At 41.6% G+C, this 141839-nt stretch overlaps 2 protein-coding genes across 2 annotated transcripts; both read left to right on the top strand.

Moving 5' to 3' along the window:
- Nucleotides 1–31607: 31607 nt before the first annotated feature.
- Nucleotides 31608–36270, top strand: SIX1 (SIX homeobox 1). Its single transcript, XM_053603280.1, has 2 exons — nt 31608–32468; nt 34372–36270. Exons 1-2 carry the CDS (start codon nt 31909–31911, stop codon nt 34664–34666), a joined length of 855 nt encoding a protein of 284 aa, XP_053459255.1. The 5' UTR covers nt 31608–31908; the 3' UTR covers nt 34667–36270.
- Nucleotides 36271–39288: 3018 nt separating this feature from the next.
- Nucleotides 39289–125113, top strand: LOC128594807 (uncharacterized). Its single transcript, XM_053603661.1, has 4 exons — nt 39289–39316; nt 42619–42995; nt 63083–63224; nt 124950–125113. Exons 1-4 carry the CDS (start codon nt 39289–39291, stop codon nt 125111–125113), a joined length of 711 nt encoding a protein of 236 aa, XP_053459636.1.
- The last annotated feature ends 16726 nt before the right edge of the window (nt 125114–141839 follow it).

Here is a 141839-nt window from a genome sequence, read left to right as displayed (position 1 = left end):
CAGGCATTTCTGCAAATTTACTCATTTCATTTCCACCTCCACTATCAAGGGTCCAACCCTATAAACCAATAGCTATTGGTAAAGGGAGCCCTGGTATAGCCACAAGGATCAGTCTCTCTAGGGCTCAGGGGCCTACTTGACATGTATTTGCATAACTATGATTGGCTTCTCAAGTGATTCTTGAGAATAAAAAAAGCACAAGAACTATCTGCACCAATGGGTCTTGCTGTATTTAAAACAGAGACAAAGTTTAAATGCAATTTATTTGGCTGAACTTCCATGTAATCAGGCGACTTCTCCACAGATAGCCAACCAGATGCACAACGTGTGTGTGCGTGTGCGTGTGCGTGTGTGTGTGTGTGTGTATAAACACCTTTGGGTGCGTGTGCGTGCCTGCACACAAGGAGACAGATTTAGCTCTCACCCCAACTCAAATTTATAAATGTTTCTGTGGTCTGTGATTCTATAAACTTGTACAGTTCTCAAGTAGAGCATTTAGGTTAGTTTAAGGAAGATTTGAACATGTTTAAAAATGTAGTGAATTGGGCAGTGCCTGTGGCTCAGTCGGTAGGACGCCGGCCCCGTATACCGAGGGTGGCGGGTTCAAACCCGGCCCCGGCCAAACTGCAACCAAAGAATAGCCGGGCGTTGTGGCGGGTGCCTATAGTCCCAGCTACTCGGGAGGCTGAGGCAAGAGAATCGCTTAAGCCCAGGAGTTGGAGGTTGCTGTGAGCTGTGTGAGGCCACGGCACTCTACCGAGGGCCATAAAGTGAGACTCTGTCTCTACAAAAAAAATAAATAAATAAATAAAATAAAAAAATAAAAACCATTTAAAAAAAAAATGTAGTGAATTTCATTTACAGTTGTAGACACCAATTCCATAAACAATATTTAGCATTAGAGAGGTAACAGAATTAAAAAGAGAGTTAAACTGGCCAAATATAAGAGCCAATGATTGGTAAACTCCAAAATCTTTATGTGTATATATATATATATATATATGATCAGTCTTTTATATATAAGTGTGTGTATACATATATCATTGGTCTTTTATATATATAAAATCAATCTATCTCTATATTATATATAAAGGAATATTTACAAATACATATGTATATAGATTGATTATATATAAAAGACCAATGATATATGTATATATACACACACTTATATGTAAAAGACTGATTACGTGTGTGTGTGTGTGTGTGTATATATATATATATATGAATCATTAGTCTTTTGGACTTTCTGTGCTTTAAAGCTCCATCAGACTGTTTGGAATATCTAAGGCCAGGCACAGTGGCTCACACTGGTAATCCTAGCACTCTGAGCAGCCAAGGCAGGAGGATCTTTTGAGCTCAGGAGACCAGCCTGAGCAAGACCTCTGTCTCTACTAAAAATAGAAAAATTAGCCAGGCCTGGTGGCACGTGCCTGTAGTCCCGGCTACTTGGGAGGCTGAGACAGGAGGACCACTTGAACCCAGAAGTCTGAGGTTGCTGTGAGCTAGGCTGATGCCATGGCACTCTACCTAGGGCAACGTTTGTCTCAAAAAAAAAAAAAAAATAAGACTTTAGAATATCTAAAATCACAACTGCTAAAACAGTGTACTACTTATGGGGTTTTACATCTGTAGTCAACAAACATGGGCTTCAGCCCAGCATCCCTACTTCCCACCTGTGACTCTGTGGGAGGCAGATCCTCTTTGACTCAGTGTCTACTTCATATGATGGTTGTGCAATTTAAATGAGAAAGTAAAACAAGAGTGTTAAGCATCTAGCAAGTGCTCAAAAACGCCAGCCATTATAATTACTAGCTATTAATCAAATTTGAGTGCTAAGATGTTTTACTTTCACAAACTACACTTACAACTAACTGTTCCCACCTGTACCATTGCCCTCATTTCCAGGACCACGGCAATCTGTTTACATTGTCGTTTATAATAGTGGTACCTTTCATCTGTCTTAGATATGCTCAGTCTTCGACAGTGCAGAGAGCCCTGGACACCACAACTCCAGGCAAAAAAATAAATAAAACGCAGAAAGCAAAAACGAATTCAATTGGGAAGACTTGTTAGTGTCCTGATATTTAAACATGAGTATTGATTCTTTTTGCATTTAAATCAATTTCAGATGTTCATCACTAACCTAATTGCTAGTGATCCTACAATTAACATAAGAACACAAATCATAGACATTTAGTACATATTAAAGTTAGATAATAGGTAATTTTTTTCTCTTAGTTCTTTGAGGTTATTGATCAAGCTACAAGTAATTTCTCTTTCCAAATGGAATTCCAGCTCTTATGGAAGAATAAGGAAGTAACAATATCCCCTGGAAAGGGCTATCGGACCTCCCTGACTAGGTTAGGATGTCAGTTGAGAGGAGGAAATTAAAATTAAACATCACAGCTGAAGCCCAGATGGGACGGTGGATAAGCTGTCCACCCTCTATTTTGATTAGTACAACATTTGTTAGGCCTAAATGCTTGATGTATATTTGGCAATGACAGTTATTCTGCTAAAAAGAAAGGAAATGAATGATCCCATCAACATTGTGATGTGGTTGAGATTTATCTGCATCTAATCTAACCATGTTTGGAATATGTTGAAAATCTTGATCATTCAAAAGTTTCCAATTTGGCAGGACTTTTTTCCTTGTCAGCACTCAGAAAGTCTTTGAAGTGGGTAGGGTCTCTAATGTGAAGGGGAAGAAACAAATGGAGTGCATAGGCCTTACACATTCTGTAAAATTCCAAATGTCTTTTCCACATCCACATTCTTCTCCTGTGATTACCCTGTGCTCATTTTAAGGGAAAGCTTTTCTGCGGATCAGAAACCGGAAGGTAGTCTCTGACGGGCCTGTCGCATCCTTATTCTGGTGTCAGTGGTTTCTAGAGCCCCTCACTCCTCACAGCCTCTTCATTTCTACCCTCAGCTGATGTGGACTGGGCCAAGGTGAAGTTGATAAAAATGCTTAACATCAGCTCTTTAGGTTCTCACACCATGAGCAGCGATGGTGTTGTTTACATGAGATTGATCTAACTCTGTTGCACAGCTCCTCAGTCCTAACCTCCTTGATTCAGCCATCGTACTTCGCCAAAATGAGGTTGAACTTGAAAAGGAGGTTAAACAACTTGCCTATTGTAGTGAATAGTGAATCTCCTGCAAGAAATACATGTTTCCTACTCAGTCCATAGCTATGAATGCTGATGACCTTCCTCCAACTTCAAAGGTGCCACAGGGACCAGGGAGCCAGAACATGGAGTCCTCCTGCCTTCATCCTTCTATGCAGCAAGGATTTTTGCCTCAGACCAAGGTGGATAACATCATCTCTGAAGAGAAGAAGCAGTGTATATAGTGTATTCATACACTGACAACTCAGAGTACAGACTGGAGCACCAGAAAGGGCTCCCCTTTGCTTTGGCAGTTGGGCAGAGGCTCACCCTAACCACCTGTCCCCAGCACCTTAAAGTGAATCTCATCATTCACATTGCTACTCATGTACACAAAACCCATCTCTAATTCAGGGGCAGGACAAAGTGGCCCCATATAAGCCACTTATAACAGTCAAACTTGTCCTTGATTCACAAAAAGGTGAGTGAAAGATCATGGATCAGTAGGAAAATCTGTAGCTTAAGTGAGAATAATTAAAATACACATTGAGGGTGGCGCCTGTGGCTCAGCGGGTAGGGCGCCGGCCCCATATGCTGAGAGTGGCGGGTTCAAACCCAGCCCCGGCCAAACTGCAACAACAACAAAAAAATAGCCGGGCGTTGTGGTGGGTGCCTGTAGTCCCAGCTACTCGGGAGGCTGAGTCAAGAGAATTGCCTAAGCCCAAGGATTTGGAGGTTGCTGTGAGCTGTGTGACGCCACGGCACTCTATCCGAGGGTGATAAGGTGAGACTCTGTCTCTACAAAAAAAAAAAAAAAATACACATTGAAAGTATTAGCCCAGGGCCAGGAGGCCAAGGGAGAAGGATCACTTGAGGTTAGGAGTTGGAGGCTGCAGTGAGGTATAATGACACTGCTGTACTCTAGTCTCAAAAAAAAAAAAAAAATGTGAACCTAGCAACAGAACTATAGAGAACACGTAAAACATGAGAGCTCTCAAGGACCCCATTAATGTGCACAAAGAGAAGATATCAGTCTCTCCTGGTTTAATGGAGCAATTGGAAAACAACAAAGAATTTATAGGGGCCAAGCATGGTGGCTGATGTCTGTTATCCTGGCCATCTGGGAGGCTGAGGCAGGAGAATCACTTGAGCTCAGGAGTTTGAGAACAGCCTGAGCAAGAGGGAGACCCCATCTCTCTACAGAAACAGAAAAAAAATAGCCAGGTGTCATGAGTGAACTTGTAGTCCCATCTCCTGGGGTAGGGGTTGGGAGGCTGAGCCAGGCAGGAGGATCGCTTGAGCCCAGGAGTTTGAGGTTGCTTTGAGGATTCCATTGCACTCTACCCAGGGTGACAGAGTGAGACCCAGTGTGGAAAAAAAAAACTTATAGCCACGAAATAGAAGAGTAAATAGAAGGAATGCAAGGGAAAGTCAAGAAAACCTCCTGGAAGATAGAGCAAAAAGACAGAATACATAAGGGAAAAAAGAAAATTGTTAAGAGAGGCAGAACAACTGAAAGAACAAATATTTGTCCAACAGGAGTTCCAGGAATAGAGAACAGAGGAAAAAGAATGGTGAAAATAACAGAACACTCCTCAGAGTTGATAGAAGATGTAAAACGTTATATTGAAAGGACTTATTAAGACAGGTTGAATTGAATTTAAAGAAGCAGCAGAACCATACCTAGATACAGTCTGAAATTTCAGAACATCGTGGATAAAGAGAGCACACTAGTATCTTTGACAGGGATGGGGAGGTGGGAACAGGTTTCTGCAAACAAATAACAATTTCAGAAATTCTATTGCTCCACAGGATGCAAGAAAGTAATGGAGTGGAGAGAGGGGTGGCTCAGACAGACTCCCAGATGAAGTGTGGAAAGTGTAAGTCTTGTTACAAAAAATGTAATTATGAAAAACTGGCAGTGGAAAAGGAATTACAAAGTTGAAGGAATGGATGTCTACCTTTTAGTCAGGAGCCTGGAAATTGGGCACTATGTGAGCAGTAGTTTCTTTTTTTTTTTTTGTAGAGACAGAGTCTCACTGTACCGCCCTCGGTACAGTGCCGTGGCCTCACACAGCTCACAGCAACCTCCAACTCCTGGGCTTAAGCGATTCTCTTGCCTCAGCCTCCCGAGTAGCTGGGACTACAAGCGCCCACCACAACGCCGGGCTATTTTTTTGTTGCAGTTCTGCCGGGGCCGGGATTGAACCCGCCACCCTCGGTATATGGGACTGGCGCCTTACTGACTGAGCCACAGGCGCCACCCGTGAGCAGTAGTTTCTAAATTAAGTTTCTAAATAAAATGAGTCTCTGATTTAGTTGAGGGAGGAATAGTTCTCCTTTACCAGTTGAACTTCAGCAGCAACCCTGGGTCCTTTTGCTTCAGACTGTCTCAGAGAGAAAGTCATCAAAACACTCTCTATAGGTCTTCCAGACATTCGAAACCAGACTCCCCAGGTCCAAGAAGCAAAATAGACAGACAGAATCAACTACCTCTGTTTCAGAAAAATTTTGACATAAATTAAAATTACCACATTCTAATCAAGTTTACTTAGCCAACTATTTTTATTTTTAGGTTTTGATTAATTTAGAACACAGTGAGATTATTTAAATTAAAAAGTCTCATTATAAAGTGCCTTGGTTTTAAGCCGGATCAGGTGGCTCAGAGTGTAATCCTAGCACTCTGGGAGGCTGAGGTAGGTGGATCATTTGAGCTCAGGAGTTGGAGACCAGCCTGAGGAAGAGCGAGACCCCATCTCTACTGAAAATAGAAAAACTAGCCAGGCATTGTGGCAGGTGCCTGTAGTCCCAGCTGCTCGGGAGCCTGAGGCAAGAGAATTACTCGGGGCCCAAGAGTTTAAGGTTGCTGTGAGCTAGGTTGATGCCACAACCCTCTACCCAGGGTGACTGAATGAGATTCTGTTCAAAAAAAGAAGGAAAAAGAAAAACTAGCTGGGTGTAGGGAAGCTGGGGCCAGAGGATTGCTCAATGCCAAGAATTTGAGGTTACTGTGAGCTATAATGCCATGGCATTCTACCCAACACAACAGAGTGAGACTCTATCTCAATAAAAATAAAATAAAATAAAATAAAACAAAATAGTGCGGGCTGCACCTGTGGCTCAGTCGGTAAGGTGCTGGCCCCGTATACCGAAGGCGGCGGGTTCAAACCCAGCCCCAGCTGAACTGCAACCAAAAAATAGCTGGGTGTTGTGGCGGGCGCCTGTAGTCCCAGCTATTCGGGAGGCTGAGGCAAGAGAATCGCTTAAGCCCAGGAGTTGGAGGTTGCTGTGAGCTGTGTGATGCCATGGCACTCTACCAAGGGCCATAAAGTGAGACTCTGTCTCTATAAAAAAAACAAACAAACAAAATAGTGCATTGGTTTGGCTCCGTGCATGAAGCCCAGTGATTATGGCACCAGCCACATACACGGGGGCTGGTGATATTGAACCTGGCCCAGGCCTGCTAAATAACAATAACACCTACAACAAAAAAATAGCCAAGCATTGTGTTGGTGAGGGCGCCTGTAGTCCCAGCTACCTGGGAGGCTGAGGCAAGAGGATCACTTGAGCTAAGAGCTTGAGGTTGCTGTGAGCTATGATGCCAGGGCACTCTACTAAGGGCAACTGAGACTCTGTCTCCAAAAAAAAAAATGATATCTAAGGCCGCAAAAGACTTTAGACAGGAATTCTTTCAAATCTACCAGGAAAGGAAAAGAAAGAAAGGAGAAAGAGAGAAATTGAGAAAGTAAGAGCTTCCAATTTTAGTGTAGTTCTGATACCAGAACCTGGCAAGGAAGGTGTTGAAATAAAAATAACAGACTGCAGGTTTTCGTTGTTTTTTGCTTTTGTTTTGTTTTTTGAGACAAAGTCTCATTCTGTCACTCTGGGTAGAGTGCGGTAGTGTCAGCCTAGTTCACAGCAACCTCCAACTCTTAGGCTCAAGTGATACTCCTACCTCAGGCTCCTGAGGCGTTGGGACTATAGGTGCCTGCCCACCAGGTCTGGCTTAGTAGAGATGAGGGTCTCTAACTCCTGAACTCAGGCCATCAACCCGCCACAGCCTCCCAGAGTTCTAGGACTATAGGCATGCGCCACCACAGCCAGTCCAAGCCATAGTTCTTTACCTGGGGTCTTTAGACACTGGGTATTCACGGATGGAACTTCAAGAGGGCCTCCAAATCCTTGAAATTATATAGATTATATATGACATTTTTCTTTTTCGGAAGAGAGGGTATAAGGCTTTTATTTGATTTTCGAACATGTCGATGACCTACAGAAAGAACCATGGCAATAGAGCAATTTCTACCAATGAGAATAGGGGTATCGTAAAGAAAATATTAATGAGATAAATTCTGCAATGTATTAAAAACCATTATATCATGACCTAGGATATTTTACAAAAGAAATTTGAGATAGTCAACATAAAGAAATCTAATGAGGTTTACAGTGGCAATCTCTAGATGGTGGCAATATAAGATTTAATTTTCTTCAGAATTTTTTTTGAGGTCAACCCAGAAAATCAATAGGAATAATAAAAAAGAATTACAACAAATATTCAATAAATAAGCAGATAAAAGATAATAGCATCCTTAGGTCCATAGCAATAATCAGATAGAAAAAAATTTTTAAAGATTTTCCTCATAATAGCAGTAACAGCTATGAAGTGCTAAGAGTAAGTATAATGGGACTTTTGCAAGATTTATATTAATAAACCTTAAAACTTTCCCTAAGGGCTTTGTACTAGTTTTCTATGCCTGTCATCACAAATGGCCACAAATTAGATGACCTAAAACAATAGGAATTTATCCTCTTACAGATTAGGAGGCTGGAAGTCTCAAACAAAGATGTCAGCAGGCTTGGCACATTTTTGGAGGCTCTGAGGGAGAGAGATACTGCTCATGCATTTGTTCTAGCTCCTAGTGGTCCTGGCAAATCTGGGCATCCCATGGCTTACTAGGGCATATCACTTCAATTTCTACCTCTTTCATTACATCACCTTCTTCTCTGTAGTCTGTGTATCCATTTTTGTCTCTTATAAGGATACTTTCATTGGATTCAGGAACCACCCTAATCCAATATGATCTCATCTCAATCCTTACCTTAATAATATATACAAGAACCTTACTTCTGGCTCGGCACCTGTCGCTCAAGTGGCTAAGGCGCCAGCCACACACACAGGAGCTGGCAGGTTCGAATCCAGCCCCAGCCTGCCAAACAACAGTGACAACTACAATTAAAAAATAGCAGGGTGTTGTGGTGGGTGCCTATAATCCCAGCTACTTGGGAGGCTGAGGCAAGAGAATCTCTTAAGCCCAAGAGTTGGAAGTTGCTGTGAGCTGTGACGCCACGGCACTCTACCCAGGGAGAAAAAAAACAAAAGACCGTACTTCCAAACAAGGCTGCATTCTGGGGTTCCACGTAGTCATGAATTTCAAACCACTTAATTCTCTGCAGGCTTACAGGACCTGAATAAATGAAAAAATACACTATGTTCCTGAATAGAACTTAGTATTTTAAACATATTATTTTGCAATTACTAAAAGAATGATAACTAAATGAATGGTAAAAATTAGATAAAGGAGATAAAAATTTAAACAATTACTGGAAAAGAAGATAGGAAGGATGAAGACAGAGAAGATGAAACCAATAAAAACTAAATATAAAGATGGTAGACTTACATCTGATTATATCAGTAAACTCATTAAATGTAAATGGATGTCACTGTTTCTATAAAGGTCTATGCTGCTTATTAGAAACCCACCTTAAACATAAAGACACAGACAACTTGAAAGTCAAAGGATGGGAAAACAATAAACAGAATGAAAACCCTAATCAAAAGAAAGCTGGTATCACTATATTTATGAGACAAAGTGTACTTTGAGACAAGGAGTATTGCTAGAGATAAGAAAGAACATTTTTAGCCTGGTGTGGTAGCTCTTGCCTGTAATCCCAGCTACTCTGCAGGTTGAAGCTCATGAATCACTTCAGCCCAGGAGTTCAAGGCTGAAGTAATCTCTAATTGCACTGTTGCACTCCAGCCTGGGTGATAGGGCAAGCACCATCTCAAAAATAAAATAAAACCGTCTTCAGGCCAGGTGCTGTGGCTCACGCCTGTAATCCTAGCACTCTGGGAGGCTGTGGTGGGAGGATTGCTTGAGCTCAGGAATTCTAGACCAGCCTGAGCAAGAGCAAGACCCTATCTTTACTTAAAAAAAAAAAAAAAGAAAAGCTAGCTGGGCATTGTGGCAGGTGCCTGTAGTTTTAGCTCCTTAGGAGGCTGAAACAAGAGGATAGCCGGGGAGCCCAGGAGTTTAAGATTGCTGTGAGCCATGACGCCTGAGGCAATAGTGTGAGACTATGTCTCCAAACAAAACAAAAACAAAAACCAAAAAAACCAAAAAGGGTCTTCAATAGGAGGACCAAATAATACCAAATTTGTATGGACACAGGTAACATAACTTTAAAATATACAAAGCAAAAGTGAGCTGAACTAAAATGAGAAATAGACAAATTTACAATCATACTCGAAGGTTTTAACAAACATCTCTTAGTCACTAGTGAAAACTAGAAGGCCAAAAAGTCAGTATAAATATATTTAAACAACACTGTTAAGCAACTTGACCTAACCGATATTTATAGAACACTATACTCAACAACTGCAGAATACCCCTTCTGTTCAAATGCTTACCAAAAATAGACCACGTGCCCGGTCCTAACGCAAGTCTCAACACATTTTGAAGGACTGAAATCATACAAAGTATATTCATTGACTACAAGAAATCAACATAAAAAGAGAAGTAGAAAATTCCACAATGTATAGAAATTAAGGCACATACTTCTGAGCGACCTGTGGGTCAAAGAGGAAATCATAAAGGAAATTAGGAAATATTTTGAACTGAAGAATAATAAAAATAAAACATATCAAAATTGTGACATGCAGCTAAAGCAATGCTTCCAAGGAAATTTATGGTTTCTAATGAAGATGTTAGAAAAAAAGAATGGTTGAAAGTCAATATTCTAAGCTTTCATTTTATGAGACTCGAAAAAGAAGAGCAAATAAAACTCAAAGAGGGTTAAGGTGAGAGAAAAAGGGAAAAAAAGGAAAAACACTCAAATAAAGTAGAAAGAAGAAAATAAGTATAGTATTCGTTCAAATAGAAAGTGTATTCAATAGAGAAAATTATCAAAGCCAAAATTTTTTTCTGTAAATATAATAATAAAATCTATAATCTCCTAAGAAGAATAATCAATAAAAGAGAGAGAAAATACAAATGGCCAATATCAATAGTCCCAAAGTGTGATGTCACTGTATGTTGTACAAATATTAAAAGGAAAATTAGAGAATGCAATGAAGAACTCTGTGCTGGGTGGCGCCTGTGGCTCAAAGGAGTAGGGTGCCAGCCCCATATGCCGGAGGTGGTGGGTTCAAACCCAGCCTCGGCCAAAAACTGCAAAAAATAAAACATGACAACTTCAATGAAGTTGAAAAATTATTTGAAAAATACAATTTACAAAACTGATACAAAACAAAATTTAACCAAATGCAATGTATGTTAAAGAAATTGAATCTATAATTACAATCCCACAAGGATAATTCTGTCTGGGGTGTCTCCAAAGGTGAATTCTTCCAATTATTTAAGGAGAAATAATGACAACCTTTCTCAAACCCTTTCAGAGATTAGAGAAAAAGAGAACAGTTATCTACTTGATTTGTGAAGCTAACATAAATCTGGTGTGAAAACAAAAATCCTTTCTGCATATGGAGATAATTATGCATATAATCTTTTTTTATTTTTGAGACAGAGTCTCACTATGTCACCCTTGGTAGAGTGCTGTGGCATCACAGCTCACAGCAACCTCTAACTCTTGGGCTTACGCAAATTCTCTTGCCTCAGCCTCCCAAGTAGCTGGGACTAAAGATGCCCACCACAATGCCTGGCTATTTTTTTGTTGTTGTTGTAGTTATCATTGTTGTTTGGCAAGCCGGGGCTGGGTTCGAACCTGCCTGCCCCAGTGTATGTAGCTGGTGCTCTAGCTGCTGAGCTATAAGCGCCGAGCCCATGCATATAATCATAAGGAAAATGACAAATAGTACATTGTATATTATAAAATTACAACATTTTATTGTTATAAAAATTATAAATAAAACATTAGGAAATGGAATACAGAGATAAAAACAATAATACATCATGTGTGATGTATCAGAGAAAAACTATGTAATTATTATAAATTTTTTTAATATGTACCTTTTACATTTCTTTTCTTTTTTTTTTTTTTTAAGACAGTCTCCCTCTGTGCCCTGGGGTTGAATGTTGTGGTGTTAGAGCTCACAACAACCTTAAACTCTTGATGTCAAGAGATCCTCATGCCTCACTTTCCCAAGTAGCTAAGACTATAGGCACCTACAATTATGTTAATAGCTACAGAAAAAGCACTTGATAAAATATAACACTCATTTAGAAAACAAATTCTCAGCAAACTGATAGAAATAGCCAGGTGTGGTGGTAGGCCCCTGTAGTCCCAGCAACTTGGGAGGCTGAGGGAGGAGGATTGCTTGAGTCCAGGAGTTAAAAGGTCAGCCTGAGGGGTGGCGCCTGTGGCTCAAGCAGTAGGGCGCCGGTCCCATATGCCGGAGGTGGCGGGTTCAAACCCTGCCCCGGCCAAAAAAAAAAAAAAGGTCAGCCTGAGAAACAGTAGATAGACCCCCCTCTTCCCTCCTTCACCCCCAAAAGAAAAGAATATGCCAAGCCTGGTGGCCTATACCTGTAATCCTAACACTTTGGGAAGTCAAAGTAGGAGGATCATTTGAGGTCAGGAGTTCAAAACCAGCCTGGGCAATAGCAAAGCCCATCTCTCCAACACACACACAAAAAACCCCAAAACAAATAGTAGGTGATGATCATACCATCGTACTCCAGCCTAGGTAACAAAGAGAGACCCTGCCTTAGAAAAAAAGAGAGAAGGCCGGGCGCCCTGGCTCATGGCTATAATCCGAGCACTCTGGGAGGCTGAGGAGGGTGGATTGCCTGTGCTCACGGGTTCGAGACCAGCCTAAGGAAGAGGGAGCCCCCATCTCTAAAAATAGCCGGGCATTGTGGCAGGCACCTGTAGTCCCAGCTACTTGGGAGGCTGAGACAAGAGAATCACTTGAGCCCAAGAGTCTGAGTTTGCTGTGAGCTCTGATGTTACAGGGCTCTACAGAGGGTGACAAAATGAGACTCTGTCTCAAAAAAAAAAAAAAGAGAGAGAGAGAGAACTGAGAAAAGCTATCTCCAAAACAACCCCTCAAAACTATGGCTGCCATATGTAATGGTGAAATATTAAATGTTTTTCCTTTGAGGTGCCAATGCAATTCTGCAGTAGAAAGTATGGGTTTTTTTTTTTTCAACATATGACTTTGGAACAAATGGATACTCACATGGGGAAAAAACAACAAACTTGACAATCACCTTATACCGTACACAAAGATTATTCCAAAATGGCTTATAACTATAAATGTCAATAAAATAACCAAACATCTAGAACAAAACATAGGAGAATGTCTTCATGACTTTGGGGTAGAGGATATGAAAGACAATAACCATAAAAAAATACATAATTAAACTTCATCAAAATTTAAAACTTTTTGTTGTTGGGGCGGCGCCTGTGGCTCAGTGAGTAGGGCGCCGGCCCCATATGCCGAGGGTGGCGGGTTCAAACCCAGCCCCGGCCAAACTGCAACAAAAAAATAGCCGGGCGTTGTGGCAGGCGCCTGTAGTCCCAGCTGCTCGGGAGGCTGAGGCAAGAGAATTGCGGAAGCCCAAGAGTTAGAGGTTGCTGTGAGTTGTGTGATGCCACGGCACTCTACCCGAGGGTGGTACAGTGAGACTCCGTCTCTACAAAAAAAACAAACAAAACTTTTTGTTGTTAAAAAATATCATTAACAAGGTTGATAAGCTAGAGTTCAGTGGCTCAACCATAGCTCACTGAAGCCTCAAACTCCTGGGCTCGAGCCATCAACCTCATGCCTATAATCTTAGCACTTTGGGAGGCCAAGGCAGGAGGATAGCTTGAGACCAGAAGTTTGAGACCAGTCTGAGCAAAAGCAAGACCCTATCTCTATGAACAATAAAAAAATTAGCCAGGCATAGTAGTAGGTGTCTGTAGTCCCAGCTACTCTCGAGGCTGAGGCAGTAGAGTTGCCTAAGCCCAGGCATTCCAGGCTGCAGTGAGCTGTGATGATGCTACACTGCAGTCCAAAAAAGAAAAAAGAAGAATGGGCAAAAACTTAAACAACCACCACATGCAAGAAAATACCCAAATGGTCACTATACATATGTATACATATGAAAACATGGCCAACATCATTAGTCATCAGGGTAACGCACAAAATGCACAAGATACCATTATATAGCCACCAGAAAGTCTAAAATTTAAACAAGTGGAAATATTGAGTATTGGGAAGAATTTGGAGCCCCTGGAACTCCCCTATAATTGCTGGTGAAAGTGCAATTTTGGAAAACTCTTTAACACCTCAGCAATCCTTTGAGTTTTGTTTTTTTTTTTGCTAGTTTTATTGAGGTATAATTGACAAATAGTAATTGTATATATTTACGATATATAACATGTGCATATACATGCATATAATGTGAAATAATTACCATAATCAAGCTAATTAACATATCCATCACTTCATGTAGTTATCTTTTATGTGTGTGTGGTGAGAACATTTAAGGTTTACTCTCAGCAATTTTCCACATTACACGTATCCTCTATAGCCATCATTCTGGATGACAGATCTCCAGAACTTATTCCTTCTCTCCAACTTGAACTTCGTGCCCTTGAGCCAACTTCTCTCTTCTCCCCCACAGACCCTGGTAACCGTCATTTTATTCTTTGTTTCTATGAAATCAATTTTTTAAGGTAAATAAGTGAGATCATGCAGTATTTGCCTCTCCGTGCCTGATTTATTTCACTTAGCATAGTGGCCCCCAGAATTACCTATATTGTCACGTATGACAGGACTTTCTTCTTTTTTTAAGGCTATGGTATATATCGGTATCATTCATCCATTGATTAACATCATGATGTTGATTCCACATCTTGGCTATTGTAGACAAGGTGATAATAAACATGAGAGTGCAGATATCTTTTTGATGTACTATTTTCATTTCCTTTGGAGATATGCCCAGAAGTGAGATTGCTGGATCATATGGTAGTTCTATTTTTAATTTTTTGAGGAACCTCCATACTGTCTTCCATAATGGTTGTATTAGTTTACATTCCCATTGACAACATACAAGAGTTCCCTTTTCTCCACATACTTGCCAACATTTGTTAACATTTGTCTTTTTGACCATAGCCATTCTAACTGGGGTAAGATGATGTCTCATTGTGGCTTTAATTTGTACTTCTCTTTTGGTTAAGGGTGGTGAACTTGTTTTTATATACTGCTGGCCATTTCTATGTCTTCTTTTTTTTTTTGTAGAGACAGAGTCTCACTTTAAGGCCCTCGGTAGAGTGCCGTGGCGTCACACAGCTCACAGCAACCTCCAACTCCTGGGCTTAGGCGATTCTCCTGCCTCAGCCTCCCGAGTAGCTGGGACTACAGGCGCCCGCCACAACACCCAGCTATTTTTTTGTTGCAGTTCGGCTGGGGCCGGGTTTGAACCCGCCACCCTCGGTATATGGGGCCGGCGCCTTACCGACTGAGCCACAGGCGCTGCCCCCATTTCTATGTCTTCTTTAGCTCAGCAATTCAACTTCAGGTATATGGCCAAGAGAAAGGAGTATATATATCCAATGAAAGATATATACAAGTCTGTTCTCGGCAGCTTTATTCATTACAGTAAAAAGCTGGAATCAATTCAAATGTCCATCAGCAGGAAAATGGGCAACTATTTTGTAGCCATGTGATGAAATCTAACACCATAATAAAATAACAATAATAAAAAAAGAATTAACTATGGATACACACAACTGTACGGATGAGTTCCACACATACACATAATTTGTTGAGCAAAAGAAGACATCATAAAACTGTTTGATCGCATTGATATTAAATTCAAGAACAGTCGAAATGAGCTGATGTTGTTAGAAGTTGAAGGAGTGATTATTCTTGGGTGGGTGGGTTAAGTAGCAAGAGAGAACTTTCTGAAGTGATAAAAACAGGGTTTTTTTTTTGTAGAGACAGTCTCACTTTACCGCCCCTGGGTAGAGTGCTATGATGTCACAGCTCACAGCAACCTCCGGCTCTTGGGGTTCCGCGATTCTCCTGCCTCAGCCTCCCGAGCAGCTGGGACTCAGGCGCCCGCCACAACGCCTGGCTATTCTTTTGTTGCAGTTTGGCCAGGGCTGGGTTTGAACCCGCCACCCTCAGTATATGGGGCTGGCGCCCTACTCACTGAGCCACAGGAGCCACCCAAAATCTTTTACTTTTTTTTTTTTGCAGTTTTTTGGCAGGGGTGGGTTTGAAACTGGCACCTCAGGTACATGGGGCTGGCACCCTACTCCTTTGAGCCATAGGCGCCACCCCAAAATAGTTTTTTAAATTTTTTATTTATTTATTTATTTATTTATTTATTTATTTTTTTTTTTTTTTTGGTCGGGGCTGGGTTTGAACCCGCCACCTCTGGCATATGGGACCGGCGCCCTACTCACTGAGCCACAGGTGCTGCCCGTTTTTTAAATTTTTTAATTTTTAAATTCTGGTTAATATGAGGGCACAAACAATGTCATATGATTACATTGTTTTCATTTCTTCTTCTTCTTCTTTTTTTTTTTTTTTGAGACAGAGTCTCACTCTGTTGCCTTAGTAGAATACTGTGGTGTCATATCTCCCAGCAACCTCAAACTCTTGGGCTTGAGTAATCCTCGTGCCTCAGCCTCCCCAGTAGCAGGGAGTATAGGTATGTGCCGCAACACCCACCTAATTTTAAGAGATGAGGTCTCACTCTTGCTCAGCCTGGTCTCAAACTCCTCAGTTCAAGCAAGCCACCTGCCTCAGCCTCCCAGAGTGCTGGGATCATATATATGAGCCACTATGCCAGCCTACAATGTTTTTATTTCTAAGGTAAAGTTCAAGTTGTAGTTGAGCCCTTCACCCAGGGGGCATGCTGAGCACCCTCACATTGTGCTCTAGGTGAGATCCTGCCAATCACCCTCCCTTTTCTCCCCTTCACTCTTTCCCCTTCACCTTAGTAGACCATACTTGTGTTTTTCTTTCCTGTGGGTGTGTAGTTGTTTATACATTGGTTTTATATTAGCATTGAGTATACTGGATATTTGTTTTTCCGTTCTTGTGATACTTTCCTAAGAAGAATGTATTTCAACACAAAAGACAAAAGATGTAAAGTCCTTATCTTTTCTTATGGCTGACTAATACTCCATGGTACACATATACCACACAGACACATAGATTGCTTTTTTTTTTGAGTCAGAGTCTCACTATGTTACCCTCAGTAAAGTGCTGTGGCATCACAACTCACTGCAACCTCTAACTCTTGGGCTTAAGTGATTCTCTTGCCTCAACCTCCCACATAGCTGGGAATACAGGCGTCCGCCGTAACACCTGGCTATTTTTGTTGTTGTTGTTGTTGTTGTTGTTGTAGTTGTCACTGTTGTTTGGCAGGCCCAGGCTGTGTTCGAACCTGCCTGCTCTGGTGTATGTAGCCGGTGCCCTAGCCACTGAGCTACAGGCGCCAAGCCACGACAAAGATTGTTAATCCATTCATGGGTTGATGGACACTTGGGCTGCCTCCGTATCTTGGCAATTGTGAATTGAGCTGCAATAAACATTCTGGTGCAAATGTCCTTATGGTAAATTGATTTTTTTTCTTCTGGATAGATACCTAGTAATAGGGTTACAGGATCAAATAGAATGTCAACTTTAAGTTCTTTGAGAATTCTCCATACTTCTTTCCATAGAGATTGTATTAGTTTGCAGTCCCACCAGTAGTACAAAGATAGAAATGTTTCATATATCTGGATGATGGTTACTCAGATGTATAAACAATGACAACCACAATCAAAACATAGCAAGGTATTGTGGCGGATACCTGTAGTCCCAGCTACTCGGGAGGCTGAGGCAAGAGAATCACTTAAGCCCAAGAGTTTGAGGTTGCTGTGAGCTGTGATGCTGCAGCACTCTAACCAGGGTGACAGCTTGAGACTCTGTCTCAAAAAAAAAAGAAGAAGAAGAAGAATCATCTGGGCTGAATCCCATTCAAGAGTTTGGCTGTGACTTGTCTGGACAATGCCGAAGTCAAATGGGCTAGCAAGGTGGTATGAATGGTAACCTCACTTACTCAACCCCAATAGAAGTCAAAGAGATTTGGTGAAAAGAACAATGTAATTGCCACCTACTAGATAAACATGGACCTAGTTTTGCTTTAAGGATTGTAGCTGTTGGAAAACACTGTCTCCTGGGCAGCTGCTTTGGCTACTGTCCCCAATTAACTTAGCAGAGTCTCAAAAATAGAAGGAAGCCTCTGTTCTGTTATATAATAAACAGTTCTTTATTTGAAATGACAATATTTACTTTTCCTATAGTGAACTTCTACAGCCTACTAGGCAGTGGGCAAACAGCAGAAACGCCTACAATGGAAACTTGAGAAAGCAGTTTAGCTAGTACAGTTTACACTAACTTTTTACTTGACCAACAAGTAATTAGAAGATCCTCTCCACATTACTTTCACATTGTATCTAGTTTGTACATGTGACTTTGCTACCACTGTGCATATTTCTTCTTCTATCTTTATGTCCTGAAATGTTCAAGACAGTTATGAAGTAGTGAACTCTCCAGTACTCAAGTGTTGAAGCAGAGCTGAGGGTTATCCCATCAAGAATGTTTTCTAGGGTGGCAGACTAGAGAGGGGTTCTCCCACTGGCTTGGAAGAAACGAGTTGTCACGCTGAGGGTGGCCTCTGGAAGTAGAGAGTGACCTCAGTTCTCCACTGCCAGGAACTGAATTCTGCCAACAACCCTGAGCCGCCAAGGGGACTGCAGCCTTGGCTGACACCTTGATGAAGTGTCTCTGCCACAAGAGCAGAGGGCTCAACTAATGCTCACCTGAACTCACTACCCACAGAAAAAGTGAGTGATAAGCATGGATGGATGAAGTTGCTAAGTTTATGATAACTTTGTTTTTTTTTTTTTTTTTTTTGGCCGGGGCTGGGTTTGAACCCACCACCTCCAGCATATGGGACTGGCGCCCTATCCCTTGAGCCACAGGCGCCGCCTATGATAACTTTGTTTTATAACCACAATAAATGAATGCAGTTTCTGACCAAAGTTTCTCCCAAATGGTAACTGAAAAGGAGCTGCTAAGCTTGAGCCTTGATTCTGTGCTTTTTTATGTCCCAATATTAAAAATGGATATGCATTTTATATTTTGAGATGAATTACACAGTTCAAAAATTTGAAAGTCTCTAAATGGAGAAAAGAGGAACAAAAGTTGATCATTAGTCATACATGTGTTCTAGGTGTAACCAAAAATGTGTGTACCTCCGTAATATTCTGAAATAGAAAAATAAAAATAAGTAAAAAATAAAATAGATATCCATGAGGGAAAAAAAGAATGTTTTCTAAGCAATTCCACAAGACTGGCAGTTTGAACTAATGACCTCTTAGCCTTTTCTAGCAGCAAAAAGTATGGTGTCTATATTTCATTTTCAAGTGATCTTTAAAGAGAGAAAAATAATAAATTATGATTAACTTTTTCCAGTATTGAATCTCTTTTATAAATGAGAAGCTAAGATCTATTGTTCATTATTATAAAAACTCTTGGCTCAGCACCTGTAGCTCTAAGGCACCAGCCACACACCAGAGCTGGTGGGTTTGAATCCAGCCTGGGCCTGCCAAACAACAATGACAACTACAACCAAAAAGAAAAAATAGCCAGGTGTTGTGGCGGGTGCCTGTAGTCCCAGCTACTCGGGAGGCTGAGGCAAGAGAATAGCTTAAGCCCAGGAGTTAGAGGTTGCTGTGAGCTGTGATGCCACATAACTCTACCCAGGGTGACAGCTTGAGGTTCTGTCTCAAAAAACAAACAAACAAAAAACCCTTTATACGATTTTTCAAGCAATAAATGACCACTATTCACAGTATAGACAATCACCTTTAACTTTGTCAGAGATACTATTTTCCAGTCCTTTTATCATATTGTGGAAAGTCTCCCAAGTATCTCCATATTTTGCAAATCTTTAAGCGGTTGGGAAGTCCAACTGTGTTCAATAAGAGATGTTTACCAATCTTTGGACTTTTAAGCTAGCATTTAGGAAGCAATACTGGCTACTCCACTATTTTTTTGGACAATGAGATTTGCTTAATTTTTGCAACTGGTATTTGGGTTTTCTTCAGAGATTTTTCTTTCTTGTAGCTTCTTGTCGAGTATCACTTCCTACTAACTCATTCAGCAAGAGCAAACACTGAAAGAGGGCAAATAATTTCCTATCTAATTACTAGTTAGAAATGTTTTTATTTCTAAAACATTCATCAGAAACCTAAGGAGTCACTCCCCTGCCAAAAATACAATCTAAAGTCCTCTTCAAAATGGTACAAAGGAAAGTAAATTCTGATTAGTTAAAAATTGGGGGTTTAAACTTTGCCATGCTTCTACCTCAGAGGGAAGGTTTATTCTTAACGCATAGCCACCATCACCAGCATCAAAACTACCTGTGATGGTGCTTGTTAAAATGCAGAGACCAGGGTCTTTAAATCTAGGGAATCAGAAATTTTAGGGGCAGAGTCCAGTAAACTGCATTTTTACAAGTGTCTCAGGTCATTTGCATGCCCACTAGAGTTCATGAAGCACTACGGTAAGGATCAACCAAACCCTTACGATTTCTTAATATTCCTTCTCTTCAATAAGCCAAAGAAAGCATTTTAAGCATTGAAAGTGCAGGTCAAATCTTGTCATAGACTATGTATTCTATTGTAACCCTGTTTGTGAACACTTAATAGCTTCTCCGTGGGACAGTTAAGCTGTAGTAATGACCTCATGGTTTTGTAATCTGTATGTCTCCTTCCACATGACATTTGTACCAACTAAGACTATGGCTTCTCTCCAGACAGGATGGAAGAACTACCAGATCTAGATGGGCTGATGCCAACTCATGTTTTTCTTTTTTTCTGGGTCATTTAAAAACATTTATACAATTTCTCAAATCCTGACCCTGAGTTACAGAGTCTAACTGAAGAAGAAAAAATGTTTTACAAGGAATCACTAAATCCAAGTCACTTTAATCAGACCTCTTTACAGAAAATTGCTTTTTAGATAAATTGGGAAGGATTTGGGATTGATAGCTCTTGTCCCCAAACTGCCTCTGAATTATATTACCATGAGCAAATTATACAACCTCTCTGCCATGGTTTTGTAATAGAGATAATTACCCTTTATAAAGAAGACAATACTTCACAAAGTTTAGAGAAGATGGATGCAATGTATGCAATCAGCTTATAAAATGTTAAAGTTCTTGAGTTAGGAATGCTATAAGAGGTGAAAATTATTAGTATTCCTTTTATAAGCTTTTAATGAGCTATCAACCTATCCTTGATGAATCTGCCTCTTGAAATATTTTACTTCTTGTTTTTTCAGGATTATCGGAGTGACATAATCTGCTCTTAAATTTTCCTGGAGTATTTTGGAAGCTTTAAAATTTAGTCAAACATGAAAAAAAGCAAGACTATCTCCCTCTCAAACACACATGCACACACACGCACACATACACTCCCTAAGACTACGGATTGCCTCTTCATGTTCACTTTCTATTGACTAGATTGATTGACCTTATTACACCATTTGGGTCCTCAAAGCCTCAAGTGCTTTGGGTTAGCTAAAGTATCACAAAGTCCACTAACTAATTAGCAGTAAACCCTAATGTAGGAAAGTGATTAGAAATAAATTATTTACTTAATGTTCTTCTTGGTGGTGAAATCACCCTGCTTATCTATAGTTTCGGTTGCTATTATGAAGACTATTCTTTTAAAATTCTGCTCATTCACAATTAAGGATTTTTGGAGACTCTGACTAGGCACAAAGCATAATCAACACCTGTCTACCTATCCTGATCATTAAATTTTTTAGTAATGAGGAACCCCTAGTTGGCTCAAGAGGATGTTTGAAGGTTGTCCCAATGTTTTCAATTTGCAGAGTAGAAGGAATTTAGAACATTTTAGAGTCTACTTATTTGAAGTTGATTGCATACATTGTTGTCTTGTTTGTAACATTTATAAGTATAAAATATCTACCTTTATGTAAATGAAACAATACCGTAAAACAACCAAAATCTGGTATAGAAACAAATAAAATAGGTTGAAAAATATAAAAAACATCAAGTGAGGAATATATGTACTGGTGTACTCCTTTTAGACTGTAGGACCACATGAGAAAAAAAGTTTCTGGAGTGACATAGCAAAGTAAGTCAAATCACAAATCACTACTGAGAAGTTCCTTGCAGAGTTATATCAGAGACAAGTATTTATATCCATCTTCACAATGACTGCAAAGAAATCTGGGGATAGTTGCTTTGCTTTGGTTGACTTTGCTTCTTTAGCAAATTGAGGTTTTCACGAAGTTTCCTAATATTTTCTGAACAAGAAAGTGAGATGTTAGCACTTACTTTTCCCACCACTGTATCAATCATTACACCATCTGTTGGTTAGCCTTAACTTTAAGCTGGTTAGAAAAAGCAGTACATTCTGATTTGAGAGTTTCTCTTACACGGTAAGATAATAATAATGATGATGATGTAAAATTTCAGTAACTGGCATGAAAAATTTTTGTAGTAACCAGTAAGTTTTCCAAAACTAGACTTCTAACATGATATGGAAGGTTTAATGTTATGATGATTCAGTAAATTATGTAGTATACAAGAGTGAAGTCCAAATGACCCACTCAGAGGGGTAACCCTATAGCCCAAACGTCTGGATCCATGCATGTAGATGGACAGATATATTTCATTTCTCCTGGGAAGCTGAGCTCTAAAAAGCTATCACTTAGAACAGTTTCACACTTGCATGAAAAGAAAAGGAAAAGTGGCTATAAGAAATGAAAGGCCTTTTAGAGTATTTACAGCTAAAAACATTACATGAAGAAACAAAAATCAGCTTAAAACTGCAAATTAAAAAAAAAGAAAAAGAAAAAAAAGTGTGCAGAGGGTTTGAAGCATATGGACACCCACCCAGTTAGCAATAAGGGCAATGGGAGCCCCAGACTTTAGCTTATTAAAGATGACCTTTCCCCTCTCTAAAATTTCAAAGCTGACGTTTCAAGTGCTGAGCAGACTGTGTGCCATATGTAACATGACCTCAGCTCCACTCTGCCTGAGCACTGATGGCATCACTAATGAGAGGTGAAAGGTCCTTTCTCCCAGCTTTTTCAGAAATCCACCAATTCTTGCCTGTGAAGTAAGGCTCCTCCTCCTCCCTTCATGGCAATAGAATTGAATTTCATACACAGCCTCCAAACACTTTTATTACGGGTCGATTTCCTTACAGCCATAGCCAAATGGCAGGATGTATAATCCCATGAAGAAAAAAATATTTATTTTGATTCAGAAGGCAAAAGGATTAAGAGAACATTGTATTAACCTTGCTTTTCATCTGGTTTAAAGGGAAATTCTGCAGAGGTGTTCGTTGAAGTTCCATTTTTAAATAAAGAGTATCAAAAACTTTTAGGAGACCAGGCGTGAGTTTAACTGATGGGAGGAGAGAAAGAGAAGAAGCTGTATGAGGAAGAAAATGCAGCTTTCGCAAACCTGTTTCAGAGATTGCCCACAAGACGTATGTGCTGGAATCCGTTACAGGCGTTTGTAACAGGCAGCCCCCCTCACCCTCCCCTTCTTGGGCTGCTTGGAAACAAAATAGCTTTTTCCAAGCAGGTTGTTATCATATTCATGGCATGGTCAATTTCCGTTTGCCAAGAAAATATTTAGGCTGATCAAAGAAATTAGAAAATCAGATGAATAGAAACAGACGTTCCCACAAAAGAAGCATTTCTCCTGTGCAGAGGCAGGAGGCCCGAGCCCACCCAGTTACTCCCAGAAAATGGCTCTTCTGCGGAAGGCCAGCTACAAGGCCAGCTGAGTACTGCCGCAGGGGGCACAGAAAAGTCACTACTTCTCGGGAAATTCAAATGCAGATTGGAGTTTGGCAGCGGATTTAGTATCTAAGTACAGGAGGACTTTTGAGTCCATTAATCCAGAGGGACCCTTCAGGACGGAAGATGAGTCTGGTTTATGCAAAGGCAAGAACGCACGGTTTCTGATAGGTGACTGAAGTGCATACTTTTGGAATGTTTCTCCCCAATTAATACACTGTGCATTCAATGTTTTGCTTTGTGGATTGGGGCGGAGAGTGGTTGACAGTCGCTGTTTTTGGACTTCACTGGTCTCTCTGACCCCTTGGCCAACTTGGTGGCGGTAGATGGAGGGTCAGGCCACTGCGGCCGTGCTCCCACCCGAAGGACTGGCCGGCGGCGCGGATCTCTAGCCTCCGGCCGCAGGAAACCGCGAAGCAGGCTCCGCTGGACCCGAGAAGACCCGGGTTCCCCCGCTCGCCTGGGGTAAGGTGGGGCGCCTCGCTCGCCTGGGGAGCATCGCCGTTCTTATCCCGACGCCTCCAGTTTCTGGAGAGAAGAAGCGAGGCAGGGAGAGCCCTGAAGGAAGGCGACCGTGGGGAGAGCTAACGAGCCGGAGAGGACCCCCTTCCGTCTGGGCTGGCGAGGCCGAGGCGAGCCGAGCGGTCCCCAGGCTTTGGGGAGAACCCGCCCTAGCGCCCCAGCCCTCCCCTGCTGCGCACCCTGGGAGCTCGGCCGAGCTCATTTTCTGTTTGTTGGTTTTTTTGTTTCTATTTCTGCCGGCCAAGCCAGAACTCCTTGGCCAGGAAGACAGCGCCCTCTCTCCTCCGGCGGCGCCCGCCACACGCCGGCGCGCACTGGCCGCCCTGCTGACCGCCCCGCCCGCCGGGCCCGGGCCCTTCTCTGCCCGGACGCCTGTGGGCCCCATAAACCGCCCGGGGAACCTCCCCGGAGAGCAGCAGGGGCCGAGGCCAGCTCGCATCCCGACCCCCCGGCGCACCCGCTGGGCGGAGCCGTTCCTGGCGCAGACGCCGCGCCCCGGAGCCCTCGCGGCCCCGGGAGGGAGTTTCTGGCGCGGGCGGCGGGGCCAGAGTGTGGCTCAGCTCCCCGAGGGTGGGCGCCGCCGGCCAGCGGGAGGGGTCGCGAGGAGCCTCCCGGCGGGGACTCGGCCGCGCGCGAGCACCCGACGGGCTCATCCCGGATCCCGGGTGGGTCTGGGAAACGTGGACCCAGGCCTGCACGCCAGGTGATGGGTGGGGTGGCGGGTGAACTTGACCAGAGGTAAGGGAAGATTTACGGCCTTTTCCCATGTCCTGAAAGCATCCTTCGAGGTCTGCCCGCTTCCTGGCAACCTCACCCTACTGGCTTCCAGGAGAGCTCTGCAGCGGTGCAGCCATCCTTGCTGCAAAATCCAAGCCCTGGGTAGGGGCTAGACCGGGCGGAGGGGCGTGGGGGAGCGCGTTTTGTCGCCGCACTACTCTCGGGCAGCAGTTTTTTCCCCACTGCTCAGAGGTCTGGTGATTCAGACCAAAGCCGCGCGGCCGTTTGGGAGCAGAGGTGGTCGAGTTTATGTCCGTGAAAATCTGTATCCTTTAGAATCCTAACAATGCGCTCAGGTGGGAATGCAAAAAGACATTTCCCACGGCGTGGATGTGCCCTGACAGAGGTCCAGGCCTGAAGTGCTCCCACCTCCCCCCACCCCACTCCTGCTCGCTCCCAGAAGACCCCGGGGAGTTGGCCTCGAGCAGGGCCCACTGCTCCCAGAAATGCACTAATTGAGTCACAAACCACTGGCCGCCCCTAACAAAGCGATCTATCTCTGCAGCTCAGCGCCCAATTTGTCCGCAGCACTTTCTTCCGCAATTCAGAAGCATTATCTTGTTTTCAAAAGTATAGCAGCAGAGACTTGGCAAATATCCTGGGCTCGGGTTACACTAAATGGCTTAGGCTGAGAAATGGAAGAACACAATGCCCCGAACGTGCTGGTCTCTCTGCCGAGCCTAGATCAGGGCTAGAGGAGGGAAGCAGCAGCTTTCATCCGGGGAGAGGGAGCTAGGCGCAAGTTCACCCTCCTAGTCCCCTTTCTGGGTGGCAACAACGAGAAAGAGGTATTGGCCCTTTGTCTCTAGAAGTTAATGATTCCCAGCGACGGACCCCAAAATGTCGGGGCAGAAGTGATCGTATCTCGACATGACCAGGCCAAGAAGCTGGTTTTATGTCAGGAACAAGTTGGGGAGATTCAGGCACTGCTGCCTGGGGAAGGGGAGAAAGGTCAAGGGTCAGTGGAGGAGATGGAGGTGGGCGGGGAGATTACAGTCTCCCATCTGGAAGTCTACACTAACTCTGGAGGGGACCAGTGAGGGAGCCACAGGGAGAAACCGACTGTGAGGAGATGGAGGAGCGTGCCCTCTTGAGCAAGGAGCAGGCCTGGCCCAGGAGCCCAGGTGGACACCGCAGGGTGGGAACCTGCCATAATAGAGAGTGTCCCAGAGACCATTAGGCCTTTCTGCATCAGGAAAAACAAGTCTGCTCTTAATCTCGGGCCGGCAGGGTGAGTTTGGGCCTGGAAAATGGGAGGAGGAAGGGAGTGGGGGAGGAAGAGAGCAGCGAGGCGCATTCGGGTGCCGGCGCCCTGCGTGCAGACGTCTGCTGGCCCAGGCCGCCCAGCCCGCTGTGGCAGCCACGCTGTGCGCGTGTCTTTTCCCTTCTGCTCCAACCAGCTCCCACATCTTGAAGTAATCAGCAGCCGAGAAGGGACTCGTCCCCCTGGCATCTCAGGTTAAAGAAGGAGTCCAGGAAAATGTGGTAGAGCCATTACAAGAAACCCGAGCTGCAGTCATCAGGGACTCCAATTGCCATCGCATTAGGATTGATTAGAGACCAGCAGTACCGTAATGACCCGGAAAGAGGGGCAGCCGGGGATTATTAATATCAGGATGGGGGAGGCAGAGAGGAGGAAAGAGCAAAGTGAGGAGGGAGAAGTTTTAAATTACTAAGATTTATATATAAGTTCAGGTTTACCTGAGGAAACCGGATAGTCAGTGAAGCCCGCAAACACTAAATCTAATTGCATTTCAAATTTCAGGAAGCCTGATTTTATTTTATTTTATTTTTTTGAGAGTAGAATAAAACCACCGTGAAAACCAGGTCTGTATCTTAGTTTTCATAAACATGTAGTTTTGTAAGTTTATTGTAAGCACCCACGGGAAGGGATGGAGAAGGGTGCTGGATGTCTGTTTTCCTTACCATTGGACCTTTAAAAAAAGATTTTGAACTCCAGCTATCTTGATTTTTCTCTAGTGGGAAAATTTTTTAAGTTGCTTTGGGTCTTTTCTCTAGGACTATGGGGGCAAGGGAGGTGGCATTTTTGCAGAGTTTGCAGAGTAATAAACCAAATTTTAATTGAAGCAGTGATACCTGGGTAGTGGTTTTTTTTTTTTAAGACATGAATGATCAGGATCAGGGTCCTGAAGAGATGTTGAGAAGAATGGTTTGTCTCCTTCCTTGGACTCTGAGCCAAAACAAATCAGCCCCTGATGGTCTGAGCTGCTATGCAGCTCACTGGATAATTAACTCCATCTTTCCAGTCCACCCTAACTGTTTATTTAGTGTCACCCTGCATTACCGTCACTAGCACTTTCCTCTGAACAGGAGGAGCTGCAGGCCTTCACCCCCCCCAAAGGAAATTCTTCTTAGCTTAGACAGATGTGGTATTCAGGATCTACATTAGTTGAGAAAAAAAGTTGATTGGAAATTCAATGGAAGATAAGGACTCTTGGAGAGTTTCATTTTGTAAACCTGCCCTAAGGTGATCATTTAAAGATAGAGAGGGGACAGTTTCTTAAATTCTTAAGAACTGACTCTCGTAACACCCCTCGCTTCACTCCGTAGAGGTGGTTGGCATCCGATGTCCAGTGGTGTCTTCTGGGTTAAAGCTGGCGACTGGCAAGTCTCTGGGCCAGAGTGTTCTCAGAGCGCAGCTGAAGTTCACCCCTTTCCCACAGGTGGCCAATTCACTTCCGCCCTCCCCTTGGGCGTCCCCACCTGTACGGTGCCTCCACTGGGCATGAAAGTCCCCACCGGCTGAGTCTGAGTACCCCTCCCGGACTTCAGCGGCTACTCACCCCGCCGCTGCCGCAGGGCGCGCGGCATCAGCGCTCTCAGTCCCCAGAGTCAGAAAGACGCAGGCGCCCAGGACCGTCAGGCAGAGAGGAGTGAGGAGGAGGCAAAAGGGAAGGAGAGAAAGATGAGGAGAAGGAATGGAACAACGTTCACATGTAGACAGAATGAGCTTCCTTTTTCATTTGGCGAAAAACAAAGAACGAGACACCGCGAGAGAACGGAGCAGAGGGCGCGCCGACACTAAAGGAGGTTCTCCTCCAGACACCCGCACTCCGGCGCCCAGCGCCGTCCCCTAGCCATTCAGTCTTTCTCTCCTCCTTTCTCCTTTCCCCGACCTCAAGACATAACCGAGATGGTATTTTCAGGTGCCGCTCGGAGCTGCGGGGTTTTCTAGCTTGGAGTCGGGCTGCGGCGGGCTCTGTTTGTCCAGGTGTGGGCGGCGGTGGCGATCTCTCGGTGTCTGGGGCCAGCGCGACGCTCTCGCCCAAGAAGCTGGAGGCTCTGCTCACGCGCGTTCCACTTCCAGGAGAAATCTCCCTCTCTCCATACATGTATGAACACACTAGGGGAACACACAAATCCTTATTGTTCAGAAACAAGCTGAGGAGGCCGGCCGGGTCCCCTCCGCCAGGCAGAGTGAGGCGGAGAGGGAGGAAGGGAGGCGGGGGCCGCGCGGATCCGGTGTCACGTTGCAGATTCCCACTAACGATAACGAAACGTGATCTATTTTTCAGAACAGCAAGTGGATGGGAAAGAACCTTGACAACACCAAACTCATTTACTAATGGACTGGTTTTGGGTTTCTCTTCGCTGGGTCCGCGCATCTCCCTGCCTGGGCCCTCGGCCTATTCAGACCTCGCGGGGAGCGGCGTCCCCTAGGACGCAGGTGGGCGGTGGCTCAGGCGCCACGCAGGCCATCAGATCCGGGGTTCCCAAGGGTCGAAGGCAGAGAAAAAAAGGATACATTTTGTCATTTCAGCCCCGACTTTGGGAGTCTCCTCACTGCCCCAGAGCGATGACTCTAATTTATTGAAGATGGACCTCCCGATATTTTTCCTTTCTCCTAGTCCTCAGATCAGGATTCACTCCTTTGTTCTTGATGGCGAAAGAATTCCAAGAAAACGTGCCAGAAGGCTCAAAGCATCCCACTCCAAGTTAGAGAGAAACAAGTGGGTCCCAGCTAGAGGTGTTGTGAACCAAGGCCTTATGTCAAAGCCAGCTGAGAAACTCTAGCTTCCCCTAATGTTTTTGCATTGACTTTTCCATCGACCAGTTAAGCACACCCAGCGGTTACCTGCGCAGAGGACCCGAAACCCTGTGTCTGGTGCCCTTGGCTGGCGGCGTTGCCCTTCCCAGCCGCCGCGCTACGGCGGGACAGCTGGCTGCCTGGAGGTGTGCGTTCTCTTTAAGTCTCCGAAGTATCTCTGTTTTTCGTGCGATTTACATTGACAGCACAGGTTTTATGTTACTAGAACAGCTCAAACCTTTTTGTGTGCGATTTAAAATGGATCGTTTGGTTTATGTGGTTTGTAAATTCATGTCATTTCACCTCTTTAAGTGGTTTTCAGTGAAAGGGTCTATTTTGGGAAACCTTATATATGCGAGCCAATAATTAACATTAACAATTGGTTCTCCTAACCAGGGGATTGAAATAGCAAGTAGGCTCCTTGAGACAAAGCGCATAACACTTTTAACTTTCTTGTTAAGGGATCTATTGGATTAAACGGGAAGAAAAAGGTTGTGGGGCCAGGCAGGGCCTCGGAAGGCGGCAGCTCTTCTCATCCACCCCGGTGCCCACAGTCACATCGACCACATGTCGTCTCTCCCAGTTGTCCCCAACGTCTAGTTCGTCCTGATTCCTTTTGAAGAAAGATAAAAAGAAGTGGCCTGGGAGGTCCGGAGGAAGCCGGAAAAGAAAGGGTCTCATTGGTGTCTGATGGCCATCTTTCTGCTGTCATCCTCTGTAAATTTATACTTGCCCCTATTTGTCCAAGCTATGCCTCCTTTCCTTATACAAAATTGTTAATTACAACGCATACTCCCTACTCAATATACCATTTGTCTTTTGGGAGAGGTGTCTGTGCTTACAGACCTCCTCCTACCCCTCACCCCCAAGTAATTGTGCGCACTTGCTCCAGAATTTAGGGTATTAACTGATTTTTTTTTAGGGCCAGGTTTAAGCCTTCGTTCCGGTCCTCACACAGCTGCCATGTCAATAAGGGCTGTTCCAAGCAGAGGCATTGCTTCTGGCAGGACACCGCAGCTCCTTAAGACTTCATTTGAAACATTATGAGCACTAAAATAACAGCGAGGGAAAGTTACCAGATACAAGGCTGTGAGCTCAGCAGTGCCAGGCTTCCAGTTTAGAAAGTAAGTCATTGGGCACACCATGTGTCAGGGGCTTTTGAAATAATACACACCCATTAAATGCATTTAAAAAATAAGCCTAAATGTAATTAAATTTCAGCATTTGATTCCAAGGTCTAATTGCATGGGATGTGCAGCGTTTTAGAGATGCAGAAAGCATTCTGTGGGAGGTCAGCAGAGAAGTACTTTCCTGTCTACTTGGAATTTCCCAAGTGGCAGCCCTGAGGTGGGAACCCTTTATGAGTTGGAAATGTACATGGCAGGGTACACTGAACTTGGTACATGATTTTTAAACCATATAAATAATAGAAAGGGAAACCCAGGCACTGTTTCTCCTCTTATTTCCATCTCAATATGCAAAAAGCTCTGTGGCGCTGGACTCTAGGGCTGAAGGAATCAAAACATATTTAAAGAAGACAAGCACATTTAAATAGGCTAGCGTTTGCTCTTCACCACTAAGAAGGTGCATTGAAATCAAAAGCATTTTTGAAGTGTACTTAGAATTCCGTTTTGAACTTATCTTATCAGAGATAAGTGTGGTCATAAAGTCATTCTGCTTCCACCGTTTGGTTTCCCTTATCTCCATCCATTGTTCTTATCGCCTGCCAGTCACAGCTACTGACACTAGATTATCTTTGTTTAGAGAGGCTAATTGTTTTCAAAATCTTTTTTAGTAATTGCTTTGGGACAAAGTGTGTAAATAAGGCTTAAGATAATTACATCTTCATTTGTTTGTGCAGTTTTACTAAGCATTCTTCACACATAAACAAAATAGCAGATGATGGGACTTACACTGCAGGACAGCTCTCATTCCCTGGCAGCGAAATAGGCCAGCATTGCAATCTACACACACACCCCTACCTCTTTATTTAATCTTCTTGGAGCTGCTGTCGTCCTCGCTTCGAGGGCAGTGTCCCTCTCAGAGCAGGGCAAGGATTATGTTACAAGGGGTGGTTATTGGAGCTGGGCACAGTTTTATTTAATTTACACCACATCCAGCGCCTTGCATATGAGGTTCCCAAAGCATTTTTGCTAATAGCAAGTAAAGCTTCTCACATTCCTCAGTAGCAGAGGTGGCGCTGGAAAACTCGACCGCGCAGGTGGGGAAACCTGAGTCCAGAATCTTAACGGCTTAAACCATTTGGGTTAAGATACTAAATCACAAATGAACCCCCGGATTCTCTACCTGCTCAGCAAGAAAAAGAAGGCTCTAAACAGCTCTTCTCTTGGCTCCAAATCTTGGCAGCCCTTTGAGACCAAAATGCTGTCCAGTTGGGAGTACTTGTGAGCTTAGGAAGGTGGTGGAGGTTCGTGGGCGTGGAGGGCGTGTGTGTGTGTGTGTGTGTGTGTGTGTGTGTGTGATTAGGTTGAGCTCCTGGAGCTGAGGCCAACACGGAAAGAAGTTACTTTTCCAGAGTCTGGATTGGGGTGGGGGGAGGCTCGGTCTGCTCTTTTATTATTTATTCCGCTCCCTAAGCTATTCATCAGACCATTATTTATTCATGCTAACATTAAGGCAATTAAATATGCGCTCATCGAGAAAGGGCAAGTCTGCAAGGGATGGGGACAAGAGTACAGCGAGAAAGGAGGTGAACTAAGGTTTAAGAGTCATTGATTTGTTCAGAGATGTACGGGAGTTTCCTTTAGGTGATACTGGAGATGGGGCCCAAGATGCGCTTATCCATTCCCTTAGCCCCCTTCCAGCTCTGTTACTTTTCTCCGACCCTACCTCGTTTCTCACCTTTCCGGTTCCTTCTTCTTCCACCACTCCTACACCCCACCCCCACTCCCACCCCCGCCCCAGCTCCGCAGCCTCGCCCTCCCCGCGCTGGGCGGTGCGGCCCCGCTGCCCGGCCGGGCGGTGCGCAGGCTGGCCAGCCCAGGATAGGCGCCGCCCGCAGCCAATCAGCGTGCTGGGGACGCTGCGCGCTTTAAGGACACTGCGGGGAGAACAGAAACCAAGTTCCCCGGCAACTAGCAGCATCCACTGGGCGGGAGGTTGGAGCCGGCGAGGCCCGAAAGGCTGCGGAGTGCGCCGGCTGCTGAGTCTAGAGCGCCCTCCACTCCTCCTCCGCCTCTTCTTCCTTGGCCGCTCATTCCCAAGTTCCGGCTCTATTTTTCGCCTACGAAAAGCCTAGGGAGGGGGCTAGGAGCTGCCGCGTCCCCCTCCCTGCGGCCGCAGCCCCCTGCTTTTCCGGCTCTGCTCCGTGCCGCGTGCGCCTGGGCTGTGCGCCTCGGCGGGCCCCAGCCATGTCCATGCTGCCGTCCTTCGGCTTCACGCAGGAGCAAGTGGCGTGCGTGTGCGAGGTTCTACAGCAAGGCGGAAACCTAGAGCGCCTGGGCAGGTTCCTGTGGTCACTGCCCGCCTGCGACCACTTGCACAAGAACGAGAGCGTGCTCAAGGCCAAGGCGGTGGTCGCCTTCCACCGCGGCAATTTCCGAGAGCTCTACAAGATCCTGGAGAGCCACCAGTTCTCGCCTCACAATCACCCCAAACTGCAGCAACTGTGGCTGAAGGCTCACTACGTGGAGGCCGAGAAGCTACGCGGCCGACCCTTGGGCGCCGTGGGCAAATACCGAGTGCGCCGAAAATTCCCGCTGCCTCGCACCATCTGGGATGGCGAGGAGACCAGCTATTGCTTCAAGGAGAAGTCGCGGGGGGTGCTGCGAGAGTGGTACGCTCACAATCCCTACCCCTCGCCGCGTGAGAAGCGGGAGCTGGCCGAGGCCACCGGCCTCACCACTACCCAGGTCAGCAACTGGTTTAAGAACCGGAGGCAAAGAGACCGGGCCGCCGAGGCCAAGGAAAGGTACGGGGCGTGCTTCCCGCGGCTCGGGCTACCCAGGGAAGCTTTCCTTTCCCTTCCATCCCTTCCCGGCCCTGCAAGCAACCGCTCCCAAGTCCTCCCGGCCGCCGAAGCCTGTCCACCGGGCGGCGCCCGGCCTCGCGGCACTTCAGCGAAAGTTCATGAACTCTGAGGTTGCTTGCTAGGGATGGGGCCTCAAATGCTTTGAGCCCCCGCGCGTGGGTTTCTCTGGGGCATGAGTGTCGGGAACTATTGGCGCTGGGTTTGTTTTTCCTGTCTCCCTGGCCGGCTGCGGCGGAGATTGGGGGTGGAGTTGAAATTCTGAATCAACGGGAAGTGAAGCGTTGATTGGTATCGCTAGGAAAGGGGTTCGGTGGGAGCTAAGGGTCTCGAACTTCTCTCCTCCTGCTCCACAGCGGGGTGAAGCTGGCCTGAGACATCTGCTCTGTCCCAAGTCTCGCCCTTGTCTCGCTTTATCCTCGTGGTCTTTAGGGTTAGAAGTCGTCTGCTTCATCCTGCACTGACGGGACAAAGGCAGGAGTCTTTAAAAGAAATACACCAGAGAGAGAGAGAGTTTGGGGGAGAGCTCGTGCTGCACTTACACTGCCCGGAGTCCCAAGCCCAGGAAGGGTCGATCCACCCCTGGCTCCCCCGCGCGTGGCCCCGGTCTGGCTGTGCGCGCTGCCGCCCGGGGCGCGGAGAGGGTCTCCTGTCCAAGACTTCCCCTCAGTCTCGCCTCTGCCTGCCTCCTGCTCGCGTCCGCACATTTGGCCACCTGGCCTGGCTCCCTCCGTTGGCTGTGATTTCCGACCGAGATTCGGAAGAACGCTGAGGAGGGGGCGGTGGCGGGGAGAGCGCTTCGCAAAGCCCAGGAGTTCGGGGGAAACCTGAGCGCAGCGGCCGCCTAGGTTTTCTTTGTTCGTTTCCAAGCCCGGGGGCCGAAGATCTCGCTTTCTCCTTCCCTTCTGAGTGGAAAACTAAGGAGCAAAGGATAAATTCCACTGAAATGGTCTCTCTGGGGGAGGCTGGAAGGGTACGGGGAGAGACGGTGGGGTGGACCGCGGAGCCTTCGGAAGGCGGAAGCGGCGAGGGCAGCGACACCCTGGGGGCAGCCCGGACCCAGAGCGGGGACTGAGCGCGTTCCGGCCGCCGCGCCCGCTGCGAAGATCCCCTCGCCGGGAAAGGGTGGGCTGTGGCGGCTGCTGGTGGCGCGAGGGGCCGGAGGAGTCAGCGAATAGCGCAGGGACGGGGATTGTCGGGTTCTAGTTAGCCTTGGGTTACAAAACGGCGGTCGGTAAGCCAGGCCCGAGGGCCCACTCCCTGATGGAATCGAGACTGGCTGGCTCCTGTTTACTCATGCCACTGGGCGGCTCTGGGCACCACTTCCCGCGACCTGTCCTGTGTGCCCCAAACCGCTCCCTCTGGGCAGGGGCAGGGAAACTCAGTGTTTGTTTCCTCAGACCGGAGCTGGCGATTGACGTGATTCACCCCAAACGCGTGTGCCCTTTGGGCGCTGTGTTTGTACTCTGGCAATTTCTTTATCACCAACAACCATTTATTGGAAGATTTTCAAACTTAATTACATCTGATCATGGTGCTAGTTGATACATATTTGAAGTAACTGCTTGAACAAAATTGAAACATATTTTTTGTTTGTGCCAAATAAACCCTGCTCGTCTGGCTTCCTGAAATCTGGAAGAGAAAGGGACCTGGCTGGGAAGGGCAGGCGCTCTCGGGGCCTCTGGGTTCCTCTCCTCCCCTCACCTCCCCCAGGGCCCTTGGGGATGGGCAGAACTCTTCCATTTGGGGTGGTGACAGATTGCACAATGGCCCTTTCCCTCTCCCAGCCCCCCCCATCTCACACTTTTTTTTTTTTAACCATATGGTGTTGTCCTCTATTTCTTAGGGAGAATACTGAAAACAATAACTCCTCCTCCAACAAGCAGAATCAACTCTCTCCTCTGGAAGGGGGCAAGCCGCTCATGTCCAGCTCAGAAGAGGAATTCTCACCTCCCCAAAGTCCAGACCAGAACTCGGTCCTACTGCTGCAGGGCAATCTGGGCCACGCCAGGAGCTCAAACTATTCTCTTCCAGGCTTAACGGCCTCACAGCCCAGCCACGGCCTGCAGGCCCATCAGCATCAGCTCCAGGACTCTCTGCTGGGCCCCCTTACCTCTAGTCTGGTGGACTTGGGGTCCTAAGAGGGGAGGGACTGGGGCCTCAAAGGGATGGCTGGAGCATCCCCCACCGCAGTGACTAGGGACACTTGTAAATAGAAATCAGGAACACTTTTTGCAGCTTGTTCTGGGGTTCTTCGTGTATAAAGGAATGGTGGACTTTCACAAATATCTTTTTTCAAAATCAAAACCAACAGTGATCTCAAGCTTCGTCTCCCTCTTCTCTCTGACTCTTTCCACTTTTGCATTTTCACTCTCAGTACAGAGATCAGGGAAAAAACCCAAACAGACAAGAGCACCCAGCCGGTCTCTGTTGTTGGCAACTGATGCTTCTGCTTCAGTAATCTTTCTTTTTTTCGTCGAACAAGAATTACACATCAACTGAATTTTAGTGATTTCTTTTTAATTTATTTATGGAGAAATGTTGTGGGAAGAGGAAAAAAGGAAATGAAGAGAAAGGGAAAGAAATAAAGGGAGATGAAAATAGTGAAAACAAGCGCCTCCGGCCTGGGAGGAACTGGTTGCATTCTTAAGGTGAATAGGAAAATATAATCTTATGCCCTTTTTTGGATGAGGAAAAATTAAGTTTACATTTTTCATATTTAGTATTAAACAATTTTATGTAGGTTAAAATAAAAGAACAGTATTAGGAGGAAAAACAAGTGCCTAAATGTCTTAATGCTGTCTACGCGAGGCAGTTAGAAATAGAAGTGACCATTAGTACTACAGCTATTTTTTGTCAAATTTAGGGAGGTTTTTTGGTTGTTGTTTGTTTTCTTGGGTTTTTTTAAATGACAAACTCTAAAAATGTACCAATGTGAAAAAAACACTTTCCTGAATGCCATTACTTCCCAAGCCCTCAAAGCTTTCATCTGTAGTCGACTGTTAAGGGCTTCTCCTAGCTTCTAGTTTCTAGCTTGCAAAAAAGTATGCCTGCTGGCATACAAATCTGGCAACCTGGTATTTGTTACTAAAACAGCATGTGTTTTCAGGTTTCTTTTCTATTGTACCTAAACCAGTCTAAATTAAAACTTAGTAGAACACCAGGAGTATGATTCTGTTTCTGAAAGGTGAGTTGTACAATGCTGTCATTGGGCCCTATTTTTTAAGAAAAAATAATAGTTTTCTTGCTTTCTTACTGAATGGTGGCTGTGAATTGCAGGGTACTTTGAAGGCCATCGCCTGAACCAAGAATAGCGACTTGGTTAATTCTATGACAGAAAAGGAGTGAATTTAGCTTTGGGTTATTTATTTATGTTTATTATTTAGATATGCAGTTTTGTTTACCACTAGCTCTTCTCTACAGCATTCATATGTTAACTCAGCTCTTGTGTGTTAACTAGTTTATGACAAGACTGTGAAAGTGAAAATAATTTATCTGCTTGGGGAAAAAAAAAGGGAACTCAAACAAAGATAGAAACATTGTGAATTAATTTGTATAAATAGAAAGCAGACCAGCAGGACAGGAGCTCTTTTGCAGTGCTTTCGATAGTGTCCAGAAAAATTCCAGTAATCATGTAGGCTCCATATTATTTTTGCCTAGGGCAAAATGATGTATCTTCTGTACTTAGCTTTTAAAATTAGTGAAACAAATGGCATTATTTATTAAAATTCTCAGGATAACAGGATTGGCTTGCTTGTGCTTTGTAAAGTATTGTTCCCCAGGGAGACTCTATTTACTTTCTGACATGACAGTTTCATGATTTTGATTTTCTATATCCATAAGTGTCACCATCAATATATTATTTCTTACTCTCACCTATCATTCTTATTCTGATTTAGAAAACTGAGGTGTGTGTGGGAAGTTGAAGCCTTCTTATCCTGAGGTTTTAAAAAACTGTTAAATTGGCTTTGGCTGAGCTCAAGGTAAAAATGGTCACTGTACTTAACTGTAGTCACTTTTACTTATAAAGCCATTTTTTCCTTCAGTGATGGACAGATGTGCACACAGCTGCTTGGAGGCCATCATTTGGGTTGGAAGCTCAGGGTCCCAATCTCCCTTGTTAGTGTTTTGGATCATTAAGTCAGTGTTTATTTAAGTCACTGGGGTGTTTATTCTCCCAGTCTTGGGCCACAGAGAAATGCCACCCTCTGCAGGAGGGGCTCTCTTAGGGAATCTCCGCACATTCTTCACATTCACTCCCCAAAACAAACACCCTGCACAAAGATAGCTTTCAATGACCCTGACAGGCTTCAAAGGAGCTGCGGAAATCTCTCTGGAAAATAAGGAAGGGCCAATTACTTTAATTTCTTACATGCCCTCTTTGCCTACTCCGATGACTCCCTCCTCCCCCCCAGCTCTGCTTGGCATAATTTTAGACTTGTGGAAGTCCTGTCTCCCAGGCCCACTTCCTGCTCCCTTGCTTGGTGAATCTTGGAAATGTTTGCAGATCTGGCAAGGAGCGAGGGGGCCTGTCCTTTGAAAGCCCCCGTGATTACTGCTTGTAAACTCGTTAAAAGGACAATTTTCTGTCACAGCCATAAACTCTTTGTAAAATCCCTGGCACTAGATCCAGGGAGCACATATTCCATATGTGTTTAATAAGAAATTGCACAATATGCCTTCTTCCGCCATCCTCAGTTCAGTCTGCTGAAAGCGGGCGAGCAGGAAGGAGGTGAGAAAGCTGGATATTGCTTTGAATTTTCTTGGCAATCATTTTAGAGTGATCATTAGGGGAAACTAACCATATTTTTTTCCCCTCGAGGAAATCTTCGGAGAACCAGCTGTTTTTTTACCTCTGATTTACCTTCGTGGCCTTGCAGTTTAACTGAGTCCAAAGCCACTTTTTGTTTCTCTTCTACAGGTTTCATAACGATAGCCAAAACTAATGAACCACAGCATATAAAGTGTTTTTAGGACGAAACCTTACAGCATTTTGCCAAGTGAAATGAAAAGAAAAAAAAACTTGGGTATTTTTTTTTAATGTTTTAAATCTGAACACTCAAGATTGCTTGGGTCTCCAGTGCCTGCTTGCCCTGACCTCTAGGCTGAGAAGGAAGCTTCTCCCTTTTCAGAGGCCCAAGGTTCTCAAATTTGAGGCTTTTGGCTTTGCAGGTAGGGACTCAGGAGCTCCCAGGTGCTGCAGGCCAGAAGAAAGTCACCACCCAGGCCACCGGGGACGGGCACCACGAGCCTTAAACCTATTATCTAGGCAGACAGCTCGGTCTTGACCTGGAGTTGGATGGAAGTTTCCAGGAAGAGGCAGTGGCGTTTGTGCTTATGGGCGAGCTCTGAGTTTGCTGAGCAGCGACCCTTGTCACGCTGCTCGTCCCCCTCATGCGGGGGGCCAGCCAGACACCTGGCACCGAACCCGAGCGCAGCGGCCTTTCCTGTGTTCGGTGATCGCTCTGCTGCTGCTGCTGAGGCTAGAGGGGCTTCACTTCCTAACGCCTCCCCCCTCTACCCGGCTGCAAGTCTTTGGCAAACCCTGCAGGCCAGACTCCAGATCGGGGATCCAGAGGCTTGAATCACGCTCTTCTCTGGCTGCGGAGAACTGGAAAGCTTCTTCTGCCACCCGCGCACCCCGGAGGCCGCTGCTGCCTTTGCACCCTATGGAGGTGCGGAAAGTTCGCGCGCCGCTGCTCTCTGCTCCCTGCCCGGACAGAGCCTTTCCTTCACTGGTTCAGAGAAAATCGCGCATCTCAGGACCCGGATCACAGCGCAGCTCCAGATGCTGGGGCTCCCGGCCCGGCCTGCGAAGTCCGGGACATCAGAAGAGGCTGCCAGGCTGGCCTCCAAGGGCCGGATCAGGGACGAGGCCTCGGCCTGAGCTTCGCGGGACAAGGCAGCTGTCGTAGTCTTGGGCTCTCTGATGCCAATTATCAGGCCCAACTCCCTGAGTCTGGGATCTAAATTTCAGACGAGGCACGTGAGCGGCGCGGGACGCAGGGCTATGGGGCTGGACCCGGGGCGCCCTGCTGCCCAGCCCGGCCGCAGGCCTGAGCCCTCTAGGGTACCGCGCACCGAACCTTCGGAGCACCGAGCAGCCGGCTTAGGCCTTGGAGCCTGGTGGGAGGCAGCCTAGGTCCTGCTGCCCATTCCCGCGCTGCCCTTCTTGATACAGACGCTACCTGTTTCCTTCTTAGCTCCCTGGAACCGTGGCTTTGGCTTTCTGAGCTGAACTTTTCACCAGTTCGCTCAGAAGAGGGGCGCCAGGCAGAGAGTGCTCCCCTTCTTGAGCTAGAATCTCTCCGCCTGGAAAAAGGGGTCCTGGCTTCTAGTCCCCAGTAGTACTGGGCAGGAGTTCCGCTTCCTTGCTGGGGCAAGGTCGTGTGTCTTAGGGCGAGAAACCGCCTCTTTCCCACGAGCAGCCGGAGCCCCAGGGAGAATACACCGACCCGCAGGGCGCTTGGGGCAGGGGTTCCTGGCGCACATTCTGCCCTGTTTGATGGGGCGACCAGCATTGACAGGGACAGGTGGGTCAGGGTTAAGGTGAGGAAGGGTGCTCTTTCCGAGCCCTGTCTCATTTTTCCCAACTTCCCCAGGGAGAAGACTCTAACAACACTCCCACCCTACCCCTAATTTAGCTGCCCGAAGTCAGTAGAACTAAGTCTGTGCCCAGACTGCCCAGGGCTCGGTCCCATATACTGCACGCACACTCTGTCATCTGAGCCAGGTGGAGAATTTGTAGCCCCTCAAGGTCGGGATGACCTCTCTCATTCTGACCGAATCCAGTAACTCCACCTGGAAGAGTCTCTAACGGGGACGGGTTAGATAACAGATGGGTATCCCAGCCAGGAACGAAAATAATCAATATCATGCGTGAATTGCTGGCTGTTTGTCTACCCAGAAAAGGGCTGTTCTGCAAAGGCCGCATTTTCTCTAATGTTTCAGAGTACACACTCACACAACTTTGTTCCAGCTGATGAAATTGGAAACTTGTTCTCCCACTGAGGATGACAATCGGGGTTTTAGATGCTGTGGTCCTTTCAGACAGCGAGAAACAACATAACAGTAGCATTTAAAAACAAAGAGAAAGAAGCTGCTTGAGGCGTGTGGACGCCTGTCTTTTCTCCTGTGTAAGTTTAAACTTCTCTCCTTCTGATGTGTTAAGGAATAGCTGAGACGCTGGTTCTCAGCAGGTGGAGTTTAACCACCTTAAGGTTTGCTCTCTCCTCTGCTACCTAGGAATTTCCCCGCTCCACCCTTTGGGGAAAGTGCTCATTAATTTTTCCATAATGTTAAAATATTCTCAAAATCTCTTTTCTGTGGCCAAACAGGAAACTGCAGACAACAAACAACAAAACAAAAAGATGAAAACCAAAACCCAAACAATCTTACTTATGGAAAAGTTTAACTTCAGATTTAACATACACTCACCCCCACCTGAAGGGGCTACTCAACTGTAATTAAAATACTATTAGGTGATACTGGCTACTCCTCCTCTTCCCTGCCATTAAAAAGACAAATGAATAAGTGGGCAGATATTTAGATTCTGGCTCCTTACTTCCTATGATAAGATGCAGAAACGTACACCATCTCCCTTCCTCTGGTCATCTCTTTCCTATCCTCCCTACCTTAGAAGATAAATATGGGACAGGACCCAAGTAGAAATGCTCATAAATTAACACAGGTAAATTTACCTTCATTTGTTATATAATTTATTTTAATCTGGGATTTAAAATTTTAATTAAAATCCCATGACTTATTTATAAAAGAAAAATGGGGGGGGGAAGGGGAAGTAAGGAATTGCTTCAGGACCTGAGCTTATATGCTTGTGGGATCTTAAAGGAAAGAAAAACAGTCCTAGATTACATACTTTTACTGACCTAAGCCTTAAATTAAATGTTCTAGGATTATTGAGGAAGAATATTGAAATGTTATTTAACATTTCCTACAGCTGGCGAGTCAGCACCCTTGATAGAAAATTTGCAGATTCCAGCTAGGATGCCTGTGAAATCAACTTCTGGATGTTCTTTTCTTGATCTTAAGTATTTCTATAAACTAAACCACTCTGTCCCTTCCTTTTCTCTCTCTCTCTTTCTTTCTCTCTTTCTCCCCTCTCTTTCTTTCTTTCGAGAGGCAAGGCTTTAGCGATAATTTGAGTTGCCAGTTATCCCAATGTTAAACTAGGAAAAAACAGACAAACATGGGAATGTGAACACCTCCTCCCCCCAAAACTCAACCAGCCAAACCCATATAGCTGTGACAGTTTTGGTTGGCTTTCACACAGATATTATATTAAAGTGTAGACATCTATATGCAGTAATCTCTCCCTTAACTTTTGCAGGTTTTTTTTTTTGCACGTGGTAGTGCTGGGAACTGGTGATAGAGGGGAGTGGAAACTTACAGTGCTGCTTGTAGAGAAAAATGTATGTTTTGAGGGTGACATGGCTGTCTGCAACACTGTGCAAAAGGTAATTAAGTCAAGGAGGTAATTGTAAGGAAGAAAGCATTAGATCTATATTTATTTAAAATACCTCGAAGATGACAGTAGGTAGCAAGCTTTTTAAAAAGTAACTAGATAGAAGATCAGCGTGCCTTAGTGCCTTAGTATGCATGAAGTGAAAAGAACATTTAAACAATTGAAGCTTTGTCTGTCTTCAGATATATGTGGTGAATATTTTCTATGCATTGCTTATGCTGTATAAACATAGCATGCTTCCTCCTAAAGTCAAGTTCTTGATTTTAATTGAAGAATAATATTGCTCAGGGCTCTACCTCTGAGTACAAATAGCTAATCTAAGAAAATCAGTTCTGGGAATCTGGAACCAATGGCTATTTTCAAAATAAACAGACAAAATCTTCATGAAGAAGGCCTGGAGGATTGTTTTATATATGAAGTACATCTCCCGATTTCTCAGACAAAAATAATCTTACGGAAGGACCAAAAGAGTGACAATACAGGCCCCTTCCCATATTTCTACTTCAAAAAAAAAATAAGTTGAAGACTTCCAAACTGTCTTTGTTAATTAATAGCAGTATATTGTAGGAGCAAACCTAGATGAATTTCCACCTCTCTTCTACCTGTTTTTTTATTCTTTAGGAAGGAGAAAGACATGCAGAAAAAGGAAAAGACCAAAACAGAAAATAAATGTACAATTTAAAAATTGTGTTATGTTTAATAAATAGCTGTTAAAGAATATCTGCAAAAGCACAACATTAGTACACTGACCTTTCAGCTTTAGCTCAACTAAGACAAGAAGCAGTTTTTAAAAATTGTAAGTTAGCATGGAGTTAGTTAAGTTAGAACTGAAATGAGTGGGGGAGATTATGAAAGCACCTGGATTTTCTAATACATGAGAAGGCCTAGGGGAGGGTGACATACACAGACATTTCTTAGAAACTCAAGTAGAAATTTTCCTTTAACTAGGAACCATGCCACCTGCAGTGACACCCAGGCAGGAAGGAGGTACTAGAATCTACCCGAGCTCATGGACCATACCTGGAGCTCCTTCCAGGAGGTAGGACTTGATGTAATGATGACTCAGTCTATTTCCCAGCTCTCCCAAGTTCCAAGTCCACCAAGATGGGAACTCCACAAACTAAGAAACTGCCGAGAGGAGTGGGGTGTAGGATGTTCCCTCCAATCCTCACACTGTCATTTGGGGTGAATGTGTGTTTAGTTTTCTAAAAACGTATTTTTAGTTTCCCTGGGGTACAGGGAAGAGTTAATTTGTTCTCTGATAGGTTTCACACTGTGGGCAGATCTGCCAAAAAAAGGAGAGGAAACATAACAGCCCTATGATTAATTCTACCTGTTTTTCCCATGAGCGATCACCTGCTCCAGGGGTCATGAATAGCAGGTAGCTCTACCTCTCCTGAGCTCTGAGAGCTTCGTTTGTTTGGTGACAGCTGAGTGACAAGGCCTGAAACCCGAGCCCATCGCCCGGCCTGATGTGGGGATAAAAACCCTGGATGTTCCCTCAAACATTTCAGGAAATGAAAGTTGTAACGCGATCCCTCCTGCGCCCACATCTCCCTCAGCAAACACAAAAGCTCAAAGGAGCCTTCTCGGATTGAATTCGGCCTGGAGTTGATGGAGGGAAAGCGGAGCCGGGCGCGGGCGTGGGGGAGGGTCGGGACCGCGGCTGGCAGGCTCTGGGAGCCCGGGGAGGAGGCGGAGGCGAGCGGGGAGAGCGCCGGGCGCCCCCGGGGCCAGCCGAGCGTCCAGCTCCTGCGGACCGCTTAGGCGCGGGAAGGGAACCCCGCGGCCTCCCACCCTTGCAGGCTGCAGCGGCCTCTGCACTGTGGCCCGGGCCGCGCGTTCTCGAGGCCACCAGGGCCCTGCGGTCCTCGAGGGCGCAGCGCAGGCCCAGGTCCAGTCTCTCCAGGCCCTGCTTGCTCCGAGAACCGGGGCCAGCTCTTGGGCCGAGGCGTCCCCTCCGACCTGGCCCCGCGGTCCTGCGCAGGGTGAGCGCGCCCAGCTCAGGCGCCCAGGGCTGCGGGTTCCGGGGCTGGACAGGCCGGGACGCCGCGGCCCCTCTGCGCCCTCGCGCGCGGCGGCTCCCGTCTGCCTGGGGGTGGAAGCGGCTGCGGCGGCGGGAAGGCGGGGGCTGGGGGGGCGTAACTGGAGAAGAGCCGCCGGGAAGCTGCGCTCCGACCCCCACCCGCCACCCCTCGTGGGTCTTGGTCGCCTGTCAGTCACCGCGCTCTGCGCAGGCACGACCTCCGGGTAGGTAGGAAGTGGAACCAGGGCCGCTCAAGGCGTTTTTGTCCTTAACTCAAACAGCTCTGCCTGTTTCATGTTCTTACAGAAATTTCTTTCTTTCTCTTCTGTTTTAAAAATGTCTTTCCCAGACAGCATTATCAGCTCACATCTCTCTCCCCAACCTTCCCGGGTGATTTTTCTTAACATGCAAACAGCACAGAGAGAACAGAGTCGGGAAGCAGAATACGGCAATCCACGTCATTCAGACACAATTGCAAATCGTGTGGCTTTGGGCCGTCACCTAACATCCCTGAGCCTTGATTCCCTCATTGGAAATAGGAGCTACAGCACTTCACTGCAGGGGAAGCTTAAAAGGAGCTGAAGTATTGAATGTGAAGTGCCTGGCACAGTGGACAAGCCCGGAGGCCTCCCTTAGACCGCCACAAAGCCGCCTGGGAAAATGCCCCTGGTGCTAGAGTTTCCAGGGAGGGCAGAGTATGGCCATTCCCTCCATTCTTCTGGAACACCAAACGAAACACAAGTTATCCTACACTGACTTAGGGTGTGATTAGCCTTTAGGGCTAGACAAGCTGAAATTTGTTTCTGAATCTCTGAATCTAAAATCTAGAAGTTTTACTTCAGTAATTTTATTCTGAAATAATATTTAAAGCTATAATAATAATTGGATTTTGCTATCTCTATTCTTCATAATTTGAACTCTCCTGTAGGTGCCATCCTATATGGTAGAATTCCATTGATGAAAATAAAACCCACTTAAATGTGCGGGAAAGTGACAGATTACTTAGAAGGGAACTAAAGCATTCAGCAGAATAGAGAATTTAAGGCCCCACCTAAATGTGTCAACGTAAGTGTAAAATAAGAAACTGCTTTGAAGATTTAATGCCTTGCTGATGTTAACACAGTGCTGGGTATAATGGCACATGATAAATATTTTTTGAGCAAATGAATGGGCTGCTGAAATGATGGAGAGTCTTTAGATGGAACACAGGTCCCAGAGTTGGAATTTTGCAAGACCCTCTTGGGGACATTTCTTCTCCTGTGACATTCTCCAATGATCACCAGGGATGAACAGCTCATTTTGACATACAGCACGGTCCTTCTCTTATTTCAAGGATTTTTTTCTTTCTTTTTTTTTTTTTTTTTTTGTGATTTTTGGCCGGGGCTGGGTTTGAACCCGCCATCTCTGGCATATGGGACTGGTGCCCTACTCTTTGAGCCACAAGGATTTTTTTTCATTCAGATATCATTGAAAGCAAAATGCATAGCTGAAGTTTGCTTGGGGGCAAGAGAGGGCAGTGTGCATGTGCCAGCTGGCTGGCCCTTCAGGGATTACATGGGGACTCTTCCTCTGTAGAATGACCCAGTGGTAGAACCAGAGAACTATTGATAGGAAAACAACCCCAGCAAAGGCAAAAATGAAACCTAGAAAGCAGGTGGAGTGGGCATGTGATAGGTGTCTTTAAGGGGAGATCTGAGTACTGTGCTCCCTTCACAATTATTTCATTATTATTACTGGTAAAGCATTTTTTTATTCAGTTGTTTAAAACTACATTTTCCTCCAGCATCTTTATTTTCTTCAAAGTATCCTGGTCAACTAAAATCAAAACCTGTTTAAATTTTTATTTTAGAGAAGCTGATCAATGTATAGTTGTTCACCATATTATGTTCAGGAAGAGTTCAATACTTTTGGGAGTTTGTTTTAAAAATTCTATATTATACTCACAAATTCTTTGAGGTGGAGGGAGCAAATGCATGTTTAGAAATTACCAAAAAGGATTGTTATATACTTATACTCTGCCTTAGGTCTGTAGAATTGGACTTCTCCACAAAAATGCTTATTTTGGGCAAATATGTATTCCAATATTACTTTTATTTGCAAAGCCAAAATCTGAATGTAAGCAGTATACCAAAAATGAATGGAAGATAAAGTATAACACCAGACTCATCACTTTAAAAAAGTGTGTCTTAGAATCACAGAAGCATCTGGTAAGAACTGTAACTATATTGCTGCTTAATCATTTGCATGTTGTGAGATAATTTGCATAGAGCCAGGGCCAGAAGTTCTCAGAAGTATGTTTTCCTGCCACTGTTTTTAACATGACTGGACTAAAGAAATATGCAATTTCTTTTCTTTCTAAATTATTCCAGCATCCACATGTTTAGAAACACAAAAATATGTGCATATGCTCAGTCAAAAAAAATAAAAAGAAATAAGGAGCATTTTATGCTGAAGAATAAGTTAATTTAAATTAGATTAAACTTTGCAGAAGGTGCTTCAAGGAGATTTGGGTAGATTCCAAGCCTTAGCATATCATTCAAGAAATGAAAAGCCCCAAGGCGTTCCAAAAGGCATGTCCACTCTAAATCAGCTTTAGTTCATTTCAAATAAAAAATATATATGACTGAATTTGAAGGCTGGATAAAGAGGAGAGTTTTATTTCTACTTTGCAGATGTATTATAGAGAAATAAAATAAGTGTGGAAATCTAGGCCCTTCGATTTTTAGAATTTCTCAAAAGGATTTATATATAACTCTGAGGCCATAGTTCCTATTCAATCACTTAGCTTCCATGTAACTGAAAGACTTATTTGTCAACAAGTTCAGAAGTATGGAACTCTCTTCCACTGGAAATTAGCTATATCTAAAATGAATTAGCCCTCCCGGGGTGCTTAGAAGATAACATACTAGATATTTTCAGCTTATTTTCATGATGCATGACAGGATATGACTTTAACTATAGGTCAATTCTAATAGCTAACTGGTCTGTTAACTATTGAAAATATTTTTTCCCTTTTGATTAAAACTAAAAACAAGGAAAACTAAGTCAATTTCATTAAAATGTAAAGATTTCAGCATTAGGTAACTTAGATAAACATGGAATGAAATACAAGCTTTAGTTTTCAAAGTTCAAGTTTTCAGCATTGTATGGTGGCAAATTTACGGTAACACATGCACCCAAGGCCCTTCTCCCCTTTTTTATTGCCAGTTCATACATTAACTTCAGAACAATGAAGATTTTGATTTCAATAAATACCTAATATAGGTAGGTAAAACATAATCAAACAAAAGCACAACATTTTTGTGAAGATACAGACCAAACTCATGAACAAGACTCAAGATGGATTTTAATTCCCCATAATACTTCTTATGAACAACACAAACAATTAAGAAAGACTTATTTTCTTCTCTGGTGCTTTCAGCTATACTTACCTTGAGAAATGTACCAAAGGAAGTCTAGTAATGAGGATTAGTAGAGTCAAATACTGCTAGCCAGTGGGTGTACTGTGGATTGTGTTACCTGCAGGAGTGGAGGCAAAATACCCATAAAATAGCCTTTCAGATTCAGTTTGTCTCAAGTTACATTGTGAAATTCAGTGGTTTGGTGCAGTTGTATATCCCTTGGCTCTGAGAATTACACAGAACTGGGGTGGGCCAACCCTTGTACAGAAGGACATGTGGGTGGCACCAGAGGTATTGGGGTTTGTGGTTTCCTACGGGAAATTCTTTTGGTGATTGCATGGGGAGAGTGGGTAAGAGGGTAGAGTAGGTAAGATAGAGAATGTCTGTGGCCTGATCTATGGATCCTTCTTGGTTTATAGGCCAGTTTATATCGCGTACACTAATTTGAAGCAGATTATTATTTGTAAGTCCAGCATTAGCCCTTTCTGACCCAGCACGTCAACTGGTTAAAAGCTAAAATTACAGTCTTTCATCCATTAAGAGAAAGGAGTTCTAACATGTCATATTTCTTAGCTGAGAAATAAAACCTCAAGTTCTGACCACACAATTCACCTTAATATTCTTTAGTTCTCTTGGAAGCAGTACCAGCAATCCTGGTATCCTGGCTGGAATTCAGGTTTAAGACCTCCCTTATGCTCATGTATGTTCCAGTCGTAACTGGAAGTGGCGTTTATTTTCTATTTCCTATCCTAGACTTTAGTGTGGTATTTGTGTGTTATGTGTGTAGGGATAACTGGTCTGTTAACTATTGGAAATATTTTGATGATGGAGGAGACTTTGAAGACTTTCTGTTTAGACATAGTTTAGTTTATTCAACCTCTTAAGACTGAATGAGAAGTATAATGCCAATAAATACTGTTTAGAGGAGAAAAATGTTATACAATTTTCTAAATTTAGGTAAATTAGTGAGACTATAATCCTAATGGCTATATGTAGCTGTATGCTGTATCTCTCTGTTACTACAATATTAGTCAAATTTTTAGTGAGAAAAAAATCAATTATTGAGGCCAGGTGCGGAGGCTCATGCCGTGTAATCCTAGCACTCTGGGTGGCTGAGGTGGGTGGACTGCTTGAGCTCAGGAGTTCTAGACCACCCTGAGCGAGAGTGAGACCATATCTCTGCTAAAAATAGAAAAACTAGCTGGTCCTGTGGCAGGTGGCTGTAGTTTTAGCTACTTGGGAGGCTGAGGCAAGAAGATTGCTCAAACTCAAGAGTTTGAGATTGCTATGAGATATGACAACATGGCGCTCTACCCAGGGCCATGGAGTGAGACTGTCTCAAAAAAAAAAAAAATCAATTATTGAGTTTTCTAGAAATCTATTAAGATGAAAGGACTATCCAGGACAAAGTGCCTCCACCATTCAGCTTAATGTCAAAAAGGTCTTATAGTGAATCAGCTGTTTAGACATAGTAAGCAAGACCAGCGGTACGTTTCCAATGACTATAGTTTTTAGTAACGTATGTGAAGTGAGAAATCACTGTAACTTATTTATTTTCCCAGCAATTTGACTTATGTAATCATCTTTAAAACCTTGTATCTTTCTTTTCCTTATACCTTCCCCTTTTATACAGTCTCACAACTCTACCAGGTAGATTCCATGTAACTGCTTTTATTGAATGATTGATCCATTCATCAATAGTGGGTGATTAATTTATTATAATGGTTAATAGGAGGAAACATTAGAGTCAGTAATGAAGTGGGATTAAAAGGAATAAGAGAAAATCTTTTTTCTTTTTCTGATAAAGTTAGGCTTATAATTAGCCAAAGATTTGAGAAAGAAAAAATGTAATGCTAGAAGGGATTAGATGATTGAGTGAACTTGTGCTGCCTGGTTGAGCCGATTTGCTTTGCGTCTAGAAAGCAGACATGTCAGCACAGAGATCTCTGCTAGACTTCTGGCCCCTTTGTTTTCACCAGAAATGAATCCAAGTATTTAGATAGGCTCTCACTGTTACAATTAAATTAGAAATTTTGCCTAGAATGAAACCTCCAGAAAAGTGAAATTGCTAGCCATGTACGTACAAGCAATGATAATAAAAGTGGGTTTAAAACAATAAGCATCTCATGAGAGTTCAGACTCAGTACTTTCTTTGTTATGATGGGTGCAAGGAAAAAGAGCAGTGGAATATACCTTTAATTCTTACAGGAATGTTTTTCTACCTTGAGAATTTGGCAACAGTTAGAAAACCACTATCGGGAAAGGCCTCTGCCCCCCACTAGTATGATTTAAAGTGGCTGTCTCAGAATCTGCCCACAGCCCCTAGTTAATTCATAGAGTTTGAGGTCACATTTATTTTAAAGAGTTGACCAGTTAAATATAAAGAAAGCTCTCCTTTCTAACAATGAGTGGAGAATTATGGTTAAAAATATTGTTCATGAGCAATCTAAAAAATGGTTCTTGGGTCAAATGTAGTATTAACAATGAAGGTTTGGCCATGGACTCCAGATGCACCTGTGTAGGGAATAAGCCTTATCTCTCTGCCCGATCTCTCTTGATAAGATTGTGCTAGTAGAAAGCTGGTGGTGGCCTGGGAGACAGATTGTCCCTGAGAAATAGGAAGCATGATCACACAGAAAAGCAGCATGGTAACCTCACGTATTTTATAACAAAAGTGTTGGCCAGTTTCATTGAGTTGCATGTAACATATATTATTCATGTTTGGGGATAAGTATTTTTATTATAAAAATTATAAAAAATGATCTTTGCCTTTAAACTGTGATCCTATACCTTTGCTAGGCATGGTTTTATTATAAAACACAAACTCAAAATGCTGCCAGAATGCTTGCAGTAAATATTCATAAGGTAACGAGAGAAAGATTTTTATCTAACCAGATTCTGTGAATTTATTGGTGTTTGACACTATATTAAAGAAGGAAAAACAAATCAAATATAAGCAGCATTATCTTTTTTGGAACAATTGGGGTTCTATTGGCTAACAAGTATAAGCTTGTCTACCAGCTATGGTTATGTTTTTTGAGCCAGATTCTTCCAAGTGCCTAAGGCTTTGCCTATAGAAAACTAGCATTGTGATTCCATAAAATAACAACTGCTTCTAACACAGTGAAACTAGCCATTTTCAGGACAGACAGCATAATAACCTGATGGACTGAATGGTCCAATTTTTTAAAAGTTTGTAAATTAAAATTAGGCAGGCAGCTTTAATTGTCTCCTGCCCCCATCCCTACCCCTTAGTAAATTATTGGCCTGTTAAGGTACGCTAAGGCTTTCAGGCCATCAGGGTTCTAGTTCTATATCTTTATATTTTAAAATTCCTTTCTAAATTTTTAATCAGATTTGCTGAGAAGTACACCAGAAACCTAAAGCCTTACTGAACCCAGCATGTTGGCAAAGATAATTATTGAGAATTAACTTGTACATAGTAAGTAATTCCTTTCACTGCAGTTGTTTAACCTATTGATTGTTATTTTCTTGTTAGGAATTCGGGATAGCTAGGAAAAAATACCCACTTGAGGTTCTAGATAACCCATGCGAACAAGCTGAGTTATTTACTGAATTACAATTGTGTTTATGGCTCTTGGCAGAAGTATTTAAAGCTTTATTGCTGCCTTTGATGCTCACTCAAAGCACCTCAATATTTATCCTTTTTTTGTAGTTGTTGTTGAGACAGGGTCTCGTTACATTACCCAGGGTGGAGTGCTGTGGGCTTACCACAATGCACAGCAACCTCAAACTCCTGGACTCAAGCAATCCTGTTTCAGCTTGCTAAGAAGCTGAAACTATAGGTACCCACACCATGCCTGGCTAATTATTCTATTTTTTGTAGAGATGGGATTTCACTTCTGCTCAAGCTGGTCTTGAATTCCTGGCCTCAAGCAGTCCTCCTGCCTCAGCCTCCCAAAGTGCTAGGATCACAGGTGTGAACCACCTCACCTGGCTTTTTTATCCTTTAAAAAAGAATTTCTGGTGCTATTTTCAGGAGCAGTAATTATGCTTTCAATAAACCCCTTCTAGTCTTATTTAGGAAGGGCTGAGAGAGACAAGTGTAAGTTTGGGTTTAGCACATTAATTACATTCCAAGGGGTCTAGAACTTGGACCCAAATCCTAGTATTAGCTCATGGATTCTCAAATTGTCCACAATTCAAATGGATAAGCTTGAGGTGATTTGGGAACTTTTTCTTGATCAACTTCAGATTAGGGCATTATAGTTCTTTGTTCTTTCTTCCTCCCCTTAATGAAAAAACTTTGACCCCAATAGTTTATGAACAATCTAGACACATAGTTTTCTCTTCTGAATATTTAAGAAATGTCTCTCTTGTGTCCTCAGGCTTCCAGATGTTACCCAGATATTAGAAGGGGGCTGTTCTTTGTTGAAGGTTCAGGTAACAGATTCATAACAAGGACTAATCCACATGAAGGGCTCGCCACAACACCTGGCTATTTCTAGAGATGAGGTCTGGCTCTTGCTCAGGCTGGTCTTAAACCTGTGAGCTCAGGAGATCCACCCACCTGGGCCTTCCAGAGTACTGGGATTACAGGCGTGAGCCACTGCACCTGGCTCTAGTTTTATACTTTCTCAAAGTCTTGTTCTTGGGCATTTCTCTGCTCCTGGTTTTACTGGACCTAATTTCCCTTTGTGTGCTTTCTTTTCGCATTCATAACACTGTCTTAAGTTTCATATCAGACGGCATCTGAGGGAAGCTGGAGGGGAGGATGGCTTGTAGGGTATGGCAGGGTGTGTCTTGTTTACCTTGGTATGACCAGTGCCCAGCTCAGTGCTGTCCACCTCCACGAAAGAATGATGTTCAGGAACAGAGAGGACAGTGAGTGAGAAGAACACTTTTTTTGGAGACTGGGTCTTGCTCTTTCGCCCAGGCTAGATTGCAGCAGTATCACCATAGCTCACTGCCACTGCCACCTTCAACTTCTGGATTCAAATTATCCTCCTGGCTCAGCCTCATCTCTTCTTTTTTGAGTAGAGAACAAGAGGAAACAGGCTATGCTGGGAAAGATTGAAGTGAGACCAGAGGAAAAGCCATGTGACTCTAAGGAGTTTGAGAGTTAATGAACTTCTTACCTAGGAAAGCTGGAAACTCCTAAATCTGGAGCTTTTAATTTAATGAGTGGTAGATAGATATTTCTTGAAAGTGGTATGACCCATCAAGGCAAAAGTCTAAGCTATTCTGTTTTTATATTGGTATTGTATAAGAGTGATCTGTAGGACCCCTGCACCAAAATCCACTGATGTGCTTATTTACATTTTAAACAAATATTACAAGTGGGTTTTTTTGCAAACTAAAATGTGAGAATAACTGTTCCAGTTGTTATCCCCATATATAGCCCAGGCCATAATCATCTCTTACCTAGATTTCTGCAATAGCCCCCCTTGGTAGCCCCACCTATACTCCCTTCCCTCCAGGACCGGCATACCCTCCCTGCAGCCTATTCTCCATACAATAAGCAGCAGCCAGAGTGAGCCTTGGATCATGTCACTTCTGTGCTTTAAGTCCGTCAATAATTTCCCATTAGACTTAGAATTAAGTGTGAACTTTTCACTGTGACCTATGTATGAGGCCCTGCATGATCTCATTTGCTAATTTTAGCTTATTTCACTCTCCCCTTCAGTCACAATGAACTTCAGTGCAATGAACTTTTAGTGCCCCAAACAGGCCAACGTCACTCGCTCTTCAAGGACTGTACAGTCTCCTCTGCCTCGCACTCACCCGTCCTCCTTCCTGCCTCAGCTTGAATGTTGCTGAGTCAGAGACGCTTTTTCTCTATGGCCTCCATGGCAGCATGGAGTTAAGGTGATAGGGGCTGTAAATAGTGGCAAACCATGATGCAAACTGGCCAAAGCAGTAGGGTGGGCTCAAGGCGTGCGTGCCAGGCAGCCTGCCCACGGCAGTCCTGGCTGAGCAGCGTTCTGTGTGTTGCTGGTGTCACCCCCAGATTGGTTGCCAGTTGGCTGCAGCAGTTCCAGACATTGGATCCAGTTACAGCTGCATCTGGAGGGATGAGAGGAACTTTCTTTCCTGGAGCTAGCTGGAGGGAGGAAGCCTTTTTCAGAAGTCACTTATCCCCAACAGACTTTCCTTATGTCTCACTGGCCAGAATTGAGTCATATGCTAATTTGTAAACCAATTACTGGGAGGTAGGAGTCAGTGGTTGTGATTAGCTCTTGTCCTATTTTTCTTTCTTTCTTTCTTCTTTCTTTTTTTTTTGAGACAGAGTCTCACTTTGTCACCCTCAGTAGAGTGCTGTGATATGGCGTCATAGCTCACAGCAACCTTGAACTCTTTGGCTCAAGTAATTGTCATGCCTCAGTCCCCCAAGTAGCTGAGACTGCAGGCGCCCGCCACAATGCCCGGCTATAGAGACAGGGTCTCGCTCTTGCTCAGGCTGGTCTCAAACGCCTGTGCTAAAGCAATCCACCTGCCTGGGCCTGACAGAGTGCTGGGATTACAGGCATGAGCCACTGCGCCTGGCCTTCTTATCCTATTTCATACCATGTGTATCTTGGGCAATTCCGTGTTCTGACTCCTTGTCAGAACAATGTTCTAAAATGCATACCATCAAAATCAACCTTGAAGAACTATACTTAACAAAATTACCAACTTTGTGATCTAGTAAAATAATCCTTTATTAATTACTATTAGACCCTAATGATAATAATTGGTATAATAACAAGTAGTGTAATTTTCAAGTAGCGATGCCTACAAATGATATTTTGACATGTCTGTAATGTGACTTGTAATTACAGAAATCTGTAATTTCTTTCTTTTTTTTTTTTCTGGAGACAGAGTCTTACTCTGTCACCCTTGGTAGAGCGCTGTGGCATTATAGCTCACAGCAACCTCAAACTCTTGGGCTTAAATGATTCTATTACCTCAGCCTCCTGAGTAGTTGACTACAGGTGTCCGCCACATCACCCGGCTATTTTTTGGTTGCAGTTGTCATTTGTTGTTTAGCAGGCCCGGGCCAGGCTCTAACCCACCACTTTCAGTGTATGTGGCCGACGCCCTACTCACTGAGCTACAGGCGCTGAGCCGGAAAATATCTGTAATTTCTATTGGTGACAAAGTCACAGGTGCTATGCATACTATTTGGTTTGTTGTTTCCAGTGAAAATTGAAAGGAATGTTAAATTTAGTTTAGATGTTAATTAAAACATAGTGTGACTTTCCTCCCTCATGCAATACATGGACACACTAAAATTAATCCTGAGTTAAGAACCCCTAGCCTAGAATAAGCATTTGAAGATTAAGTGATCTTGTAATGTATTTAAAGTATAAGCATAGTGCCGAGCACATAGTGAGTATCTAAGAAATGATAGATAAAACACAGATACACAGAGAAATCTTAGGAGTCAGAAACCCAAAGTAATTTAATTTAAATCCATTAACTTTGTCCTCATAAACTAGGAATGAGGCTTCAGTGCCTTATATTAAAATACTGCTCTAAAACAATTTCAAATATGAATTCCATGGCAATTAGAAGAGTGGTAAAGGAGGGAAATTAACATGGTGGGTAAACTAGAACTAGATCAAGAGATATTCAGAATCATACTAGTGTTATTAAAGCCATTCTTCAGAGCACTTGGCCCTTACTACCTTAGTCAACCTCACCATTCACTGTGATTTATATGCTGGACTCTCATCCCCTTTGGTCACATTGCTGACACTGGATGAGCCAGGATAAAAACTTGGCTCTGTGTTCTATGGTGTGGCCACCTTGGCTCAATGCTGGGTGGTTCTGGCTCGCACAAGTCATGGTTCTTTATTAATTTCTAGTTCTTTACCCCCTTCCCTTGAGAAACGTGTCACTTTATGACCAATTAGACATCATAATATTTTGATCAGATGGATAAAAGGTCATCTTGACCCACCATATGGGTAGGCGGACACATTTACTTTGTTCATGTGTCTGTTTGGGTCTGGAAGGAAAAGACAACGTCTTTCTGTTGTCTGATAACCATTGTCATATGTTCTCTCCATAAAAGGGAGTAACCTTCCATATTTCTAAAAGTGTTATTTTATGATGAGAAGTAACCCTGGTTTAGTTATTTGGAGGTATTATCTCCTACCGGCTAAGCCAAGTTTTGGAGTCAGACTTGAATTCAAATTCTGACTCTGTTGCATACTGTCTGTGTGGTCCTGAGCGGATAATATTAAATAACAGTAGCAGTCGTGATAGTAACTACATATTCAAGATTTAGACTTACTAGGCTAAATACTTTGTAAAGACATTTTTATTTAATTCTTATAACCCTAAGACATAGCTTTTACTATCATTTACACCTTAAAAGTAAGGAGGTGAGGCTTACATGGATTGTGTAACTTACCTCTAAACTTTATTTTCCTTTCTTGAAAAGTGGAAGTGATTATGCTGCCTGCCTCATAGGGCTATTGTAAGAATTAAATGTCTATCTACTACAGGGTTTTCAGTGTATGATACTTAGTAAGTGGCACTGTTGGCGAGGATTAGTATACTCAATCTTATAAGTCTACTTGATCAAGAAGACCTTGCTGAACTTCTATTTACTAAAATAATAGGGTGATTGATTTTGCTTTTTCAAGGAACAGATGATATAGATTATTAATAATAGTACATGTGACTCAAGGGAATTATAAGCATAGTCTATGGATCATGAAATTTCTACCCCTTTTACAAAATAATTCCTAGGCTTTCATGAACTGTGAATTGACAAATGTAATCCCTATTGCTATATTAAGAGTTTCTTTAGCAAGAAACGTCTTTTTGTCTTTTATTTTTCTCTGCTCAATTCACTTTTATTCAAATTGTTTTGGGTTGGTTTTTAAATAAATATTCAAATTTATATGTGAGCCCTTAATGTCATTTCAAATATTGCCAAATCAGGAAAGGGATGAGAGAAATATCTTAGGTCAAGTATCATTACTTATGAAGACATATTTTCAGTATGAAATTTCTCTATTTTTGGATTACTTCACACACACACAAAGTGACATTAATAGACCTGATTGTTTATACCCAATGTCAAAACTTTACTTAAGAAGGCACTAGGGGCGAAATTCGCAGTCTTTTACTAAGAAGTCATCTGTCTAGTATTTACTGAGCTGTAATGAATCAACTTTTTGTGAACAAAGAGTTCTCTGGCCAGCAGAAAAGCTCCCTGTAACCTTAGATGTGAGTGCCACCTGCTGGACGCTGTACACAAAAACTTTTCCTGTGGCTTCAACCCAAGAACGGTGCATCATTTGCAGTTTTTAATGGGTAAGTGCCCAAGTAACACCCTTTTGATTTTAGGTCACAAGGACAGCTGTAGTGTCTGATGAATTATATGGCCTTGGGGCAGGCATGTAGATTTATAAGAAAAACATACTCTGGAAACAAACTCAATGCAAAAATAGTCCACAGAGCTATTGTTTATAAGCTTGCCAAGGCCAAGAGTATAGTAAATAGACCTCTGTTTATATTATGAGATCACTGAATTTTATGCATTGGTGACATAGGCAGTTGGTGGGTGGCTTTTCACTATAGGGAGACTGTATGTTTATCTTACAGCAGGGTAGGGAATTAGGGGCCCCTTGACTGTGAAGGCTTTATTTTTTCTATTTCAGATTAATATGAGGGTACAAATGATTATGTTACATTGTTTGTATTTCTTAGGCAAAGTTCAAGTTGTAGTTGAGTCCTTCATGTTGTATACCTTTAAATTGTGCACCTTAGGAAGACGTTGATGCCAAATATGTAATCTTGTCCTAGAATTTTTTTTTTTTTTCTGAGACAGGATCTTGCTTTGTTGCCCAGGCTGGAGGACAGTGTTGTGATCATGGCTTACTGTAGCCTTCACCTCTTAAGCTCAGGTGATTCCTCCAGCCTCAGCCTCCTGAGTAGGTGGGGCTGTACTGATGCTCCACCATAGCTGGCTAATTTTAAAAATTTTTGTAGAGATGGGGTCTCACTATGTTGTCCAGGCTGGTCTTGAACTCCTGGAACCAAGAAATTCTCCTACCTAAGCCTCCCGAAGTGCTGGGATTATAGGCAAGAGTCACTGTTCCAAGCCAGAATTTTGGCTTTGCAGCCATAGCCTCAGTTGGTATTTAGGCCCTTTGCATTACTTTCTTCTTATGAGCTCTGTGAAGATAACGTCACCTGTGACCCATGTGGGTAATGCTATAGCTTGGGACTCAAAGGACTATTGGGATAACTTATAATTTCCATTGAGGACAAGAAGGTAGCTCATGACTCTTTAGAGGAAATAGATACATGTCTGGTTCTGTTAGTGCTTGATGAGGCTTCTGCCAGACTGGCCCTTGGACATGAACTTGCACGGCACTGTTTCTGTACTAGCTTTGGGAGACGTAGAGAAAGGGAGGCCTTGGGCAAGGGACAGCCATTTAGTCTTCTCTTTTTTGAGTCATTTTTGATCAATTTTGCAGAAATTTTAAAGTTCCAGGAATTGGTCCTTACATTATCACTGGCCCCAGAATTGTCTTTAGTATATTCTTGATGTAATGAGGCCAGTTTTCTGCTTTTATAATATTAAAATTATTATAAATTTATTTAAAATTTATAATAAAATAAAATAATTAAAAATTATTATAAATTATTATAAAAATATTATAATAGTAGTGGTGGCATATATCTCTCCAGCCCTGGTTCCCTTTTCCTATCTCTGAAAAACATCATGCATAATTCACAAAAAAATCTGTTGGGATAAAGAAAAAACTTTCCTTTTTTGTTCCAAGTTTGGTTAATGGGTTTTTGTGGCTACATTTCTAAATCTACAAAATAAGATTCCATTTGGAAGGAGCTCAAGGCATATATAAGCATTCTGGAACTCAGTATTTTATGAGAAAATCATGGGTGTTTGGTGAGATTTTCCCGAAGATTTCTAGTGACAACAATCTATATCGGATGAGATCAAATGACATTTGGCACTCTTGTCTTTATGGACATCAATGCCAAGCTGGAGTACAGAATGGAGATGTTACCTTGCACACCTCCAGCAGCACAGCCAGCTTGCCAGTGGCTGCACATGTAGAATTTTTACCTTTTCTCTACATGCGTGTTCTGATTTAGCTCAGGGTTATGGACTGGAAGACTGTGGGGCTCCTCCTCACTGGAGGTAAATCCTAATGCATCATTTGCCCCTTGGATCTCTCAGGATGCTTTGTCAGTTCTATGTTTCTTTTTCTTTTTCTTTTTTTTTTTGTAGAGACAGAGTCTCACTTTATCACCCTCCGAAGAGTGCCGTGGTGTCACACAGCTCACAGCAACCTCTAGCTCTTGGGTTTAGGCAATTCTCTTGCCTCAGCCTCCCGGACTACAGGTGCCTGCCACAATGCCAGGCTATTTTTTTTGTTGTTGTTGTTTGTTTGTTTTGCAGTTCGGCCGGGGCTGGGTTTGAACTCGCCACCCTTGGTATATGGGGCCGGCGCCCTACTCACTGAGCCACAGGCGCCGCCCTGGTTCTGTGTTTCTTGTCAATTCTTGGGTTTCCTTCCTCTAGCTCTTCCTATGCCATAGTCCTCAAGCCCTGGCAATTTTTTTATTTTTTACTGTGTCTTTCAAATGATTTGAATTGGTCCTAGAGTTGGTCAAATGATGTAGTATCATGTATATTTGTATCAGGTCTGTGGTGTCTTCTTCATTTTACACTGACTGGATTTTAGTTCTCTTCTTAGCCTTTTCATCACTGGGCTTTCAAAAAAATGCTTCTGGGGTGGGCGGTGCTTGTGGCTCAAAGGAGTAGGGCGCCGGCCCCATATGCCAGAGGTGGTGGGCTCAAACCCAGCCCTGGCCAAAAACTGCAAAAAAAAAAAAAAAAAAAAAAAAGCTCTGGGCAGAAATTTGGTTCTGAGCCCAAGTAGAACAGAAGAGAAACCACAGAGCTATATAGTTATATGCCATAGAACTCACCAAGGTTTGCAAAAAGAACTTGAAACAAGACAGGAATGGAAGTGCAAATCTCAGTGGGTTCTCAATGTTTCATCACAAAGTTTTGTGGTAAAACCAAGATGAAACCACAAGCTTCACTGTTGGCCAGACCAGCACTGGAAGAACGATTGATTTCAAGGTTAGCCAAGGTCAGGAGGAAACTTGGCTTCTTTTATTCATATGTTCATACAGCAGACCTACTGGGTTTTGCATGGCTTGGGGTTTCCAAAATAAAAAGCACTGTGGGGCCCAGTACAGGGCTGAGGCCTGGGGACTAAGGATAGGGGAAATTGGTTCTGTCTTGGTCTGCATTTTAGCAATGCCAAGGTGAAGCATTTTATCTCCATAGTTTCCAGTTGCACCTTATTTACTTAAACTTTTTTTGGAAGTTTACAAGAATAAAGCATATCTTTCTGTCTCTCTACCAACAGGAAGAGCAGGATTCTTTTTTCAGAGTCTCCAGACATTGCTGTAGACCAGAGGAAGATTTATTTCTTGAAAAATTTTATGGCTGTGATTATCAGGACTTATGAACCATATTCAATTTCCTTGGCTCAACATTTATATAACTTTCTAGGGGTAAAGGTAGCCAGGTTGCCTATTCTGAAAGAATTGGACCTCACCCAAACATCTGAAAAAATCATGTTGCTCTTTCAGAATAAGGATTTGAAGAAAAAAAAAAAAGGAACAGTTATGCTTAGAACCTAACACCCGTCTCTCAGTGGAGTGTGGGAAAGGTGAAATGTGAAAGGTTCATTTCCTTGGCAACATGTGGGTAGCCCATGTTCTGATTATGGTATGAGTGGATGGCGTGAGGCTGGGAGTGACTATTCTTATCCTAGAACCAAGCCTTCTAAGAGGTGGCAAAATTCATCAAGTCAGATATGCTTTCAGCTGCAAACTATAGAAAATTCTTCTATGAGAGTTATTCTCATTAAGCATTATTTGTTTGTTGTTTTTTAGACAGAGTTTGTCACTTTGGATAGAGTGCCATGGTGTCATAGTTCACAGCAACCTCAAACTCCTGGGTTCAAACGATCCTCTTGCCTCAGCCTCCCAAGTAGCTGGGACTATGGGTGCCTGCCACAACACCTAGCTAGATTTTAGAGATGGGTTCTTGCTCTGGTTCAGGCTGGTCTCTCGCTCCTGAGCTCAAGCAATCTACCAGCCTCAGCCCGCGCAGAGTGCTGGGATTACAGATGTGAGCTGCTGCATCTGGCCTATTATTATTATTTTTTTTTGGTGGGGGCTGGGTTTGAACCCACTACCTCTGGCATACGGGACCAGCGCCCTACTCCTTTGAGCCACAGGTGCTGCCCCCTATTATTTGGTTTTATCAGTGGGAATTCCAGTGGTAGTAAGGTGCTCACTAGTGCCATCAGGAACCTAGACTTTTTCTCCTTTCCACTCTGCTGTCATCCTTCTTTTGGTTGCCTCAGGATCTCAAGATGGTTGCTATAATTCCAGACCTCATGTCTGCATTCTGGACAAGAAGAAGAAAAAAAGGAGCTAAAGGTTAAGGGCAAAAGATTAAAGGCAAATGGTGAAAAGGCACATTTTATGAGGAAATTTAGAGTCTACTCAGAAGACTAACCCAGCAGATTTTCAACATATTATAATGTTAGGACTGTGACACCTGCTGTGTTAGGGAGGAGATGGCTAGGTTGTGAATACTGGTTGGGTCTCCGGTCAACTAGCTCCAGACAGGTGGTCAAAAATAAGAGAATTACTTGGAACTGTTCAGAAGAGTTGGTGTGAAATACTTACACTAAGGCAGGTATCACCTATAAATCAGGCCTGTGGAATGACCAAAAGAAAGTATTACAGCTTTAAATTCAAAGGATTCTCAAAGAGAAGTTTCCCTGCGAAGGTTCACTGAGCAGTCTAGTGGAACTAGGGTCAGATTTCAAAAAATCTGTTTAATTTACAATAATTGGGCACAAGGTGATTAGAATGAGTAAATCAGCTAAACACCACCTCTTTCAGGGATCTATCTTGAGGAGAGAACTATTTCTTCCTTTCGTTCTTTCTCTTTTCTTTGCTTTCATTCATTCTTTTAAGTTTTTAATCTGGAAAAATTTCAGCATACAGAAAAAGTCAAAGATTAGCTAATACACACATACTTTCCATTACATTTAAGTGTAAATTATTATTTACCTAGCATCATTCTTTCATATATGCATATACATGCAGGCCCACATACATATATACACCTAAATTCTTGAATACTTGAGCATAGATCTCTTTTTAATTAATTAATTGATTTTTTTTGGAGACAGGGTCTCGATCTGTCATGCAGGCTGCATTGCAGTGGCACGGTCATAGCTCACTGCAGCCTCGAACTCCTGGATTCAAGGGATCCTCTTATCACACCCTCTAGCATAGCTGGAAACTTAGGCATGTGCCACCACACCCGGCTAATTTAAAACAAATTAAAAATTTTTTTTTTTGTAGAGGCAGGGATCTGATTATGTTTCCTGAGCTAGTCTTGAACTCCTGAGCTCAAGTAATCCTCCTGCCTCAGCTTCTCAAAGTGTTGGGATAACTGGTATGAGCCTCCATGCCTCGCCATGAGCATATGTCTCTTAGGAGACATTTCTACCTGGGTGTGTAATTGCATCATAGCTTTATGGCAAAAAGGTTGAAAAAAAGAAGAAATATTATTTGTAAAGAAAGTGAGACAAGCAGAGTACATGAAGCAAGTACACACAGTGTATGCAAAACTCACATCAGAAAAGGCAAGTCTCGGGCGGTGCCTGTGGCTCAAAGGAGTAGGGCACTGGCCCCATATGCCGGAGGTGGTGGCTTCAAACCCAGCCCTGGGTTTGAAAAAACTGCAAAAAAAAAAAAAAAAAAAAGGCAAATCTCAAAATACATAAACTTAACTTTCTAAATAGGAATTTTTCCGAAGGAAGAGAAAAGGTCAGAATGTGAAAAAATTTTTAAGTTTTTCTATTACTCTTTTGTTTCCCTTTTTTGTTATGAAAAAAATTGAAATTAGAGAAAGGTTATTAAAATAACAAATACTCATTTATCGGCCAGCCAGCATTAAAAATGAAAATTTAGGGGTGATCGCCTCTCTTCAAATGTGAAAGTATAGGAGGAAATAACAAAGTTGTCAGTAAAACATTGCAGAGAAGGACTGTTTGGGGAATTAAAACAACGTGGAACCATTAGAGAAAGAAAAGGGTTAGTTGTTGAGACTTGAGAAATCCTCAGGGTGAAGTCCCAGGAAGAGGGTAAGGCGGTGCAAGTTGATTTGTTGTGAGCGCTCACCAACTTGTGGCAAGAGCTGCCATTCCCCCCCCCACCCCCAGCTTGATGTTTAAGTTTCAAAAGTGTCCTTTTCAGTAATTAGTGGAGGGAAAAAACAAAAACAACAAAGTTGGATTGATTGAGAACCCAGGGTGAAAGCAATTATCAGAGGCTCAAGCTCAAACAGCCCACCCGAGACAGGAGTGGGTGTCAGCCCTGAGGCCCGGGATGCAGCTGTCTCTCTCCGCCTGTCCTCCTGTCCCCTCAGGCTGCTGGGCATCTCAGTCCTGGAAGTTATCCACCGCCCCTTAACAACCGCGGCAGGGGGCTGTGGTGCCCTCGCACACACCACCCTGGTTTTCCAAACCACCCTGCTTACAACATTAGATTTTAGGCAGCTTAAAGAGTTTAAAATGATCCTGTTTACTTCCTCCTTGAATTTTCCTTTGCCACATGCTTTTACATTTTCCTGGTTTCCCTGCTGTGTCTGCTTTTGCCACTGATTCTGTGCTCTGCCGTCCACTCTCCCAGGCAGCAGCCTGTTCACAGCCTTCTGGGCTAAAGGGGAGAAGAGGTTTCCTCTGGTACCGACTCCTTCTGGTATCTCTTGGGGGACAATGCACCTTTTTTTATTATTTGAGTTCTCTTGACTCTCGAAGTCTCCCTTCATTTTTATTAGATAAAACTAACCCGGGGCTCTATTGATGGGAAAGGGCTTTCAAAGGCAATATTCAGAGGGTTTGCTTGCCAGCAAGGTCAGCACGCAAGCACCCACATCTGATAGAGGGCTGTACGTTCTTCACGGAATAGGACTCCATTCATAGACGTTGTTGCTGGACAGTTTTTCTTCTTTCCTTTTTCAGACTTAGAAGGATGTCTAAAGTGTTTATTATTAGCCTGAACTGAGAATGAGTGTCCTTATCATGCAAAAACAAATACACCTGTCTGGCAGCAGAAACGCTGTGTGGCTTTATGAACCAGGAAAATCAACACTGTATTCAGAGACCAGCCAGTAAATCCGAGGGGCCTGTACAATCATGTTGGAGGAGAGGTTCTTTGTGGAAGGATTCAAACCTCTCTGGGCTCAAGAATTCCCACTGGAACCCCAGACTTGGTGGTCATTTTCTCTGCACAGACTCTGTATCCTACATAGATATCCCACACTACTGAATGTGGAATTCAGAGACTCTGATGGGCGACACCACCTTGAGAAGTTACTGGGGAGGACATCGAAGGGATAAAGAAAGAAAATGAATATCCGTGACCACCAGAGGTAGCTTAGCACTTCTTTCTAGTATCTCCCAAATGCCTGGCTCTTGATTACTTTCCTTTACCCTGAAAAGGAGCTAGTTTCATTCTGAAATTAGGTTATGTCATCCAGATTTCCTTTCTTCTATGATCAAAAATAAAGTTTAAAAGTAACTTCATTTTTTTGGTTTTTTGTTTTAAGGAAAAAGATCATATTGGTTGTGCTGCTAATCTTTGCGTGACTTTGAGGTGTAAGGCGCCCGGCTATTTGGACAAGATAAAGGTGAAGTTTGTGCCCCCCCACCGCCGTCCTCTCGGAGCCTATGGTCTAACGGCGAGATCAGGTTTGTACCATTCAGGTCCCTGAACGCACACCAGACCCACCCCTTCATTGCTTTCATCACCAGTTTCAAAGACATTTTTGTATTTGAGTTAGTCTGACTGTAAGTCCTTTTCCTCTGTAATTTTAGCCGTTATTAGATTGGTCTGAGGAAACTTTTTTTCTTTTTTTAGAGTCACCTAAACAAGTGGGTGGTGTCATCTCTTTTGCCTTAGCTGCCTGTGTGTAGTTAGATAGTTCATCTACGTGAGAGAAATCCCTAAGCTTATATGAAGGGGTTGAGTGGGGTGAAAAATATACTGTTTTTGAAGACAAAAGTATCTAGGACCCATTTCAAGGAATTATCACAAATTAGAGAATAATTGAACATATGTTTATTAGCATTTTTTTTTTTTGTAGAGACAGAGTCTCACTGTACCGCCCTTGGGTAGAGTGGCATGGCGTCACACAGCTCACAGCAACCTCTAACTCTTGGGCTTACGCGGTTCTCCTGCCTCAGCCTCCCGAGCAGCTGGGACTACAGGCGCCCGCCACAACGCCCGGCTATTTTTTGGTTGCAGTTTGGCCGGGGCTGGGCTTGAACCCATCACCCTCGGTATATGGGGCCGGCGCCCTACTCACTGAGCCACAGGCGCCGCCCAGCATTTTTTTTTTTTTTAGGAGAAAAGTTCTTGTTCTTCCACTTAGGCTAGAGTGCAGTGGCATCATCATGACTCACTGCAACCTCAAAATCCTGGACTCAACTCCCAAGAAACTAGGACTACAGGTGCCTGCCACCAGACCCAGCTAGTTGTTCTATTTTCATAGAGACATGGTCTTGCTCTTGTTCAGGCTGGTCTTGAACTCCTGGCCACAAGCAGTCCTCCTGCGTTGGCCTTCCAAAGTGCTAGGATGACAGGAATGAGCCACATTGCTTGGGTGGTTATTAGCATTAATGAATAATAATTAATCAAATTTAGATGTCACATCTGTCACATTTTCCAACCCAGAGTAGCCTGCAAGAAAATATGAATTTTGAGATTAGCAAAGCTGTGTTCAATTCTGCTCCACCATTTTCTACCTGCATATCAGACAGACACCTGGTTAAATTTATAAGCCTCTATTTTCACCTCCACAAAGTGGAGGTAGAGAAAGCATGTTTCGGAATGGTAGGAAGATAAAACAAGACGAGGCGTGTAGGAGCTCTCAGTCCTGTGCCCCCACTGCTAATTCCGTCCCTGCTTTTTCCTCTGCTTTTCTGTGGAGGGTTCTGCCTGTATTTTATTTTAGTCTGTCCTTTTTTACCCCCTGCTCTTGGCTTTTCTCACTGTTTTTGTTCTTATTTTTTCTGGCTGATCTTGTCTCTTTGGTCTGTCTCTTTCTCTTCTCTGTGGATGTTTGCTTTGCCTGTGTTTATTTTTCCATCATGAACTTTCCTTGAGTTCCTTTCTCATTTGCCTTTTCGCAGGCGTCTTTTGTTTTACCTGGGGCTCTAAGCTCTTTGCACATTGATGTCAACGCTGATTGCTGATTTTGGATTTTGCTGGAGAAAGGGGGGTGGAAGATGTGGGAAGACAGCTCTTAAGGGGCCCAGGGAAAGGATATTGGAGGTTGTAGTAGTTAGTTGCTTGGCTGTACATATTTTTCAGACATACATTTTAGTTTCTGGCCAGAAGTCTGACGGGTTTTCCAGGAGGTGCTCAGGGCTTCTGACTCTGCCTGATTCCACCCCCACCCCTATTGCCGTGGAGCTCAGCTCTCCCTCCCCAGCTTCCTGTTGCCTTGCTGTCTCTGAAACATGTTTTACCTATTACTGTTCTTCCCTAACATTTCACTGATGTGGAACACCCACTTGGAAGGAGAGTTGTTTTTTAAGAGGGGAAGGTCATTACTGAGAATAGCCGTAAGAATAACAGTTAGTTGCATGTGAAGCGCCAGAACCAAGATGGCAGGAACTCAAGACTTTGGTCCACTGGGCACAGATCTAGTTGGAATCCAGAGACTCCAGAGGAGAGAAAAAACTCAGAGAGTGGTAGATGGTGACAGGATGAAGCTAGGGAATATTTCATGCCTTTTAATCCCCACAAACCTTTACTCATCATCTACCTTGGGCCAAACGATGTGCTAGGCCCTGCGTCTAATTTGATGAACAAAATACCAAAAAGCTCTATCTTTAATAGCCTTTGATGGCTCTGGTTGTGTCCTAAACAGTTAGAATCTCCTTGAGGCTCATATCTAGTATTTTAAATTTGGGCCCAGTTTCCTATCTTGGGACTTGAGTAGCAACAGTGACTCCTGAGGTGCTGTAGGCAATGGTTGGTGGCCTAGCTTAATTACCTGGCACGTGTCCTTAAATATTTTTATTATGGAAATTTTAAGTAAATGTAGAGATAATAGCAGAGCAAACATTTTTCACTCATCCCTTGACTTCAACAATTATCAGTATTTTACCAATGTTGTTACATCTGTCCTCACCGCCAGTATTTTACTGAAATACTGTAAGGGGAGTTCCGGATACCATGTCATTTCACCTTTATTGCAGTATGCGTCTCCAGTAGGCAAAGCCTTTCCTTTACATAACCACCATGCCATTCTCACATGTAGCAAAATCAATAGTGATTATGCAACACCCTCCCCTGCTCACTGCCCCCGACAATTTCCCCAGTCATGGCAAAGATGCCTTTTTGTAGCTACAATGTGGATTGGGATCGAAGCAAAGCACGCACATCACTTTTGGTCATTCTGCCTCTAAAATCTCTTATATTATAATACAATCATACTCCCTTTCACCTCCCCCATATACTATTGATTTTTGTCAAAATTTTGTATAGTGGGTATGTTACCTGGATCCCTGCTTCTTCTCCAGACCATTCATTCTGCAGCTGTCAGGAGTGTGGGCTGGGAAGTCCCACGATGTGCATCTGACAACTGCTTATTTAGAAGCTAAAAATGTCTGGCCTCCTGGCCTCAATTTGGAACAACTCTGAAGGACTGTTCCAACTCCAGAGCTTCCTAGAGGATCACCTGTAACCTCAGTTGTGACTGTATCACTTCAATTTCTCCTCTTTCCGATCCTGTTTTCCCCTCACTTTCTTTACTGAGGTTACTCTCAGGAAAACTCCTGAACACAAATCTCCTTGTCAGGCTCTATTTCCTAGGAAATCTGACTTGGACAGCTGGTACCAGCAGTGATTTATATTAATTGGACTGAATGAACAATAAGTGGTAAGTCCCTAGAGACTTTGTTAAAACCGCCCATGCTCTGGAAGGTGGGGGATAATCCCAGCCAGATTCAAGGGTCCACCACAGCAGAGAAATTTTAAGGAGCACAGTAGTCTCATGCCTGCCAGGACGTTACCTCCAAAGTAAGGAATAAATTATAGCATTTCTCACCTCCGGTCACTAAGAAGGAAGCAAAACACATGGTGGGTCATTTTGTGTCTCTACACTTAGAAACAGTGCTTCAATCCATCTGGTGGATGACGTGGAGGATGTCCAGTTTGATTGGAGCCCAGAGAAGAAAAGATACTGAGTTTGGGCTGTGCTGAAAGCAGCCCCGCTGTTTGGGCCTTGTGACCTGCAGACTGTGGGCTGGAGGTTCCTGTGGAGGGGAAGGCGTTATGGCAAGTTCTAGCAGACAAAGCGCAGCACACATCCCAGGGTTCTGGCTAAATGCCACGGCTTTTGCAGTAGAATACACCGTTCACAAAACACCTCCTCTTAAGCTCCTGGGTCCTAGTAGTGCCAAAACATCTTAATGACCTTGTGGTTAGAGCTTGATTTTGTCAGAACCACCAAGTCACAAGATCAATTGGGCCCAGCAGCAATTTGTTGTAAACTGGAAATGATGCATCTGGGGTCAGGCCCACATGGGAGAGGGGGCACAAGGAAGCTGCAGGAGCTGGAGGCCAGAATGTGCCTGCTCAGCTGTGCACTAGCAAGTGTGAGCAAGGTCACTGTGCATGGATACAGTCCTGGCCTTCTGATCTCTGTGTACGATATCTCTGAAGGGCCAGAGCTCCCTGTTGGATTGGCCAAGTTCTCCATCACATCTGTGTGATAGCTTAATCTTTGTCCTTTGCCCAGTCCTTCTTTGCTTAGTCCCTTGTAGGTAGGTTCCCTGAGTGCACTCTTCAGCATATCTCCCCAATTGACCCTCTGCCTCAGAGTCTATTTCTTAAAGAATCCTGCATAAGACATTAGGTCATTCACATGCAGAACACCCCATGTTCTAGATTCGGCTGTTTCCCAGTGGTGTGGTTTTACGGTCACTGGTTTTTCTATCCCCAGTGTTTCCTATAAATATGAAGTTGTAGCCAGAGACTTCAGTATAGTCAGCTGGGAAAGTGTGAATTGTGTCACATGCCAAGGCCACAGAATGTCTGGATGTCTCACTTTCAGTAATGGGAATGATTGGTAGGCTCAGGTATTGTGGCCGGGTCCCTCCAGTATAAACATCTTCTACAACCCTCATTTTCCTTTTTCTCCTTTTCTCTTTTCCCTATTCTTTTCATTTTTCATGTTCCTTTCTTTCTATCTTCTTTTCATCTCTATATGCCTCAAATTTCCCACTGGCACCCCCCCCCCCTTGGTGGTTGGTGTGGAAGAACTTAGGGCTTTAGTGATTGCTGGTAGCAAACCTGACCTCACGAGAAAGAAGACAGTTCATTTTCATGTTCAAGTCTGTAAATATTCTTACATCTTCTCCATACACAGGAGTTTTTGTTTGGCTGAGAGTGAGTGAGAAAGGCAAGTTTGTACCAGATACAGTCAACCACCTTATACTCCACCCTGGGGGGGCTCCACATATCACCTATTTTTGATGGCTCTCTGCCAGGTTGGTAAATTATTCTAGTGTGTAAAAAGGGAAAAAAGAGGGAAGGTCTAGTATCCTCCCATTAGATTCCCCTTTTCCCTGAATGGCAATACCGAGTTGGGATCTGAAGATAATGCTTCCATTTTTTGTTACCCCATCTCAAGAATAACTGCAGGGATGGAGATTCATTGTCAAGGAGGAGGAGAGACCTTTCCAAGAGCCAGGGTGGCAGCTTTTGGTAGGTGTGGTTTTAAGTATAGTAATCACCAGTCAACTCCATGGGCTACAGCTTCCTTCCTTTACACACAGGGCTGGCCAGAAGGCTGTGTCCAGGGGAGTTAAGGAAGTCCATTCTCCTGAAAAAGAAAGAAGTTATTTGACAATTTGATCTCTCTCATACTTTGTCAGTATCTTAATTTTTTTTATTTTTTTGAGACAGAGTCTCACTTTGTGGCCCTTGGTAGAGTACCATGGTGTCATAGCTCACAGCAACCTCAAACTCTTGGGCTCAAGTGATTCTCTTGCCTCAGCCACCCAAATAGCTGGGACTATAGGTGCCTACCACAACACCTGGCTATTTTTAGAGATGGGGTCACTCTTGCTCAGGCTGGTCTCAAACCCGTAAGCTCAGGCAATCCACCCTCCTTGGCCTCCTGGAGTGCTAAGATTATAGGCATGAGCCACCGTGCCCAGCCCTAGTGTCTTAATTAAAGGACATATTTTGATTACCAACAACAGAAAATAATGGAATACCTTAGCCAAAAAGGGAAGGAGAGAACAGAGTACGTTATGAAATCCAAGGAGAAGCTGAACATTTTAAAATAAGTTTTAGGAAAGGACAGAATCAGAAATTAGAAAGCTTTAGAAACTACACCCCTCTTCCCACTTGCAATGTCTTATTTACAGTACTAAGAGAGACATTATGATTGGCTATCTTGTGTCAAGTGTCCATTACCAATCCAATCATCTATGGTCCAGAGGTTTTGGCGCAAACATGAGGGAAGGGCAATTCTTACCGAAGGAAATTTGAGTTATGGCTTGGACAGATAAACCTAAAGCCAGCCAGCATCCCAGTAGTATGAGAAATGGATGAAGGATTTGTGCTTGAGTACATGCAGATATACAAACACAATTGTGAATCCCTTAAAGATGGGGATACAGTCTGAGGAATGTGTCATTAGGTGATTTCATCATTGTGTGAACATCACAGTGTATATATTTACGAAACCTACATGGCACAGTCTACTACACACCCAGGCCCCACGGTACAGCTCACAGCTCCCGGGCTACAAACCTGCACAGAATGAGACTGTACTAAATACCGTAGGCAACTATAACACAATGGGAAGTATTTGTGCATCTAAACTGAAAAGGTATAGGGAAAAAATGGTATAAAGGATAAAAAGTGGTACACTAGTGGAGGGCACGTATGCTGAGTGGAGCTTGCAGGACTGGAAGTTGCTCTGAATGATTTAGCAAGTAAGTAGTGAGTGAATGTGAAGGCTGAGGACGTTACTGTACCCTGCTGTAGACTTTAGAAGCACATTGCACTTAGGCTTCATTAAATTTATAAAATATTTTTTCTTTCTTCAACAATATAATAAGTTAACCTTAGCTTACTATAGCTTTTTTGCTTTGTAAACTTTTTGACTGTTTAAGCACTTAGCTTAAAACACATACACATTGTACAGCTGTACAAAAATATTTTCTTTTTTTATATCTTTATTATCTTTTTTTTTTTTTGAGACAGTTTTATTTTGTCACCCTCGGTAGAATGCCATGGCATCACAGCTCACAGCAAAGTCAAACTCTTGGGCTTAAGCAATTCTCTTGCCGCAGCCTCCCAGGTAGGTGGGACTATAGGTGCCTGCCATAATGCCCGTCTGTTTTTTTAGAGACGAGGTCTCACTTTGGCTCAGGCTGGTCTTGAACTCATGAGCTCAAGCAATCCACCTGCCTCAGCCTCCCAGAGTGCTAGGATACAGGTGTGGGCCACAGCGTCCGGCCTATGTCTTTATTCTAAAGCTTTTTTTCTATTTTTATTTTACACTTAAAATTTTTATTTTTTACTTTTTAAACTTTTTTTGTCAAGAACTAAAACAAAACCACACACATTAGTGTGGGCCTACACAGGGTTTGGGTCATCGAGATATCAGCAGGTGATAGGAATTTTTCAGCTCCATTGTAATGTTGTGGGACCGCGGATCCATTGTTTGCTGAAACATTATTATGTGGTGCATTATTATATTATATGTGTGCATGTATGTGTATACCTAGTGAAATGTAAAATTCAAAAGAGTCTGTAGAACAATTATTAAAATGTGTGAAAGCTTCATGAAGGTAAAGACCTTGTTGTCTTGTTTACTTCTTTGTACTCAGAATCTGGAAGGATGCCTTAGGGTAAGTATTTGGTCATTATTTGTTGAATTTATAAATCTTCATAAATAATGATGAAAATGAGGTAATACTAAGTATCATTAAAAATGGTGGAGTGAGTCCTGTGAGGTTCCTGAGAAAATGTAATTTGAAGTACACAACACTGCCTGTGAAATACTCTTGGCAAAATAATTGAACGTGGACCTAATTAAGGTTTTAGAACTAAATTCCTGGCTGGGCCTGATGGCTCACACCTATATTCCCAGCACTATGGGAGGCTGGAGGTGGGAAGATCCCTTGAGCTCAGGAGTTTAAGACCAGCCTAAGCAAGAGTAAGGCCCTGTCTCTACTAGAAATAAAAAAATTAACCAGACATAGAGGCAGGGGCTGGTAGTTCCAGCTACTTGGGAGGCTGAGGCAGGATGATCACTTGAACCCAAGAGTTTGAGGTTGCTGTGAGCTAGGTTGATGCCATGGCAATCTAGTCTGGGCGACAGAGTAAGACTCTGTCTCAAAAAACAAAACAAAAGGCTGGGTGCGGTGGCTCATGCCTATAATCCTAGCACTCCAGGAGGCTGAGACAGATGGATTGCTTGACCTCAGGAGTTCAAGACCAGCCTGAGCAAGATCAAGATCCCATCTCTAGAAATATTTGGGTGCTGTGGTGGGCACCTGTAGTCCCAGCTACTCAGGAGGCTGAGGCAAGAGAATTGCTTGAGCCCAAGAGTTTGAGGTTGCTGTGAAATATGATACCATGGCATTCTACTACCAAGGGCATCAAAGTGAGACTCTGTCTCACAAAAACAAAACAAAACAAAACATAAATAAATGATGCCTCAGGAAAGCAAACAGATAAATCCAGAATATAGGTATGGGGTATTGTATAGGACAACCGACCTGGTTTCTGCAACAAGTCAATGTCAAGAGAGAAAAAAAAGAAGAGACATGATTGAAACACACTAACCATAAAAAAAGGTTGTGGAAATTTGATCAAGGACTGGCATTAAATGACACCAAAAATTATAATGGCCTTATGATTACCTAAGAAAATGTCCATATTCTTTAGAGATGCATATTGAAGCATGCAGGAATAAGATGATGTATTGTTTTAGATTTGATTTAAGATACTTTAGCAAAGAAAAAAAAGGAATACGTGTTACAATGGCAAAATCTTGGTAATTTTTGTGTGTGGGCAATGTGTATATGGAGGTTCATTGTCTATTTTGTGTGTGTGTGTGAGAGAGAGTTTTTTATATAAGAGGGAAGAGAATAGAACATATTTTCAGATTTTTTTACACTGCCAAATCTTAAATATGTTTAAGATTCACTGTTAGAATGTCCAGATTTACGGGGAGAAACACTTTTTATGGGACCAAGTGAAAATGGTGGAAAGAAGTCAGAAAACTGTGGTTTGAGTACTAGCTACACTCTGAGGAGCAGTGGAGGGACGCAACTGGAGCAGAGGTCTGGCCGGCTTCTACTGTGTGTGTGTGTGTAATTGTACTTAAGGCAAGCTGTGTCAAATTTGGAGCAAGTATGTACTCTGTTCCTTGGTCTTGTTTTCACCCATGTTATTTTATCAGTTGTAATAACTGTCCTGTCACAAGATTATCTTAAAAGAAGATTGTTGAAATTGTTGAAAAATTGTTGAATTTTTGAAATTGTTGAAAAGTTACCAGTTTGGGAGATTATGCCTTGGAGGCACACATGCTATCTTTCCTCTCTCCCTAGCGCCAGGGAGTATGGCTCGAATTGAGGAGGGAGGGAGTGTGGGAATCAGATCCCGCAGGGCATTGTAGACTATCCCAAGGAGTTTTGTCCTGATGCCCAAAGCAAAGGAAAGGCAGCTAAGGATTTTAAACAGGATACACGTGTGCAACACAGTTGGTTTTGTGTTCTGAAGTGAGGACTCTGGTTGAGGTGGGGAGAGCAGATTGGAAGGGATCCAAGTGGACATACTTAGCTCTGTTTGGAGGCCGGTGTGAGAGAATGTGGGTTAGGTGGTGACGGGCTGGAGCTGGAGGGTTGGGCAGGGTGAAGAGTGGGTGACCTGAGAGATGCTGAAGAGCTACAATGGTCAGGATTTGGTGGTGACCCTGAATATGGTACCGCAAGATGCTGATATGAAACCATGAAAGGTTTCTGACTTTCAGACCTCATCCAGGACTTCCTGGACGAGGACCAAGTTTTGAGGAGGGAAAGAAATGATGATTCTGTTTTGGAGCATGTTGAGTTTGAGTCTAATGTGCCTTTGAGACATACAAGAAGTGAAGTCAAGAGTTTAATATTAAAGTCTGGAGCATGGAGTTGAGGACAATGTCGATCTACTAGTTGGATAGGAAAAGGTAGCTCACTCTCAGACATTTCCACGTGGTTGTGTTACTGCTACAGCCTTGCAAGCATTTCACACTATAATACCTGTGAGAAGCAAAGACTCGTATAAACCAATATAAAGCTTTGTTTTATTTGTTTCACAAATGAGCAGGTTCTTTTTTTTACAGGAAAGCAGTTACTTTCCCCCTGCTTTTGATTTTTTTATTGCAAAGGTGGAAGAATTCTGGCAGTAGCTGGGGCTTTGTTGAGCCAATTATGCCTTTATTTTCTCCTATCATTACAGTTTCTCTTTTTCATGATGTGAATATGCCGGTTCCTAGTTAGATCAGCTTCCCATGGAAGGAAATTTCTCTAGAATTACAGTCTAGCCACATCTCACCAGGAATCCCCCTCCACCTCATTACAGAAACCCAACAGAGAATTGTTAACATTATCTTAAGAGTCAGATCCCAGGTACTTTTTAGGTATAAAGGAGAAAGAGGTGAGCTGGAGTGAGGAGAAGCCGGCATGGTGGTGGTGATGGGGGTGCTATTTTAAATCCCATTTAAAAGGAAATCTGTGAAATGTTACTTCTGGGAAATGATTTAGTCTCTGAAAGGGCTGTCACTCCTTCAGAACCTTCGGGAAACTGAGACCAAAGTTTTTTTTTTTTCTCATTTTTGATTTTTTTTTGCTTACCTTCCCAGACAACCATTTGAATAAGGCTGTATTTTTACCTGGGAAAGGAAGATAAGTTGATGGTGCACTCATCGACCGTTTGATGACACTTTGCGGGCTCGTCACTGTTCCTTTGTTGCAATCATTTTCTCATTTCTGGGTTCTCTTCCCATTATTTCATAGTTTGCAGACCAGTCTACAGTTGCCAGTACACAGAAACCTTCCCTTTGAAGTATCTCACTCCTTTCTCCTGACGCCCTCAGCGTGATTCCTCATGTATGGTTTCACTAGAGCTTACATGATATTCCTATCAGCGAGTTAGGGAAGGGTAGGTGCTATTATCTACCTTTTCTTTTTTTCTTTTTCTTGATAAGATAAAGAGCGACCACAGAGTTAGTCAATATCAGAACCAGGGCTAGAACACTGATATTTTAATTTCTATCCTTGTAAGAAGAAGAAAAAAAAAAAAGGATAAAGTACAAAGGAGGGTCTAGCAGAAAGAGCAGCAAAGAAAAAGTAAAATGATTCTGTTAAGCATCCCAAACCTTATCTACATGAACAACACCCAATTTCCACATTTTGGAACCCTGACTTCCTTTCTTTGGAATCTGTGCTTCGTGGCATCCTTGAATAAACCCTACTTAAACTAGAAAAAGAAAAGAAAAGAGAAAGTAAAACGTATTTCCGTATTTGTTTCTTTCTTTTTCTTTTTTTTTTTTTTGAGACAGAGTCTCACCATGTCGTCCTGGGTAGAGTACTGTGGTGTCACAGCTCCCAGCAACCTCAAACTCTTGGGCTTAAGTGATTCTCTTGCCTCAGCCTCCCAAGTAGCTAGGACAACAGGCACCTGCCAGAATGCCCGGCTATTTTTTGGTTGTAGTTGTCATTGTTGTTTGGCAGGCCAGGGCTGGATTTGAACCTGCCAGCTCTGGTGTATGTGGCTGGCCCTAGCTGCTGAGCTACAAGTGCAGAGCCTATTTCTGTATTTCTTCAAGAAACTTTTTAAAAAATCATCTTCCCCGTTCCCATTCCTGAGGCTGTGTGATGAGTTTTAGCTACATGCCGGGAGCTAAAACTCTAGTGGAAGAGACAACCTCACAATGATCACAGGATCCTCGCCCTTTACTGTGCTGCCATATCCAGGCTGGTGCTTTGAAGAGTATCAATAATATCTATGAGAGGAAAACAACAGGGTATTTTGTTTGTTTTTTATTTTCGAAAGAAGGCCTTGCTCTGTCATCTGGGCTCGGGTGCAGTGGTGTAATCATAGCTCACAGCAACTCAAACTTCTGAGCTCCAGTGATCCTCCTGCTTCAGCCCAAATAGTAGGGACTTTAGGCATGAGCCACTGGACCTGGCCTCAGGTCTTAATAGCCTGTGCTCCAAAGTCATGGTCTGGTTTGTGATGATGAAACGTTGGCAAATGTGAAATCATTGATGCTCACAGAGCTGGGGAAATAGTTGTGAACCTCACAGGCAGGTTAAACAAGTGTGGAGCAACCTGCCCTAGATTTGATGCACAACTCAAAGATCTAGAAAAATGGCAGAATAACCTTCTCCCATTCTGCCATTCGGTCTCACTTATTGATAACCTCAGCTGGTATCACAGACTGTGAAAAAGCAAGATGAAAACACACTGGAGGGAACGTTCTGAGATTCTTTTTCTAGGAGTGTAATACATGCTTACAAATAGAATGGCTAAATGGACAAAAAATATTACGTATAATGGAAGAATTACAGAATTACAGAGAAATAGTGGGCAAAATAAATGACAGGTGGTCTCTGGTTGTGGACAAGATCTGTTCCTGAAAATGTTTTCAGGTCAGGCTTGTACGTCACTCAGATCCCTGTTTAATAGCCCATATATGGTGATAAAAATAACAACAATACTATAATGGTTCACATGTGGCAATAATAAGTGTAATACTGCAATACTGTAATAGATAATACCCCTGTACTATAATAAGTTACAGTGTAATACTGTAATAGATTATACCCCAGAACTATAATAAGTTACAGAATCTATTGTGCTTTTTCTTTTATTTATTTTTTATTAAGTCATATAATCATAGATCATGAATACATTTATGCATATGTGGGGTACAATGTGTTGATTTTTTATACAATCTGTGCTCTTTCTTTTAATTCAAAAAACAGAATATAAAAACAAACTTATACAAAAGGTTTAGATAGGAGAAAGTTTATAAAAGATTAACACCCACCTAATGTTGCATCAATGTCTTGCTTACTGGAAGGCGCATTTTTGAGGCAAGAAGGCGTGAGCTCACAGTTGGAAGATAGGATGGGGGTGGTGCTGGAGAGTGGGGATTTGATTCTGGGGCTGGAGGAGGGGAGCTTTCTACTGATGTCGGTGTTTTGAAAAAGGTTCTGGGGTTGTTTGCACAGCCTTTGTCTTTTTTCCATCATTTGTGGCCTTGTAGCGGCTAATGTTCTCACTAACTGCATCTATACTCTCGTGAACTGCTCAACCGTGGGCTCATGCTTCTCAAGCTTAGCAGATCCTGCTTCAGTGAGACGAAAGTCTTCAGCTTATTCTTTTGTAAACTTTCTGGGCTCCGCATCTTCTGCCACGTGGTGTTCCTGTGCTTCCATCAGCTGCGTCTCCATCTGTGAGTCTGGCTGCCGGCATGAGGATGCAGCACCCGCGCAGGCTTCATGCGGGGAAGAAACTACTTCCTGAGTTATTAATTTATTTAATCCTATATTATCCTTCTGAGGAGCCTTGGGGGCATGTGTGTAAGTGCGGAACCCCATAAGTTCAGTTGTCCTGGGGAATGCCTGTATAACATAAAATAATCTTTATCAATGGTCTTCCTTTCTCAGTTTCGAATATCTACACCTTGTTCATTTGTCTTATAGTAGACACTGGGTATTAGCTGATGTTGTTTTGTGTTCAGGCACCTTTATCTTTGAATACTGTCTTGCACACATTTTGACATAGTTTTCTTGATTCTTCTCAAATATGTACCCCTTTTAGCCACGTTTTGCCAATTTGTAAACTCCAAGTTTCCAATTTTGTGTTCCTGGAATTATGGATTAGAGCGCAGGGCAGGACTATAGGAGACCCTTCAGCACTCTCCCTCGGACTCTACCTGAGTCACTGTCCCAAGCTGGATGGACACTATGCTGCACTGATGGTCTTCCAGAACACACAACCCAACCAATCCAGAGGCCAATAATAAAAATGGGCCAATAGTCTACCTCATGCAACCTGGTTTTAAAAAATATATTTCAGAAAACCTTGCCATATGGTTGGGTTTGAGTGAATGAAAGGCCTAGTAACTAAAGTGACTTACTCAATACAATTAATCCTTTCCACCTAATGCACCATGCCACTTGGTGCTACTTTGCACGTGCATATGGGCACACACGTGTGTCAATTGTCTAGTAATAAACCACTGCTACTTCCCTGCATTTGACAGATGATGCCTGACCCACTCTTGAGGTCAATTTGAAGAGGGAAGTTCACCGACATACACATTTACTCAGAAAGTTTTTATTGAGTACTTACTAGATATAGGGGATGAGCAAAGGAATCCAGCCCCTAAAGTAATAGCAAGCTTTAAATGAATTAATAAGATAATGTGTTTATTGGAAGGCTGCTCTATGAAATGCAAGAACAACTTTAGTATCGTACACAAACAGAATCAATTCGCTTTTTCCTCTTGCTAGTTTTGCACACAGGTGAAATTTTCAGTTTCACATTTTTTTTTTTTTTTTTTTGTAGAGACAGAGTTTCACTTTATTGCCCTCGGTAGAGTTCCGTGGCGTCACACAGCTCACAGCAACCTCCAACTCCAGGGCCCAGGTGATTCTCCTGCCTCAGCCTCCTGAGTAGCTGGGACTACAGGCGCCCGCCACAACGCCCGGCTATTTTTTTGTTGCAGTTTGGCCGGGGCTGGGTTTGAACCCACTATCCTCGGTATATGGGGCCGGCGCCCTACCGACTGAGCCACAGGCAAGCCCCGGGCATGTGGGACGGTGGTGAATCTGGCTTGGACTTAGCGCACAGTCTTAGATCTCAGAAACTGTGGGGACTGTCATAATGACAGTGCGGTCATCTTGTCCCCTATAAACTCACGGTTGTAACTTTACTCCAATTTGGGAAGAAGAGGAAGCCGAGACTAGTTTTGCCTTTTGAGTCATGCAGACTTTGAGGGACTTGGATTTTCATCCTCCCTGATTTCCTTTGCAAAATGCCCTTGAGTGTCAGGTGTGGGCAGAGAAACCAGGGTAGGACAGTGTCCTCTTGCATAGCAAAACGAAGTGGCACTGTCACAACAAAAGCAGCTTTTCTTTTCCTCTAGTTTTCATAAATGCCCAGGTGCATAAGCAAATGTCTGGAACTGTGTGCGGCTTGCTCAAGGTTGTAGTGGTTTTTATATTTTCTACTTGGAGGTCTCTTTTCTCTCTTTCCCTAAATTCTGTTATCTGGCTTATCCAGGAAAGATGCATATTCTCAAAATACAGATATAAGAAAAGTAAGGCTCGATAATGTGGAAATCAGCAACAACTCAAGATATTTTGGCTATGTTCACAGTATAGAAATTACACATCTTGGTTATGGCCTGGTAATTGCTCTGAAATCTGTGCTACGAATTAGTAATGACCTTAGTCGTACTTGGCATTGAGAACAGCAGAGCAGCACACATTTGATTCTACAGAGTAGTCCCAGCTGGTGCTGACTGCAGTGACATGACTTTTAAACAGCGTTCACTGCAAGGGTCATCTTACATCATTGCTCTGTTGTCCAAGGTTAATTGCCACTTTGCTTTTGAATATTATGCAAAAGCATTGGCTTAGTTGTAGAAAACTTTGTCTTGGGGAATTTAACTCTCATAGGGATAAATAATTAATGTCTTATGAAGTCACTTGTCTGAGAGAAAACTCTAAAGTTTACCACGACCATCCTTTTTTCTCCTAAGTATATCCTATTTTTAAAAATTCCTGGAAACCATTCTGTATTAAAAAAGAAAAAAGGACTTAAAAGCAAGCATGCTGAGAAAGTGTTTACAGAAAATATGATGAGAAAAGATGACTACTTTTGTTATACAAAGAGCTTCGTATAAGTTTATAAGACAGCCATTATGAATACATTAAATAATTGGAGAAAGACTATACACAAACATTTCACTAAGATTTCAATTAATAAACATGAAAAATCAGTCAATCGCACAAGTAACATAGGCATATGATAACTAAGAAGGTTTTTTTTTTTTTAACTGATCAAATTAGCAGATTTGAGAGTATGTTGAAGTAGGTACTATCTTGGATTGCCTGTGGATGCATAAATGGATAAGATTACTTTGCAAAGTAAGTTGGAAAACTGTATTCAGAGTCTTAAAAATACTCAATCTGGACTGGGCACCCTTAGCTCAGTGGGTAGGGCACCGGCCACATTCTTCATGGCTGGTGGGTTCCAACCCGGCCCTGGGCCTGCTGAATAAACAAACCAAAAAAATAGCTGGGTGTTGTGGTGGGCACCTGTAGTCCCAGCTACTAGGGAGGCTGAGGCAAGAGAATCACTAGAGCCCAAGAATTTGAGGTTGTGTGAGCTGTGACGCCACGGCACTATACTGAGGGTGACAAAGTGAGATTCTGTCTCAAAAAAAAAAAAATGTGTTTTCAGTAATTACACTTGTAGGAATCTATTATAATAGTGTAATTTTATCTAAAAAAATCTCAATAAAAATGCTCATCTAATAGCAAAAATTTAGAACCATAGTTAACATGTTCAACAATGGGGAATGGATAAATGAACGATGGTATATTTAATATTAAGTTATAATTGAATAATATTGTAATGTTGAATTGCAACAGCTTTCACAAAGCAACAAATATGTCTATGAGGTATCTAGAGTAGTCAGATTCACAGAGACAGGACATAGAATGGTGGTTGCTAGGGAATGGGGTGCTGGAAATGGTGAGTTATTGTTTCATGGTTGAACAGTTTCAATTTGGAGAGATGGAAAAGTTCTGGAGATGAATAGTGGTGATGGCTGCACAATAATGTGAATATATTTAATGCCACTCAACTGTACACCTAGAAAAAGTTAAAATGGTAAATTTTAGGCTATGCGCAATGTCTGACACCTAAGTTTCCAAACTCATCCTAGAAAAAGTGCCACATACTTCATTGCTAAATATCACTATGGTCGTCTTTGTAATATCCCCTTTCCTCCCCCCGGAAGCTGTGGCTGTCATCGTATGGCGCTCAAAAACATGCAACAACAATCATGAACACCACTCAGCAAGACACCACCACATGTCAACACAAACACAGCTGCAAGACACTCACACACTGAGGTTATAAACCCTTACTGAGCTGCTTGTATAGTGCCGCCAATGTAAGTGCATGGTGGTAATTTTGTAAAGTTTCACCAGATCTCGTATGATGATAGCTCTGATGATCATTCCAGAAGAAGAATTCCAAAATTGCTCTGAAGGGTGAATTAAGCACTGGCATCAGTGCACAGCTTCCCAAGGGGAGCACTTTGAAGGTGACCATAGTGATATTCAGCAATGAGGTGCGTAGCACTTTTTCTAGAATGAGTCATGAACTTAATTGTCAGACCTCATATGTTTTTATTACAGCAAAAAGTTGCAAGATCTTTACAATAGCATGAATAATGCCTGCTATATGTTATGTAATTTTAGTTTAAAAAATCAGCATACATGCCCTGCAAAAGATACTATCAAGGGGATGAGAAGACAAATTACAAACCGGGAGAAATAGTCGCAAAAGACACGTCAGATAAAAGACTGTTATCAAAAATATACAAAGAACTCTTAAAACTCAACTATAAGAAAACAACTCAACTTAAAAGGCAAAAGATCTGGGTGGCGCCTGTGGCTCAAAGGAGTAGGGTGCCGGCCCCATAAGCCAGAAGCCGGAGGTGGCGGGTTCAAACCCAGTCCAGCCAAACACTGCAAAAGAAAAAAAAAAAAAAGGCAAACGATCTGAACAAACACTTCACCCAAGAATATGTATAGCATCTCTCTCTTTTAATCAATATATCTCATATACATATTCCTACACCGATGGGAAAATGCAAAAGCTAAATAAGAAGTAAGAAAATCTAAAATGTTAATATGATCATACTAGGGATGGAACTATGGGTGAGATTCTCCTTTTCCAACTTTTCTATTTTTTCTAAATGTTCTCTGAAAATTTAAAGTATTAAATTTACTGTAGGAACATACATTTTTATTTTTAGTTTTTTTTTTTTGTTTGCTTTTTTGAGACAGTGTCTCACCTTGTCACCCTTGGTAGAGTGCCATGGCATCATAGCTCACAGCAACCTCAAACTCCTGGGCTCAAGTGATCTCTTGCCTCAGCCTCCCAAGTAGCTGGGACTACAGGCACCCACAACACCCAGTTATTTTTTAAAGACAAGATCTTGCACTTGCTCAGGCTGGTCTTGAACCTGTCAGCTCAAGCAATCCACCGCCTGGGCCTTCCAGAATACTAAAATTACAGGCATGAACCACCGTACCCACCCAGGAATATACAATTAAAACTGGCTATATAATTCTAAAAACTGCTTTTGAAATTCCTGTCTCAGAGTTAAATTTTTAAATGATGATTTTATTAAAAAGTAAGCAACTTCCCAATTACTTTGTGTAAATATTCTTTTTGAAAGAAGAATTTTGACCATGACTGAAAAAAGAAATTTACTGAATTTAGCACTGGTTTCTGTTTTAACATTTAAATTCTAATATGTGACCTTTTGGGAGGGTGGTTATAAATACCCTGTTTCCCTGAAAATAAGACTATGTCTTATTTTAAGGTGTGCTCCTCCCAAAGATGCGCTAGGTCTTATTTTCAGGGGACGTCTTATCTTTCCTGTAAATAGGTCTTATTTTTGGAGGATGTCTTATTTTCGGGGAAACAGGGTAATACACTAAATCAAAATCATTTTAATGTTAAAATGTCTTCTATTTCAAAAAGAATAAATTAACATTTTTTCATTATTGTTATTATTATTGCTCAATATTTCGTTGCAGCAATCATCTGATTCCTTTTCCGAATGTATTTATCTTCACTCGTTTTTTTATGAGGTTTTTGTTTCTAGTCCTTATTTTAAACATTATTATTGTTATTAAATTTTAAGCCTCTTTAATTTTGTGAAGGGAAAAGGTGGAAACCAAATAAACACATGTACATGTATAGAGAAAATAAATAAATAAAAAAAGAAGATGTTAAAAAGAAAGGTATGTAAAGGTTATGTTCCTTGATCAACTCTGATAGAAATAGAGTATGTTCCTTTATAAAGTATACAAGTCGGGGCAGTGCCTATGGCTCAAAAGAGTAAGATGCCGGCCCCATATGCCGGACCGGATGGCGGGTTCAAACCCAGCCCCAGCCAGAAACTGCAAAAAAAAAAAAAAGTATACAAATCATCTTTTGTTAAACTAGGTAACGTTTTTAATTATTGAAAATAATCTTAAAGGAAACATTTTTAAAAGTAAAGAATTATTTGGTAGCTTACCAATCATTTTCTATTTTTTTTTTTTTGCAGTTTTTGCCCAGGGCTGGGTTTGAACCCACCACCTCCGGTATATGGGGCTGGTGCCCTACTCCTTTGAGCCACAGGCACTGCCCTATTTTCTATTTTTATTGAAGTGAGAAGGTAGGTGTATTCCATGTCCTTTCACCACAGGAACTAACCCATTTGTAGTACTTCTGTTGAAAATTTTTAAATATGATTTTTGAGGAATCAATTCAGATGCTTTCATTTGAAGATATTCCTACATGATGGTAATAAAGCCGTGGGTTTTTTGTTTGTCTTTAGCACAATAAGTAGCTCTTGATTGAAACTGAAAATAAAAGTGAGTATCAGAGACGTAATTAAGTTTTGCTGTAATTATTTTTAGTCATTATGTGATAATTTTCAATTTTTTTCATGGTCAGAGCTATTATGTTTTATAGAATTTTAAGAAAATAAAACATTCTTTGAATGGGGACCCTAATCAACAAGTGGAGGCAGAACTCATTTTTGGCACTAGGTTCTCAAGAAGTCTGAAAAAAATGTGTGAATAAACATGCATCGTTGGAAGTATATCTGCCAATATAAAACACTTAGGAGGAAGGAAGTTAGAACAGAAGAGACTGCATAAACATGTGGGTTATTTACGATTATGATTGCTTTAAAATGTGAATTGGCCAGGGGTTGGTGCCTGTGGCTCAGTGAGTAGGGCGCCAGTCCCGTATACCAAGGGTGGCGGGTTCTAACCCGGCCCCGGTCAAACTGCAACCAAAAAATAGCCGGGCGTCGTGGCGGGTGCCTGTAGTCCCAGCTACTCAGGGGGCTGAGGCAAGAGAATTGCGTAAGCCCAGGAGTTGGAGGTTGCTGTGAGCTGTGATGCCAGAGCACTCTGCTGAGGGCGATAAAGTCTCTTAAAAAAAAAAAAAAGTGAATTGGCCAGAATTTAACATTTCTAATCTAAGACATTTGCTGAACTGAAAATCAGATGGCACTGGACTTGGTGGGACTGAACCACATGGTGGGTCATGCAGATAGGGCTGAGGGACCTGAGGGCAAGGTGGACATCTTGTGCAGTGTCAGGCTTGGTTTGTTGAGACCATCCAACAAGAGAAACAAAGTGGTGTATTTTAACATTTCCTTTTGAGTTGGGAAACCAAACCAGTTGGCCCTCCCAGTTGGTATTTGCCTTAGGACACTGTGATTCTGAGCCCTCTCTCCATGGCCTAGAGATTCTGAGCCCTCTCTCCATGTTTGACAATAAGTTTTTAAAAAGTGACCAGAGCAGGCCAGGTGTGGTGGCTCACCCCTATAATCTTAGCACTCTGGAAGCCTGGACTGGGTAAAATGCTTGAGCTCAGGAGTTTGAGACCAGCCCGAGCAAGAGCAGGATCCTCTCTCTATTAAAACCAGAAAAACTAGCCAGGCGTATTGGTGGGCACCTATAGTCCCAGCTACTTGGGAGGCTGAGGATCGCTTGAGCCCAAGAATTTGAGGTTGCTGTGTGTTGTGACACCACAGCACTTTAAAAAATCCTTAAAAGAAAATGACCGGAGCAGTTTGAAATTAAAAAGCTAAAGAATCAACAAGAGCAGAACTGCGAGTAGAAGGCATTATTGCACATCAGGAACTGCACACTAACGCCACAGGTGCTCATCCCGGGCTTATGAGAAAACCTCCAGCTGGATTCTGATTCTTAGTCACATCAGAGGAGACTTAGAAACACAAAGAACATGGGAATGGTTTAAGCAAGACTTGCCCCTTTGCTAAGGTTTTCAGAGTCAAGACCTCGTAAAATACCATAAATTATCTGATTCTGTGAACATTTAGTTTTACAAACACAGCCAGTACCTAGTTTTGAACTGTGAAGGCCTAAAAGATGCTTTGGGGGGTGTGGTTGGAGCAAGCCCTTTTTTACTGAAGAATGACACAAATCATCAGGAGACAGCTTGAGTGAACTTTTACAAAGAGAACATACTCCACTAACTTCTATCCAGATCAAGACATAAAACATTACTAGCACCGTAGAAGCTCCCCTTGGCCCCCTTGCAGTCATTACTCAAGGTTAACTTTCAATGGCCTTGTTCTTTATAGAAATGCGACCACACAGTATGTACTCTGTTATGTTCTATTTTATTCATCTTCATACCTATGGAATTAATCCATATGTTTTTGTATGTTTAGCTACAGTTTGGAATTTTGTTTACTATATGTCTAACAATTAAGTTGGTGGACTCATCCTAGGAAAAGTGCTGCATACCTCAATGCTGAATATGGCTGTTGTCACCAGATGGCCAGGGGAAGTACTTCAAAGGTGACCATAGCAATACTCAGCAATGAGGTATGTAGTACTTTTTCTAGAATGAGTGGATGAGCTTAATTGTCTGACCTTGTAGCATATTCTATTCCTCCATTGACCATACTACAATTCATGTATCCTTTCTACTACTGATGAACATTTGAGTTGTGTCTAGTTTTTGGCTATTATGAGTAATGCTGCCATCATCTTCCTTGTATGTGTCTTTTGGGCACATATATATGAACTACAGGAGTTGAACTGATGAAAAACAGGGTATGTGAACATTCTGCTTTGTTAGAGAATGCCAGTTTTCCAGAAGGGCTGAACTATTTATACTCCTACCAGAAATATGTGGAAGATCCTGTCGTTCCACATCTTCTCCAACACTTGGTATTGTAAGTTTTTAAAAATTTGGCCATTCTGGGCAGCATCTGTGGCTCAAAGGAGTAGGACACTGGCTCCAAATACCGGAGGTGGTGGGTTCAAACCCAGCCCAGGCCAAAAACTGAACAACAACAACAACAAAATGTGTTGTTCTAGTGAGTGTGCAGTCGTACCTCACAGAGGTTTTATTTTGCATTCTCTGATAAGTAATGCTATTAAGCACCTTTTCATATGCTTATTAGTCATTTGGATATCCTCTTTTATGAAGTGCTTACACAAATATTTTGGCTACATTTTTGGTTTGTCTTGTTCTTATGTATAGGAATGGATATGAGTTCTTTGTCAAATATATTTGTTGCTGAAATACAATCATGTGTTGGTTAACAATGGGGAATGTGTTCTGAAGAAATGCATTGTTAGGTGACTTTATCACTATGTGGACATCATGGAGTGCACATACCTAGCTCAACATAGATGGTGTCACCCTCAACACACCTAGGCAGTGTGGCACAGCCTATTTCTTCTAGGCTACGAACCTGCATAGCATGTTACTTTACTGAATCCTATAGGCAACCGTAACACAATGATAAGTATTTGTGAATCTAAATTTATCAAACATAGAAAAGATACAGTAAAAATATAGGATTAAATCTAATGGATCACCCTTGTGTATCTGGTCAGTCATTAAACAAAACATGTTCATTAACCAACTGTGTATTCTCCCTCTCTATGGGCTGCCTTTTCACCCTCTCTCCCTTTTTTTTTTAAGTTCTTGGGGATTCATTCAGGGTACAAAGAACTAGGTTACGCAGCTTGCATTTGTTAGGTAAAGTCCCTCCTATAATTGTGTCCCACCGCCAAGAAGTGTGTCATACAACATGACCCCCTGTGGAGTGTGGATTGTGAGGTGGCAAGACTCCCACTGCCCAGGAGGTGCGTTCCAGAAGCAACCCCCAACTGCTTCTCCTTCCTTCCTAAAACAACAATAGTCCTTTCTCCTTGCTCCCTCTGCCAGAAGTCCCATAGCTTCTGTATACTTTTCTACCTTTTGCCTAAAGGCACATAGCCTTTTCTCCCTGAAGTTAACGTTTACATGTACTATTACTTCCCCTCAACCCTGTAAGATGAAAATATTACCACTTGCTTTCTTTGCTGGTTTGCAACATTATTAGTATGAGCAATCTTGTTTAGGTACTATATAAATAAAATGGTTCACATGATTCGGGGCTGACTGCAGTCATCAGCGGCACCAGACCTGATCCCATCTCTTTATCTTTTATGCAATCTATGTCTCTTGTGTGATTTATTTTCTGAATTCTCCACCATCCCCTCTCTGGTTCCTTTACTCTTCATGCTGGTTCTCAAAAATCCTCCACACCCTCCTTCCTTTTCTCTCTCTGCTTCGCCATTCCCTCAACACCCACCATGTGCTGGCATCAATTGGCCTCAGATCAGAATTGAGTACATTGGATTCTTGCTTCTCTGTTCTTGTGATGCTTTACTAAAAAGAATGTGTTTCAACTCCATCCAGGTTAGTACAAAAGATGTAAAGTCACCACCTTTTTTGGTGGTTGAATAGTATTCCATATATATATATATCTCACAATTTGTTGATCCATTCCTGGATTGGTGGCATTTAGGTTCTTTCCACAGTTTGGCAATTGTAAATTGAGCTGTGATAAACAATCTAGTGCAAATGTCCTTATGATAAAATGATTTTTTTCTTCTGGGTAGATGCCCAGTAATGGACTGCAGAATCAAATGGGAGGTCTATATGTTTATTAATCCCATTTGTTCTAGGGTCACATTTAAGTCCTTTGTATCTTTGTTTAGTTTCTATTTAGAGGATCCATCCAGTTCTGTCAGAGGGTGTTAAAGTCCTTAACTATTATGGTGTTATGGGGTATCATATTGCTCAGACCCCTCAAGGTCTGTTTGATAAATCTGGGATCATTTAAGTTATCTGCATAAATATTTAAAATTGAGATGTCTTCTTGTTGTATTGTTCCTTTGACCAGTATGAAATGTCCATTTTTGTTTGTTTGTTTTGTTTTTGAGACAGAGCCTCAAGCTGTTGCTGTGGGTAGAGTGCCGTGGCATCACAGCTCACAGCAACCTCTAAGTCCTACGCTTAAGCGATTCTCCTCCTCTGCCTCCCAAGTAGCTGGGACTACAGACACCTGCCACAATGCCAGCTATTTTTTGGTTTCAGCTGTCATTGTTTGGTGGGCCCGGGCTGGATTTGAGCCTGCCAGCTCAGGTGTATGTGTCTGGTGCCCTAGCCACTTGAGCCACAGGTGCCGAACCTGAAATGTCCATTTTTATCTTTCTTAACTTTAGTTGCTTTAAATCCACTTGTATCTGAGAATAAGATCACAACCCCTCCTTTCTTCTGATTTCCATTGCTTGAAATACTGTTTTCTATCACTTAATCCTGAGTCTTAATTGTCTTTTAGGGCTGGAGACAGCATATGGATGGCTTGTGTTTTTTTTATACATTCAGCAACTTGTGCCTCTTCATTGGGGAATTCAAGCCATTGACATTTACTGAGAGTATTGATAAGTGTGGTAGCATTTTATTAATCTTATATGAGAAAGTCCGTTGTGTAGTTTTATCCTTTATGCCATTTTGGAAGCTAAGTTTTGGCCTTTAGCTTCTAGGTGTTTACTTTATTGGTGGTCCATTGTGGTGTTTAGTGTTGAGAATAGGTCTGGTATTTCCTGTAGCACTGGTCTTGTTGTGGCAGATTTCTTCAGTGCTTGTATATCCACAAAAGAGGTGATTTCTACATCAATTTTGCAACTTAGTTTAGTGGAATATGGAATTCTGGGTTGAAAATTTTTTGTTTAAGGATATTGAAAGTGGATGACTTTATTCTCCTGGCTTGGAAAGTTTCAGTTGAGAAGTCTGCTGTCATCCTAATGGCTCTATCCCTGTAGATCAGTTGGCACTTACTCCTAGCTGCTTGAAATATTTTCTCTTTCATCTTGTCTTTGGATAGGTTCATTGCAATGGGTTTTGGAGAAGCTCTGTTAGAGTTGAGATGACCTGGGATTCAATATCCATCTGAAAGGAGTGTTTCAGGTGGATAGTAAAACTTTAGTAAAACTTGGGAAGTTTCCATTTATGATAGTCTCCAGTAGGGCTTCCATACCTTTGGGACAATCTTCTTCCCCTTCAGGGTTTCTTAATATTTGTAGGTTTGAACACTTCATGGAGCCTCATAGTTCTTTAAGCACCTGCTCTGCTTTCTCTCCCTTCTTTTCTGTCTTTGTAACTACCTGGGTTAACTTGAACAGTTTATTCTCTAGCTCTGATGCTGTTTATTCTCTGTGATCTAATCTATTTTTGATACTTTCCACTGCATCTTTTTTTTTTTATGAAGGCAATACATTTTAATTTTTTTAAATACAACAGCCCCTTAAGTTGTCATAGAATATGTGGGGAGGTAACAACATAGTGTTGGATTGTTCCAAGCACATAAATATTTTTTTTTATTATTAAATCATAGCTGTGTACCTTAGTGCAATCGCCTGTACCCATTCTAAGATGCACTATAGATGTGGCCCCACCCATTACCCTCCCTCCACCAAAACCTCCCCCCTCCCTTCCCCTTCCTTGGCCCTTTCCCCATAGTCTTGTGCTATAGTTGGGTTATAGTCTTCATGTGAAAGCTACAATTTAGCCTCATAGTAGGGCTGAGTACATTGGATACTTTTTCTTCCATTCCTGAGATACTTTGCTAAGAAGAATATGTTCCAGCTCCATCCATGTAAACATGAAAGAGGGAAAGTCTCCATCTTTCTTTAAGGCTGCATAGTATTCCATGGTATACATGTACCACAATTTGCTAGTCCATTCGTGGGTCGATGGGCACTTGGGCTTCTTCCATGACTTAGCAATTATGAATTGGGCTGCAATAAACATTCTGGTACAGATGTCTTTGTTATATTGTGATTTTTGGTCTTCTGGGTATAAACCTAGTAAAGGAATTATAGGATTGAATGGCAGGTCTATTTTTAGGTCTCTAAGTATTCTCCAAACATTCTTCTTGAAGGACGTATTAGTGTGCATTCCACGAGCAGTGTAGAAGTGTGCCCTTTTCTCCACATCCACGCCAACATTTCTGGTTTTGGGATTTTGTTATGTGGGCTACTCTTACTGGGGTTAGGTGATATCTCAGAGTAGTTTTGATTTGCATTTCTCTGATGATTAAGGATGATGAGCTTTTCTTCATGTGTTTGTAGATTTTGCATCTGTCTTCTTTAGAGAAGTTTCTCATTAAGTCCCTTGCCCACCCTGAGATGGGGTCACATGTTCTTTTCTTGTTAATACGTTTGAGTTCTCTGTGGATTCTGGTTATTAGACCTTTGTCGGAGGTATAACCTGCAAATATTTTCTCCCATTCTTAGGGCTGTCTGCTTGCTTTACTCACTATGTTCTTGGTTGTGCAGAAGCTTTTTAGTTTGATCAGGTCCCAGTAGTGTATTTTTGATACTGCTTCAATTGCCTGGGGAGTCCTCCTCATAAAATATTCACCCAGGCTGATTCCTTCAAGAGTTTTCCCTGCACTTTCTTCAAGTATTTTAATAGTTTCATGTCTTAAGTTTAAATCTTTTATCCAGTGAGAGTCTATCTTAGTTAATGGTGAAAGGTGTGGGTCCAGTTTCAATCTTCTACAGGTTGCCAGCCAGTTTACCCAGCACCATTTGTTAAATAGAGAATCTTTTCCCCACTGAATGTTTTGAATTGGCTTGTCAAAGATCAAATAACGGTAAGTAGCTGGATCCATCTCTTGGTTCTCTATTCTGTTCCAGACATCTACTTCTCTGCTTTTGTGCCAGTACCATGCTGTTTTGATCCCTATGGATTTATAGTACAGTCTCAGGTCTGGTAGCGTGATTCCTCCTGCTTTGTTTTTATTGCTCAGTAATGTTTTGGCTATTTGAGGTTTTTTCTGATTCCATATAAAACGAAGCATTATTTTTTCAAGATCTTTAAAGTATGACAATGGAGCTTTAATAGGAATTGCATTAAAATTATATATTGCTTTGGGCAGTATGGACATTTTAACAATGTTGATTCTTCCCAGCCATGAGCATGGTACGTTTTTCCATCTGTTAACATCTTGGGTTATTTCTTTTCTTAGAGTTTCATAGTTCTCTTTGTAGAGATCTTTCATGTCCTTTGTTAGGTATACTCCCAAATATTTCATCTTCTTTGGCACTACTGTGAAAGGAATAGAGTCCTTGACTGTTTGTTCGGCTTGGTTATTGTTGGTATATATAAAGGCTACATATTTATGAGTGTTGATTTTGTAGCCTGAGACATTGCTATATTCCTCGATCACTTCTAAGAGTTTTGTAGTAGAATCCCTAGTGTTTTCCAGATATACGATCATATCATCTGCTAAGAGTGAAAGTTTGATCTCTTCTGACCCTATATGGATACCCTTGATCGCCTTTTCTTCCCTAATTGCAATAGGTAAAACTTCCATTACAATGTTATGGGCAACCTTGCCTGGTTCCTGATCTAAGTGGAAATGATTTCAATTTAACTCCATTCAATACGATATTGGCTGTGGGTTTGCTGTAGATGGCCTCTATTAGTTTAAGAAATGTCCCTTCTATACCAATTTTCTTAAGTGCTCTGATCATGAAGGGATGCTGGATATTATCAAAAGCTTGTTCTGCATCAATTGAAAGAATCATATGGTCTTTATTTTTAAGTTTGTTTATGTGTTGAATTACATTTATAGATTTACGTATATTGAACCAGCCTTGAGACCCTGGGATAAATCCGACTTGGTCATGGTGTATAATTTTTTTGATGTGTTGTTGGATTCTGTTTGTTAGGATCTTATTGAGTATTTTAGCATCTATGTTCATTAGTGATATTGGTCTATAATTTTCTTTTCTTGTTGGGTCTTTCCCTGGTTTGGGGATCAAGGTGATGTTTGCTTCGTAGAATGTGCTGGGTAATATTCCTTCTTTTTCTATATTTTGGAAGAGGTTTAGTAATATAGGTACTAGTTCTTCTTTAAATGTTTGGTAGAATTCTGACATAAAGCCATCTGGTCCTGGGATTTTCCTTTTAGGGAGATTTTGTATAGTTGATGCTATTTCAGAACTTGATATAGGCCTGTTCAACATTTTCACTTTTTCTGGCTAAGTCTTGGTAGGTGGCGTGCTTCCAGGTATTGGTCGATTTCTTTCAGATTTTCATATTTGTGAGAGTAGAGTTTCTTGTAGTATTCGTTAAGGATTTTTTGAATTTATGAGGGGTCTGTTGTTATTTCATCATTACCATTTCTGATTGATGAAATTAGAGATTTTACTCTTTTTTTCCTGGTTAGGTTGGCCAAACGTTTATCTATTTTATTGATCTTTTCAAAAAACCAGCTTTTGGATTTATTGATCTGTTGTATAATTCTTTTGTTTTCCATTTCATTTAATTCTGCTCTGATTTTGGTTATTTCTTTTTTTCTGCTGCATTTGGGGTTGAAGTGTTCTTCTTTCTCCAGTTGCTTGAGATGTTTCATTAAGTTATTGACTTTCTCTCTTTCCGTTGTCTTGAGGAAGGCTTGCAGTGCTATAAATTTCCCTCTTAGGACTGCCTTTGTAGTATCCCAGAGGTTCTGGTAATTCGTGTCTTGATTGTTGTTTTGTTCCAAAAATATGGTGATTTCCTTCTTAATCTCGTCTATAACCCATGTATCCTTCAGCATAAGGTTGTTTAGCTTCCATGTTTTTGTATGGGTATGCAGGTTCCTGTTGTTATTGAGTTCAACTTTTATTCCATGATGGTCTGAGAAGAACAAGGAATAATTTCTATTTTTTTAAATTTGCTGAGGTTAGATTTGTGGCCTAGGATGTGGTCGATTTTGGAGTATGTTCCGTGGGCTGATGAGAAGAACGTGTATTCAGTTTTTGGGGGATGAAATGTTCTGTAGATGTCTGTTAAGTCCAGATGTTGAATGGTTGAGTTTAAATCTAAAATTTCTTTGCTTAGCTTCTTTTTGGAGGATCTATCCAGGACTGCTAAAGGGGTGTTAAAATCTCCAACTACTATGGAAGTGGAGGAAATCGAGTTGCTCATGTCTGTTAGAGTTTCTCTTATAAATTGAGGTGCGTTGTGGTTGGGTGCATAAATATTAATAATTGAGATCTCATCATATTGAGTATTACCTTTAACAAATATGAAGTGTCCATCCTTATCCTTAATTATTTTGGTTGGTTTAAAGCCTATTGCGTCTGCGAACAGGATTGTAACGCCTGCTTTTTTCTGCTTTCCATTTCCCTGGAATATAGATGACCACCCCTTCACCTTGAGTCTATATCTGTCTTTTAATGTAAGATGAAATTCTTGTATGCAGCAGATATCTGGCTTGAGTTTTTGTATCCAGTCCGCCAACCTATGCCTCTTTAGAGGACAATTTAAACCATTCACATTAATTGGGAGTATTGATAAGCCTTTTGAGAGACCGGTGGACATTTTTAATCCTTTTGCGACTGTGGAAGTTGGAATTTGATCAAGAATTTTTTGGGTGGGTTTACTTTTGTGGTGGAGAATTACCCTGGTCTTTATGGAGGATAGGTCTAAGAATGTCCTGGGGAACTGGTTTAGTTGTAGCAAATTTCTTCAACATATGAATGTTGTTGAAGTATTTAATTTCTCCATCATAAATGAAGCTCAGTTTAGCTGGGTACAGGATCCTGGGTTGAAAGCTATTTTGTATTAGGAGAATAAAAGTCGATGACCATCCTCTTCTAGCTTGAAAGGTTTTAGCAGAGAGATCTGCAGTTATTCTGATATTCTTCCCCTTGTAGGTAATGGTTTTCTTTTGTCTGGCAGCTTTCAGAATTTTCTCCTTCATATTAACTTTAGTGAAATTGATTATGATGTGTCTGGGGGATGTCTTATTCGGGTTGAGTCGTGCTGGAGTTCTGAAACTGTCTGCTATCTGAATTTCGGAATCTCTTGGCATGTCTGGAAAGTTCTCCTTCATAATCTCATAGAGAAGAGACTCTGTGCCTTGTGAAGCCACCTCATCACTTTTGGGGATCCCTATAAGACGAATATTGGTTTTCTTCAAATTATCCGAGAGCTCTCTGAGAGAGTGGTCTGTTTTTGCTCTCCATTTCTCTTCTTCTTTGAGGGTTTGGGAGCATTTGAAAGCTTTGTCTTCAATGTCAGAAATCCTTTCTTCTGCTTGCTCCATTCTGTTACTGAGGGATTCTACTGTGTTTCTTGGATCTTTAAGGGATGCAACTTCTTGTCTCAATGTGTTGAAATCTTTGGTCATTTGGTCTTTGAATCCGTTGAATTATTCAGATAATTTTTGGAATTCTAATTCGATCTCATTTGCTATCCAGATCCTGAATTCAATTTCTGACATCTCAGCTATTTGTTTGTGCATGGGGTCTTGTGCAGTTTCTGCCCCATTGATCCTTGGAGGAGTTGATCTACTCTGATTATTCCTATTGCCAGAGTTTTTCTGTTGAGTTCACCTCATGATTGTTTTTCAGCATTGCCTCTGGCTGTCTCAGAGTTGGGGAGGTGTCTCTCCAAGATTAGACCCCAGCGGGATCACTCTATTGTTGCTGGATCTTTGTAGGGAGTGACCCTGTGTAGTTCCCCTGGGGCTGCTCTAGTTAGGGAGTTCTGGTTGTGGAAGCAGCTGCGGTTTGTGACACACCCAGATCCAGCAACAGGGCTGGGGGTGGTGCACATGGTTCTGGGAGTGCCAGGTGCCCAGTGACTTTGGCACAGAGAGCCCAAGGCTCCAGCAGTCTCTAGCCAGGAGAAGAGCTCTGCGCAGAGGCAGGGAAGGCTCCAAAGGGCACGCAGCTACCAGAGTCCCTGTCCAGATGAACGGGCTAGTGTGGAAGCTGGGAGGACACAGGAGGGAGGTCGCAGGGTTGCGTGGCTCCCATAGTTCCTGGTCAGGGAGTGTGGAGGCCCAGTGGGTGCGGGTCACCGGTCAGGGGTTGCTGCACAGCTATTATGTAGGTCTAGGCGGCACCAAGCACAGGAGTTTGAGGTTGCTATGAGCTGTGACGTCACGGCACTCTACCCAGGGCAACAGCCCAAGGCTTCAGTGTGCCAAAACTGTCTCACTCTGCCCCTAAGGATTAAGGCTGTAAGGCAGCTCAGTCCCCGCCTTTAGGCTGCTCAGTCAGTAGGTTACTTTGACCTGCCCAATCCTTGCTCTGAGACCCTGAGGGCGGAGCTTGCCGGGGCAGTTCTTTCACAATGGCTTCCTGTGCCCAGCTCAGTGGCTCAGTCTGGGGCCCCTGACAATGCCCAAAGTTCTCCACACTCCTGCTCAAGCTCTCCCCATGGCAGTTCAACTGAGTGCGAAGTCCAAGAACACCGAAACAGTTCACAGGTAAGGCCTTTCCAGTTTGCAGTCTCACTTGTACTTACGGTTGCTGGCGTGATTAGGTCGATCAGACACATGCAACCACTTGCCAGTTTTCCACTGTTTTTGTCCTCCTCTTGGGGTCCAGAAGTCCCTTGCTGGCTCCCTATATCCTCAAAGGGATGATTATAGGCAGATCCCACAGGCCAGAGATGCCTGGAGTCTTGTCTCCCCAGACTCGCTGTTCCCAGTTCTCCACTGCATCTTTACATTCCCTGATTGTCTCCTTTATTTCCTTAAGCTCCACCATATACTTTCTATTTCTACATATCTTTTGTCTGACTTTTAGTTCTGTCGTTCCATTTTTTTATCCATTCCTTTTATTGTCTTAATCATCCATATTTTAAATTCCCTTTCTGTAAAATCCATTAATTCTTCAGAAGAAGATTCTTCTGTAAAAGCTCCCTTGAGGTCCCTTGGAGGAGTTTCTCTATTTTGGTTTATTTTGGTGCCTGATTTTTCTGTTCATTCCTTCTTATGTGCTTTCATCTCCTTGTGCTCACTTTTCCCTCTCACTTTCTCCTTTGCTTCAAATTATCTTGTCTCATTGTGAAGGTGATGAAGAGACCTCTTGTTATGAGGCCAAAAGGAAGAGAAAGGTAAAGAGTGAGCCAGGAGAAACAAGAGGAAAGGAAAGCTAGAGGAAAAAAGAAGTAAAGAGTAGAAGAAAAGAAAAATATAGGAAAGAAAAAAAATGGAAGGGGGAATAACAGAAAAAATTTGAAGAACAGGAGATAAGAAGAAAGGATGACAGTGATGGAAGAAATAGTATTGATCAGCACAGTGCTAAGGCCATGCCTGTAACTCAAGAATTTTGAGGGACTGGACTGGGTGGGTTACTTGAAATCAGGTGCTCCTTACCAGCCTGAGTGGAGCCATACTCTTCCTCTGCCAAAAATAGGAAGAGAAGAAAAAGAGCAAAAACAAAAAATAGAAAGGAAAATTAAGTGAAGATGAGAACAAAATAGAAAAATTCTGCAGCATGATCTTGGCAATACTTTCCTCCTAGGGCCAAAGGTATAAAGATCTCTTATCCCCCTTGAACCAGACAACTATGGCCTACCTTCCAGACCATAGCTGTGTCACCCCAGCTCTCAGCAAAAAGGAAAAAAAAAAAAAAAGAAATAGCATTAAAATAAGAATAGATAAAGGAAATTAAAAAACTGTTGTGTCAACTAGAGAAGAGAGAGGGAAGTGGAATAAAGAAAGAAAGGAGAAAGACAAAAAAAAAAAAAGAAAGGAAAAGAAAGGGAGAGGTTATCTTAGCTTTTGCAGAAGTGATTTATGTGTGAGAGATGAGAAAGGTAGATGAGTTTTTATCCAAGGAGAGAATATAGATGAGTGACATAGGGAGACAGAATAAATGAGGCTAAAATACTGTAATCAATATATATATACAGGAGCCCTTGCTCTTGATGAAAGTAAAAATGGAAGTTAAGAAAATAACCAGCCAAACAAATTAGCAAGAAACAAAACACATCAATACCACATAACAAAAAGCTCTAATAACCAAAATAAGCAATCTCAGTAACAAATACATGAAGGATAAAAATTAAAAAGAAAAAATACTAACAACAACAATGAAAATAAAAAAATAATTGTATATATATATGCACATGTATGTGGCAGAAGGGATCAACTTTAGCCGGAATATATCTGTGTTGTAATATACTGCTTGGACACCAGGTGGTGCTGTAGTTTTAGGGGACAGACAACACGGCCGTTAACCTCTTCCTAGTTTCCAGGCATAGACCTGTTTCCCAACTTCATTGTCCATGGTGATTGCCTGATTATATCCTTAGCATTCAATCCCAGCTGGGTTGGGGGTCAGATAGGATTCCAGAATCCTTCAGAGGAAGGTCTTACTGTGTCCCCAGACAACAGTTCCCCTGTGGGGTGCAGGAGTCCCTGAGCCTATCATGAGCGGAGGTCCAATCTCAGCAGGTGGAACTAAGAAGGCCGTGTCCCTGTAGGAGGTCGGTCCTCAACCTTCTCCCAACTTTCCCACAATGGCTGCCGTGACCTTCCCAGTATGGCCGTCTTTATCTACACCACACGTGCAGCAAATCTGCTCCAATCAGTCCTCAAATCTGGCTGCTGATCCCTGTTTGGGTGTGCCCACTTTCCAGGCTTTCCACTCAACACACAGGTTGCCTGAGGACTGAAAACTGAGATAAGGCTTTTTCCTGTCCTGGACTGCCGCTGTCAGAGCCATTTGCTCCTACTGGCTTGCAAAAAACTTGCCTAGCGTGTCAGGTCTCCATTGGTCTGTTTCCAGCACTGTATCCAGCACCAGGCCACATCAGAATGCACCCCAAGCCACAGATTCAGGCAAGGTCTCTCATCTTTTCACTCTTTTGATGGTTCTTTTGATAAACAGACATTTTCAATTTTAATAAATTCTATCTATGGTTTGTGCTTTATGGATCCATTTTAAGAAATCTTTGCTCATCCATGGATGTGAAGTTTCTCTGTATTATTATCATCTTGATGTAGAAGCTCTATTATTCGGATTTCTCATTTCAGCTCCAACATGTAAAGAGCTTGGAAGTCATCATTCCTTTTCTTTCTTTCTTTTTTTTTTTTTTGCAGTTTTTGGCCGGGGCAGGGTTTGAACCTGCCACCTCCGGTATATGGGGCCAGCGCCCTACTCCTTTGAGCTACAGGTGCCATTGGTCATCATTCCTTTTCTTACGATGAGGACAAAAACTGAACAAACTGAAAATCAATGACTTTTCTTGGCCCCGTAAGAGCATTGAAATCACAGGGCAAACCACCTCCCCAGAATCTGAAGTGACAGGTGAATACAGAAAACCATGGCTGAGATCAGCCTACTAGGGCCAACAGCTGCTGGTGCCATAAACTGGTAAGAACACTTAAATGGTAATTTTTATAAACTGTTAGAGGCTGAGTTTGGACTAGCCTCAGACTAGCCTTGGAAGTGAGAAACTCCTTGCAATCGTAAGGAGTCCTCTTTTGTGAGTTTTATTTACAAGAATTCCACTAGATTTTCATGGTGAAATGCCAAGCAAAATCTTTATGTTTCTAGTAGAGAGAAGGGAAAAGCACCATTTTGAAATACACTCAGAGTGTTCTCCACAGTGAAGCCCTACTCACCAATGGAAAGGACTACCAAAGCCTTATCTGACATGGGGAAGGAGATTACACAGCTTCAGCTTCTTCTACCTTGGTCTCACTTAAGGGGAGAAAAAAGATCACAGCACAGGGACACAGGCCCACTAAAAGATTGAGACTTAATTATCGTGTTATAGAGCACTTCCCTTTCACTATTAGTTGGAGATTTCAACACCTCTCTTTCAGTAATTGGTAGTCCATGCAGGCAGAAAATTAGTAAGGATATAATTGAGCTGAATACCATCATCAATAAACTTGATCCAATACGATATCTATATAGTACTTCATCTAACAAAAGAATACATATTTTTTTCCTCAAGTTCCCTTGGGACGTTCACTGGGATAGACCATAATCTGTACCTGAATAGAAATGGAATAGTAATTATACAAAATACATTGAGTATATTCTCAGACTACAGTGGAATTACACTAGAAATCAATAATAGAAAAATTCCACAGTATTTACCAACACACTACTCAATAACACATGAGTCAAAGAAGAAAGTCTTGAGAAATTATTTTATCTTTTATTGTTAGGTTTGCAATCTATTGTAAACTGACTTTATGTATGGTATGAGGCAGGGATCAGTTTTTTTTTTTTATTTACCAATTTCTTTATTCTCACATAAGAACAGGAACTACCCTTATACACTGTATTCTCAAACTTTGGAGAGTTGTGTCTTCCAAAAATATATTAAACAAAAAATAAAGACCAGATATAAAACATTTATTCTCAATGCAGAGGTAATATTTGTATGTCACCAGTAAACAGTATTATTAACCATGTAAAAGAAATCCCAAGAAAAGATAAGTGTGAGCGCTGGAAAAAAATATTAATAGCATTTTTTTTAATGGCTAAACTTGGTTCATCTCAACTTGTATTGCATGGTTCTTTAATTTGTCTGAAAAAATATTTTTAAAAGTCCTGTATTAACCCATTCTGACCCCGTAACTTAATGCTTTTTATACACAATGCACATATCTTGGAACTGACCTGTAACTTTACATTTTAAACATCACTGGCCCTTTTTGCAAGTTCATCCCAGGTTTGCTATGGTTCTATGCCATTACCAGTGAAGATTTCTAAAGTTCAGATGACAAACCCCCAGCCCAAAGTCTCTGGGATTATTACATCTTTAACAATGATTCAGATGTACAGCCAGAGTTGAGACCCTCCTCTAACTCTTCAAAGACACAGTAAAAGCTCTGTGATCACAATGATATTCATGATTTGTTAAAATAATAGCCAACATTTATTCAGTAGTTGCTAAGAGCCAGGCATTGTGTTATGTAGTTTACATATTTCTTTATATTTAACTATATCCTTCTTTTGGTTCCTGGATTAGTAGGCTTGGAACATGAGACCATGAATTAATATCATCTGTGAATTAATATACATGTGTTGTCCTATAAGACTGTACCCAACATTGGTGTTAACCCCAAACTGATATCATAGCTGAGCTTTTAATAGACAATCACATTCCTCTTTTGGGCAGAAAGAGCCTGAATGATGTATATGGTAGGAAAAGTGGATTCCATGACTGTGCATGCACAGATACAGATTTTCTCACAAAAATAATCTTTTGTTCTAAAGTGATATTATTCAGTACCACATGTCAATGAATCTGGCATTTTGTAAGCGATGAAATGGTAGTGGTAGTGCCAGAAGAAAAGGATTCTTCGCAGGGATCACTTTTGGTTTTTTATTTATTTATTTATTTATTTATTAAATCATAGCTGTGTACATTAGTATGATCATGGGGCACCATACACTTGGTTCATAGACCGTTTGACACATTTTCATCACACTAGTTAACATAGCTTTCCTGGCATTTTCTTAGTTATTTTGCTAAGACCTTTACATTCCACATTTACTAAGTAAATGCTTTTTTTTTTTAATGTTGGGGATTCATTGAGGGTACAATATGCCAAGTTACATTGATTGCAATTGTTAGGCAAAGTCCCTCTTCCAATCATGTCTTGCCCCCATAAAGTGTGACACACACCAAGGCCCCACCCCCCTCCCTCCATCCCTCTTTCTGCTTTTCCTCCCCCCCCCATAACCTTAATTGTCATTTATTGTCCTCATATCAAAATTGAGTACATAGGATTCATGCTTCTCCATTCTTGTGATGCTTTACTAAGAATAATGTCTTCCACTTCCATCCAGGTTAATACGAAGGATGTAAAGTCTCCGATTTTTTTAATAGCTGAATAGTATTCCATGGTGTACATATACCACAGCTTGTTAATCCATTCCTGGCTTGGTGGGCATTTAGGCTGTTTCCACATTTTGGCGATTGTAAATTGAGCTGCAATAAACAGTCTAGCACAAGTGTCCTTATGATAAAAGGATTTTTTTCCTTCTGGGTAGATGCCCAGTAATGGGATTGCAGGATCAAATGGGAGGTCTAGCTTGAGTGCTTTGAGGTTTCTCCATACTTCCTTCCAGAAAGGTTGTACTAGTTTGCAGTCCCACCAGCAGTGTAAAAGTGTTCCCTTCTCTCCACATCCACGCCAGCATTTGCAGTTTTGAGATTTTGTGATGTGGGCCATTCTCACTGGGGTTAGATGATATCTCAGGGTTGTTTTGATTTGCATTTCTCTAATATATAGAGATGATGAACATCTTTTCATGTGTTTGTTAGCCATTCGTCTGTCATCTTTAGAGAAGGTTCTATTCATGTCTCTTGTCCATTGATATATGGGATTGTTGGCTTTTTTCATGTGGATTAATTTGAGTTCTCTATAGATCCTAGTTATCAAGCTTTTGTCTGATTGAAAATATGCAAATATCCTTTCCCATTGTGTAGGTTGTCTCTTTGCTTTGGTTATTGGCTCCTTAGCTGTACAGAAGCTTTTCAGTTTAATGAAGTCCCATTTGTTTATTTTTGTTGTTTTTGCAATTGCAATGGCAGTCTTCTTCATGAAGTCTTTCCCCAGGCCAATATCTTCCAGTGTTTTTCCTATGCTTTCTTTGAGGATTTTTATTGTTTCATGCCATAAATTTAAGTCCTTTATCCATCTTGAGTCAATTTTTGTGAGTGGGGAAAGGTGTGGGTCCAGTTTCAGTCTTTTACATGTAGACATCCAGTTCTCCCAACACCATTTATTGAATAGGGAGTCTTTCCCCCAAGGTATGTTCTTGTTTGGTTTATCGAAGATTAGGTGGTTGTAAGATGTTAGTTTCATTTCTTGGTTTTCAATTCGATTCCAAGTGTCTATGTCTCTGTTTTTGTGCCAGTACCAAGCTATCTTGACCACTATGGCTTTGTAGTACAGACTAAAATCTGGTATACTGATGCCCCCAGCTTTATTTTTATTTCTAAGAGCTGCCTTAGCTATACGGGTTTTTTTCCGGTTCCATACAAAACGCAGAATCATTTTCTCCAAATCTTGAAAGTACGATGTTGGTATTTTGATAGGAATGGCATTGAATAGGTAGATTGCTTTGGGAAGTATAGACATTTTAACTATGTTGATTCTTCCCATCCATGAGCATGGTATGTTCTTCCATTTGTTAATATCCTCTGCTATTTCCTTTCTGAGGATTTCATAGTTTTCTTTATAGAGGTCCTTTACCTCTTTCTTTAGGTATATTCCTAGGTATTTCATTTTCTTTGAGACTATGGTGAAGGGAGTTGTGTCCTTAATTAGCTTCTCATCTTGACTGTTATTGGTGTATACAAAGGCTACTGACTTGTGGACATTGATTTTATATCCTGAAACATTACTGTATTTTTTGATGACTTCTAGGAGTCTTGTGGTTGAGTCTTTGGGGTTCTTTAAGTATAAGATCATGTCGTCAGCAAAGAGGGAGAGTTTGACCTCCTCTGCTCCCATTTGGATTCCCTTTATTTCCTTGCCTTGCCTAATTGTATTGGCTAGAACTTCCAGCACTATGTTGAATAGTAAAGGTGACAGAGGACAACCTTGTCTGGTTCCAGTTCTAAGGGGAAAAGCTTTCAGTTTTACTCCATTCAGTAAAATATTAGCTGTGGGTTTGTCATAGATAGCTTCAATCAGTTTTAGAAATGTGCCACCTATGCCTATACTCTTCAGAGTTCTAATTAGAAAAGAATGCTGGATTTTATCAAATGCTTTTTCTGCATCTATTGAGAGGATCATGTGATCTTTATTTTTGCCTCTGTTAATATGGTGGATAGTGTTTATGGACTTGCGTATGTTAAACCAGCCTTGCATCCCTGGGATGAAGCCTACTTGATCATGATGAATGACTTTTTTGATGATAAGCTGTAATCTATTGGCTAGGATTTTGTTGAGAATTTTTGCATCTATATTCATGAGTGAGATTGGTCTGAAATTCTCCTTTTTGTTTGGGTCTTTTCCTGGTTTTGGTATCAGGGTGATGTTTGCTTCATAGAATGTGTTGGGGAAGATTCCTTCTTCCTCAATTTTTTGGAATAATTTCTGCAGTACAGGAATAAGCTCTTCCTTGAAGGTTTGATAGAATTCTGGAGTGAAGCCATCTGGACCAGGGCATTTTTTGGTTGGAAGCTTTTTTATTGTTTCTTTGATCTCAGTGCTTGAAATTGGTCTGTTCAGGAGGTCTATTTCTTCCTGGCTGAGTCTAGGGAGAGGGTGTGATTCCAATATTGATCCATTTCCTTCACATTGTCAAATTTCTGGGCATAGAGTTTCTGGTAGTATTCAGAGATGATCTCTTGTATCTCTGTGGGATCAGTTGTTATATCCCCTTTATCATTTCTGATTGAGGTTACTAGAGATTTTACTTTTCTATTCCTCGTTAGTCTGGCCAATGGTTTATCTATTTTATTTATTTTTTCAAAAAACCAACTCCTTGTTTCATTAATTTTCTGAATGATTCTTTTGTTTTCAATTTCTTTGATCTCTGGTTTGATTTTGGATATTTCTTTTACTGATTTTCTTCTACTGAGTTTAGGCTTAGATTGTTCTTCTTTTTCCAATTCCATAAGATGGCTTGTGAGATTGTTGATGTTCTCTCTTTCTGTTTTTCGAATGTAGGCATCTGAAGTGATGAATTTTCCTCTCAAAACTGCTTTTGCAGTATCCCACAGGTTTTGGTAGCTTGTGTCTTCATTGTTGTTATGCTCAAGGAAGTTAATGATTTCCTGTTTCATTTCTTCCTGCACCCATCTGTTATTCAACAGAAGATTGTTTAATTTCCATGCCTTTGTGTGGGGTCGAGCATTTTTGTTAGAATTGAGTTCCACCTTTAGTGCCTTATGGTCTGAGAAGATACAAGGTAAAATTTCAATACTTTGGATTCTGTTGATATTTGTTTTGTGTCCCAGGATATGATCAATTTTGGAGAATGTTCCATGGGGTGATCAGAAGAATGTATCAGGCCAGAAGAATGGATCAGGCCAGCTTCTGGTGAGGGTTTCATGCTGTGTCATCACCCGGCAAAAGGCCCAATGGGGCACACTGAGGGCAAAGCTGGCTTTTGTGATAGATCAATTTTTTTTTTTTGTGTGGTTTTTGGCTGGGGCTAGGTTTGAACCCGCCACTTCCGGCATATGGGACCGGCACCCTACTCCTTGAGCCACAGGTGCCACCCGATAGATCAATTCTTGTGATCACCAACTGACTCCCATGATAACCTCATTTTTGAGGGTAGAACCCTCATGACCCAATCACTTTTTAAAAGCTCCACTTCTTCATACTGTTATACTGGGGGTTAAGTTTCAACATGAGTTTAGGAGGGGACAAACATTTGAACCACAGCACTATCTAACATTTAAGAACCATATCAGATGCTTGAGTTTTCAAGATGTGATTTACAATAAGGCAAACAGCATGGTCTTAGCAAATCAAACAGCCAAGTTTTATTACTGATTAGTCATGTGATTATCTATGAGAAGATCTCAGAACCTTTATGTCTTAGGCCATTTGGGCTGCTAAAACAAAATATCATAAACTCAGTAGCTCATAAACAACAGAAATGTTCTCTCTCATAGTACTAGAGGCTGGGATGTCTAAGATCAAGGCGCCAGCAGATGTAGTGTCTGGTTCATTCTTGTTCACAGACAGCCATCTTGCTATGTGTTGATGGCAGAAGTGGGAAAGGAGCTTTCTGGGGTCCTTTTGTAAGGTCACTGGTCTCATTCATGAGGGATCTACCCTCATAACTAATCACTTCCCCAAAGCCTCACCACCTCATCCCCAACGTATTAGGGATTAGGTTTCAACATATGAATTTTGGTGTGTGTGGTGGGGGCCACAAACTTCCAGTCTATACAATTCATTCTCTTATCTATGATAATGGAAATCATATCTATCTCTCATAATTATTAAATGAAACAATGTATGGAAATTGAACCCAGAAAAGTGCATTTTATATAATACATATTCAGAAAATGTGCAAAGGTGGTAGTTAGGACACATTTTATCCAGCATTAATAACTCCTTTGGTACCCAGCTTTCCTAAGCCCATGGATAGGAGTTTTACTGGAAAAAGAAAACTTCATGTACTTGTCAGGGAATATAACCCGAAACTCTCTCTTGGTAAAACTTATCAAATATCTGTTAGATAAAATAATGTTTATGAAGTATTGCCTGAGGATAGGCAATCCAACTAATCCTCTCTGTTTTAGGTTAGATTGCTTGGGAAACAGACTCTGAGATGGAAATTCACATGGATACACTTCATGTTGAATTCTGGCAATGGCGAACAAGATAGACTCAGTCTCTGATGTCAGGGAGTTTATAATTTAGTAATGAAAGAGAGACACTTAAACAATGAATTACAATACAATGTTTAATACCTATTTTTAAAACTATATAGATTGATTCTAAAGTTGCTACAGCAGTTAAAATATGATATATTTATCTAGCTTAATTATGAAAAACAAGATTAATAGGTAGCAGAGGAGAAAATCTTGTCCTAATAGATATTTAAAACATTTAAAATTGTACCAATTCATACCATTAATACTACTGTAGGAACTGATCAATGGAGCAAAGGAGAGTATCTAGAAACTGGCCCAAATAAGTAGTTAGTGTATGAAAAAGGGAGCATTAAATAAATAGGAGGAATGATGACTTACTTGATAAATGAGTGATTGGATGACTTAAGTCAACTGGCTAGTCGTTTGGAAAAAATAAACCTAAATAAGAATTTCACTCTTTATACCAAAAGAAATTCTAAATGGATTCACTATTTTAACATAAAAATCAAATCATAAAAGTGTGGGACAAAAGCATGAAAGAATGTTTTATGAGTTGGAATAGAAAATGGAAAATATTGTTGGATTTGTCTAACTACATATTAGTTTAAAATAGCTGATAGTATAAAAGATACCATAAACGAAGTCAGAAGAAAAATAGATCACTTGGTGGGGGAGCAGGTTTGGAAAGAGCTAACAATGGCTAATTTTCTTAGTATAGAAAAAGCCCTTAAAAATTGATAAAGAAAATATCAATAATCCAACAGACCACGTTTATACAGAGCAGATCAATAGACAGTAATATAAATAAGTTATACAATTAAGAAGGATGAATGAACATTGTTTCACTGAAACTAACATTGACTAAAAACAATAATAGTGCCCAATTTTATGCCTAATCTGTGTTATTCAGGGTTCTCCAGAGACATTATCTCTTATAACCATAACCAGATACATTATCTCCTATAACTGTAATCTATATATCTATTTATGTAAAGAAATTATTGTAAGGAATTGGGTCACGTGATTATAGATGGTAAGAAGTCCCATAATCTGCCATCTGTGAGCTGGAGACCCAGAGAGCTGGTGATATACTTCCAGTCCAAATCCAAAGGCCTGAGAGCCAGGAGTGCAAATGTTATAAGTCCCAGTCCAAAGGCAGGGGAAAACCAATAGCAAAAGCCATGAAAAAAGGAAAGGAGCTTATAAAAACAGAACATCTTTAAAATACAAATATGGTGGCAGGCATTCATATAAGAAAAAGAAATAGAAGAAAATATACGTGAATCTGCTTACCTGTGCAAAAGAAAAGCATGAAGGATAAAACCAGAAATTAAAGAGGTGGGTGGAAAAGAGATTCTTAAGCACAAACGGAAGGTTGTGGAAAATAGAACATTTAGCAAGTCTCAACAAATTTCAAAAAGTCAGTAATATATTGATCATATTTGCTGAGCATAATGCACTTAAGTTAGAAGTCGACTACAAAAAACCCCAGCCCTGTTGGTGTGAGTATACATTGGTTTAATCACTTTGGAAAAGTGTTCAACTAAAGCTCAATATACATACAACCAATGATCCAGCAACCTCTTTCCACTAATGAAAATGGATGCAGATGCCTAGCAAAAAAATAGGTACTAGAATGTTCACAGCAGCACTGTTTACAGTAGCCCAAACTGGAAACTACACAAATGTCCTTTAACAATAGAATGGATAAATAAATTGTAGTACATTTAGTAAAGATAATTAACAAAGCTATAGTTACATCCAACAATATGGGTAAGTCTCACAAAGACTGAACAAAAGAAGCCAGACAGAACACCTTACATATTCTGTAATTCCATTCATATTAAATATAAAAGCAGGAAGATCTATGTGGTTAGAAGTCAGGATAGTGACAGGAAGAAAGCAAACGGGGGGCTTCTGGAGTGTTGGCAAAGTTCTGCTTCTTGGTCCTGGTGTTGGTGACGTAGTTTTGTTTAGTCTGTGAAGACTCACCAAGATGGTATCTATCTATCTATATATCTATAGATGTGTCATCTATATATGTGTATTAGTCTTCAATGAAAAGTTAAAACTGAAACCATATAATGCTCATATATTTGGAAATCTTAAAGGATTTCACTAAATATTTTATGAATAGGAATATAGTCAAAATGGACATTTTTAAGTACTTGGAACTACCCATTAAAATACTAAACCAAAATTCATGAAATATTGCGAAACCAAAGGGAAATTTCTATTTTTGAATGTTTAGATTAGAAAAAAGGGAAAGTTGAAAATTAATGAGCTAAGCATTCAGCTTAAGATAGCAAACAATCAGCAGGATAAATCCAAAGAAAATAAAAGGAAAGAAATGAAGATAAAAAGCAGACATTAATGAAATAGAAAAAATAAAGATAAAACAGGGAAGATCAGCAAAGCCACAAGTTGGTTCCTCGGAAAGACTAACAAAATAGACAAACCTCTGGTGAGACTGATGACAAGGAAAAAGAGAAAAATGAATAACTAAACAATGTTAGTAATGAAAAAAGATACACAGTGCACATTCCGCAGAAATTAAAAAGATGATAAAACGATGAATGAGTTTATGCCAATAAATTTGAAAATGTAGATGAAATAGACAATTTCTTAGGATCATATCACTTGCCAATACAAATACAGGAAGTAATAGAAAGCCTGAAGAGTGCTTAAGAAATAATATTCCAGAAATTGAATCAGTGGTCAACAATCTCTTCCCCTCTCCTTTCTCTACTCAGGTACCCAAAGACCCAGGTACCTTTTCAGAGTGTATTTCCGAGCATTCAAGGAACAGATAACTCCAAATTCATACAAACTCTTCAACACTTTATTTTGTAAAACTGTTTTCTTATTTTTTGCTCAATGTTTTACAGTTTTATTTATTTACTAATTTATTAAAAAAAATTTTTTTTGAGACAGTCTCACTTTGTCACCCTTGGCGAGTGAGTGCCATTGCATCACAGCTCACAGCAACCTCAAACTCTTAGGGTCTTCTGCTCTTCTTACCTCAGCCTCCCAAGTAGCTGGGACTACTGGCGCTGCCAAAATGCCCAGCTATTTTTAGAGATGGGGTCTTGCTCTTGCCCAGGCTGGTCTCCAAGTCATGAGCTCAAGCAATCCACTAGCCTCAGCCTCCCAGAGTGTTAGGATCACAGGTGTGAGCCATCAGGCCTGGCCTACAAACACTTTGCAAAGAACGACAGGGTGGACATGAAGTTCGTGTGCAATTTAAAATAGTTTAACATAGTAAATTGCACACGAATTTAATGTCCACCTGTATTCCCCACCTAACATTACAAGTTTAACCAGAGGAGAATATCATGAACACTGTGAAAAAAGATAATAATAGTCTAATTTGTATAGATTATCATAGATAACGTGACAAGTTGGGTTACTCTCATGAACGAAAGGTGGTTGAAAATTAGAAAACTGGGCGGCGCCTGTGGCTCAGTAGGGCGCCGACCCCATATGCCGAGGGTGGTGGGTTCAAACCCAGCCCCAGCCAAACTGCAACCAAAAAATAGCCGGGCGTTGTGGCGGGAGCCTGTAGTCCCAGCTGCTCTGGAGGCTAAGGCAAGAGTATCGCGTAAGCGATTAGAGGTTGCTGTGAGCCGTGTGACGCCACGGCACTCTACCGAACGCGCAACAGTGAGACTGTCTCTACAAAAAAAAAAAAAAAGAAAGTTATAAGGCAGCAAAAGAGCAGTTTCTGCTTTGACTTGCAAATATTGGGTGGCGCCTGTTGCTCAAGGAGTAGGGCGCCGGTCCCATATGCCGGAGGTGGCAGGTTCAAACCTAGCCCCTGCCAAAAAACAAAAAAAAAAAAAGAAAATTAGAAAATTTGTACAACTAATATAATTTACCTTTTCATAATATTAAATGAGAAAATGAACATGATTATTTCAATGGATACAAAAAATATTCAATAACGTTCAATTTCAGTTCGTAATAAAAACTCTCAGTAAATTAGAAATAGAAAAAAAAAAAAAATCTTCCTTAACTGGAAAAAGGGTAACTATCAAAACCTTTAGCAAACATTGCATTTAATGTTGACTATTAATAGAATCCACTTTTTTGTTTGTTTGTTTTTACTACTTTCTGTATGTTTCTTTATTGAAATATGAAATTTTCTATTTAAGCTGATGTTAAAGGTAATTGACACATGCTTCATCAAAGTTCTTAATAATTGTTGCTTAAATACCTCCAAAAGACATTACGTAATTTAATAGCAGATTTAGGGCCAACCATAAGTATTATTTATATTATTTTATTTTTAATTATTATGATACATAATAGTTGTACATCTTTATACGGCATATGTGATGTTTTAATACAAGCATACAATTTGATTGATCAAATCAGGGTGATTGGAGTATCCATTACTTCAGGCATTTATCACTTCTTTGTGTTAGGAAAATTCCAATTCCATTTTTTTAGTTGTTAATTTTTTTTTTTTTTTTTTTTTTTCAGTTTTTGGCCAGGGCTGGCTTTGAACCTGCCACCTCTGGTATATGGGGCTAGCGCCCTACTCACTGAGCCACAGACACTGCCCCTCTTTTAGTTGTTTTAAAGTACACCCTAACTTACAGTCACTTTGTTGGGCTATTTCTATCCAACTAACTATATTTTTGCACCCATTAACCATCTCCACTTTATTCCCCACTTCCTACTACCTTCCCAGCCTTTCCTAATTCTACATTCCATCTCCAATTGCTTTTCATACTTAACTCTCCTATATGAATAAGAACAAGTAGCATTCACTTTTAAATAAGAATGAAACAAGTACACTTGCTTTTTTGTGTGTGTTTTTTTTTGCCGGGGGCTGGGTTTGAACCCACCACCTCCAGCATATGGGACCGGCGCCCTACTTCTTGAGCCACAGGCGCCGCCCAGTATACTTGCTTTTATTGCATCCATTTAAAATTATACTGAAGATTCTAGCTAATGCAGTTAGATAAGAGAAAGAAAACTTAGAACAAAAAGAAGAAAAGTTTCAATATTTGCACAAATATGATCATCTAAATAGATAACCCAAGAAAATCTGCAGAAAAACAATTATAACATTATAATAATTTTATAATTCAGCAAGATGGCTGGTATAAGATTAAAGTTCAAGGATAAATTACATTTCTAAACCCCAGCAAATGATTAGAATGTACAGTAATTTAAATATAAAATATCATTGACGACAGTAACACAAGTATAAGGTGTCTAAGAATAAATCCAATAAAAGATAGGTGATTTTTATGAAGAAAACTATAAAGCCTTATTGAAAAATATTAATGAGCATCTATAAGATTATTGAGTATGAAATATCCAATTTCTTTAAGTACTAAGTCTGACAGTTGGTATCTTTGACATTTCACTTTGACACTTCTTTTTTTATTTTTATTGTGGAGGTATATCCTCAGCCTTTCAAATGCATGTTTTGGCTTGTGATTATCTTTCAAAAAAATTTTTAGAGCTTTTTTGTGAAACTATGGATAAGCCAAAAATTCATATTAGTTTTGAATGTGAGTTCCACCATGGAACCAATGCAGGACAGATAGCTAGAACTATCAATGAAGTGTTTGGGACAGAAGTGGCTGATGAATGCATGGTATGTCCATTGCTTTGAGAAGTTCTGTTCCGGGTACTATCATCTTGAGAGTGAGCCATGTGGATGACCTGAGACTAAAGTGATGAGCTGAAAGCTGCATTGGAAGCGAATCCTTCTCAACCTGCATGTGAATTAGCAGCAAGGTTTGATGTTACTATTCCAACAATATTGGACCATATGAAACAAATTAGCAAGACAAAGAAGCTGGATAGATGGGTTCCACATGAATTAAATTTATGTCAGAAGAGAAATCATTTCAAAGCTTGCCTTTCTTTGTTGTTATGACATAAAGGCAAATGTTTCAACTCGGCATTGTTATGTGTAATGCAAATGGATTCGTTTTGACAATTGCAACCACAATAGTTGCGTAAAGATGAGGTGCCAAAACACAGTCCAAAACTGAATATTCATCCAAAAAGCTAATGGTGTCTGTCTGGCAGTCCAGCATTGGTATTATTTATTACAGCCTCATGAATCCTGGTCCATCGATTACAGCAAATACCCACTGCAACCAAGTGGATGAAATGATGAGGATGCTTGCAATTAAGCAGCCAAGATTGGTCACTAGAGACAGGTCAATCCTCTTGCAAGACAATGTCATCAAACAACGCTGTTCAAACTACAGAAGCTGGACTTGGACATTCTCTATCATCCATCATATTCACCAGACCTTGCAAAAACTGACTACCACTTCTTCCAGGCTTTGGACCACTTCTTGCAAGGAAAAACATTCAATTCTCAACAAGCTGTGGAAAACGCCTTTTACGAGTTTATTGCCACTTGCTCTCCTGGCAAATTTTCTGTTGGCATAAAACAGCTACGGTTCAGATATCAAAACTGTGTCGATAATTTAGGGATGTACTTTATTTAATCATACTGTCTCTTGTCTGAGATATGATAAAGTACACTTTTGATTTAAAATTGGACATCTCATAGTCAATGACCTAAATAAATAAATGGAAATGCGTATCATGTTCTTGAAGACAATGACTGAGGATATAAAACTGATCATTATTCCAAATTAATGTATAAATTCAGTGCAATTCCAGTTAAAATACTGATGGGTTTTTGCTTGTTTTGGTATTGGTAGGGGCAGATGTGGGAAGAGAAATGGAGAATGTGATGAGTTCATTCTAAAAATTCTTAAGAAAAAACAAAAGTCTAAGAATAGCAAGATAATTTTGAAGAACACTGTAAGCAAAAATCCTACCCAATTATTCAGGCTTGATTGTGAAGACTTAACCAAGACTGTGTAAAATGCAGCAAAGATGGACAAAGAAAAATGTATTTAACAGAGCAAAACCACACAAATATGAACATTTGACATGTGATATAGGAGTATGAGATAATGGTGGAAGAAAAGATGAGCTATTTAATAATGGTTTTGAGCCAACTATTTATATAGAAAAATTAAAACTTTATCCCTAATCTTCACCATTCCGAAAAAGAGACTTGAAGTTAAAGTGTCATACAAATAAAAGCTCTAAAACTTTTAGAAGAGAATATGAAAGAGTACTTTAATTACCTGAGAGATTTCATGAACAAGACACTATTTTTTTTTTTTTTTTTGTAGAGACAGAGTCTCACTGTACTGCCCTCGGTAGAGTGCTGTGGCGTCACACGGCTCACAGCAACCTCCAGCTCTTGGGCTTACATGATTCTCTTGCCTCAGCCTCCCGAGCAGCTGGGACTACAGGCGCCCGCCACAACGCCCGGCTATTTTTTTGTTGCAGTTTGGCCGGGTCTGGGTTCGAACCCACCACCCTCGGCATATGGGGCCGGCGCCCTACTCGCTGAGCCACAGGTGCCACCTGACATTATTTTTTTTTAAAGAGAAAGGTGAAAGTAGAAATACTTTAAAAGTATTGAAGAACTTAGAACAAATTGTCTTTTCAAATAAAGAACATAATAAAAACATTCTTAGGGCCTCAGAAAGTTTTCCACACACAAAAACACAATAAAAACCAATCCAGGACATGTTGCAATGATATATGTAACAAAAGTGATTAACTATTTTGGTAAAGTTTGTTATCTTTAAAATATAACTAAGATCAAATTAAGAAAAGAAACTGTCATGAGCCAGAATTATCAAGTCAAGATAATATTAATGTGATGAGGATTGGCTGTAAGAGAGGTAACAGACATGTAAGTATACTAAATTTCGAAGGAATGAGTGTATGGATTAATTTAAAAAAAAAAGGCTAAAAGAAGAAAGGAAAAGTCTAAAATAAAAAATTCAGATAGTAAAAACAGGGTCAAACATATCGATAATAGCTTAAAGACAAAAATTGATTGTGTTGGGGCGGCACCTGTGGCTCAACAAGTAGGGCGCCGGCCCCATATGCCGGAGGTGCTGGGTTCAAACCCAGCCCCGGCCAAAAACTTCAACCAAAAAAAAAAAAAAATAGATTGTGTTGCAAAAAATCCAGACATACTGTTTATAAGGAACACATACAAAATAAAGACACCAAGGCTGGGCATGGTGGCTCACTCCTATAAGGCTGGTACTTTGAGAGGCTGAGGCGGAAGGATCGCTTGAGGCCAGGTATTCGAGACCAGCCTGAGCAAGAGTGGGATCTCTGTCTAAAGAAAAAATAGAAAAAATTGGCCAGGCATGGTGGTGTGCACCTGTAGTCAGTCCCAGGTACTGAGAAGGCTGAGGCAGGAGAAGTGCTTGAACCTAGGAGTTTGAGGTTCTAGTGAGCTTTGATAATTTCATTGTACGCTAGCCTGGAAGACAGACTTTGTCTCAAAAAACATAACAAAATAAAAAAAAAAAACTTCATAAAATAAAAAAAAATAAAATAGAGACACCAAAATTTAAAAGCAAATGATTGAAAAAAGGTAAAATGGGCAAAACCAACAGCAAATTATTGTGACTATATCACTATCAGATAAAATAGACTTGAATATAAAGAACATTTTTAGGGTTAGAGAGTATTATCACATGATGAATGTATAATAATTTTATGTATGATTGTGGTATAATCTCAAAATATATTAAACAATTCTATAGAAAGAAAATAAATAAATACATGATTATTGTGGGAAACTTAAAACAATTGCTCTTAGCTGTTGTTAAAGCAAGCAGACAAAAGGTAATAAAGATACAGAAACACTGAACAACAAAATTTACACATTTAAATGCATAAATATTAAGTTCTCTATCCAACAGTTAGGTGATACATAATTAACATATTTATCAAACACTTTTGTAGTATTTCCAAAAATTATTTATGCACTAGATCATTAAAAAACTCACTATATTCAAAGACTAACTATCATATACATTATAATCTCTGATCACAAGGCAATTAGGTTAGAAGTTAGTTATAAAAACACAAAAAATTTAAAGCTCTGCACATTTAAAAATCTACAAATGTCTTTCCTGAATAACTCATAGTTATCTTAAAAAGTAGAAACATCGTAACACTTAGAAGTAAATAATAATTACAACTGTACAAGACCTATGGAATGCAAGAAAATTTATGCTTTTAGGAAATTTAGCAGGAGCTTAAAATTAACCAGATAAAGGCCCATTTCATGGTATTAGTGAAAGAAGAACACAGTACACCCAAAGAAAATAGAAAAATTTGATAAAAGTGAAATAGAAAGCAAATTTTCAATAAAGGTCAACAAAGAAAAAAGTTAATGTTTTGAAACAACTAACAATATACACAAACCACTGACAAGATTTATCAAGAGAAGGAAGATGGTATAATGAACTTTATGAACAAAAGGGGGAACATGACTAAGATAGAGATTAAAAAATAAATGAACACTATCAACAGCTCTATGCCAATGATTTTGCAAATTTAGGTAAAAAGGGAAAAACCCTAGAAACAAAGTAATTTACTAGAAAACATGAAAAACCTGTATTTTCTTAAACTATTGCAGTAATTGAATTGAAATAATGGTTAAAATTGTCCTATGGAAACAAACAATCCAATTAAAAAATAGGTAAAGGATCTGAATAGACATTTCTCAAAAAAAGACACACAGGGGGTGGCGCCTGTGGCTCAGTGAGTAGGATGCTGGCCCCATATACCAAGGTTGGAGGGTTCAAACCCGGCCCCGGCCAAACTGCAACAAAAAAAATAGCTGGGCATTGTGGTGAGCACTTGTGGTCTCAGCTACTCAGGAGGCTGAGGCAAGAGAATCGCCCAAGCCCAGGAGCTTGAGGTTGCTGAGCTGTGACGCCATGGCATTTATCAAGGGCAACAAAGTGAGACTCTGTCTCAAAAAAAAGGACACACAAATGGCTAAAAGGCATATGAAAAAATGCTCAATATGAGAAATCATCAGGAAAATTCAAATTAAAACTATAATGAGATAGCACTTCACATCTATGAATGGTTATCATCACAAAGACAAAAGATAATTGTTGGTGATGATATGGAGATAAGGTAACCCTTGGACATTGTTGGTGAGAATGTAAATTAGTACAGTCATTATGGAAAATTACGTGAATGTTCCTCAAAAAATTAAAAATAGAACTACCATATGATCCAGCAATCCCACTACTTGGGTATATATCCAAAGAAAATGAAAATGAAATCAGGTATCCACACTCCTGTATACATTGCAGCATAATTCATAATAATTAAGATATACAATCAAGTTACGTGTCTACTGATAATGAATGAATAAAGAAAACATATTCCTACACACACATGGAATATTATTCAGACTTAAAAAAGAAGGAACTTTTGTCATTTATGACAACTTGGATGAACCTGGGGGTTCACTTATATAATCAGTAAAATAAGGCGGGCACAGAAAGTCCAATACCGTATATCATTTAATGTGGAACCTAAAAAAGCCAAACTCATAGACACAGAGAGATGGGTGCCTACCGAGGGCTGGGACTAGAAAGATGTTGGTCAAAGGGTTCAAAATTTCAGTCAGACAGGAGGAATGAATTTGAGAGATTTGTTGCACAACAGGATGACTATTTAATAATAATGTATTATATACTTGAAAATTGCTAAGATAATACGTTTTGTATGAGTATGTATTACGAAAATGTGTTTTAGTCTGTTCCTGCTGCTAAAACACAATCCCATAGACTGGGTCATTTACATAATAAATAACAGACACTTGTTTCTCACAGTTCTGGAGGCTGGAAAGTCCACGATCAAGGGTCTGTCAGATTCCATGTCTGAGAAGTTTCCACAGTGCTGCCTTCTTGCTTGTATTTCTATACTAAAAGGTCAAAAGGGAAGAATGTTGTGTCCTCACCTAACAGAAGATATGGAAGGACCAGGCAGCTCTCTGAAACCTCTTTTATAAGGGCATTAAATCTCATTCACGAGGGTGGATTACTCATAACTTAACGAATTCCCCAAAGCCCTGCCTCTTCATCCCATCACCTTGAGGTTGAAGTTTCAATGTATGAATGTGGGAGAGGCACCTACATTCAAACCCTAGCTGAATGTGAAGTAATGGACATGTTAATTAGTTTGTGATAGCCATTCCACGATGCATACATATGTCAAAACATTATAAGTTATACACTGTAAATATATCTTGTTTTTTTTTTATTTTTATTAAATCATAGCTGTGTACAGTAGTATGATCATGGGGTACCATACACTTGGTTCATAGATCGTTTGACACATTTTCATCACACTAGTTAACATAGCTTTCGTATATATCTTGTTTTATTTATCAATTAAAAACATCTTCCCACAGAGAAAATACTGGTAGTTTTAGAGAAAATTTCTATAAAATTTTTAAAAAACAGATGAAATATGCAAATTATTTCATATAATGGAAAAAGAGAGAGTACTGCCCAATTTGTTCTACAAAGACAGTGTAACCTTCAAAACAAAACCAAGAACACATTGTAAGAAAGAAAAATTACAGGCCCATTCACCTATACCAGTGGTTCTCAACCTTCCTGATGCCACGACCCTTTTTTTTTTTTTTTTCTTGAGACAGAGCCTCAAGCTGTCACCCTGGGTAGAGTGCTATGGCATCACAGCTCACAGCAATCTCCAACTCCTAGGCTTCAGCGATTCTCATGCCTCCGCCTCCCCAGTAGGGGGGACTACCACAACACCCAGCTATTTTTTTTTGGTTGTAGCTGTCATTGTTGTTTGGTGGGCCTGGGCTGGATTCGAACCCGCCAGCTCAGGTGTATGTGGCTGGCGCCTTAGATGCTTGAGCCACAGGTGCTGAACCAGCCACCATCCTTTAATACAGTTCCTCATGTTATGATGACACCAACCATAAAATTACTTTCGTTGGTCACCACAAAATGAGGAACTGTATTAAAGGGTTGTGGCATTAGGAAGGTCGAGAACCACTGACTATACAATAATCCTACACAAAATGTTAGTAAATTGAATTCAACAGTGTATAAAAGGACAATACACAGTGATCAAATTGGGTTTATACCAGATATGCAAAGATGGTTTAATATTAGAATATCCACAAGCAAAATAGACCACATTTATATACTAAAGGAGAAAATCCATTTGATCATCTCAAAGCTTACAGAAAAAGCATCATAATTAAAAATAAACATTTGGAATATAAAAATGGAAGACAGTATCTTTATACTGATGAAAATATCAAACATCTAGTGCAAACATCAACTTAACTGAGGAAACAGTAGAAGTAGCCCCTTTAAAATCAGAAATAAGACAAGTATGCCCATCATCACTACCCATATTCAACATTGCACCGGGGGCCCAAGATGTGTAAGAACAGGCGTCCTCAAACTGTGGCCCATGGGCCACAGGAAGCGGTATGAATTGCATTTGTTCCCGTTTTGTTTTTTACTTCAAAATAAGATATGTGCAGTGTTCATAGGAATTTGTTCATAGTTTTTTTTTTTAAACTATAGTCCGGCCCTCCAACAGTCTGAGGGACAGTGAATTGGCCCCCTGTTTAAAAAGTTTGAGGACGGGAGGCGGAGCAAGATGGCAGCCGAGTAACAGCTTCCTTGCATCTGGGCACCGTGAGTCTGGGGATATACGACTCCAGGCATCTCTGGCTGGTGGGATCTGCCTACCATCACCCCTGAGAGGATACAGGGAGTCAGCGAGAGACTTCTGGACCCCAAGAGGAGGACTAAAACACTGGAAAACCGGCAAGTGGTCGTGTGTGTTCAATCCGTCTAAACCCGCCCGCAACTGTAAGTTCAGTAGCAGCGAGACTGCAAACCAGAAAGGCCTTTCCTGTGAACTGTTTTGGTGTGTTTGGACTTGGCACTCAGCTGAACTGCCTTGGGGAGAGCCTGAGCGGGAGTGTGGAGAACTTTGGCCTTTGTCTAGGGCCCCAGTCTGAGCCGCTGAGCCAGACGGAGCTAATAGTGTTTGGCTCTGGGTCACAGGCAGCCATTGTGAGCGATCTGCCCCGGCAAGCTCCGCCCTCAGGGTCGCAGAGCTGGAATTGGGTGGGAGCTGGTAACCCAGCGACCAAGTAGCCTAAGGGCGGGGTCTGAGCCGCCTTGCAGCCCTAACCCTCTGGGGCAGAGGGAGACCAGTTTTGACACACAGGGTAAGTGGATAGCCACTTCACCAGTGATTCCAGCGACAAGCACTTCCCTGAGAAAGCTTCCGCTCAGTAAGTGAACAAGTTCAAAGTGCCTTTTAAGTGGGCTGAAGAGAGATTTAGGGTGTCTACCTGCTGGGGTTTGAGAAACTAGCAGCCTCCAGTCGTATCAGAACTGTGATTAACATCTCATACCCCAGAAGACCACGTGTTGCCCAGACAATATTCAATCACATATACACACTGCTTTGTTTTTGGTTGTGTTTTTTATTTATTTATTTATTTTTTTGGTTTGGTTGCTTTTTTTGTTCATTTTGATGTTGTGGATTGTTGTTTTGTTTTTTAAGTTCAACCTTTTCCATACAGATCCTTTTTCTTTCTCAATTTTTCTAGTTTAATTATAATTTCCCATTGCTGCCTATTTCAATAATTAGAACTTCATTTTTGTTAGTGTTTCTACCACTATTATTTGCTTTTTCCAGCCAATTTTATCCCGTAAAGTTTTCTGTTTGCTTGTTTTGGTTTGATTTATAGCATTTTTGTCTTTCCTCTCTACTTGGTGGAGGTGGGGTACTGTGTCTGATAAGGTTAGCAAAGAGCTGCTGACCTCAAGGGAACCACACAACTGGGCACCCCCAGAAGGTGTTTTTTTTTTTAAGGTTGTATCAAAGTACCCTACTGTACACCTATATTGCTCTGTCTCCCTCTTTCTATGCCTCTCTTCTTTTTGTCAATATTCCTTTTACCCACCCCCTCTCCTTTCTCTATTTTTCTTTTTTTTTCCTTATCACTCGGTCCTCCTTTCTTTCATCCCTTTTTTGCTCTTAAACCTTCTCACCCTTCTGGTCCTGTAACCCTTAGTCCACAGGCACGAGAACTTAAAGAGCAAGAGGAAGTGAAAGGAAAATTAGGGCAAGGAAACAGATAAAAGAAATCACTCATGAGGAAGAATCAGCAGAAAACTACTGGCAACATGAAGAACCAGTCCAGAACAACCCCGCCAAGGGACCATGAGGTAGCTACTGCAGAGGATTCCACCTATACAGAAATGTTAGGAATGACAGAAAGGGAATTTAGAATACACATGTTGAAACAATGAAAGAAATGATGGAAACAATGAAGGAAACTGCTAATAAAGTGGAAAATAACCAAAAGGAAATCCAAAAACAGAATCAAATCAGAGATGAACGATATGAAGAATATAAAAAGGATATAGCAGAGCTGAAGGAAATGAAACAGTCAATCAGGGAACTTAAAGATGCAATGGAAAGTATCAGCAACAGGTTAGACCATGCAGAAGAAAGAATTTCAGAGGTAGAAGACAAAGTTCTTGAGATAACTCAGATAGTAAAAGAGGCAGAAAAGAAGAGAGAGAAAGCAGAACGTTCACTGTCAGAATTATGGGACTTTATGAAGCGTTCCAACATACGAGTTATAGGAATTCCAGAAGGGGAAGAAGAATGCCCCAGAGGAATGGAAGCCATACTAGAGAATATTATAAAAGAAAATTTCCCAAACATCACCAAAGATTCTGACACACTGCTTTCAGAGGGCTATCGGACCCCAGGTCGCCTCAACTCTAACCGGGCTTCTCCAAGACACATTGTGATGAACCTGTCCAAAGTCAAGACAAAAGAAAAGATTCTGCAAGCTGCCAGGAGTAAGCGCCAGTTGACCTACAGGGGCAAATCCATCAGAGTGACCGCAGACTTCTCTAATGAAACTTTCCAAGCAAGAAGACAATGGTCATCTACCTTTAATCTACTTAAACAGAACAATTTCCAGCCCAGAATTCTGTACCCTGCTAAGCTAAGCTTCAAAATTGATGGAGAAATCAAATCATTTACGGATATACAAACATTGAGGAAATTCGCCACAACAAGACCAGCTCTACAGGAAATACTTCAACCTCTTCTGCACACTGACCACCACAATGGATGAGCAGCAAAGTAAGAACTCAGAAATTAAAGGACAGAACCAAACCTCCACACTGATGCAAAAGATAAAACTAAGCAATGGACTCTCACCAAATAAGACGAATAGAATACTACCACACTTACCAATTATCTCAATAAATGTTAATGGCTTGAATTCCCCACTGAAGAGACATAGATTGGTTGACTGGATTAAAAAACACAAGCCATCCATTTGCTGTCTGCAAGAAACACACCTGGCTTCAAAAGACAAATTAAAGCTCCGAGTCAAGGGTTGGAAGACAATTTTTCAGGCAAATGGAATTCAGAAGAAAAGAGGAGTTGCAATCTTATTTTCAGATACATGTGGATTTAAAGCAACTAAAGTCAAAAAAGACAAAGATGGTCACTTTATATTGGTCAAGGGAAAAATACAACAAGAAGACATTTCAATTCTAAATATCTATGCACCCAATTTAAATGCTCCCAGATTCTTGAAACAGACCTTACTCAGTCTGAGCAATATGATATCTGATAATACCATAATAACAGGGGACCTTAACACACCTCTTACAGAGCTGGACAGATCCTCTAAACAGAAATTAAACAAGGATATAAGAGACTTAAATGAGACCCTAGAACAACTGTGCTTGATAGACGCATATAGAACACTCCATCCCAAAGATAAAGAATATACATTCTTCTCATCACCCCATGGAACATTCTCCAAAATTGATCATATCCTGGGACACAAAACAAATATCAACAGAATCAAAAGAATTGAAATTTTACCTTGTATCTTCTCAGACCATAAGGCACTAAAGGTGGAACTCAACTCTAACAAAAATGCTCGACCCCACCCAAAGGCATGGAAACTAAACAATCTTCTGTTGAATAACAGATGGGTGAAGGAAGAAATAAAACAGGAAATCATTAACTTCCTTGAGCATAACAACAATGAAGACCAAGCTACCAAAACCTGTGGGGTACTGCAAAAGCAGTTTTGAGAGGAAAATTCATCGCTTTAGATGCCTACATTTGAAAAACAGAAAGAGAGACCATCAACAATCTCCCAAGAGATCTTATGGAATTGGAAAAAGAAGAACAATCTAAGCCTAAACTCAGTAGAAGAAAAGAAATATCCAAAATCAAATCAGAGATCAATGAAATTGAAAACAAAAGAATCATTCAGAAAAGGAGTTGGTTTTTTGAAAAAATAAATAAAATAGATAAACCATTGGCCAGACTAACGAGAAATAGAAAAGTAAAATCTCTAGTAACCTCAATCAGAAATGATAAAGGGGATATAACAACTGATCCCACAGAGATACAAGAGATCATCTCTGAATACTACCAGAAACTCTATGCCCAGAAATTTCACAATGTGAAAGAAATGGATCAATATTTGGAATCACATCCTCTCCCTAGACTCAGCCAGGAAGAAATAGAGCTCCTGAACAGACCAATTTCAAGCACTGAGATCAAAGAAACAATAAAAAAGCTTCCGACCAAAAAATGCCCTGGTCCAGATGGCTTCACTCCAGAATTCTATCAAACCTTCAAGGAAGAGCTTATTCCTGTACTGCAGAAATTATTCCAAAAAATTGAGGAAGAAGGAATCTTCCCCAACACATTCTATGAAGCAAACATCACCCTGATACCAAAACCAGGAAAAGACCCAAACAAAACGGAGAATTTCAGACCAATCTCACTCATGAACATAGACGCGAAAATTCTCAACAAAATCCTAGCCAATAGATTACAGCTTATCATCAAAAAAGTCATTCATCATGATCAAGTAGGCTTCATCCCAGGGATGCAAGGCTGGTTTAACATACGCAAGTCCATAAACATTATCCACCATATTAACAGAGGCAAAAATAAAGATCACATGATCCTCTCAATAGATGCAGAAAAAGCATTTGATAAAATCCAGCATCCTTTTCTAATTAGAACTCTGAAGAGTATAGGCATAGGTGGCACATTTCTAAAACTGATTGAAGCTATCTATGACAAACCCACAGCCAATATTTTACTGAATGGAGTAAAACTGAAAGCTTTTCCTCTTACAACTGGAACCAGACAAGGTTGTCCTCTGTCACCTTTACTATTCAACGTAGTGCTGGAAGTGCTAGCCAATACAATTAGGCCAGACAAGGAAATAAAGGGAATCCACATGGGAGCAGAGGAGGTCAAACTCTCCCTCTTTGCTGACGACATGATCTTATACTTAGAGAACCCCAAAGACTCAATCACAAGACTCCTAGAAGTCATCAAAAAATACAGTAATGTTTCAGGATATAAAATCAATGTCCACAAGTCAGTAGCCTTTGTGTATACCAATAACAGTCAAGATGAGAAGCTAATTAAGGACACAACTCCCTTCACCATAGTTTCAAAGAAAATGAAATACCTAGGAATATACCTAACGAAGGAGGTGAAGGACCTCTATAAAGAAAACTATGAACTCCTCAGAAAGGAAATAGCAGAGGATATTAACAAATGGAAGAACATACCATGCTCATGGATGGGAAAAATCAACATTGTTAAAATGTCTATACTTCCCAAAGCAATCTACCTATTCAATGCCATTCCTATCAAAGTACCTACATCGTACTTTCAAGATTTGGAAAAAATGATTCTGCATTTTGTATGGAACCAGAAAAAACCCCGTATAGCTAAGGCAGTTCTTAGTAACAAAAATAAAGCTGGGGGCATCAGCATACCAGATTTTAGTCTGTACTACAAAGCCATAGTGCTCAAGACAGCATGGTGCTGGCACAAAAACAGAGACATAGACACTTGGAATCGAATTGAACACCAAGAAATGAAACTAACATCTTACAACCACCTAATCTTCGATAAACCAAACAAGAACTTACCTTGGGGGAAAAACTCCCTATTCAATAAATGGTGTTGGGAGAACTGGATGTCTACATGTAAAAGACTGAAACTGGACCCACACCTTTCCCCACTCACAAAAATTGATTCAAGATGGATAAAGGACTTAAATTTAAGGCATGAAACAATAAAAATCCTCAAAGAAAGCATAGGAAAAACACTGGAAGATATTGGCCTGGGGGAAGACTTCATGAAGAAGACTGCCATTGCAATTGCAACAACAACAAAAATAAACAAATGGGACTTCATTAAACTGAAAAGCTTCTGTACAGCTAAGGAGCCAATAACCAAAGCAAAGAGACAACCCACACAATGGGAAAGGATATTTGCATATTTTCAATCAGACAAAAGCTTGATAACCAGGATCTATAGAGAACTCAAATTAATCCACATGAAAAAAGCCAACAATCCCTTATATCAATGGGCAAGAGACATGAATAGAACTTTCTCTAAAGACGACAGACGAATGGCTAACAAACACATGAAAAAATGTTCATCATCTCTATATATTAGAGAAATGCAAATCAAAACATCCCTGAGATATCATCTAACCCCAGTGAGAATGGCCCACATCACAAAAATCTCAAAACTGCAGATGCTGGCGTGGATGTGGAGAGAAGGGAACACTTTTACATTGCTGGTGGGACTGCAAACTAGTACAACCTTTCTGGAAGGAAGTATGGAGAAACCTCAAAGCACTCAACCTAGACCTCCCATTCGATCCTGCAATCCCATTACTGGGCATCTACCCAGAAGGAAAGAAATCCTTTTATCATAAGGACACTTGTACTAGACTGTTTCCAAAATGTGGAAACAGCCTAAATGCCCACCAAGCCAGGAATGGATTAACAAGCTGTGGTATATGTATACCATGGAATACTATTCAGCCATTAAAAAAAATGGAGACTTTACATCCTTCGTATTAACCTGGATGGAAGTGGAAGACATTATTCTTAGTAAAGCATCACAAGAATGGAGAAGCATGAATCCTATGTACTCAATCTTGATATGAGGACAATTAATGACAATTAAGGTCATGGGGGGGAAGCAGAAAGAGGGATGGAGGGAGGGGGGTGGGGCCTTAGTGTGTGTCACACTTTATGGGGGCAAGACATGATTGCAAGAGGGACTTTACCTAACAATTGTAATCAGTGTAACTGGCTTATTGTACCCTCAATGAATCCCCAACAATAAAAAAAAAAAAAGAAAACTGCAAGATAATGTGTGTGTGTGTGTGTGTGTGTGTGTGAGATTAATGTGACAGTTTGTCACAGTAGAATGAAAATACTAGGATATTTGTGTTGGGGTAAGTATTGATGGAGGATCACCCATGTGTCCAGCAAGGAAGAGCATGGTAGGCAAATAAAAGAAGTGCTCAAATGCCACTCACCTCTTCACACACACAGTGTAGCAAGTAGTCACCAATACACCTTCATTCTGACTCAGGATTTTGCTGGAAATAGTGAAAATAAATACAGATTCATTGCAATATGTTCAAACTTTGGATCTGAGTTCTGGTGAGACTTGGTACAATGGTATAATGTTAAAACATTGTGAATACTGGCATATGAAAGGTTTTCTTCTTGGTGCTTGGTGTGTGTGGTTGAGAAAGGTACTTTCACAGACTTTTCCAAGGATTCCTGGGAGGCTTGCTTTCTGATTCTCTCTGTCTCCGTGCTCCCCAAACAGGAATTCCATACCCTCCCTGGTTTCCATTAAAAAACTACAAACATCAAGAGTTTTGTATTTTGGGGGTTGGGGGCAGGAGGAGGAGTGCCTTATTACTGGAGGTTTGGAGAGAATCAAAGTGGGGAGTCATCATGTGCACTCTGTCTAAGGTCTTCTGGGCCCTTCTCTTTTCCCCTCATTCTCTCCCTGTGTTTTCACAGCAGTTAAGAATTTTCTCTCCTGGCTCAGTGCCTGAAGCTCAGCGGCTAGGGCGCTGGCCACATACACTGGGGTTGGTGGGTTCAAACCTGGCCTGGACCTGCCAAACAATGACAACTACAAAAAAAAAAAATAGCCAGATGTTATGGCCAGCACTTATAGTCCCAGCTACTTGGGAGGCTGAGTCAAGAGTCGCTTAAGCCCAAAAGTTTGAGGTTGCTGTGAGCTGTGACATCACGGCACTCTTCTGAAGGGTGACATAGTGAAACTCTGTCTCAAGAAAAAAACAAAAAACAAAAAAACAATTTCCTCTCCTCTTCTTATGCAGGACAGTCTGTCCTTCTTCAGGTCCCCTCAAGGTCTTAGTTTCTATGTAAATTGACTAATGAAGACATTTCTACCCCAAACAAGACATTTCTATCCTCCTTTCTTTTCTTTCTTTCCTTCTTGACAGGGTCTCCCTCTGGCACCTGAGCTAGAGTGCAGTAACATCATAGCTCACTGCAACCTCAAACTCTTGGGTTCACGTGATCCTCCTGCTACAGCCTCCCAAGTAGGGAAGTCTGGGACTACAGATGCACACACCACACCCGGCTACTTTTCCTATTTGTTTGTAGAGATGGGGTCTTGCTATGTTGTTCATGTTGTTCTGAAACTCCTGGCCTCAAATGATCCTCCTGCCAAAGTGCTGGGATTACAGGAGGGAGCCACTGCACTGGGATAAGAAATTTCTTCCAAATAAGTACTTAACATGTGGGGCACTCAACCGCTTGTATGTCCAATATCCAGCTACCCCCTTTCCCTCACTAACAGAACCCAGATGTCTTAGTCCAGTCTATTCAGGTTGCTGTAACAAAATATCTTAGGCTGGGTGCTCATAAATAAGAGAAATTTATTTCTCATAGTTCTGAAGGCTATGAAGTCCCATATTAAGGCACTGACAGTGCCAGTCTGGTGGGTGCTCCCTTGTTAGATTGACATCTTTCTGCTGTAACCTCACAGGGCAGAAAGGATGAGGAGTCTCTTTGGATCTCTTTTATAAGGGGACTATGCCTGTTGATGAGGTCTCTTCCCCTTGATCTAATCCCCTCCCAAAGATGGAGCTTCTAATATGTGTAGCACAGTCTTTGGCTTTAGGATTTCAGCATATGACACGCACATTCAGACCATAACACTAGAAAACATATTAGATTTCTCAGGCTTTTCTTATAGCCAGCGAGATGTATGCAGGTTGGATGGGACTTTGGAGAAAGCTATGATTTCCTGATGTAAGGGACAGACTCAGCTGAACACCCTTTTGCCCTTTCCTCCTCCTGCCTGGACAGACGGACACAGTGACCCACAGGCAACCCCCATCTTGTCACCGTGGAGGGGAAGAGCAGGCTGGGCAGAGAGCAGGACTGGGTTGAGAGTTCTTCGAGCTGCTTCGCGTGCCCAAGCTATCCACCTCAACTTACTGATACGGGAGAGAATGGAACCTCCTATTTAACTAAGCCAGTGTGGATGGGGTTCGTGTTATGCAGCTGAATGTCATCTGGACTACACAGTGCTCTTCCCAGGGAGTTTTCGTGAGTCGTTTGTTTTCCTTCCTATTTATATTTTTATTTTTTTCTGAAGGGCTATTGTGAATAAGTCAAATAAAACTGGGTCTTTTGGCTCTCCCGTAAGGCCTCTCTCCACTTGGAGGTTCATCTCAAAGGAGCACAAATCTGACTTCACACAGCAGTGCTGGTGTTCACTGGAGCTTCCTGGGCACAGGGTGAATCGCAAAGCCCATTCTTTCCCCACAGCTCACAGCAAAATGCCCCCAGTTCCTTTCGCCCAGCTTTCTCTGTCACGCACCCACTACACATGCCTCCTCATCTCCTTTTGCTAACTGCTCTCCAAAATTCGGTCCCTCTCTTTTCATCTTCTTCCTTTTGCTGTTTAATTGACTCTTTTCTCTTTTTTTATATATTTTTTATTATTAAATCATAGGTGTGTTAATTGACTCTTTTCTTTAAGCGAAGCTTCATGCCGCTGCTTTGGTAAACCCGTCTTTCCCTTCTCGCTTCCCTAATTTCACAGTTTAAACCTATTAGCCTGACAACACATTGAGAACCCAGGTGCAGTAAAATTGTCCTCAGAAGGCAACTGGGAGAGCTCTGAAGAGAGACACTTGGATATTTTTCCCATATATTAGTCTCCAGAGAAGCAGATCAATAGGATAAGTGTGTGTGTGTGTGTGTGTAATGAGGAATAGGCTTGTGTGATTAGGAAGGTGGAAAAGTCCTGAGATCTTGAGTCAGTGAGAGCTGGAGACCCGGGAGAGCTGAAGGGGCAGTGCCAGCCTGAATGCCAACACACTTGAGACCTGGCAAGAGTCAATGTTTCAGTTCAAGTCCAAAGGCAGGAAAAAAAAAACGACGTCCCAAATTGCACGCAGCCATGTAGGAGGACTGCCCCCTTACTCACTTTTTATTTTATTCAGACCTTTAACGGATCAAGGAAGACCCACGAATATTAGGAAGGGCAATCTGCTTTATTCAGTCTGCTGACTCAAATGTCAATCTCATCTGGAAACGCCCTTACAGACACACCCAGAATCACGCTTGGTCCAGTGTTTGGGCACCTGCAGCCCAGTCGAGTTGACCTTGGCGCCTCATCACACTCACCTCTCTCACGTAGCTCTCCACAATATGGGCCAACTTGCTAGGCTGGAAGTGTTGTGAAAGGATAAATGATACCATAGTTGAATAGAAATGACGACAACAATTACAGTCTGGAAGGGAGCCATTAGTTTCTCTGTATTTAGAGAGATGATTTAGTTGGACTTAGCTTAAAAAGTAAGAGAGTTTAGTTTTTAAATTGATATGTGAATATAAATGGCTAATATATAAAAGTCCTCACTGCATGTTGGCCAGCATTCTACACAGTCTTTACATTTATCACCTTAAATTTTTTTTTTCTTTTTGAAGCAGAGTCTCACTCTGTTGCCCAGGTTAGAGTGCTGTGGCATCAGCCTAGCTCTCAGCAACCTCAGACTCCTGGGAAGTGATCCTCCTGCCTCAGCCTTCTGAGTAGTTGGGACTACAGGTGCCTGACACAAGGTCTGGCTACTTCCCTTCCCTTCTCTTTGACAGAGCCTCACTTTGTTGCCTTTGGTAGAGTCCCGTGATTCTCTTGGGTGATTTTCTTGCCTCAGCCTCTCAAGTAGCTGCGACTACAGGTGCCCACCACAAAACACCCAGCTCTTGCTCAGGTTGGTCTCAAACTCCTGAGCTCAGACAGTCCACCCACCTCAGCTTCCCAGAGTGCTGGGATTACAGATGCAAGGCACCGTGTCGGTTGGTTTTTCTGTTTTTAGTAGACACAGGGGTTTTGCTCTTGCTCAGGCTGGTCTTGAACTCATGAGTTCAAGGGATCCTCCCACCTTGGCCTCCCGGATTGCTGAGATTATAGGCATGAGCCACTGTGCCTGGCCCTTATTATCTCCATTAATCATTACATCAGCTCCATAAGGTAAGTCCTAATAACCCTATTTTACAAATGAAGACGCTGAGGCAGAGAAGGGTGACGTAGCTTAACGAGGTCACAGAGCTGGTCGGCGTGGTGCTGGAGTTGGAACCGAGGCATAAGTGGGTGATGCTCACATGGTCACGGGGGAGAGGCAGAGATCTGTGACGTTCCTTGGCTCCCCCACCCCCACATGACCTTTCTTGCATTTTTGCTCAACAACAAAGGTGCTTCTTTGCTCCTTTTCTCCTCTATTTTCTATATTAAAAAAATACAATTATTATGAGAAAAACCTTTCTGGAAAAGTAGCACCAGGAACTACATGCATTCCAAGCCTGGTTTTTGTTGTTGTTAGAAGCATGAGGGTGGGGCCCTTCCGGTGACTCTGGGTGGTGGCTGGTGCTGCCAGCCTCTGATTGAACAATAAAAAGCCAATTGTATATTTCAGGGTTTTTATACCATTTAATCAGGATTTTTAAAAATTGTATAGAGTAAGGGAATCTGTAAACATATTTATAATTAATCTATTTTCATTTCACTACAGTGAAAACATATTACATATGGATTCTCAAGGGAGGAATCTCTTAATTTTTCTTCTCTAGGAATGAGCAATTTTCCTTCCAGAATCTCCCTCTCCAAGACCAAGAAAAGGTTAAATAAATAATAAAATCATTATAATTTCCTATTGGAAGAAAATGGGATCGGTCAATTCTAATATATTTCTATATTAAAAACTAAGTAAAAATGAAATAACAAAATAATAGGATATTACCCATATGACCATGCATAAACATAGTGCCCTTATTAAAGTTTCATACATTTCAATAGAATCAAAAGCTACTGAAATGAGGTAAATATTTTTATAATTTAATTCCTTCCTCAGGAACATTTTCATAGGAATCTTGTAAAATGTGCTAGTGTAGGGATGCACAGAACATTTTCTTTGGAGAGAAATGATCATCAGTATCTGATTAGCTGCCAATAAATCTCAGAGAAAATTGAAGTTCTTTCACTTTTCTTTTGGTTAGCAAATGAGATTAAAGAAAATCACTTTGGTTTTCACAAAAGAAAAGAAAAGCACATAAGTCAGGCCATGAAATGTATTGTCAGAATGTGGAGGTTTTCAAGATGGTTCTTTGGTGCTAGGCTTGTCCATATGCAGCAGACTGTGGAGCCAAGAACTTGCACGTGTTGTGAGAGTTTTGCTTTGTAAGACCATCTCGGGCTTTTGTAGCAAGCCACCTATTGTGAAACAACTTGGGGAAGGCTTCCAAAGAAAATACGAAAAATCTGCTAGCAAGCCAGATTTAGCAATGCTCTTTTCCAGATATGGAAGGGACATTACTTGCAAAACTAAAATATTTTGGAAGAGAAGTTTTTGGCTCATATCCACTTAATTAAGACATTTCAAGAGGCCTTACCCTGGTTGGTAAAGAGAATAACTTCTATTTCAGAAAAGTCTGCTATTCATACCTGAAAAAAAAAAAATCCTTTCTGCCTTTAAAATTTTTTTTTGGTGACTTAAATTTATCAATTTGGACTATTTTGAGAAAGAAAAATTAGAGCTATAGAATTGGAGGAAAAGTTTCTGGGGCCAAATTTAGATTGACCTTCACAAGGAATTTACCTTTTAGTATCTGAGTTTTTCTCCTGCTGCATTAAAATAAGTTGGACTGGATCCCAGATTTGCTGGTGAAGAGGAAAACATTTCCTTGGCTATAGAAGTAGGAGGTGATTTGGTAACTTTATGTGTTTTATTTTTCAGCTGTTAAAGATCTGCTTTCTTCGGGATGATGATACGTGTTTGTCATGAATTTGATCACTGAGTGAACAACAATGACAGGTGTTCAAATTAGTGCTTCCATGAACTCTTCTGCTCTCAAAGGTCACAGATGCAAAGATGGCCTCTGATTATATGTTCCTTAGATACGGCACTTTTCATTACAGGATGTCAAAGTGTTTTGCAAACATTAATTAAGACTTGTATCTTCCCTATGAAGTGAGTGTGATTGTTTTCATGCTACAAGAGCAACAAATGGAGACAGACAACACTTGAGAAGCTGCCCGAGATTGCGCTGCAGAGCATTGCCATTAAGAACCAGTGAAGTGGTGGTGTGCAGTGGCTCACGCCTATAATCTTGGGACTCTGGGAGATGGAGGCAGAGGGGTCACCTGAGCAGAAGGGAGACCTCATCTCTAAAAACTAGCTGGCGACTCAGCACCTGTGGCTCAAGTGGCTAAAGTGCCAGCCACACACATCTGAGCTGGTGGGTTCGAATCCAGCCCGGGCCCACCAGACAACAATGACGGCTGCAACCAAAAAATAGCCAGGCATTGTGGCAGGCGCCTATGGGCCCAGCTACTTGGGAGGCAGAGGCAGGAGAATCGCTTGAGCCCAGGAGCTGAAGGTTTCTGTGAGCTGTGATGCCACGGCACTCTACCCAGGATGAAAGCTTGAGGCTCTGTCTCAAAATAAATAAATAAACAAATAAATAAATAAAATAATAAAAATAAAAAATAAAAACTAGCTGGGGGGTGTGGTGGGGATCTGTAGTCCCAGCTACTAGGGAAGCTGAGGCAAGAGAATCACTTGAGCTCAAGAGTTTGAGGTTGCTGTGAGCTGTGACGCCACAGCATTCTACTGAGGGCAACAAAGTGAGACTCTGTCTTAAAAAAAAAAAAGCAGCGAAGTATTGCAAGAATGGAAAACAAACACTACATGTGCTCACTATTAAACTGGAACTAATTCATCAACACTTATGTGCACATACGTCGTACATCAAGCAGGTGCGACAGGGGAAGAGGAAAGGGGTAAAGAAACTCACACCTAATGGGTACAGTGCACACTATCGGGGTGATGGGCACACTTATAACTTTGACTCAAATGGTACAAAAGCCATTTATGAAACCAAAACATTTGTATACATCTAATAGTCTGGAAAAAAAAAAACTTTCGAAAGAAGGCCATTGGGCCTTGGTGCCCCCAGCTAACTCAGGAATGTTTGTTTTCTCTGCAGAAGTGGCAGCAGCTCTACCTAAGTGAGGGAGGGAAAGTTATCACAGGACCGATGGGCTCTGCCATCTCTTCAGAAGTGGTAGGCATCATTTCTACATAGTAGGTTGGGCAGATTCTATGGCATCAGGAGGAGTTTGTAAAGACAGGAATTCTGAGAATGGAGATGCTCCCCAGCGTTGTTACTGCGGAGACTGCTGAGGGTTCCAGACTCTACATGGAGCAGGCTAAGGGTTGGATAAATGGTCCCTCTGCACCCTAATTGCCTTTTTTGACAAAAGCACAAAAAATAGGAAACACCCTGGAGACTGCTGGAATAATTCCTGACCACCTTATAGGATCATTGAACCCTATTTTTATAGGTTTTTTTTTTTTTTGAGACTGAGTCTCACTATGTTGCCCTCAGTAGAGTGCTGTGGCTCACAGCAACCTCAAACTCTTTGGCTTAAGCGATTCTCTTACCTCAGCCTCCCAAGTAGCTGGGACTTGTTTGGCAGGCCCGGGCTGGGTTTGAACTCACCAGCCCCGGTGTTTGTGGCGGTGCCCTAGCCATACAGGCGCCAAGCCTATACGTCTTAATATGAGAAGATTTTGCTTCGGTTGATGGCCATGTGGAGAAATGGATGACAGACAAAAAATGCTAGTCATAGTAGAATCCATGTTTCCCTTCCTCTTCCCTCATTGCCTTACTCCTGGAAAGTGCCTCATTAGTCTTCTGATATTTAGTTGTCCCCTTTTCAGTCCGTCCTGTGCACAAGTCAGTTTAGTTCAAAGCACGGCTGTCGTGGCCCATCTCAGAAACTTCCCAAGCTCTTCATGGCACAATAACAGCAGCAACGAATACTGGCTGAGCCTTTGATTATGAGTGGGTACTGTGCTGAGGTCTTTACATAATTTAACTTAATTATTAACATTTCTGTATACATTTTAAGATCCCAGCAAAATTGGATCCTACCCGCCTTTCCAACTGTATTTCCTTCTCTTCTCCCATGGACAATCTCTTCTGAAGAGACTGGGTCTCATTTCTGTGTCCACACCCAGTGCAGCCCCCTACCCCCGCCCTGAATGCCTTTCTTCCTGCTCTGGCCTCTTTCTGTTTTCCATTCATCGAAGGAATCCACTTTCCTCTGCCCATCTTCCACTTTACCTTTCAAAGGAGCAGCTTGAGTCCTACTTCAGGGCCTTCATCAACAATTTTATTTGCTGTCTATCTGCTTTTCACTGTTGTATTATGTAATTAACCCTCAGTTCCGTGCCAGTCTGTTTTCTGATGGTCTATTAGGGTGCATTGAATACCTATGTGCAAGATGTTCTTTATTCTTCCTGTTTCTATAGGATATCATGTCCTATTAGACATGACTTCTATATCAGGCAGGATAGGCAGAGTTTTGCTGTAGTAACAAATAAGCCCCAAATCTTATTGGTTTATAATAGCACAGGTTTACTTCTTACCTATATGATACGTCTATTGTGGATTGCCTGGAGACTCTTCAGGTCTCCTTGTTTTGGGATTCCGGCTGGTGGAGGAGTGACTTCTGGAACATTGCCCAAGGCAGTGAAAAGAGAAAGAGGTATGGCTAATAGTGCACTAGCTCTTAAAGCCACATCCATAGCTCCTATCTCTTCTGTTCACTTTTCATTGGCCAAACAAGTTATTCAGCCATGCTTCAAGGGAAACAAGAAAGTGCAATTCTTTTTTTTTTTTTCCAGACAAGATCTCATGCTGATGCCTAGGCTGGAGTGCAAAAACTTGATCATTCTCCTATCTCAGCCTCCCCAGTAGCTAAGATTACAGGTGAATACCACCATGCTTGGCTCACTTAGAATTTATTTATTTATTTTTTTTTGAGAGGAAGTCTCACTAGGTTGCCCAGGCTGATTGAACTCCTGAAGTCAAACGATCTTTCTGCCTCCATCTCCCAAAGTGCTGGGATTATTTGCATCAGCCACCACACCCAGCCCAAAGAAATACAATTCTATTTTGTACCTGACAGGAGGGAAACCAGAATATTTGCCAAACACTCTGATGACCAGCTTCCTTGTCTGTATAGCCTGGACCAGTGGTTTTCAAACTTTTTTATTACATCCCCATTATAAGAAATACCTTTTACATCACAACTCAATACATGTTACATATATACATGTATATGGACAACTTGGTAAATGTGATTCACTTTATTTTCTGTTCCATTCTATTTAACTTTTTTCTTTTTTAAGTGTTGGACATGACCCACTGATGAGTTGTGATGTAGGATTTTAAAAATACTGGCCTAGAAGACACCCTCAGCACTTTCTCACTGCAAATCGCTAACATTTTCTCACTGCAAATTCCATTCCACAAATCCATCTTCTCTGTACCTGGACGCTTGCTCTCAGTACAGCTGGTGAAAAATTATACACTATGAACACCCAGGAGAGGGAGTACGTTTGTGGAGGCTGTCCACAAGGATGTCCGTAGCTGAGTTATTTTGTTCAGCAGTTCCTCACGCATCCTATCCCATCACCACCCTCTTGCCCCCACAGAAACATCAGTCTACACTACTGATCCAGGGACCTGCTCCTTTGAGCCTCCACCTCACATGTGTCACCTTACCAATGCCTGCATTCCCTCTCATGGGGCTTGCTTTCTAACCATCTACCTGTTCCACCACTTTCTGGCTGCTGGACAATCTTAGGTGAGGTATTATTTTCCTCATCTGGAGCTCAGGCCTGGTGTTCTTACATGGCAGGATCCTGTGGGAAGTGGGAAGTGTGAAGCAAGGAGATCTTTGGTTCTGCAGTTAGCCCCTCCCTAGATGCCTGAAGGAGGCCCTCAGCTCTCTGCCATCCCTGTGCCCCATAAGCTGTAGGCCTACCACCAGCTCTCTCCTGGCTTTGAGAGTCAGGAAGACCAGCACACTCAAATGGGGTCAAGGTTGGCCATCCCCAGTAGCCATAGTTTGCAGAATGTCCACCATTTCTAGATTTACTTCTGGGTCCAATTCACAGGGAAGGAAGCCCTGTACCAGGCCATCCCACTGGGACCCTGCATAGCTACAGCCTCACCTATATCCGGTTACCTGAAGGTCCTAGTAGCTCCATGATTCAGGAGAGGCAGATGGCTTGTGGCAAGAGACAGGGAAGCAAGTGCTTTCAGGATGCTTTTCTGGGATCCAGATAGCCCAGGGTCTGTCTAGCTACCTCATTGATCTCTTTCACTCACTGCCCAAGTTTCTCAAAATACAAACTCTACCTGTTTTCTCCCTTTCCCATCTCACATTTGCTTTCAGAATCCACTGCAACAAAACATAAGTTCCATCACTTCACTGAAACTCCTCTGGCAAAGGCAACCATTGATCTCCCATTGTTAGATCCGTTGGACTCTTCCTGGTTCTCAGGTGACCTCTCAGTCACATTTACCCTTGCTGATCCCTTCTGCTTCCTTTGTGACCCTTTCATTTCACTTCCATGGCAATATTCTATTGTAGTTCTCTTATTTCTCTGATCCTTCTTCATCTCCCGCTTCTGGCTTTTATATTGCTCCAGTCCTGTTAATTTTGGTGTCACCCATAGTTCTGTTCTGTTCTTTTCTCACTCTGCTTGCCTTGCAGTGTATTTTGCCACCTTTATGTGAGTTATCCTCAAATTTAGGTCTCCAGGCCAAATCTCTCTTCTAAACTTCAGATCCATTTATGCAACAGCCCACAGGGCCTTTCTACCTGGGCATTCCATAGGCATTTCAAAGACAATATTCCAAAATAGAAAGTAATCTTTCTCAGAAGTACTGTTATGTAGCTTAAGGGTTAGCAAACAAAGACCCATGGGTGAAATCTGGTCCACTGTCTGCTTTCTTTTATGGCCTGTAAACTAAAAATGGTTTCTACGTATTTATTTGTTATTATTATTTTTTTTCTTGAGACAGAGTCTCACTTTGTCACCCTTGGTGGAGTGCTGGGGTATCATAGCTCACAGCAACCTCAGACTCTTGGACTCAAGCAATCTTCTTGCCTCAGCCTCCCAAATAGCCAGGACTTCAGGTACCTGCCACAATGCCTGGCTATTTTATTTAGAGACAGGGTCTCGCTTTTGCTCAGGCTGGTCTCAAACTCCTGAGCTCAGGCAATCCACCTGCCTTGGCCTCCCAGATTGCTAGGATTACAGACATGAGCCACTGTACCCGACCAGTTCCTACATGTTTAAATGGTTAGAAAAATCAAAAGAGTAATAATATTTCATCACACATGAAAATTATATGAAATTCAAATTTCATTGTTCATTAGGAAAGTTTTAATGTAAAATAGCCCCACCCACTTGTTTATGTTATTGTTTGTTTGGCTACAACTTTTTACTACAGCTGCAGGAGTAGTTGCCACAGAGCTCTCACGGTCCACAGAGCCTGAGTTATTTACTATATGGCCCTTTACAGAGAGAGTTGCTGACCCTGGTGTATCTAAACGGACATAGCTTTGAATCTCAGCCCTATCACGTATTCTCCATGCAACCTGGGCAATTTGCTCCTCCTACTTTTGGTTTCTTTATCTGTAAAATGAGATCATTATATTAAAAGAGATCATGCAGGTACGGTACTCGGCACAGCAGTGCCCGAGGCCTGCTGCCCCATGGATGTTGACCATTGGGGCTTCTCCCCACGTCCACTCTTCCTCCTTTTTCTTCTCTCTTTGTGAAAGCTGCATGTCCACTGGTCACCCAAGCTAGAAACCTGGGAGTCATTCTGGGGCTCACATTCTACTTGCTGATTTTACCTCCACAAAAATCTGAGATGGCCACCCTCCTTTCTTCATATCCCCTGCTGTTGCCTCAGCTCCCTTCTAATCTTCTCTTGCCGGAACTCTCTCCTTACTTGTTTTCCTGACTCAGAACTTGTCCCATTTGTTCTGTTTCCATGCTACTACTTGAGTGAGTATTCCAAGCCAAAAATCATGCTGTGTTACATCCCACCTTAAAACCATGCAAGGACCCCCTCCCACCCCCCCAGTATGTGCAGCAAAAAACCTGAACGCCTCTCACCGTCCTCCACGTCTACTTCTCCGCCCAGCTTTACCTCTCACCTCACCCTACCTTGGACACCACGTGCCAGCCTTCTTATGGCTTGACATTTCCAAGACAACCAGGGATACCCTCCCCACCCTGTCCACCTGGGCAGATTTCACTTCATTTTTCACATTCAACTCAGCCTCACAGCCGCTATGAAGTACATCTCTATGTAACTCCCCCTTTCCCACGCAGAATTGAGTATTCCCCTTGGGTTCCCATAGACCCTTAGGTTTTTAGTCAAGGCAGGTGATTATGATTCTATGTTATAAGTTCCTTGAGAGCACGATAAATGTTTAACTCTCAGAGTTTAGTACAGTGGTCAGTACATTGTGGAAACTTACATGTTTATCAACAGAAAGAACAAATTCCTATAAATATACAATACAGATATGTACATAAATGATCATTTACTGTCTTTCCCCTCTGCGATTTTTTAAAAAATCAGAGTGATGCTCCAAGGGTGTTTCTCTGAACCTGCATCATCAGGATCACCTGGGACTTGGCTAGAAATACAAATTCTTAGGCCTCCCCCCCACTTGACTTCTAAGTCAGAAACTCTGGAGGTGGATCTAGTAAACCATTTCAGTTGCCCTTTAGGAGATTTTGATGCATGTCAACATCTGAGAACCACTGCCCTAGACTGGTTTTTCTCAAATTGTGCTGTGGACCACCTGTCTTAGAATCACCTGGCCTGGTTGTTTTAAAGCCACCAGAGCCCACGCCAGAGTCTCTTGGTATACTGAAATAGCTGTGCTCTCAACCCTGACTGCTCACTAGGAGCACCTGGGCAGGGCTTATAAACAATAACTAGTGCTCTCATTTTATTCCCAGAGATTTGGATTCTTTGGATTTGCTGTAGGACCTGGCACTAGTACTTTCAAAAGCTCCTCAGGGGATACAAATGTACAGCAAGGGCTGAGAACCACTGTGCTGGGAACAGGCTCTGGGGCCTAATGACTTGTCTTCTAGACCTGATGCCACTACTTCCTAGGAGCATGACTTTGGGCAAGTTAATTCTAAGTTTCAGTGTCTTGTCTGTGATGAGGATTAAATGAAGTAATGTGCATAGGGAACTTAACACAAGGCTCACAGCAAGCTCTTAGTAGATAATAGCAGAACCCGAGTGGTTCTTTATGCTCAATAACATTTAGGGAATGTGGAGTTAGAGAATATTGTTATTCCCTGATGCTGATGGAGTGCTAGTGGAGTCCTTTGCTCTCCACCAGGCTTGATCAGGAACCAGGTAGATTCCTTAACTTTCAGCTGTGCTATTTCACCTGAAAAATGGTGCATGAGAGACCCTCAGACTGCCCGGCGTGCAGGCCGCACACGTGCCAGTCTCTGACTTGCTTGGTATGAGCCTGATTCGGTTTTCTGAATTCCCTATGTTTTGATTTCCTCATCTGGGAAAGGGAGGAGATTATTTCAACTTACTCCCCAGGGCTGCTAAAAAAGAAAAAGTAACAAATATAAATGTCTACATGGCATCTTAGTATTTCTAATGGGCCCTCAATTTGTAAATTTAAAGAAAACAGACACAAGTTTCTCCATAGCTGGTGTTGGAGCTCTGACATTGTTGGGATCACCTTCCCTTACAGTGATATCTCACTGTGAACGGTCCTTTTAACATGAACTGTATAAATGCCCAATTACAAAAGAATTAAATTAAGACATAACTGTTTTTTTAGTTTTTTTTTTTATTAAATTATAGCTGTGTACATAGACGTAACTGTTTTTTAAGCCTTAATGTCGCCTTTTTATTTTCTTCCACCTGAGATTCCAAAAGGCTTCTCTTTTCTAAGATTTAATTGGTACCTTTAAAAAGGAAAGATAATTTTGGTAGCTCAGAGGGCCACTATATAAATCCCATATACTTCATGGACTAAGAGTGTATCAAAAAGATGAAAATTCTGATTTCCATTTATGATGAATTATATAAATCTTGTTTCCAGGACTATGGTATAGTCATTTTGGTGATCAAGTTTTTTTCTTTTTTTTGAGACAGAGTCTCACTATGTCACCCTCAGTAAAGTGCTGTAGTGTCACAGCTCACAGCAACTTCAAACTCTTGGGCTTAAGAGATTCTCTTGCCTCAGCCTCCCTAGTGGCTGGGACTACAGGTGCCCGCCACAATGCCTGGCTATTTTTTTGTTACAGTTGTCATTGTTGTTTTTGGGCTGGGTGCAAACCTCCCAGGCTCAGTGTTTGTGGCTGGTGCCGTAATCACTGAGCTACGGGCTGGTGATCAGGGTTTGTTAATGATGCCACCTACATGACGACTGGTATTAGGAATGATTGTCCCCTTCAAAGACTTTTGGTTAGAAAATCAGAGAGTACTCTCTTTGAATTGTTGTTAAAGCAGAATGCTGAGAGTCAGAAGTAGCCTGGGGTAATGCTCAAAATCACCTTTTCTTACTGCTATTATGTTGTGAAGCTTGTTCTATTCCTACTTAAATCACAATTGTTCTTGAATTTTTATATGTACTTATTATAGTGCTTTAGGCAGCTGGTTTTTATTTTAGTTAGAATTAGTCACTCTGTTCTCTGGCCTTGGAATTTGTGAGAGATGGAGAGACTGTTCTTGGAAGCTGAGGCTCATGCAATTTCGTTAAAGTTTTTTGGCTTGCTGAATTCACTGCTGTGGTTCTTGACAGATGCAGAGTGTGCTTGAATTGGCTGTAATTTTTTCGTTGTATCAGGCAAAACTCCACATTGGGTGGCCTTTAATAACTCACTTCAGTTTTATTTGCTTTCTGAAAGTTAGAGCATTATATGGGACTCCTAGAAAGAAGTTGGATAGTGCTAAATGCTCTTAGATGATTTTGCCAAAGACTTCCCCAATTTTTCTAAAGGTGTACTGATATTTGAGATGTATTTAGGTTCATGAACATTTATAGGATGATTCTGATGAATCTGTTTGAGTATTAGGGCTTGGATTACCTATTCTGAGAAATTCTTATGTACATCATAATTTATCTTTCCATTAAGTCAATTAGAAATCACTTAATTTTCCCTTGAAATTTCCAGTGATATCAATGTACTTTTGTATTTGCAAGTTGGCTTAATTTCTTGTATTGATCAAATTCTAAAGGTACCTTTTACGATTTAACACATTGACTGCCACACACACACACACACACACACACACACACACAAAAGAAAATGTTTACTTTAGGCTACCGTGTTTTATTTTGAAAACAGAATAAAAACTTCAAAACCAAAATGATCCTAAAACATGCATTGGTAAAAAGTAACATAAAACTTGAAAATTAGTAATGTAAAAAGTAATGTGAAAACTTAAAATAGTTCACGACTCACAAGGCAGTTAATGTGTTAACTTGCAGAGCTAGTTGGTGGAAAATACGTGGTATTAATGTGAGGTCTGATTTGTTTTCCCACCTAAAAGTTCTAGTGAATTTTTTCATGAATCTGATGTTTGTTGAGTCTCTACCACATACTACCTTCTGTGCCCTGGGAATACAGAGGTGGAAGACAGTCTTGTTTTCAGGAGCTCACAGTCGATGAGGTTCAAGTGAGGAAGCACACCGTTAAGATCCAAGGTGCTAAAGACCGTCCTGGAGAGAGTGTTCACAGAGAATTCCAAAGTTTCTCCTTCTAGCTAGAAGTCAGGGCTCCTCATTCTGGTCTTTCTTTGCCTGCAGCCTCTTCTAAGAATCTGGCAAAGACGACGGGGATTCAGAGGGCAGAGCGCAGGCTTCTAGTTGTTTCTTGAAGAAACAAAACAAAACAAAACAGAAAGCTTTTGCACACGAGGTGGTGCTGCAGTGCTGCGGCAGGAGCTGACAGGCGCTCTCAGACGCAGGGGTCTCCTGTCACCCTCGGGCTTGTGCTAAAAAGCTGAATTCTTAGACTTGACTCTCCTCAGCTTTATATGGCACTTAATTCCTAGATACATTTATTTTCTGAATGAAAAGATCTACTTCCTTCTCCAGAGTGCTATTCGTCTTCCATCTGACAGGGGAGTGCTTTTGCTTTCACTACAGTTACGGAGGCTTTCCCAGGAGTGTTCTTGAGAAAGACTGTAAATACTACCTAAACGCCCTGTGTTTTTTGTTTTGTTTGTGATTTTGGTTGGCCGGACAAACTTTTGGAATTGCCTTAGCTGTTGAAGGGCTTTTTGGAAGGGTGAAATGAAGGCCCCAAAGCACTAAATTGCTTTAGAGGTGTTTTTTATTTTTTTAAATTGCTGCAGTATTTCTGGTAAGAAAAGTTATTAGGTGTTTATGGATGTTTCAGAAGACCAAGGGAAAAAATGCAGATTCTATGGTAAAATATTCACCTAGGGACCCTTAACACTCAGAACAGAACCTAAGTTGGGAATGCTAAGGGGTGTGATCCGTGTAAAGCAGCAGTTGTTTCTAACGTGGGGTGTTAGCTGGATGTGGTCCAAGAGCACAGTGGTTGCCAGGAGCATCCCCAGGGAGGATGGGTTGGTTTGGCCAGGTAGACCAGGGGTATAGTTTTCTTCCCACTAAAGCCACACCCAACTTCTTCCCAAACAAAGAAAGCCCAGCCTAGTTAATGAAGGGCTCCTGCTTACCTGCCCTGCTCCTAGGAATGTGGCAGGAAGCAGGCTTATAAGAGGAGGGAAAAAATCAGAGTTCCACAACAGACACAGAGGAGTAGTTTAGGCTAATAATTTCGGGTTGCTGACTTAGAATAGTATTATTCCTCCCCATCTGCCTCTGGAGATGAAGTTGCTTTAAGCTGGTTTTTGCAGGACAGGTGAGGCAGCAGCTTTAACTTGGTCCACTCTTACCCAGCCACTTTGGAATCCACAACCTTATTTGCAATTCAAAATCTGGCATTTGATCAAGGGTCCCTTTAGCATTCAAGTTTTGGAATATTCTGAGAAGTGGGGAATCTATAAGATAGGTTCAAAGGACTGGAAATTGTATCAGAAGTTTTTTCAAAATACTTTTCTGAAGAGTGCCATGAAAACACAGGAGTCAGTGTTTATATCTTTCGAATCTCTTCAGCGCCAAAGTCATAAAAACAGAGTGTACTGCCATGCAACGTCTCATGATATTCTTTGTTCCTGTGTTGGTTATATGCATGATTTTATCTATTCATGCATTATACTGTATAACATAAAGTACATGTAATACATAGATATATACGAGCTGACTAGGTAACTATTGTCCACGTGTGATGTTTGCAATATTGATGCTACTTTGATTACACATTAACCTATGCAGCTGGTTTTCATTGCATATTGCAGGATGGCAAGCAATGAAAGGAATGCTACCTACTCGGTTAGTCTTAGGGCTGTATAGATCTGTAATTACATATTCTAAAGTTCAAATCCAATGAATCTAAACTGGCAGCTACCCTTTGTAAAACTCTTTCCTGATCACTGTTTGGGATACTCCTAAATTCAAGACAAAATTATGAAAAGTTAAACGAAGTCAGCCAGTCCCCGACTTACGAATATGCTATGTTCCAAACGTTTCTTTTAAATCTTTGTTTGGAAATTGGAACACGTTCCATCATCACATATGATGGTTACTTTCCCTGAATAGCTAACAAAAGCCCAGTTAAATCATACTGACTTTTATAATAACTCCAGCCTGACTCTTGGGCCTTGTGGAAAGGAGCCGTGTGGCCTAGCGATGAGAAGGAAGTAGTCTTCCTGCGTTTATGAGGTGGAAACCAGCCTAGGCAAAGCACTTTAAAACAAGAAAAATTTATATTTGGCCAATGCCAATTTCCCTTTCTGAACCCTTCTCCCAAGGATCTTGGACCCCCATGTTATCTTAAATGGTTCCCACCTTGTAGCTTCCCACTCAAGTCTAACATCTTCCTAACGTGGTTCATGTTCTAGAATTACCCACCCCGCTCACTCTATCGGTGAATGGGAAGTATAATCTTTGAGACACCTTCCACTAAAATCACCTGTGGTGCTAGTTAAACACAGATTTCTGGATCCCCCTCTGGACCTCCTGAGTCAGAATAGCTACCGCGGAGGGTGCCTGAGAATCTCTCTGGAATCATAACAAACTCCTTCAAGCATTTATGTCTATTTAGATTAGGCACCTAGGCCGGAATCATTTTATCAGAAGAGTCAACATTGTATATCAGTGTCCCTCAAACTTTGGCCTGCATCAGAATCCCCTGGAGGGCTTGTTAAAACAGATTGCTGGGTCTTCACCCCCAGAGTTTCTGATTCATTCTAAACCAGTGGAGCACTGCAAGATGAAAATGAGAAGTGCAGGATTAGAAGTGGTGGAGGAGCTGGAGATGTGTGTGTGTGTGTGTCTCTGTGTGTGTGTGTTTGTGTGTACCTAAGATCTGTCTAACTAGGAGTCTAATTTTTTTTACGCTAAGTCAGACCCTGTTTTTTGCAGCTTCTTCTTTCTAATTCTCTTCACTATAACTACTATAATCCCAAAGAGTTCCCCCTATTAGTTCCAATAGCACTAATAACAAGAGGATAACCTGGGTGAGGGGAGGTAAGGCAAAAGGTCTGCCTTTTTTAGACTTTCTCATTCCTGGAAATCTATTGTGCTCCGTACATTTAAATTTCTCAACGTTAGATTTTTATTTTGGCCACCAGGGGGCTCTCCTAACTTTGTATTATACCCCGTACACTGTGGGAGGGCGAAGTTGAAATGATGCTTAAACCTGGAAAGCCCGGAGTGTTTGACAAAAT

Source organism: Nycticebus coucang, chromosome 9 (assembly GCF_027406575.1).
Source record: "Nycticebus coucang isolate mNycCou1 chromosome 9, mNycCou1.pri, whole genome shotgun sequence".
Classification (NCBI taxonomy): Eukaryota; Metazoa; Chordata; class Mammalia; order Primates; family Lorisidae; genus Nycticebus; species Nycticebus coucang.
The sequence above is the reverse complement of the archived record's forward strand: the minus strand, read 5'-3'. Positions and strand labels throughout refer to the sequence as shown.

Bases quoted from the DNA above. Each gene is read 5' to 3' on its own strand.
- LOC128594807 (XM_053603661.1), top strand. From the start codon at position 39,289: ATGACCTCTCTCATTCTGACCGAATCCA. The intron at 42,996-63,082 runs GTGAGCGCGCCC...TTTTGTTTTAAG, and splicing joins GCCCCGCGGTCCTGCGCAGG to GAAAAAGATCATATTGGTTG. The intron at 63,225-124,949 runs GTTTGTACCATT...CTGCCTGGACAG, and splicing joins TGGTCTAACGGCGAGATCAG to ACGGACACAGTGACCCACAG.
- SIX1 (XM_053603280.1), top strand. From the start codon at position 31,909: ATGTCCATGCTGCCGTCCTTCGGCTTCACGCAGGAGCAAGTGGCGTGC. The intron at 32,469-34,371 runs GTACGGGGCGTG...TCTATTTCTTAG, and splicing joins GCCGCCGAGGCCAAGGAAAG to GGAGAATACTGAAAACAATA.